This window comes from Scyliorhinus torazame, chromosome 7 (assembly GCF_047496885.1).
Source record: "Scyliorhinus torazame isolate Kashiwa2021f chromosome 7, sScyTor2.1, whole genome shotgun sequence".
Classification (NCBI taxonomy): Eukaryota; Metazoa; Chordata; class Chondrichthyes; order Carcharhiniformes; family Scyliorhinidae; genus Scyliorhinus; species Scyliorhinus torazame.
Genome location: NC_092713.1, coordinates 208,189,152 through 208,307,645, shown reverse-complemented (window position 1 = coordinate 208,307,645; position 118,494 = coordinate 208,189,152). Strand labels below are relative to the sequence as shown.

The 118,494-nt window shown below is 51.6% G+C and overlaps 1 protein-coding gene across 1 annotated transcript; it reads right to left on the bottom strand.

Moving 5' to 3' along the window:
• Positions 1-43,117: 43,117 nt before the first annotated feature.
• LOC140427435 (homeodomain-interacting protein kinase 4-like) lies at positions 43,118-114,685 on the bottom strand. The gene is made up of 6 exons (XM_072512962.1): positions 114,169-114,685; positions 99,296-100,065; positions 69,344-69,701; positions 64,747-64,801; positions 45,728-45,821; positions 43,118-43,310 (listed from the first exon to the last, which is right to left on the bottom strand). The coding sequence occupies exons 1-6, from the start codon at positions 114,683-114,685 to the stop codon at positions 43,272-43,274; spliced, it is 1,833 nt and encodes a 610-aa protein (XP_072369063.1). The 3' UTR covers positions 43,118-43,271.
• Between the last annotated feature and the right edge of the window lie 3,809 nt (positions 114,686-118,494).

The following is a 118,494-nucleotide window of genomic DNA, read 5'->3' as shown; positions in this document are numbered from 1 at the left end:
CCTTGCCTTTGCTTTATTGGTGGAGCAGCGGCGGACCCTACTGGGCTGGGGCTAGCAACACCATTGCGTTATTTGGTGTGATTAGGGGACTTGATGGAATTTTTGTATCTCAAGAAGGCCAAAGACACTGTGACGGGGATGATTGAAGAGTTCTACCGGAGATGGCAGCTGCTTATATTGTATTTCAAACAATTGGTCACAGTTAGCTGTTAAAGAGGGATGGTGTGGGTGGGGGAGGGCATAAAAAAGGGGAGTTGAATACATGCTGGGGGGTGTCTTGTTCCTTGGGTTGAAGGGTCATTTTGGGGTTCTGGGTGCTTATGCCTAGTTCAGGGTTATTATTTGTATTTTTTGTAATTTTATGTAAAAAGTTAAAAATTTAATAAAAACATGTTTTTTAAATTTCATCTATCAAGTATTCACAGATAGATAGATAAATTTCATCTATCAAGTTGATCATTATCCTCTTCACAGTTCAAATATTTCCAAGTTTCATGTCATCTGCAAATTTTGAAATGATACCCTTTACATCCAAATCAAAGTCATTAATATATATCACAAAAAGCAGCGGTTCCAATACTAACTACAGGGAAATACTGGGGAACATTGCTGTATACCTTATTCCTGTCAGAAAAAACATCATTTACTGCTGCACTCTGTTATAATTTACTATGCACCATAGACAAAACAATCATTTATTATTGCACTCCTACAGTGATGTCAGGATTGAAAAGTGATCCGGGATAAGTGGGAGCAGCTGATTGGTGAGTACAGTTGAGAAGTATTTACTACTTTTATCGCTTATACCTTATAAGGTTTTTCATTTGTGGTTTATAGTGTAAAACCTATATTCAGTAGCAATGAGGACCAAGAAAGAAGGGCCCTAGAGTAATTGATGTTATCTGATTTTCAGTACCTTCCAAAACGTTTAATTTAAACGGGGAAGTCATAGCAAGAGAGCTCAAAGCTGTGGTTGCTCCTCCTGCTCTATGTGGGAAGCTGGGAACATTTCAGTTCCTAGGGCCAGCATTTGTGCGGGGAGGGTCTCCAGCTACAGTTCCTGGAAGCCCAGGTTTGGGAGCTGACATGGTGGCTGGGGTCATTGCTGAGCACCTGTGAGGCAGAGAGAATTGTGGATAAACATATAAAGAGGTGGCCATACCGTAGGCAAAGGCTCCACAGGCAGGAAGAGAATGTGTAACCAGCAGGCAGAGCAAGAGGACTAGGCAGGCAGTGTTTGAATCTCCTGTGGCCATTCCCCTGCAAAACGGATATACCACTTTGGATACTGTTGTGGGGGAGTGGCCTCTCAGGGGAAAGCAGCAACAGCCAAATTTGTTGCATCATGATTGACTCTGCTGCAAGAGGGATGAGTAAAAATTGTGGGAATGCAATATTATAGGGAGTTCAATTGTTAGGGGAGTAGATTGGTGTTTGTGTGGCTATTAACGAGACTCCAGGATGAACATTCTCGAGGGGCTGGGTGAACAGCCGATGGTCGTGGTACACATTGGTACAAACAACATCAGTGAAAAAAGAGATGAGATTCTAAAAACAGAATAGAGGATCTTAGCAAGTGAGTTGAAAAGTAGGACCACAGAGATAGTGGTCTCAGGATTACTACCAGTGCCACGTGACAGTCAGAGCAGAAATAGCAGGATATATCAAATGAATATGAGCCTGAAGAGATGGTGTGAGGGTTTCAGATTCCTGGAACATTGGGACTGGTTCTAGAGGACGTGGGACCTGGGCAGGACCGGGACTGATGTCTTGGGGGAATATCTGTTATCGCAGTTGGGGAGGGTTCAAACTAAAATGGCAGGGGGTGGGAACCTAATCAAGGAGTCACAGGAAGGGGTACCAAGGACAAGAACAAAAAGGCAGAAGGGGGACTAAGGATAGTGAATGCCAGAGAAATTAAGAGCCAGAATCAAACTGGACCACAGTGAAAAATAATGGGAATGGGACAAGGAGCGTTAAATAGACAAGCCTTTGAGCCTTAATGCACGGAGCATTTTCAATAAAGTGGATAAATTATTCTTGCAAATAAATGTAAACAGGTATAGCATAGTCAGGATTACAGGGACATGGCTGTAGTGTGACCAGGGATGGGAACTAATCATCCAGGGGTATTCAGTATTTAGGAAGGACAGACAAAAAGGAAAAGGCAGTGGGGTTGCATTGCTGGTTAAAGAGGAAATTACCGTAATAGTGATGAAGGATATTATCTCTGACAATGTGGAATCTGTGAGGGTAGAGCTGAGAACCACCAAACGGCAAAAATCATTAACAACATTACAAAACATTATACTATCAAATTGTAGCGGTGATGTTGGGAATGGCATTAAATAGGAAATTAAAGCTGTATGCAATAAAGGAACATCTATATATATGGGTAACTTTAATCTGCATATAGATTGGAAAAATCAAATTATTAACAATACCAAAGAGAAGAAATCGCCAGAGTGTGTCCAGGATGGTTTTCTGGACCAATGTGTTTAGGAACCAGCTAGAAAACAGGCCAAGATAAAACAAATTACTGCAGATGCTGGAATCTGAAACCAAAAGAGAAAATGCTGGAAAATCTCAGCAGGTCTGGCAGTATCTGGAAGGAGAGAAAAGAGCTAATGTTTCGAGTCCAGATGACCCTTTGTCAATCAGTTGAGTGAGTGGGCAGATGCATGGCAGATGCAGTATAATCTGGATAAATGTGAGGTTATCCACTTTGGTAGCAAAAACAGAAAGGCAGATTATTATCTGAATGGCTATAGATCGAGAGAGGGGAATGTGCAGCGAGACCTGGGCGTGCTTGTACACCATTCGCTGAATGTAAGCTGGTGCAGTAGGCGATAAAGAAGGCAAATGGTATGCTGGCCTTCATTGAGAGAGGATTTGAGTAGAGGAGCAGGGATGTCTAACTACAGTTATACTGGGGCTTGATGGAATGTTTTGTGCAGTTTTGGTCTCCTTATCTGAGGAAGGATGTTCTTGCTCTGGAGGGAGTTCAGCGAAGGTTTACCAGACTGATTCCTGGGATGGCGGGACTGATGTATGAGGAGAGATTGAGTCGGTTAGGATTGTATTCAGACGAGTTTAGAAGCATGTGGGGGGATCTCAGAGAAACCTATAAAACTCTAACAGGACTGGACAGGGTTTTTGCAGGAAGGATGTTCCCGATGGTGGGTGTGACCGGAATCAGGGGTCGCAGACTAAGGATACAGGGTAAACCATTTTGGACGGTGATGAGGAGAAATTTCTTCATTCAGAGAGTGGTGAGACTGTGGAATTCCCGACCACAAAAAGCAGTTGAGGCCAAGACATTTATGGTTTCAAGAAGGCATTAGATATAGCAGTTGGGGCTAAAGGGATCAAAGGATATGGGAGGAAAGCGAGAACAGATTACAGAATTGGATGGTCAGCCATGATCACCATGAATGGTGGAACAGGCTCTAAGGGCCAGATGACCTACTCCTGCCCTTATTTTCTATGCTTTCTGTCATTTAGCCAAGTTATTATCCATGTGCCACTGTCCCTGTTAACCATGGGCAGGATTCACCATGACCTGATTTTGTAATCGGTTTTTGGGCAGAAAATACTTTCTGACGCCGAAATCGGGGGGCGGTGCTTGTTTGACGCAGGTTTTGTATCCTCCGCCTCCTCCGAAATAGCATCATCGTATCGCGCGCCACACAATACGCGATTAGCGCGCTATCTGAAGACCCTCCCCTGATGCTCCACCCCCGATGGGCCGAGTTTGTGACCGCGGAGTTGACGTGTGGTCTCAGCAGTCGGGAATCCGGCATGGCTGCTGCGGACTGTGTCCAGTGCCGCGTACTGCAGGCCGGGGAGGGGGGGGGGAGAGGGTCTCCACGAGGGCTGAGGGGACTGGTGGGGGGTGGCTAGGGGGTGGCCAGGGGCGCACTATCTGGCAGGTCTGGTCTGTGCACAGCCAGCGCCATGTTTTACGGCGCAACCACTGCAGGTCGGCACCGTGCACATGCGCGGCCACGGACCCGGCCATTCTCCAGCTGTTTTTATCGTGGCGTATTACTCGCCGTGGCTGCTAGCCCTGCACCGGTCGCAGGATTGGTGAGGGGTCAGCGCCGATTGTTTTGACGTAAAACGGCACAGTTCCACCGCACTTAGTCTCAAAAACGGTGAATCCAGCTCCATATCTTTTCACTTTGCTGGCAAACCTGTTATGTGGCACTTTATCAAATACTTTTTGAGAGGTCCTGCACCACATCAATTGCATCACCCTTATAATCAACCCTCAGCAAGAAGCACAATCAATTTGATTGAGCACATTTTCTGCAAACAAATTTGTGCTAGCTTTCCTTAATTAATATACCATTGTCCAAGTGAATGTTAATTTTGACCCAGATTATTGTTTCTAAGGTTTTACATGACCGAGATTAAACTGACTGGCTTGTAGTTGCTGCGCTCTTCCATTCTTTTGAATGAGGTGTAACGTTTGTAACTCTTCAGTCCTCTGGCACCACTCCTGTATCCAAGGAGGATTAGACGAATATGGCTAGTTCCACAATTTAATTTTCTTAAAATGTTTTTATTGAGGTTTTTACATTTTATACACTGTACATTCGGTAAGGATATATGCATCGATTGCAATATGCAAGTCATTTACCTCTGTACTGATCCACCCTCCCTCCCCCTCTTGATTTCCGCACCCCAGTCCCTCCATTTGTTGATTCAGGGTCCTTTCCTGGGATGCTTAATGTACAATGGGCAGTTATCTGCTATTTCCACATGTGCGGTGTCTTCCCCTTCCCTTCTCCCCTTTTGTCATTTGGTCTCACTCCTTTCTCCTACCTTCCCTGTGATGTTCTCTGTTGTGTCTATCAGGATGTCTTGAGAACATAGTGTTTAACAAAGAACATCAACTAGACTTTCGGGTGCGGCGATGACCAGCTGAGTCGCACGTTTCGGCAGCTCCTGGTGGAACGGACTTTTGGGCTCTTAATAAGAGCCCCAACGGCAATTTTAACGGCTAAAAGTACTGTGCGGTGAACCAGAAGGGAATCCCCCCTGGATACGGATGGAAAAAGGAGAGGAAGGTGGCCGGATTGCGGTGGATCCTTTAGAGCAGCGGCAAGGAAGGCAAGCAAAAACCAAGATGGCGTCGGAAGGTGGCAGTTTAATATGGGGCCCTGAACAACACGAGTTTTTGAAACGCTGCGTGGAAGAACTCAAAAAGGAAATGAAGAAGGAGCTGTTGGCCCCGATATTACAGGCGATCGAAGGGCTAAAGGAGGAGCAAAAGACCCAAGAGCGGGAGCTTCGGGTCGTGAAGGCAAAGGCTGCCGAGAATGAGGACGACATACAGGGCCTGGTGGTGAAGACGGAGATGCACGAGGCACACCATAAACGATGTGTGGAAAGGCTGGAGGCGCTGGAGAACAACGCGAGGAGGAACAACCTAAGGATTCTTGGTCTTCCTGAAGGTGCGGAGGGAGCGGACGTCGGGGCATATGTGAGCACGATGCTGCACTCATTAATGGGAGCGGAGGCCCCGGCGGGTCCGCTGGAGGTGGAGGGAGCATACCGAGTGATGGCGCGAGGACCGAGAGCAGGAGAAATTCCTAGAGCCATAGTGGTGAGATTCCTCCGTTTTAAGGATAGAGAGATGGTCCTTAGATGGGCAAAGAAAACCCGGAGCAGTAAGTGGGAGAACGCGGTGATCCGCGTATACCAAGACTGGAGTGCGGAGGTGGCGAGAAGGAGGGCGAGCTTTAATCGGGCCAAGGCGGTGCTTCACAAAAAGAAGATAAAATTCGGAATGCAGCAACCGGCAAGACTGTGGGTCACATATCAAGGGAGGCACCACTACTTTGAGACGGCGGATGAGGCGTGGACTTTTATCGTGGAAGAAAAATTGGAATGAGCGGGTTATTTAAAAAAAAGAACGTTTGAAACAAAGTGGTGGGGCGAGTATGGGGGGCGAAGAGGGGGGTAAAAAGGGGGGAAAGAGGAGTTTTATGTTGTTAATCCTGCGATGTGGTAACTTTTCTCTCTCCCACAGGTGGTGATGGGGGGAGGAGGGGAGGTGGAGGAGATGGGGCGTTGCCCATTGGGGGCGGGGCCAAGGGGGAAGCGCGGGCTCGGTTCCCGCGCTATGATAATCATGGCGGGAATAGGGAAGCAGGAAGGAGGGGGCGTCGCACGGTGCGAGCCGAGGTCACGGGAGGAAGCCGAGGTCGGCCAGAGTTTGCTGACTTCTGGGAGCAACATGGGGGGTGTAACTACGCTAGTGGGGGATCTAGCGGGGGGGGGGGTGGGAGGGGGGAATTATTGGGCTGCTGCTGCTGGGGAGAGGGGGGAGCTGGCATGGGGTGGGGTGGGCGGGGGGGGCACCGCCTGGGGGGGACACAGCTGCGTGGGAACCGGGTGAGGAGCTGGAAAAAGGGGATGGCTAATCGACAAGGGGGGGGGGTAGGAAGCCCCCCAACCCGGCTGATCACGTGGAACGTGAGAGGCCTGAACGGGCCGATAAAGAGGGCATGGGTACTCGCACACCTTAAGAAACTTAAGGCAGACGTGGTTATGTTACAGGAAACACACTTGAAACTGATAGACTAGGTGAGACTACGCAAAGGTTGGGTGGGGCAGGTGTTCCATTCGGGGCTAGATGCGAAAAACAGGGGGGTGGCTATATTAGTGGGGAAGCGGGTAATGTCTGAGGCAAAGACTATAGTGGCGGATAGCGGGGGCAGATACGTGATGGTAAGTGGCAAACTACAGGGGGAGACGGTGGTTTTGGTAAACGTATATGCCCCGAACTGGGATGATGCCAATTTTATGAGGCGTATGCTAGGACGCATCCCAGACCTAGAGGTGGGAAAGTTGGTAATGGGGGGAGATTTCAATACGGTGTTGGAACCAGGGCTGGACAGGTCGAGGTCCAGGACTGGAAGGAGGCCGGCAGCAGCCAAGGTGCTTAAAGATTTTATGGAGCAGATGGGAGGAGTAGACCCGTGGAGATTTAGCAGACCTAGGAGTAAGGAGTTTTCGTTTTTCTCCTATGTCCACAAAGTCTATTCGCGAATAGACTTTTTTGTTTTGGGAAGGGTATTGATCCCGAAGGTGAGGGGAACGGAGTATACGGCTATAGCCATTTCAGATCACGCTCCACATTGGGTGGACTTGGAGATAGGGGAGGAAACAGAAGGGCGCCCAACCTGGAGAATGGACATGGGACTAATGGCAGATGAGGGGGTGTGTCTAAGGGTGAGGGGGTGCATTGAAAAGTACTTGGAACTCAATGATAATGGGGAGGTCCAGGTGGGAGTGGTCTGGGAGGCGCTGAAGGCAGTGGTTAGAGGGGAGCTGATATCAATAAGGGCACATAAAGGAAAGCAGGAGAGTAGGGAACAGGAGCGGTTGCTGCAAGAACTTCTGAGGGTGGACAGGCAATATGCGGAGGCACCGGAGGAGGGACTGTAGAGGGAAAGGCAAAGGCTACACATAGAATTTGACTTGCTGACAACGGGTACTGCAGAGGCACAGTGGAGGAAGGCACAGGGTATACAGTACGAATATGGGGAGAAGGCGAGCAGGTTGCTGGCCCACCAATTGAGGAAAAGGGGAGCAGTGAGGGAAATAGGGGGAGTGAGGGATGAGGAAGGAGAGATGGAGCGGGGAGCGGAGAGAGTGAATGGAGTGTTCAAGGCATTTTATAAAAAATTATACGAAGCTCAACCCCCGGATGGGAGGGAGAGAATGATGGGCTTTCTGGACCGGCTGGAATTTCCCAAGGTGGAGGAGCAGGAAAGGGTGGGACTGGGAGCACAGATTGAAATAGAGGAAGTAGTGAAAGGAATTAGGAGCATGCAGGCGGGGAAGGCTCCGGGACCGGATGGATTCCCAGTTGAATTTTACAGGAAATATGTGGATTTGCTCACCCCGCTATTGATGAGGACCTTTAATGAGGCAAAGGAAAGGGGACAGCTGCCCCCGACTATGTCAGAGGCAATGATATCACTTCTCCTAAAGAAGGAAAAGGACCCGCTGCAATGCGGGTCCTATAGACCTATTTCCCTCCTAAATGTAGACGCTAAGATTCTGGCCAAGGTAATGGCAATGAGGATAGAGGATTGTGTCCCGAGGGTGGTCCATGAGGACCAAACTGGGTTTGTGAAGGGGAGACAGCTGAATACGAATATACGGAGGCTGCTAGGGGTAATGATGATGCCCCCACCAGAGGGGGAAGCGGAGATAGTGGTGGCGATGGATGCCGAGAAAGCATTTGATAGAGTGGAGTGGGATTATCTGTGGGAGGTGCTGAGGAGATTTGGTTTTGGAGATGAGTATGTTGGATGGGTGCAGCTGTTGTATAGGGCCCCAGTGGCGAGTGTGGTCACGAATGGACGGGGATCTGCATACTTTCGGCTCCATAGAGGGACAAGGCAGGGATGCCCTCTGTCCCCATTATTGTTTGCACTGGCGATTGAGCCCCTGGCAATAGCATTGAGGGGTTCCAAGAAGTGGAGGGGAGTACTTAGAGGAGGAGAAGAACACCGGGTATCTCTATATGCGGATGATTTGTTGTTATATGTAGCGGACCCGGCGGAGGGGATGCCAGAGATAATGCGGACACTTCGGGAGTTTGGAGAATTCTCAGGATATAACCTGAACATGGGGAAAAGTTAGTTGTTTGTGGTGCATCCAGGGGAGCAGAGCAGAGAAATAGAGAACTTTCCGCTGAGGAAGGTAACAAGGGACTTTCGTTACTTGGGGATCCAGATAGCCAAGAATTGGGGTACATTGCATAGGTTAAATTTAACGCGATTGGTGGAACAAATGGAGGAGGACTTCAAGAGATGGGACATGGTATCCCTATCACTGGCAGGGAGGGTGCAGGCGGTTAAAATGGTAGTCTTCCCGAGATTTCTCTTTGTGTTTCAGTGCCTCCCGGTGGTGATCACGAAGGCTTTCTTCAAAAGGATCGAAAAGTGTATCATGAGTTTTGTGTGGGCCGGGAAGACCCCGAGAATGAGGAAGGGATTCTTACAGCGTAGTAGGGATGGGGGGGGCTGGCATTAGTTGGGTGCAAATAAATTTGGTGCAAATAAATGTATAGTTTTGTCTGTGAACAAGGCTTGATGTTTGTTCATGCAAGCCATCCAGGTAAGCAAAGCAGAGAACAACACATGCTACCAGGAGTGGAAATAGTAAGGTACCACGTTCACACATGGTACCAGAAGTGGTCGTAAAGTCGATTAGTAAGGTTCAGGGAGAAAGAAAGAAGTTCTGTTCGTAGAAAAAAAAACGTGTGAAGAAAAATCTCAACCAGACTCCAGTAGCAACAACCGGCAGCATCACCAAAAGAAATACCCAGCCAAAGCTTCATGGAAGGTCTGCAAACTCTAATGTTATTCAGGATATTGGGGTAATGCAGATGTGAACTGGAAAATTCTCAAAGAAGAGTTTGAACAAGACCTCTCAGCCTTTAATCTCGAAGCGTTCAATAAAAAGCGAAAAATTGCGCTGTTAAATTAGGTTGGACCACAGGCTATAGAATTGTATATCCTATTCCACTATAAGAATGAAGTTGAAAAAAATAAGTTAGATGTGGTCATTGGAAAATTTAATAGCTATTGTGAGCTTAAATTAAATGAAAAGCTCAGTAAACAACTGCAAAAGCAACAAAAAGTAATGCTGAAAGATCCGAGTAAGATATCCCGTGTGAGCAAAGGAACTAAACATAGAGTTCTGAAATGTTGAATCGGCAAAGTAAAACATTTTTTGCTTCTGTCTAAGCTGTGACGCAGCAAAAAATTAAGCACGCTGGAAAAGAAGGCCCGTTTGCGCAAGCGCACTTGAAAAAAACGAGCGCTTCTGAAGTTGGACATTTCGGACATGTGCAGTTCAAGAAAAAAAGCGCATGCTTCGGTGGTTTATGTTCTGCGCCTGTGCGGGACCAGTTGGCACATGCGCACTTTGACAAAGGATGCGATCCGCAAGTTGCCCATTCTGCGCATGAGCAAAAAAAATGAAGACTATGGAAGTCTTGGAGCAGGATAATGCATTTATGATTAATACTGCATGACATAAGAGTGAAAGAAAAATGTCTTAAAGAAAGTGTAATAATTTTTCTTTACAAAGAAAGGGGGATGTGGTATTATAAATGAAGGCAATGCTAAGGTTAATGAAATGTCTACAGACAGCCACGAGAGGGAGCTAGTCCTATGAGCATATAAAGGATGACACTAAATAAATAATCTTTTTATTGTCACAAGTAGTCTTACATTAACACTGCAATGAAGTTACTGTGAAAAGCCCCTAGTCGCCTGCCTTGTGGAAAGAAGAAGATAGAAGATACAGACAGACAGATGAGGCATGAGAGAGAGACAGTTGTGTATTTGAGACTTCTGCAGTTAGAGATAGCATAGTTTAATATAGAAACCTTCTACTTTAGGAATGTGAACAAATCATAGTCAGTTGTGTAAATAAATGTATAGTTTTGTTTGTTAACAAGATTTGTTGTTCTTTGTTCAACACTATGCATCCAAGCCATCCAGGTAAAGCAAAGCAGAGAACAATACAAAGTGATGCTCTCCATGACGTCTCCCAGTCTTAGTGGTGCTTCCAGTTCCCTCCGTCTATCATCCCGCAAGACTGACATATCCAGTCTGTTAAGGAACTATTTCATCCCTGAGTCTACATCGGGGGAGTTCGGGGATGTAGTCCACGGTAGAAGGCCTCAAATGTTTTGTTATCCTTTTGTGGTTTGGCTACCAGTCTGCCTCTGCCACTTGACCTGTGCTATTTCCCTCGTGGCTGTCTGCTTTTTCAGCTGCCTTGTTTCCACGTTCGTAAAATGTCCCCCGTGTCTGGCAGAGTTGGTGCACTGCCTTCCTGGTAAATAGCAGGTTAAAGTCCATTTGTAGCTTCTCCCTCTCCGCCAGAAGCTCTATGGTTGGGGCCTCGGAGTACTGTCTGTCGACCTCCAGAAAAGAGTTGATCAGTTGTTGCCTCGCCGCACTCTCTTCCCTGTCTTTGTGAGCTTTATAGGTGATAATTTCTCCCCTAATCACAGCCTTCAATGCCTCCCAGAATCTGGAAGGTGAGACTTCCCCATTCCAGTTGTTTGGAACTTACTCACCCATGGCCTGCGATATTTTCTGGCAGAAGACCTTGTCGTTCAAGAGGGCTGTGCCCAACCTCCATGTGGGACGTTGGGCATGGCCCGTCTCCAACCTCTAATCCATGTAATGTGGAGCGTGGTCGGAGATTACAATAGCGGAGTATTCTGCTCTGACTATCTCCGGAAGCATCAATTGCCCCACCACAAAGAAATCGATGTGGGTGTAGACCCTATGTACTGATGAGAAAAAGGAGAATTCCTGCTCACCTGGGTGCATGAACTGCCATGGGTCCACTGTCCCCATCTGCTCCATGAACGTTCCCAGTTCTCTAGCCATGCCTGTCGCTTTCCCAGTTCCGGGGTTTGACCTGTCCGTCAGTGGGTCCTGTGCACAGTTAAAGTCTCCCCCAGTGATCAGTCAGTGCGTATCTATGTTGAGGATTTCTGCCATGGTCTTCTTTACAAATTCCGTGTTTTCTCAGCTGGGCACATACACGTTGACCAGGACTATCAGTGTCCCGTCTCGGACATCACTGACCATGATGTACCATTCCCCTTAGTCTGTAACTGTTCTCATCACTGTAAACACTACCCTCTTACTCATCGGTATGGCTCCCCCCCCCCCCATAGCAGAAATAGTAGGTCTGTCCCACCCAGCCCTCCCTTACCCGTAGTCCAGTCTTTTCCATCAGGTGTGTCTCTTGGAGGAAGACTATGTCCGCTTTCATATCTTTCAGATGGGTGAAGACTCTGGATCTTTTCACTGGGCTTCTAAGTCCCCTGACTTTCCAGGTGACTATCCTGATGTGGTCCCCCCCTCCCCTCCCTCCTGCCCCCCGCACCTGGCATCAACTATACTTATCTTGTGGAATTCCCCTTTGTTTAGGGACCCTCCAAAGTGGCTGCTTATGGTGCCATCTTGTTCCAGGTTTCTGAGATTAGCCTGCTCAACCCAGTCTCGAGCCCTTCCCCCCCTTGTCGTTTGTTCCCCTGTGGTTTTATTTCCCCCCCCCCCACTTCTCTCGCTGCCCCCTTTCACCACCCTGCTGTATCCCTCCTCTTTTGTCTACTCCTCTGCCTCCATTCCCATCGCTTTGTCTCCCCCCCAACCATACCCTGGTGGAAGATGCCGCCGACCACATCCAGGGCCCTCTGCTCGGCCACAGTGAGGGGCCACATATCAGGGCAAAGAGCATTATTTTACTGCCCCTGCAGAGGGGACAGGTTTATCCGTAAGAATGGCTTGGACAGGCATCCAGAGAGGCAGCAATGAGGAAGGCATTTACCCACAGTTCAAGTATGTTAATATAGTTAACCAATACTAAAATAGAGTTGCACCACTTCAAGTGTTGGTGACCTGTTTGTGATCCAGAACACCCAACACATCATGATACCAGGAGTGAACTGGTTCAATCTAGATAGTCATACCTCAGCGTACAGTGACAACCAGCAGCGATACCCAGGAAAATGTTCGAGATCCGGGTTCCGCAGCAGCTCCAGTGCCACGGTGATCTCCGTGAAAACTTGCGAGCATTCCGGCAAAAATTTGAAATCTTCCTGCTGGCAGCCGAAGTAGAATACCTGCCCGATCCTGAAAAAACAGAGCTTCCCTCACCATTGCCGGTGCCAGAAGAAATCTTAAAAAAATTCAAGTTCTCCAAGGGGCAAAACAGGAGCGCCTTCCAGGCAGTCCTGGACAAATTCGGCAAATACTGTGAAGAAAACACACTCCAACCAGCAAGGAAAGGTAAGAGAAGCACCAGTACTCACCTGTAGGCCGAAATCCCGGAGCAGAGAACGATTTTGGTCAGCGGCCATCTTTCTAAAGGGACTGCACTTGCGCAGTTGCGTGACGCCACGCATGTGCAATCACGAAAACGGCCGTCAGTAAAGGAACTGCGATCTGCGCATGTGCAAACGCCTCCTATGTGCTATGCCACGTGCGTCATGACGTCAGAGGTCCCAGACTACGCCCATTTAAAGGGGAAACGTCCCAAATCAAAGAAAAAATCTTTTAAAGCTGTAAAACAACCTTCCTTCACCTGGAATGACAGCACAATGCCTCGAATTGAACCAGAAAATGAAATAAACTTCAGAAGAACCCTGCAACAAGCGGTTACCTACGCTCAAACGAGTCCGATTCCGACTTCCCGCAGACCAGCGACACTGAGGACCCGAGGGAGCCTTTTCGAGTCGCTGTTATAACAAAGAACAGGCTGTCCCTGAATCAAAACCACCAGCCGCTGTCGGTGCACAGCATTGATCCAGACGACGAGTGGTGTGCCACCCTGACGGTCAACCAGAATTCGTCGCCCACCTCAGAGACTTGACTTATGAGTTTTACGATGTTGGACTCTTTGATCTGTTCTGTTATCCTGTTTCATCGTTCCAGTAGTTTGAATATAATGTTCATTACGTTGTTGGTGTGACACCCTATTTCTCTGCACCAGGCACCTTCCCATATAAATAGATTAGCCTCATGTACATAGTCATGTAAATAACACGCACACACATAGTCAGGTACATTCACTACACGATATTTATTGTCACGCAGGCACATGTTCTTTATATAAAAGGGGGGATGTCATAATATACACCAGTGTATTCTGGTGCAGACACACACACACACACACACACACACACACTGATGGACATGCAGTGGGACCAATCAGCATACACAACACCGCAGCCAATCACCAGTGAGAGCACACGCACTATAAAGACAGGGGACAGGAGAGTTCCCGCTCATTCTAGTATCAGCCAGCTCAGAGCACAGAGCTCACAGCCTGCAACACAGACATTCACCATGTGCTGAGTGCATCACCTGGTTAGGAATAGGCAAGGGTCAACAGTTAAAGCTGGTGTTTCATTTACCCACAGTTCAAGTATGTTAATATAGTTAACCAATAATAAAATAGAGTTGCACCACTTCAAGTTTTGGTGACCTGTTTGTGATCCAGAACACCCAACACATCATACAGCTCACCAATCTTATCTACCTTGTTCTGTGCATTAACATTTATGCACTATTCACCTGGAACACAGTAAAATCTTGATGAGTTGAATCCCAGGGGATCCGTCTCCAAATGTGTGTTAAGCAGTGCTTTGTAACCACTGAGGAGGCTCCATTCCAACATAAATGCATCTCTTTGTAACCCGATATGCGCACAAATGTGGTCTATGTTAAAAACAACAAATCCTAAAGTCAAATGAAAACACAGTAAAGCAGTAAATGTGTGAAAAAGTCCTTATTCAATTTGTTTACACCTAACAATGACCTGACCTTGCAAAAGACGGGGGGCTAATGTTGCCATGCCTTGTGCTTCAGCTTGCACCTCATTACATACTTTGAAGACCGTATGAGATTGAATTGATTTGATTTCTCATGAGCCCGTTTGTTGCTTCCACAACATCCTCTTGGGTCGTGACCCCCAGTATGCAAACCATTGTTTTAAACTAACTTGGCAAGAGGTGGGAACCATGAGCCCTTAAGATGGATAAAATGGTGTATATAAGATTGGGAGAGACAGATAGCATTCGAGTAAGAAATAGTGAAAATGCAGCAAGATCTAAAGTGAAACTGTGATGAGTCAACTTGGGTGACACAAAATTCTGGTTTAGATTTAGATCTAGGTTTAGATTTAGATTTTTTGTCACTGAGGTACAGTCAAAAGTATTGTTCTACGTACAGTCCAGTAAGATCGTACCATGCATGAAAAACATAGGGGGCGGGATTCTCCATTGGCTGACGGCAATATTGCGAAACGCGATTGGGCGGGAGAATAGGTTCTGACGCCAGAATCGCGGCAGGTGCCGATTTAACGTCAAATCATGATTCTCCGTCACTTCGACAACGGCGTCAATGCGATCCGGAACGCACATACAGTAAACACCGTTTGCATGTCATTAGCGGGCTCGACCGCTATTCTCCGGGGCCTCCGTGATTCTCCTCCTCCGATGGACCGAGTTACCGATGGCGCTGTTCACTTGTGCTTTTAAAAATCGTGAAATCGGCATCATGGCTGGTGAGGGAGAGGGAGAGGAGGGAGGACACACAGAGAGGCGCGACTATGGGCTGACGGCTGGGCTGGCTGGGGTGGGAGAGGGGTTAATGGGAGAACATGGCCAGTGGCCGGGGTGACCCCCCCACGGAACGTGGGCGGTATCTAGGCATGGACCGCCATTTGCTGCTCACCCCAGTGACCACCCACCTTGACCTCAGGTTTTGCAGAGTGATGTCGGCTGTATGGTGACTCCTGCCCATGGTAGCACTTTCCACCGTCCACCTGGGTGATCCCTGCATGCGAGCTGGCCATTCCATCACACAGTCCCATCGGTTCCCTGGGTTGACGGTGATGGAGACGATCGGAGGGGTGGGGAGCCCAGGCATCCCACAACATCCACCCATTCCCCCTTCTCTGTGGCCAGCCTAGACCACCCCAACCCACAAACTCGCTTACAGAGCGTAACAGTGTGAACAGGTGTTAATGTGAATGAATATTTACAAATTTGTGCTCTAGCCCCTATAACTAAACTGTGTCCTGCACCCGTGCCAACTTAACTGGTGTCTACCTTTTTGGCCTTACAGGCCCTAACACTATGTCTTGGTGGTTCCCCAGATGGTACAACAGGAGTGGAGGCAACCTGCTGTGATTCCCGCCCTGCGATCTGCGTCCCCGTTGGCTGGCATCATCTGGGGCGGCTGTGCACAGATGGGCCCGGCTGCTGCTCGAGCGTCCCGGGTGACGTTGTGCCACCCTGTTCCAACCACTGCCCATGTGATGCACCAGGGAGTGGAGGGGTGGGGGAGTCCGAGGTGCTGCGGTGTTCCGGAACCTCCCCTGCGGGTGTCACCGGCACGGACCCCATCACCTCCTCCTCCCTCGGGGTGCACGATGGCCCCCGTGCTACTCCATGGGACGGGGGTGTGAGCGGAGCAATTCCCTGAGCTCAACATCATCTGGCGCTGTCATACCTGGAGGCCTGCTCTGGTCTCGGCCAAGGTCCACTTGCTCGCGGCCATGGAGCACAGGAGTGGACCATTATTGTCACCCTGTGACCTGAGCTCTGGGGTCTTCTGAGTCTCGGGCGGAGGGCTGGTGTCTGAGCTGCTCCCATCGCTGCTCGGCTCCCACGGTGGCACTGGCTGAGGGCGGGGAGGCGCCAGGTGGACCCGCCCCATCACCAGACACAAGATAAGCTGTATGATAAAACCGCAGGCCAGGGCGTGGGGGTGGTGAACGTGTGGGTGGGGGTGGGGGGTGGGGGTGGTGTGGGGGTGAGGTAGGGGTCAGTGTGGTGTGGGGGTGAGGGTGGTGTGGGTGGGAGTGAGGAGCATCCAGGATAGTTTTTTAGAGCAGTATGTAAATAATCCAACTCGGGAAGGGACCATACTGGACCTGGTATTGGGGAGTGATCCCGGCCAGGTGGTTGACGTTTCATTCGGTGATTACTTTGGGAATAGTGATCACAATTCCGTAAGTTTTAGAATACTCATGGACAAAGACGAGAGTGGTCCCAAAGGAAGAGTGCTAAATTGGGGAAAAGCCAAGTATAACAAAATTCGGCAGGAGCTAGGGAATGTGGATTGGGAGCAGCTGTTTAAGGGTAAATCCACATTTGAAATGTGGGAGTCTTTTAAGGAAAGGTTGATTAGAGTGCAGGACAGACATGTCCCTGTGAAAATGAGGGATAGAAATGGCAAGATTAGGGAACTATGGATGACAGGTGGAATTGTGAGACTAGCTAAGATAAAAAAGGAAGCATACATAAGATCTAGGCGACTTAAAATTCACCAAGGAGAGGGACATGACGGATGTTGAGGCTAGGGATGGATGTTTAAATACTCTAGGTCAAGTCGGCATAAGGAAGGGGGAAGTTTTGGGTATTCTAAAAGGCATTAAGGTAGACAAGTCCCCAGGTACAGATGGGATCTATCCCAGGTTACTGAGGGAAGCGAGGGACGAAATAGCTAGGGCCTTAACAGATATCTTTGCAGCATCCTTGAGCACGGGTGAGGTCCTGGAGGACTGGAGAATTGCTAATGTTGTCCCTTTGTTTAAGAAGGGTAGCAGGGATAATCCAGGGAATTATAGACCTGTGAGCTTGACGTCAGTGGTAGGCAAACTGTTGGAGAAGATACTGAGGGATAGGATCTATTCACATTTGGAAGAAAATAGACTTATCAGTGATAGGCAGCATGGTTTTGTGCAGGGAAGGTCATGTCTTACAAACCTAATAGAATTCTTTGAAGAAGTGACAAAGTTAATTGATGAGGGAAGGGTTGTAGATGTCATATACATGGACTTCAGTAAGGCGGTTGATAAAGTTTCCCATGGCAGGTTGATGGAAAAAGTGAAGTTGTATGGGGTTCAGGGTGTACTAGCACCCCTGACTGGCCGAAGTCCCGATGACGTGGATCTGACATGGTCCTGCCGGTCGGGTTATTAGCGTGGCGCCTGTGGACTAAGTCCGTGGCCGCCCTGGTCGGGGGCGGGCCGATCGGAGGACAGGGGGGGACTTATACGCGACCGGGTAATTTTTGGGCGGGCGGTCTGGGTCGGGTGCACGGCTGATCGGGGGCACTCTGTTTAAGGTCCAACTCGCGGCCTGAGTCCGCCATGGAGCACGGCGCGACCGCTGGAGGCTGCCGCCATGCGCATGCGCGGCCTCTGACCCGGAAGTCCAGGGGGCCGTATCTGCAGCAAAAGCTGCTAGTTTCACGCTGGTTCACTGCTAGCCCCCTGCAGGGCTATGAATATGTCGCCCTTTCACCACAGTTTTTACGATGGTGTGGGGACATAGTCCCAAAAACAGAATCCAGCCCAAGACCCTCTCGAGCAAGATAGAAGGCTACTTCATCAGAAAGGCTGAAAAGTATTTTTTGACCAAGCTGTGCAGCTGGAGATACCTGAACCCATCAGCATCTGTAAACCCATATTTCTCTTTCAGTTCCCCAAAGCTAGCGAACCGACCTTCCAAAAATAAGTCTCCCACTTTCTCTGAACTTTTATTCCCTAAATTTCTCACCTGACCTGGCAGGTTCGAATAGCTGATTCGCACAGATAGGGGTCAGCCGAGAGTCAGCCCTCAAGTTAAAATCATGGCGGAGATGCCTCCAAATTTCTAACGTGGCTACTACTACCAAGTTAGACAAGTGTTTCTTTGGTAGCACTGGTACGGAGCTGATGCCAGCATCACTGGACTTGCTCCCCTCACAGACTCTGCTTCTGCCAGAATCCAAAGCTCATCTGAATCTCTGAACCACTCTAGCACCTTTTCAGCATTAGCTGCCCAATAATAGTATTGAAAGTTTGGCAAGGCCAAGCCGCCTAATTGTCTCTCCCTCTGGAGCAACGTCCTCCGGATCCTTGAGCTCTTACCCGCCCAAATAAACCCAGTCACCAAACGGTCAATCTCTCTGAAAAAAAGTCTTGGATAAGAATATTAGAAGGCACTGGATAAAAATCTCAGCAAGATGTTCATTTTAACCGATTGCACGCGGTCCGCCAGGGATACTGGCAGACCGTCCCATCTTTGCAAGTCTGATTTGACCTTTGCCACCAGATTCGTATAATTCAACCTCCGGAGTTTCCCCCAGTCCCTTGCCATCTGGACACCCAAATACCAAAAATGACTTCCAGCTAGCCGGAACAGCACTCCCCTAAACACCACCCCCTCTCTTCAGTAACCCAAAAACAAAGTATTCACTCTTTCCTATATTTATTTTGTAACCGGAAAAGCCCCCAAAACACTGCAAAATCCCCACAATGTTATCTATTGACGCCTCTGGATCCCTCACATACAATAATACGTTGTCAGCGTACAGCGAGGCCCTGTGTTTCACCCCATGTCTAATTATTCCTCTCCATGTATTCGAGGACCTCCGGACATGGTTTGTGGATCCATTGCTCATGCAAATAGCAAAGGTGACAACGGACATCCCTGCCTGGTACACTGGCAGAGATGAAAGGAGCAGAGGTCACTTTGTTAGTGCAATAACAGCTGCATCCATGCTACAAAGCCCGCCCAAATCCAAATTTTTCTAAAGCTGCAAAGAGATAGTTCCACTCTACCCGGTTAACACCTTCTCTGCGTCAAGGGGTTAGGTCCTCCCCTGGAGCAAGCACTACATTCAACAGTCGTTTCATTTTCCCTGTCAACCTCCGCCACTTAATGAAACCTGTTTGGCCTTTCCCCACCACTTCTGGCAAATATGACCCACAGTCTGAAGGCCAATCCTTATCTAGCAGCTTCGCGCCCACATTTAATAGGGAGATTGGTTGATATGACCCACAGTCTAAAGGGTCCTTGTCTTTTCTCAAGAGCAGGGAAATCGAAGCCTGCCTCAGTGTCTGTGGCAAAGCCCCTTTCTCCAAGGAGTCCCTGAAAATCCCTAACAATAGAGGGGCTAATAGGTCTATGAATTTTTTATAGAATTCCACTGGGAACCCGTTGGGTCCCAGTGCCTTCCCCGACTGCATCAGTTTCAGCGCCTATTTGATCTCATCCAACTCCAGTGGAGCTTCAAGGTCCTCTCATAACTCCGCTTCCATTTTGGTAAACTCCAACTTACCCAGGAATTCCACCAAATTTCCCCTTCCCGTAGAAGTTCAGACACGTATAAATTTTTGTAAAAGGTCTTAAATATCTCATTTACCTTCTCCTGATCCGAGACCAGCCCCCCATCCCGTGTCCTAATCTGGGCAATCTCCCTCTCAGCCTCCTATTTCCTCAATTGATATGGCAGGCGTCGACTTGCCTTCTCCCCAAATTCGTAAATCACCCCTTTAGCTCGCCCCAGCTGTTGTACCGAATGATCTGTAATGATCAGATTAAACTGCGATTGCAGCTTTCTGCTCTCCGCTAATGGTTCTTGGGAAGGGCTGTCCGCACACTTAGGATTTACCTCTACAATGTCATCGACTGGTTTTTCCCGCTCCTTCCTTGCCTCCAGCTCTACATGGGTCATCGGCTGACGCCGAAATTGTGCAAGACGATTGGGCGGAGAATTGGTTCTGAGGCCGAATTGATGTTGGATGTCAGGTTCACCCCAAAACGCAATTCTCCGGTGCCTCGACAGCGGTATCAATATGTTCCACTCTGCACCTACAATAAACACTGTTTGCATCGCATTAGCGGGCCTGATTGGGTATTCTCCGGGGCCTACACGACGCTCCGCCTCCGCCGGGGGAAATTCCCGACGGCGAGGTTCACTTGTGCCTTTAAAAATCGGGAAACAGGCGCCGTGGCTGATGAGGGAGAGGGAGGAGGTAGGATATGCAGAGGCACGACCATGGGCTGCCGGTCCTGACACTTGTAGGGCTGGTTGGGGTTGGGGAGGTGGGGGGGGGGGGGGGGGGGGGGGGAGCCAGTCAGAGCTGGGATGGAAGGGTGATGACGAAATGACGGGCTATGAGGCCGGAGTGACCCCCCACAGAACTGGAGTGGTGTCCAGGGATGGACCGCCATTGCTGCAGCCGACAAGGCAGCCATCTCGCTACGCACCCCACTGTCCACCCATCTTGGCCTCTGGTTCTGCAGAGTGCAGCTGGCTGTATGGGTGCCCCCACCCCAACTCCCCCGCATTCCAGCCCCCACCCTTGCACCCCAGCCCCCACCCTCCATCCATGCACCCCAGCCCCCACCCCCGCACCCCACACTCTGCCATTCCAATCCCCCACCCCCCCCAAACCAGCCGATGCCAAACTCCACCCCGACGACTGCTCATTCTTCAGACCCACCGATCACGTCCAGTTCCCTCTGCTCTGCTGCAGGGCGTTTTCTGCTCCCCCCCCCTCTCAGGAGAAAGCTGTGCACAACCGGCAGAGCAGGAGATGACTGGAGGGGGACCACCGGACCGCTGGCTGTATGGGTGCCCCCACCCCACGTGATGTGTCGTCGGTGGGTAGCGGCCAGTCGGGGGGTGGGAGGATTGGTATGGCGGAGTGTGGGGTGCTGGGGTGGGGGCTGGGGTGCACGGGTGGAGGGTGGGGGCTGGAGTGCGGGGGTGGTGGGGTGGGGGCACCCATAAGGCCGCAGATCCAGTGGTCCCCCTCCAGTCATCTCCTGCTCTGGCGGTTGGGCACAGCCTTCTCCTGGGAGAGGGGGAAACAGAAAACGCCCAGTGTTAGACACTCTGTGCATGCAGTCCAATGGATGGTTGCTGGTGGCTTCAGTGACCAGGGCACCCGGCTTTTTCGGCCGGTATGGGTGCCAGCATGGATGGATCGGTTTATTGTCACGTTTACTTAAGAGGCAGTGAAAAGTATTTTCTGTGTGCACCTCAAACAGATCACTTAGTCCAAGAAAATAAAATACGTAAAAGGGCAAAACAAGGTACACAATGTAATTACATAAACACCGGCATTGGGTGAAGCATACATGAGTGTAGTATTAATCAGGTCAGTCCATAAGCGAGTCATTCAGGAGTCTGGTAACAGCTGGGAAGAAGTTGTTTTTGAGTCTGTTCAGGCGTGTTCTCAGACTTTTACATCTCCTGCCCGATGGAAGAAGTTGGAACAGTGCGTAAGCCGGGTGGGAGGGGTCTTTGATTTTGCTGCCCGCTTTACCCGGCAGCGGGAGGTGGAGACAGAGTCAATGGATGGGAAGTGGGTTTGTGTGATGGACTGGATGGTGTTCAGAGTGGGGTTTAGCTGTCCTCTGGGTTAGGGAGGTCTGGGGTAGGGTTATGGGTGTGTGGGACAGGGGTTGGAGCTCGGGCACAGTGCTGAGGAGGTGATGCAGTTTTTTCCTGCACTGCTGAGCAGTCCGGACCATGTTGCCTACGACGTTGACCACCTCTGTCACCTGCGCCCAAGACCGGCGAACAGCGGCAGTTGACACCTTCCTGCCACCTCGGGGTACAGGGTCGCCCACCCACCTCCACAGCGCCCAGCAAGGTCTCCAGTTCCGCGTCAGTGAACCTCGGGGCTATGCGTCTTCATAGATTCATAGAATTTATAGTGTAGAAGGCAGCCATTCGGCCCACCGAGTCTGCACCGGCCCTTGGAAAGAGCACCCTACTTAAGCCCACGCCGCCACTCTATCCCAATAACCCCTTCAACCTTTTGGTCACTAAGGGGCCATTAAGCATGACCAATACACCTAACTGGCACATCTTTGGACTGTGGGAGGAAACCCTCGCAGACACGGGGAGAAAGTGTAAACTCCATCCAGGCTGGAATTGAACCCGGGTCCCTGGAGCTGTGAGGCAGCAGTGCTAACCACTGTGCCACCATGCGACCCACTTGCTGCCATCTTGTTGGCTGGGATGTGTGCGTGTGGGGAGTGAAGTGTGTATATGTGGCTGCAGCTTGTCAGCCTCCTGACTGTCAATCCAGGACCTGGTGAATCCCCCACCATTTCCCATGGAATGGATTATGTTCCACATGGCACCAGTGCTAGCCCCTTAACAGTCATTGAATCGGTCCAGCTGCTGTCAGTTTTGCTGTCGTAGTACTCCACAAATCCTGCCCCGGCGTCAACACTTAGACCCAGGAACGGAGAAACCGGCCGATAATTTCTCCTCAAATTCCAACATTGCCATAGTGTCGTGGGAGAGACCTCCCCATTGTCGTTGTTCAAAATATAATCCTGGATCGCCTCTGAGATCCTTGCACAGAACCCAATATCCGCCAACATCCAGCCACCACTCCCTTTCGATCCCCCTTACCTACCCCCAACTCAAGGTCCATCCAATGTGGGGCATGGTCAGAAATGAGCACCGCCGAGTACTCAGATTTCATCATCCCCGCCATTCGTGCTCAGTTTATGACAAAATAGTCAATCCTGGAAAAAGCATTGTGTACTGAGGAGAACCAGAACTCTTTTGCCCCCGGGTGTCCGAACTGCCAAGGGCCTGGTGTTATGGGCCAGGGTTTAGAGAACCCCAAAGTGTACGAGGCAAGTTTTTTACGCAGAGGGTAGTGGGTGCCTGGAACTCGCTACCGGAGGAGGTGGTGGAAGCAGGGGCGATAGTGACATTTAAGGGGCATCTTGACAAATACATGAACAGGATGGGAATAGAGGGATACGGACCCAGGAAGTGTAGAAGATTGTAGTTTAGTCGGGCAGCATGGTCGGCATGGGCTTGGAGGGCCGAAGGGCCTGTTCCTGTGCTGTACATTTCTTTGTTCTTTGTTCTTTGTATCATGGAGTTCACCTGACCCACAACTTTTAATAGATTGTGGTATGGGGAGCACACGGCCCACTCTACAGGTGTGGTACAGCAGAAATAGAAAATAATTTTTTTAAAAGCAAAACAATGTTTATTCTATGAACTCAAGTTAACCTTTTTAAAACATACAGTGAACATCTTAGCAACCATTAATTCAAATACAACCCCCAAAGGCTACAACACTAAGTAATCCTTTAAACGTTCCTTTTAACATCCATACGACTTAAAATACCTTTTACAGAAGCACATTAGGTTTACATTCACGATTGAGAACATTTATAATTCTGAATTCGCCAAATGATCAAGAGATAGTCTTTTGATGGCAGAGAGAACAGCAGTACACCTGCTCTGTCTGGCTTCAGCTCCAACACTGAAAATGAAGATAAAACACACCCAGCAGCCTGCTCAAAAATGAAAGTAAAAAGCTGACAGACAGCCCAGCTCCACCCACTCTCTGACATCACTTGCAGTAATAAACACCCATTTCTTAAAGGTACTCTCACTACAGATATTTATATACACACCCATTTATAAACACCCATTTCTTAAAGGTACTATCACATGACACTGGTTACCACCTCCCCCCCGCCCCACCCCCCCAGTTCTTCCATAAACACAATTAACACATTTGCCACACACCCCGGGACCAGCAATAACCTTGGCCTTGGGTCGAGCACACAATTCATGTCTCCTCCCATAATAAGCTGATGCTTGTCTTGATCCAGTATCCTTGCCAGCAGCCGTTTCATGAACATTGTATCATCCCAATCCGGGGCGTAAACATTTGCCAACACCACCGGTATACCTTTTAATACTCCCATCATTATTTTTAAAAAATATTTTTATTCAAGGTTTTTTACATATATACACAAAGGGCACAATTCTCCACCTCATTGCGCTCTCGCCCGAGCGAAACGAGACCGTGAATAGCGGGAGAGGCCGAAAACAAGAACCGCACCAGGCACCAAACAGTTTGCGATGCAACCGGCCTGCTCCCATAGACGAAATCGGGATCTCGCCTTGCGTGGCGATAAACCAATTATCACCACTTAAACCCTATTTCCATACAATTAATGGGAGGCATCCCATATCCAACAGCCTCCCGTGATTCATTGACCACCCAGCAAGTGGTCACGCTGGTGCCAATTTGTATTCCTTTTGAAAAACCTGAGGGAAGGGCTTCTGTGGGGAGCCGAGGTGGTGAATAGCCATCTTTGCTCACAGGCAAAGAGCCCGGGTCACTGGGCTTGCCACCCCAGTGCTCGTCGAGGGCTGGGGGGGAAGCCCAGCTGGATTTGGGGGACCCTCTGCAGGGGTGGGCCACCATGGGAAGGTGGGAGGAGGTGCTGGGAGGGGGGGATCTGGGGGCAATTGCATGGGATACCACCATTCCAACCCCTGGATCGCGTGTATTCATTCTGGGGGCAATCCTTGTTCCTGACTGTCTGCCCCACCAACCACCCATAACCCGCACAGACTGCCGGGGCCTCTGGCCGTGTGGCTGAAGCTATTGCTGATAGGAAATTGGCAATCATCGTTAAGTGAGCAATTCACACAACCCAAGTGGATCCCCGTGGGCGGGCGGGCCATGTAGCATATGGGAGTCATTGACTAGCATCCCAATCAGACCATGATGCCTGAACACTGTGCCTGAACACTGCGGGAGGAAACACCACACATCCAGCAGCCAACATTCGAACACCCAGGGGATGTGACACAGCTCCGAAAATATGTCCACAGCTGGAGGGTGGGTGAGTGCCACGGTGAGGGGACCAGTGCCCAGTCCAGATGACATTATGAACGGAGTGCGTGGGCTGGGCATTCCCAGTGGGTGGGGGGGGGGGGGGAGATCAATGGGAATGGAAGGTTCCGGGTGGGAGCCACTGCTGTTTGATCACCCCGTCCCAATTTGTTGCAGATAATAAACAGTATGGATGATATTTTGGGCCCCGCGGAACTTGCCCTAGTAATGCTGCTGCTAGGCCAGGTGGCCAGACGCTGGAGACGGAGGCGGCAGCAGCAGCGTCATCAGATACTCGAGGTGGTGACCCACATGCCGGACACCGCCTCACACCCTGAGGACCTGGCCGCCCATCAGGCCAGTGAGAGACCCAGAGGGGGAGTCCCGCTACGGCCCAGGGTGTACACGGCGTCGCTGTTCGTTTGAATGGATGACAGACATTGTGTGCTGCAGGAGGCTCAGCCTCAATACGGTGTAGGTCCTCCGACAACAACTTGCCCAAAAACACTGGAGGCGGCCGCCCTGGGAAGGATGACACCTCTTTTTTCACGAAATCCCTCACCTGCAGGTATCTAAAGCTGTTCCCTTTGGGCAACTCATACAATTCCTCCAACTCCTCCAACTCCCCTGAATTTGCCCCCTGTAAACAAGTCCCTAACATTCTCGACCCCACCTGCCGCCACCACCGAAACCTCGCATCCAGCCCCGTGGCACAAACCTATGGCTGTCGCATAACGGCGCCCACAATGACATAGTCTCCAACCCAAAATGTTGTCTGCACTGGCTCCACACCCACACACCAACACCACCACTGAGCTCACCGGCGAGAACGCAATAGGTGCCAGCAACAGAGCCCTCCCGTTACTATAACATACCTTCCTACCGCATCTGCTAATACCTTCTCTGAACAAAACCGGACCCTTTTATTAATAAGGATCCCCACCCCCTGGGCCCTGCTGTTAAATCCAGAGTGGAAAATTTGGCTCCAAATTTCCAAAGCCTTCCAAAGCCGTGCCTGATCACTCGCGCATGTAGGTCTCCTGGCGGGGTGTCACATTGGCTCCCAAGTTCTTTAAATGAGCAAAATCCGCGCTCTTTTGACTGGGCCCCCCAGGCCCCACACATTCCAGGTGTCCACCCATGTTGGGGGTCGCTTACCCCACCCCCCAAGCCTCGAGTCAGTCAATACCATCGCAAAATGTCATAGCTTTGCCGATGATTCCCAGGCCGCAGGCCCACATAAGATGGCGACCCATCCCACCTAAATGGTGGAGCAGAAAAATATAACTTGTCACTGTCAGTATCCACTCCCCCTCCCCCAGTCAAAAGATAGCCTATTGTCTCTTCAAACCCTCTCCCCTTCCCCACACACACAGCCCAGACCCATCGAGCTTAACCAATCTGGCCTGATAAGTCGCATCCCCAACCCCCACTTGACTTCCGTTAACAAGCAAACGTTTTAGCGCTATTAAGGTGACCACCCCATCCCAGGTCTCCCTATTCCTTAACCATCGCCTTCATATCTGCCCCAAGCGCGTTTCTCCCCCATAATAAACAAAGGCCTCAAACTGAGGAAAGACAACCCCCCCCCCCATCGCCCTAGAAACTACTAAGCCCGTAAAGACGAATGCTCACTGCTCAAGATGACTGATTCAGTTGCGGTCTCTGCCTCAAGGTCTTGTGTGCCATGTCGAGCTCTGGCGCAGCCAATACCTCATCACCGCTCATCAATTGGGAGAACTTCACAGCAAAGTATTCGGTCGGCCGTGCACCCTCAACCTCCTCGGGTAGACCCACCAGCCTCAGGTTCATGTGCTTGGACCTATTTTCTAAATTATCCATCTTCGCCTTGAGGCCCTTGTTCCTAGATCCGACAATCACCATTTCAGCCTTCAAGGACGCAAGCCTGTCTTCGTGCTGGGATAAGGCCTCCTCCACGTTTTTCAATTTCTCTGCCTGCGCGCTACCGCTTTAATTGAAGCGTTCATCCATTTTGCCAAATGTTTTCATTCCCTGGCTACCACCCCTTCCATCATGTCGAGGCTAATACGAATGACCGCTCACTCCGCCATCTTTGATGCCTCCTTGTTCAAGCTTGGCATCTACAACTTCACCCCACCGCCCTTCTTCGATGTCAATTTCGACATCGTGTGATTTCCAGCTGATTGCTCTGCCAGGCAAGTCTGTTTTTTTTTAAATTCCTCCGATCGAGCAGATAAGCCCAAAGTGACAGAGCCTGCGCAGGGAATCATCCGAGACGCGGCCGCTACTTCATGCGACCGCACCAGAAGTCGATTGACGGGAATGTTGCCAAGGCGTGAAAATTAGCAGCTATGAGGAGAGTTTGGATAGGCTAGGGTTGTTTTCCTTAGAACAGAGGAGGCTAAGGATTACTTAATTGAGGTGTACAAAACACCTGGTTTGGTAGTTGAGGCAGAAACCCTCAACTCATTCAGGGGCCTAGATAGAGTAGATGTGAAAGACCTGTTTCCCCTAGCTGAGAGGTCAGTTACCATGGAGCACAGATTTAAGGTGATTGGTTGAAGGAATAGAGGGGACATGAGGAGAAACGTCTTTGCCCAGAGTGTGGTGGGTGTCGGGAATTTGCTGCCTGGTTTGGTAGATGAGGCAGAAACCCTCAACTCATTGAGGTACCTAGTGTGGTGTTGGGTGTTCTGACACACAGATGAGCCAACACGGTTGTATATGGTACAACGCTATTTTATTCAAACTTACTATGTACAGTTTTGTCTTGACACTCTGCACGTGGGGGTTCCCTGCTTGTGATGTTGTAACAGCTCTTCTCTGTTTCTTTGTCCCCAGACCTACTGAACACCAGGTGTCGTGCTCGTGCTTTATATGTGGTTGGTGTTCTTGTCTGTGATTGGTTGTGGTGTTGTGTGCTCTGATTTGCCTGTTGGTGTGTCCATCATGATGTGTGTGTTTGAATATCATGACATCCCCCCTTTTTACAAAGATATGTGCCTACGTGGTAATAAATATGATCATGTCGTGAGTGCATCTAAGAGTGTGTGTGTGTCGTGTGCAGCATGTGCATATGACGGAACTATGTACATGGGGCGATGTCGGGTGCGTCACATGAACCAAGTTGTACCATAACATAACATAAATGCGAACGAGAGAAGAAAAAAAACTTGAACAGTTGTCCAGTCAGACGACATCTGGAACGATAAACAACAACAGGTTATCATGTAAAATTGTGCAACTTGTTAGACATATGAACGGTATTATAAGTCCCGTCTAATGGGCTTGCGACGAGTTCGGGTTGACCGTCAGGGTGGCACACCACTCATCGGCTGGATTGATGGCATTGACCTTGTTGACATCGATGACGGAAACGCGGAAGGCATCCTGGTCATCTGCATCACTTAACTGGAAGTCTTGATGCGTGGGCTGGACGGTCCTGACTTGTCTGCGAGATTGTCGAGGATGTGCCGGATCCATGGGTTGAGCCGAACGACAGTGGGCAGCGTAGTGGCCCATCTTGCCACATCTGAGGCACTGTCGGTTTTTTGCAGGACATTGCCCTTTTAAATGTAGAGCTCCACAATTGCCGCACGTCATGACGTCACGGCGTTCGTTGCGCCACTGCGCATGCGCAGTGCGATCTTGCGGTGGGCGCGCCTGCGCAGTGCGTCCCTCGTTGTGGCCGTTATTTTTGGCGCGCACCTGCGCGGGAGACCGCGAAAAGCGCGGGAAGCGGCCGCTGTCGTCCGGGCCGTGGGTCGGGAAGTAATCGACGGCCTGGATGCGTTCGACGTCGTGGGCGGCCTGGCTTGCCGATTCGACGGCTGGGGACCCCCTCCATGCCAACTCGGACGCCTGAAATCGGGCAAAACGGCAGGTAGCATTTTCGTGGAGGACACAGGCTTCCACAGCAGACGCTAAGGTGAGGCTTTTTATTTTAAGAAGCTGCTGGCGTAGGCCACTAGAGGCAACGCCAAAAACAATCTGGTCCCTGATCATGGACTCTGTGGTGGTGCCGTAACCGCAGGACTGCGCTAGAATCCGGAGGTGCGTCAAGAAGGGTTGAAAAAGCTCCTCCTTACCTTGCAGGCGTTGCTGAAAGAGGTATCTTTCAAAACTTTCATTTACTTCAACTTGAAAGTGCTGGTCCAGTTTGAGGATGACCGTGTCATATTTGGATTGGTTTTCGCCTTCTTCGAACACCAGTGAGTTGAAGACGTCGACGGCGTGCTGACCTGCGTAGAAGAGGAGCATTGCAATCTTCGTTTCATCCGAGGCACTCTGTTTTTCGGTGGCACGAATGTACAGGTCAAATCGCTGCCTGAAGAGCTTCCAATTGGTACCTAGGTTCCCCGCGACTTGCAACGGCTGCGGTTTGTCGGTGCGGTCCATGTCCAGAATGGCAGGTTAGTAGGCAGGTATTGATCCACTCCTGTACCATGTGGTGTTGGGTGTTCTGACACACAGATGAGCCAACACGGTTGTATATGGTACAACGCTATTTTATTCAAACTTACTATGTACAGTTTTGTCTTGACACTCTGCACGTGGGGGTTCCCTGCTTGTGATGTTGTAACAGCTCTTCTCTGTTTCTTTGTCCCCAGACCTACTGAACACCAGGTGTCGTGCTCGTGCTTTTTATATGGTTGGTGTTCTTGTCTGTGATTGGTTGTGGTGTTGTGTGCTCTGATTTGCCTGTTGGTGTGTCCATCATGATGTGTGTGTTTGAATATCATGACACCTGGATCGTCATCTGGCATTCTGTAACCTGGAAGGCTGCAGATCAGGTGCTGGAAAGTGGGATTTGAATGGACGGCCTGTTATTCGTTTTATTTTTCAGTCAGAACAGACAAGATGGGCTGAATGGTCTCTTTCTGTGCCCTAACTTTGCTCTGGTTTTACTTTACGATGTGGTCTCCTCTACGTTGGGGAGGCCAAATACAGACTGGGTGACTACTTTGTGGAATGCCTCCACTCAGTCTGCCATCCTGATCTCGAGCTTTCTGTCGCTTGTTATTTTAATTCTCCACCTTGCTCCCGTTCTGTCCTTTCTCTCTATGGCCTGTGCCAGTGTCCCAGTGAAACTCAGTCCAAACTCAAGGAACAACATCTCATTTTTCAACTCAACATTCTACAACCTTTTGGATTCAACATCGAGTTCAACAACTTTAGGCCACAACCTCTCCCTCCGTAATGTTCTTTTTCCTACTTTTGTTGTTGTTTTTCTGGCACGGTCTTGTCTAGTTCCTTTCTTTATCCCTTCCCGTTGCATTCAGGTGGATTTATGCAGCCTCATTTAAACATAGCCTTTGTTTATTTACTGTAACCATTATCGCTCTCTTCGGCTATTGCACCATGAACTCTTTCGTTAGTTAACTTCTCCTTCCCGCCAGCCTTTCACAGAGCTTCCTTTATGTCCTTCTTGCCCCCCACCCTCCTCCACCAGCTTAAAAACTCTTACAGTTCCACATTTCTTCAGTTCTGAGGAATATTCACTCTATCATTGATTCTCTTTCTTCCCACAACATGCTGCCTGGCCTACTTATTCCAGCACTTCCGTTTTTATTTCTGATTTTCAGTATCCCCAGTATTCTGCTTGTGTAAATCAGACAATTTTAGACAGGAAAGCTTGTTTGCAATGATATTTAGTCTTGCATCAGTGATTTTTCTGGGGTGTTGGCTAACCAAATTCTCTCTCTCTTTAGAGGTCCCTCGGAGCGAAGATCAAGCCTGCCAGAGAGCCCACGGTTAATCCTCACATGTGCAGTCTTTTAACATGGGGATACTGTTGTGCTCCAGCTACCACATGATCTGGCTGATCAGGAAACTCTCCCACTCTTACTGTCTGCCACAGGCATCTCGGAAGGATTTACAAATTCACAATCAGCCTGTTTGGTCACGGCTCAAACTCACCTTCTGTGGCCAGAAAGTCTTGCTAACCAAATTAAGCAATGTTGCAAGCTTGCAAACAGGGGTGGATCTACTATGAAACTAATGAAGCTTAAGCTTCAGGGCCCCTAATCCCGGAGGGGCCCCAGAAGCGACATTAGTCCACATTGCTTAAAAATTTGGGGTCTACTGTATGAGAAGGTTTTTTTAAAAAAAAATAATAATAATATAGTGTAATTCAATACAAAATAATTGTTAAAATAAAAATTAAAAGGTTATTAAAGTATCATGTAGGCTAGCCGTAAACGAAAACACGTTCAAATTAAGGATGTTTCATCCTAAATATATTTAATATAAAATAATTATAAATAATTTAGAACACTATTAACATTTGTGACAGAAATACAAACAGTAGATGACGTATCGTAACAAAAAAGGGGAGCTGTTGAAAAGGCAATCACAATACTAATGTGAATTTTCAACGTGATAGCACTCGTGATAGCGATCTAGACAAGAATTTTTTTCAATAAAGTGTTCATAAGGATACAATATTTTAATTACTCCTACTCAAAAATAAATGTTACATTTAGAAAAGTAAGGTAAGTAATAGAGGTGAAATAGTGTTAGATTAGCCTAAGCCTATTGTTTTTATGAAGAGGTGAACGGAAGGTAGGCTACGACCGCAAAGCCTAGGCTAATACTATATTACAAGTATTTATGAAAAAGTAATAAAAGGGTGAATTTGTGTTAAATTACAGGTGTCTATTATGAAAAGTGTTCAAATAATGGTAAAATTGTGTTACATTACCTTAGCCTATGAATTTTGGTGGCCTAGTCTTGCCTAACTTAGTCTAGCCTAGCGTAGGCTAGCTTGAACATAGCCTAGTTTAGCCTATTTAGCTTATTTATTATAAATCTTAAAAAATGGTGCTTAACTTTCTGAGAAGGGGTACCATGTGCAGCCCATTCACTTAACCTTGTTGGAGAAAAGGCAGTGTCTACTGTACCTGAAGTTGTTGATTATTTTGGCATTTGCAGGAGCTGTATGTTTTCTTTTCTGAATCTCCACGAAGGTGGGGGATTTTAAACACACAGGGCAATCTACATTTTTCTCTAAAGAGCTTAAGTGTAACTAGATGGTCTGCACACTATGAAGCAGTCTGGGCAATTAAAAATGGATAAATGGGTATTTTACAAACCCTCAAACATATTTTTGAAGACTCAGAAGTGAAGCCTGAATGTAAACGAGATGCAAAGAATTTATATACAAGTTGGTAAAGCTGGAATATGCTATTTTAACAGTCGTTTGCGAAGAAGTGCTGGAGCGTTTCAACAAAACAAGTAAGAAACTCCAAACACCTGGGGCGTCATTCTCCGACCCCCCAGAGGGTCGGAGAATGGCCGTTGGCCGCCGTGAATCCCGCCCCCGCCGGTTGCCGAAGTCTCCGAAGGGAGAAAAGTCGGTGGGGCGTTAATGTCGCCGCTGCCGTCGGAGAATGGCACGGGTCTGCGCAAGGCAGCCGTTTTTCGGCCTGCCGATATTCTCCCTTCCGGATGGGCCGAAGTCCCGTCGACGTGATGACCGTTCACGTCGACGTAAATTAAACCTCCTTTTCATCGGCGTGACCCTGTGCTCCAGGCTCACGCCGACCAGCGTGGAGGTGACAGCCTGGGGGGTTGGCTCTGGGCAGGCGATGGCGTGGCCGCAGTCTGAATGCGTGAGGAGAGGTGTGTCTCGGGTTGTGTGTGTGTGTGTGCGGCGGGGGGGGGGGGGGGGTTAGAGTAGGCTGGGCTCCGGGGGAGTGCCAGGAGGGGGTCCGTGCCGGGGTGGAGGTTGGGGGGGGGGTCCGTGCCGGGGAGGGGGATGGGGGGTCCGTGCCGGGGTGGAGGTTGCGGGGGGGTCCGTGCCGGGGTGGAGGTTGGGGGGTGGGTCCGTGCCGGGGAGGGGGATGGGGGGGTCCCTACCGGGGTGGAGGTTGGGGGGGGTCCGTGCCGGGGAGGGGTCCGTGCCGGGGTGGAGGTTGGGGGGGGTCCGTGCCGGGGTGGAGGTTGGGGGGGGGGTCCATGCCGGGGAGGGGGATGGGGGTTCCGTGCCGGGGTTGAGGTTGGGGGGGGGTCCGTGCCGGGGTGGAGGTTGGGGGGGGGTCCGTGCCGTGGTGGAGGTTGGGGGGGGGTCCGTGCCGGGCTGGAGGTTGGGGGGGGGTCCGTGCCGGGGTGGAGGTTGGGGGGGGGGGTCCGTGCCGGGGAGGGGGATGGGGGGGTCCGTGCCAGGGTGCAGGTTGGGGGGGGGGTCCGTGCCGGGGTGGAGGTTGGGGGGGGGTCCGTGCCGGGGTGGAGGTTGGGGGGGGGGTCCGTGCCGGGGAGGGGGATGGGGGGTCCGTGCCGGGGTGGAGGTTGGGGGGGTCCGTGCCGGGGTGGAGGTTGGGGGGTGGGTCCGTGCCGGGGTGGAGGTTGGGGGGGGGTCCGTGCCGGGGAGGGGGGATGCGAGGGCAAGTGAGTTGGTCCACCTGGCCAGGTGCCAGCCTCCAACAGTTGGACCCATGCGGTCCATGCCACCTGGCTGGGGGGAGGAGGGGATATGGGCAATGATGACATGTCGTCGTTCCCCTCCCCCCACCAGGCTGTCATGTTTTCAGATCATCCTGCGATGTTGGCCGCCGTGGCGGCAGCCGCTCATGTCTATGTTGCCCTGGATGAGGAGGAGGAGGAGGAGGAGGAGGAGGAGTGTGCCAGAGAGGTAGCGCAGGCTGCCGCAGAGGGGCAGGCGGCAGCCGCCCAGGCTGGAGGGACACCTGACTGACAGGACGAGGAGGGGGAGGAGGACGTCGCGGCCCCACGGCAACGGAGGCACCCGAGGGCGCCCCATGTGTACCGGCCCCGGCAGTCATACCAGGACCTCACGGACCGGGAATGCAGGAGGAGACTCCGGATGAGCCGGGAAACCGTGGCACACATCTGCCACCTACTGGCACACCTGTCACCGCGTGGCACTGGCAGGGGACACCCTCTCCCCGTGTCCGTCAAGGTTATGGTGGCCCTGAACTTTTATGCAACGGGGTCATTCCAGGCACCGAGTGGGGACCTGTCCGGCATATCGCAGACATCGGTGCACCGGTGCATCCGGGCAGTGACAGATGCCCTATATGCCATGGCGCACCGCTACATCCGCTTCCCCGTGGACCGGGCCAGCCAAGATGCCCAGGCCGTGGGCTTCTCTGCCGTGGCCGGGTTCCCCATGGTCCAGGGCGCGATCGATGGGATGCACGTCGCCGTGCGGCCACCTGCAGATAACAGGGCCGTGTTCACCAATAGGAAGGGGACCTATTCGATGAACGTACAGGTGGTCTGCGACCACCGCATGATGATCCTGCACATCTGCGCCCGTCACCCAGGCAGTGTACACGACTCATACGTGTTGTCGCGGTCATCCATCCCCGGCATGTACGAGGGGCGCCATCCCCGGCTGAGGGGCTGGTTGCTGAGTGACAGGGGCTACCCATTGCGATCGTGGCTGATGACGCCTATACGGAGGCCACGCAATGAGGCGGAGAACCGCTACAATGATGCCCATGTAGCGACAAGGGGAATGATAGAGAGGTGCTTTGGCGTGCTGAAGATGCGATTCAGGTGCCTGGACCTCTCTGGGGGCGCCCTCCAGTATCGGTCAGATAGGGTCGGCCGCATCATTGTGGTGTGCTGCGTCCTGCACAATATAGCCCAGCAGAGGGGCGATGTGCCACAGGCAGAGGAGGGCGGAGTGGAGGAGCAGCAGGAAGAGGCGCAGTCCTCCCCAGCTAAGGGGGATGGGGTAATGGTCAGGGCAGACGGGGTAGACACAGGCGGGTGGCTGTCCACCGTTACCGGCTGGCCCAGCGGGCACGGGACAGACTGATAGACGCCCGCTTCACTGACTAGATGGGCGTGGGAATCGGGTAGTATGGCCACAGACCGCACACCATGGCAACAGCCGACCACCCACACCCCCCACCCATCCACCCACCCAGCACCCTCACCCCCCTCCCCAACCCCACCCACCCCACCCGCATGCACACCACCCCCCCCCCCATTGCCGATCCACCTGCGGCACAACGGGCCGGGCTCACACAGTTGCCGGTGGACGAGTGTCTACTGCAGGCCATGGAGGATGATGACAACCCGCCCTGCGGTGAGCTCCTGGCTCTACATCATTGGACTATGTCTGACCCATGGCCACAGTACCACCATCCACCCGGACCATCCCTGCATGCGGCTGTGACACTGCAGCGCACGGTCCCGTCCTCTGCCCGGGGGGATGTTGATGGCGGCCCAGGGGGAAGGGGGCAGACTCACCTGGGGCTGAGGTAAGACCACCCCTCACACACACACTTGCGCTCAACGTACATGACACCCCCGCACACTTTGGACAGAGCACAAAGGCAGCTTCTGTAGGTGTAACATTGACTTTAATAACCAAAGGAGTTCATGCACGTGCCCTAGCCCCTAAAACTCATCTGTGCCCTGCAACCGTGCCAACTTACTCAGTGTCTAATTGTTTGGCCTTACGGGCCTTTTGACTACGTCTACGTGGTTCCCGAGACGGTACAGCAGAACTGGAGGTGGACTCCTGAGATTCCTGCCCTCTGACACTGGATCCCTTTGGCGGCCGTTTCCTGGGGCGTCCTGGCCTAGATGGGCCAGGCTGCGGCCCGGGCGACTGGGATGGCGAGCTGCCAGCCTGTCCTGCCCGTTGCCCACCCGATGCACCTGGGACGGAAGGGGGGGGGAGTCTGAGGTGTCGCGGTGTACCGGGACCTCCCCTACAGGGGGAGCCAGGACGGACCACACCACCTCCTCCTCCCTCGGGGTGCCCGATGGCCCCCAGGACTCTACATGGGTGGGGGATGCGAACGGACTGGCCATCCGACGCCCCCCCCGACATCTGGCGCTGCCAGTCCTGGAGGCCCGTGCTGGTATCGACAGGGGTCTGCAGGTTTGCAGCCATGGAGCCCAGTCTGTGACAGTGCGACACCGGCTCGCACATGGCCACTGGCGCCGATGCCTTCAGCGATGGCCTGCAGAGACTGGGCCATGGCCTGCTGAGACTGGGCCATGGCCTGCTGAGACTGGGCCATGGCCTGCTGAGACTGGGCCATGGCCTGCTGAGACTGGGCTATGGCCTGCAGAGACTGGGCCATGGCCTGCTGAGACTGGGCTATGGCGTTGAGCGCCTCTGCCATCTGGCGCTGGCACTAGCTCATGGCCTCCTGTGAGAGGGCAGCCATTTCCTGGGCCACAGACGCCGCCTGCACGGAAAGCCCCAGGCCTCGCAAACCGTTCCCCATGTCTGACACCGTCGCACCCATTGCCTCCACCGCGGACGCCACCCGTGCGGTGTCGGCCTGGGTGGCACGCATGACCGGCACCACTCCCAGCTCCTGGACGCGGGTGGACTCCTCCCCCTGCGACTGCAGCCGCCGCAAGCCGCCCGTCACCCTCTTCGCTCGTCTCCGGGTCGGTGGTTGCATCGGATCTATGTGTGGGTGTGGTAACTGCAGGAACCCGGGATCCATCTGGGCGGCAGCTTGGGCTGGGCTACCCTCCGACCGCCCGGCCCCTCTGCTGCTCCTACCTCCACCTGCTGTACCGGGACGGCTGTGTTGTGCGCACCAGTGAGTGTACCAGACGCCTCATCACTAAAGTGCCCAACCGTGGTGAGTGTTTCTGCGATGGTGGAGGGTGTTGGTGACAGCAGTGGCGTTGTGTCGTGCTCTTCGTCCCACTCTGAGTCCATGGCACTTTGGGGTGGGGGTTCGTTTCCACCCATCCACTCTGTGTCACTGTCCGGTATTTCATCTTCCTGGGTAGTGCTGTCCCGGGTAGGGGTGTCCTGGGCAGTGCTGTCCCGGGTAGGGGTGTCCTGGGCAGTGCTGTCCCGGGTAGTGCTGTCCCAGGCAATGCTGTCCCGGGTAGTGGTGTCCCGGGTAGTGGTGTCCCGGGTAGTGGTGTCCCGGGAAGTGCTGTCCCGGGCAGTGCTCTCCCGGGCAGTGCTGTCCCGGGTAGTGGTGCCCCGGGTAGTGGTGTCCGGGTAGTGGTGTCCTGGGTAGTGGTGTCCCGGGTAGCGGTGTCCTGGGTAGTGGTGTCCTGGGTAGTGGTGTCCTGGGTAGTGGTGTCCTGGCTCGGATGTGACGGGGGCCTGTGGCTGCCCCCCTTGTCGCTGGGTGGTCGCTCCCGCACGTGACGGGGGTGTCGTCTCCCTGTTGCTCCAGGTCTCTCCGTCTCCCGTGGTGTGCGAGGGGCATCCTGCGGGCGTCGCATGCTGGAGGGTGCGGGTCTCTCCGCCTCCTGTGGCCTCCGAGGGGCATCCTGCGGGCGTCGCATGCTGGAGGGTCTGGGTCTCTCCGTCTCCCGTGGCCTCCGAGGGGCATCCTGCGGGCGTCGCATGCTGGAGGGTCTGGGTCTCTCTGTCTCCCGTGGCCTCCGAGGGGCATCCTGCGGGCGGTCTGCATCTGCGGGGATGGGTGCCTGGATGTTTGGTCCTGCGATGACACAATGAAGCATGCATGGTTAGACATCAGGCAGTGATCAGGTGATATGGGGGAGGGGGATATAGGGGAGGGGGGATATGGGGACGGGCTGTCGGTGGCTCACTTGCTAGTACGCCCCCGACCTCTGCATCAGCAACCTCCCGGTCCTCAGGTCCGCCTGCCAGTTCCAGGGCCCTTTCCTCGTGTTCGGTCAGTGACCTCTCATCAGCAGGGCTTCCTCCAGTCCTCACATGCTCCCTATTGTTGTGTGCGCGCTTATCCTGTGGGGGGGCGGGGTGGCAGGGGTAAAAGGCAACACTGTTAGGCAGGTATATGAATGCACGCCATCGGTTGCGCGTGCATTGCAGAGGTTAAGGTTAGGGCTGGATTCACTTGGGGATATGGGGGAGGGGGGATATGGGGGAGGGGGGGATTTGGGGGACATGGGGAGGGGGGATATGGGGGATATGGGGGAGGGGGATATGGGGGAGGGGGGATATGGGGGAGGGGGATATGGGGGGCGGGGGGATATGGGGAGGGGGGATATGGGGGATATGGGGGAGGGGGGATATGGGAGGGGGATATGGGGAGGGGGGATATGGGGGGGGGATATGGGGGAGGTGGTATATGGGGGAGGGGGATATGGGGGAGGGTGGGATATGGGGGATATGGGGGAGGGGGATATGGGGGAGGGGGGATATGGGGGATATGGAAAAGGGGGGATATGGGGAGGCTCACCCTGCCTGCTCTGATGAGGTCGTTCACCTTCTTGTGGCACTGGGTTGCCTGTCCGTGGTGTCAGGGCCACAGCGGTGACGGCCTCTGCCACTTCCCTCCACAGACGCCGGCTGTGGCGTGGGGCAACTCTGCGGCCGTGCCCGGGATTCAGGGTGTCCCTCCTCTGCTCCACCGCGTCCAGGAGCGCCTCCACATCCCGTGACTCGAACCTCGGGGCTGAGCGGCGGCCAGCCATCCAGTCGGGTGTTGCGGTCGGGTGTTGCGGTCGGGTGGGGGGAGCAGCGCGGCCTTATGAGCCGTCACGCCGTGCGGCGCGTATGACGCTGCACGGCGTGAACCACTGCACAAGCGCGGATCCCGTTACGTCGCTGCTAGCCAATTTCGGGCCGGAGACTATCGACCCATTTTTCCGACGTGACGCAAGTCGGATTTGCGCCGTTTTTTGCGCCGATCGGCGGACTTTCCGCCGATAACGGAGAATTTCGCCCCTGGTTTTGATGTATTTGAAGGTTACCTTCTGTTATCATCTTTACTTTCGTTTGTTAAAGAACTCAGAGAAAATTCAGCCGATCGGATTGCACACTTTGAATCAGAAGCAAAAGGTTTGTGTGAAGATATCACCTCAAGTTATTCTGATGCTTCCAAACGCATTGTCGCAAGGAAATTTTCAGATGGAACAAGTGGTATTGCTTCTTTGAGAGGAGCTGACAAATTTAGGATAGAAGTTCTATATCAACTCTCTGACTGCTTGATAATCCAGTTACGCAAGAGGATTGACCCATATGAGCAGATTGGGAAAAAGTTCAAGTTCCTCTCAGAATTGGTGAACAATTCTGAAATTGATGAGGACAGAATTAAACTTATAATATCGTATTACAAAGATGATATTGACCACAAATTAATAAACGAGTGTTATCAGTTCAAAGAATATTTGCACCATAGGAAATCCCAGAACACAGAAGAAAACACGCCATCTAAAATGCAATGCGCAGAAGTTCTTCAGCTTATTTGTGAGCAACACCTAATTGAAGTGTTCCCCAATATTACTACTGCGCTTAAGCTGTACTTGACAATGCCTATCATGAGCTATGAAGCAGAAAGGAATTTTTCAAAGCTATCCTTTATAAAGAACAAATTTCGGTCTACCATGACTGAAGAGCGCTTAAATTCTTTATGTATATTGTCTCTAGAAAATGAAATTGCAAAGAAACTCTCATATGACAAAACTGTACATGAATATGTTGCTAGAAAAAACAGAAAAAAGAGTATTTTGTTAAATGTGCTTCATGTAGTATGTATTCTCATAGGTGTCTAAAATAAAAGATTATATTGACTGTGGTCTTTTCTATGTTTTATTTCATCATTCTATGATGCATCATGCATGTATATAACATTCCGCTAATTTTCATCCCCCCCATAACTCAAAAACTATAAGGCATAGGAAATTTTTATTCACACCAGTGACTTTGACATGTGAGATAATCCAGTACAGCAATTTTAATCAAAATCTGAGATGTAGTGGTTACATTTTTTTTAAATTTGTGGTGATCTGTTGTGGAACAACCCCATTGAAGAAGATAACAGTGGTTACCCAGACCATTGCAATCAATCTCTATATCAATTAGTCTAATCCCAAAATGTAGTTTTCGGTTTTCTGTATCATTTGAATGAATCAACATTAATTGCTTCCTCTCTTGCCCTCGCTGATTGACCACACATTCAACGCAATATTGGGCTGCATTTTATATTTTTGGTGGGTTGTTATGACCAGCCCCAGATCGGGGTTCCCCAAAAGTTACTGATCTGGTCGAGACCCCTCGATTTGTCACGGTCCGTCTGGGACAGTCTCTAACTGTCTCAAACCTGGGCGAGGGGGAATGACTGGCTCCCTGTCTTTACTCAACACACCCTCTGCTGGCAGCAACAACAAAAAATTCTAAAAAGGCTGTTTTCCCCTTGGGTACCTTTTCCAGGCCCAATAGTTCTGTTGAATAATAATAATAATCATAACCTTTTCTAAAGGAGCCAATTTAACCAGGCTTTCTTGAGTTAAGACAGAGTATCTACAAAAAAGTAAGGAGAGATGATAAAAGACATGCATCTATATTCACACGGATTAGAATTTAAAATTAAAAAAAAAATTTAGAGTATCCAATTCATTTTTCCAAATAAGAGGCAATTTAGCGTGGCCAATCCACCTAGCCTGCACATCTTTGGGTTGTGGGGGCGAAACCCACGCAAACACGGGGAGAATGTGCAAACTCCGCACGGACAGTGACCCAGAGCCGGGATCGAGCCTGGGACCTCAGCGCCGTGAGGCTGCAGTGCTAACCCACTGCGCCACTGTGCTGCCCTCACACGGATTAGAAATAAATATAAATGAAAGATTAGACAGAAGTGCTTGAGTTGCAAGGAGTAAAGGAAGGCGTCTTTTAGCCAATCCGATTTTTTCAGTGTAGTGGGCTTCTGCTGACCAATAGTTGACTCTTTGGTTCAATGAACCCTGTAGTTCGATAATGATTTCAGTTCTTCTCCCAGCTGCTATCCTGTGCAGGCGCTGTCTTGGTCACCGTATTACCCTCAATGTGTGCCAGCTGTTGTTCCTCAGCACACACACATACACAAACCAACCAGCAGCCAGACCGAGAGAGAGAGTCACAGAAGAACGCTCCCCAGGCAGGCCAGCAAACAGACTTTCAACCCCCAGAGATGTATTCCAAGGGACTGATATGGTTTTAAAAAATCTTTATTGTCACAAGTAGGCTTGCATTGACAAAACAATGAAGTTACTGTGAAAAGCCCCCAGTTGCCACATTCCGGCACCTGTTCGGGTACACAGAGGGAGAATTCAGAATGTCCAATTCACTTAACAGCACGTCCTTCAGGAAGGAAATTGGAGCACCCAGAGGAAACCCACACAGACACAGGGAGAGCGTGCAGACTCCGCACAGACAGTGACCCAAGCGGGAATCAAACCTGGGACCCTAGCGCTGTGAAGCCGTTCTGCTAACCACTATGCTACCGTGCTGCCCACATGTACTCGTCTGTCTCGGCCATTATAGGCAGGGACCTTGAGATGAGATAGTCTTTGTGTCCCCTCGTCTTCCAGAGATGGTGATCAGTCTCACAAGTACCTTGGATTGTCTGGAAGCACAGCTGCTCTATTGCTCTGTAGAAACCCCCTGCAGCCAGTCCAGTCAGTGGCTAGTGGGGCATTCATCAGCAACCCTTGATGTCTTGGGCCCATTTAATTATACAACTTTTAAAGTCCATTATTTCCATGTATGACTTCCAGGTTTTTTCTATCATCCTAACAGGGGTAAGGGAAATGGAATGGAGGGTGATCCACTCGTTCCCATTGTCTCAGCTAATTGATTAAGCATCAGACAGCCAATTAGCAGCTGCCAGGTGAGAAGGTAGCCAATTAACAGTATGAAAAGGAGGCTTTGTGCCCAGTCGGGAATGTAGGCTGGGGAGGGATTATGCTGTGAACAGGGAGGCATTCAGGTCTACCAATTTAAACATCCCCTGTGCTCTCAATCACTCTCCATGTTTTATGGCAGGCTCAAATGAATCCAAACCACATCCAAACACTGCCATCTTTACCTGGAGGCTCTGCTGCTACCTGCAGCAATGGTCCCATTGGCTGTTCTTCTGTTTCTGTGTTGCCTCTTCATATTTAGGGTAAAAGCACCCCCAAACATTTTCCCATCCACTGACCGAAAAATAGAACAGGTAAAGTAAAACTAGACACAATTGGGTCTCAATTGCCTCTGATTTCTGCTCCTGCTTGCCCTCCATAATATCGGAGACTGATGTGATGGAGTTGGATTTCTGACACAATGTCATCACATGTATATTTACTTGTGCAAGGTGGAGGAATCCATTCAAATAGTGACAGAAAAATACCGCCTATAAGGTTTCTGTAGATTAGTTGAGAATTTATTCATCTTCAAACATAAGCCATGTCCTTTGATTCCATTATTTAGGACAAGGTGAAATAGTTTGTCGTGGTCTATATTGTCTTGTCCCTTTAGAGCCCTAAACACAATCATATCACCTCTCAACCATCTCTTTCATTGTGGAAACAGGTCAAGTTTACATAACTTCTTCATAATCCAATCCCCCCCCCCCCCCACACACCCCCCCCCCCCATCCCCTCAATCATTCTAGTCACATTCTTCCATTTTCTTTCAACAGGCTGTATTATCCTATTTGTACTGTGATGACCAGAATTGGACACAGTATCCAAACTGTTCCAACAACAATTTATAAATGGCAGGATTACCTCAGTATTATGGCTGAGTTTTGACCATTTAGTACATCCAATGATCTGATTTGTTTGACTTGCTACCACAGAGCATTGCTGTTATCGCTCCAATTTATTGAGACTATTCATTTAAGCCACATTGGAAAAATGGGGTAAAATTAACAATGAATTAGGATGGCACTTGCGGCTAAACATTCAGCTTGACAAAGTTTTTTGAATGTCTCATATATACTTCACGGTCAGAAAATTCCAAACGGAGATGCCAGAGCAAATCAAACATGTTGAATGTTCATCTTTACCGCTTAGAAATGAAACATTGTCTGGGCAGATTGTAGCGAAAAAATTGGGTAAGATTAGTGGTATGACTGCTAAAGAACCCAGCAGAATCAGGTCTCTCTGCTCACCCTAACGAGGTTAATGTCTAAGAGGTAATGGCAAAGGCTTACCCCATCGTTCTTGCATTGGATTGTGCTGTTACTAAGACATGTGTAGACCCACACACTGAAAAAGAACAACCGATGTTATCAGGGAGCAGTGAAAATAAGGTGACCACGGCCAGAGAACAATGGAGATGCTAACTGATTTATTTCTAGGTATGTCACCAACAGCATGACCAACACACATACATATATATAGTCATTAAAAATCTTATTGCAATAGAAAAGGATTACTTTTTATAAAAAAAATGAAACTTCTTCAGCTCTTTTTAAAAAGCTCAGAGACCATGGCTTTTGAAATGAAAATACAGAAACCAAGTTCCTCAGGATACGAATGATTAGTTTAACAATACGTCCTCCTAATACTCTAACGGCAGCAGCCCTTCATAGCTGGACCCAGGGTAGGGGCGGTCTCCTCTTGTTCTAACTTCCAGTTATTCTTTTTCCTGGGTGTAAAGCGCCCTGTGTTATGAAATGATAGTAGAGATTATTCCATCATTTTAAAATGAATCACAATGTTTAATTCAATGCCACAACGTTTACGAACATCGTTGGTGTGCCTTTAACTTCTTATGATGTGGAGATGCCGGTGTTGGACTGGGGTGAGCAGAGTAAGAAGTCTTACAACACCAGGTTAAAGTCCAACAGGTTTGTTTCGAATCACTAGCTTTCAGAGCGTAGCTCCTTCCTCAGGTGAATGAAGAAGGATCTGAGCTCCGAAAGCTAGTGATTCGAAACAAACCTGTTGGGCTTTAACCTGGCGTTGTAAGACTTCTTACTTTAACTTCATAGCTATTGTAGGAGGCCTTTTTAGCTTTATTGGTTCCTGCGCTGTGTCTAAATTGAGAGCGGCATGTTCAGAGGCCTCGCTGAACAAATGCTCTGAAATAAAAATAGAAAATGCTGGAAATAGTATCTATGGAGAGAGAAAGGTTGGGTGGGATTATCCACACACCTCCACTCACCCCACTGACATATTTTCCAGTGGCAGAGATGGCCCGCTATTCGCCTGCAGAAGGATCATCCAATCCCACCAATGTCTAAGGGGTTTTGTGTGCCCCGCCCACACTCTCCGTCGCTGGGAAATGCAGTGTTGGGGGGGGGGGGCAGCCGTCACAGCAGGGTCAGAAGATCCTGCCGGTGGGAAACTTTTGGCCAATGTTTCAGGTTGATGACTGTCGAACAAAGATAGAGGACGTGATTTAATGGTCTCATCGCGCCCGACTCTCGAAACGTCTCGCGAGATTTGACGGAATCTCGTGAGACGTCGCGATCTGGATCTCGCCCAGCATATTTCAGTGAGCCAAATGGGCTCATTTAAATAAGTCTGCGCCAGGTTCTTCCAGAGCCTGGGAACTAACAGCCACGCCTGGGAGACCTCATCAGGGCGCCGTTTAACACTGGTCTCCACAAACATGGACCAGGCATAAAGGCACCTTGGGCGGGGTCTCCCAGACAGTTAGAGGACCCTGGCTGGTCAGGCCCTGGGCAGGGTGGTACCCTGGTTTTCCCTCTGACACTTGGGCATCTTAACACTGCTTGGCTGACACCTTGGCATTTCCACTCAGGCACCCTGGCAGTGTCACCCTGGCAGTGTCACCCAGGGAGGCTCGAGCAGCCTGTAAAAGGTGCAGTACGGAGATCCGGAGGCTGTGGTGGGGTGGCTGAAGGGGGTCGAAAGATCAGGGCGGCATTTAAAAATGGCGCGCCGATCCTGCACTGGTGAACTGAACCCGTCGGTGCAAGAAATTATGTCCGTGCGGCCTCAGCGGGGCATTTCCGGCAGAGCCCAAAATAAAGGCAAAGTGCCATTAAATAGCAGGGTCTTTCTCAGCACTGCAGGTGTCAAGAAACACCCCGCTAAAAGTACCCAAAACAGTACTCTGTTTATATCCTATTAAATCACGCCCAGAATTCTAGCTGGTTTCCACTCTTACCCATTGGAAAACATCTCTGCCCCACTAGAGTAACATGCAACAAAGAGCAAACTGAGAGCAACAACTGCAATGTCACCAAAATGTTCAAGTGTAAATGTTAACTGCATCAAAAGTTCAGTCAGAGATTCCACTTGCTAACATGAAAATGCACATATGGGCAGCACTATGCCTCATAGCGTCAGGGACCCGGGGTCAATTCCAGCCTTGGGTGTCTGTGTGGAGTTTGCACATTCACCCTGTGCCTGCGTGGGTTTCCTCCAGGCGCTCCGGTTTCCTCCCACAGTACAAAGGTGTGCAGGTTAGGTGGTTGGGCATGATAAATTGCCCCTTAGTGTCCAAAAGGATAGGTGGGGTTACTGAGCATAGGTAGGGTGCTCTATCAGAGAGTCGGTGTAGACTCGATGGGCCGAATGGCCTCCTTCTGTACTGTTGTGATTCTATGTTTCTCCCCTTGGCTAATATATGAGTTCAGTCATTGATCAAATGATCTAACTTCAGAATTCTTTAATAGGCTTGTGAGCCACTACGGAATGAGGTTGACTGACAATATTTAATGACATGAAGTAAGCTAAAATTCAATGTCAATAACTCCCCTGCTCTTTGAATAAAGCCATGGGAGCAGTCCCAAGATGTGCAGTTTAGGTTGATTGGCCATGTTAAATTGTTCCTTAATGTCCAACGGTTACGTGGGGCTATGGAGACGGGACAGCGGATTGGGCCTAGGCAGCATGCTCTTTCGGACGGTTGGTGCAAACTCGATGGGCTGAATGACCTCCATCTGCACTACAGGGATTCTATGAAATTTTCTGTGAAATCTTTTGCTGGAGTAGTTCAGTCACTTGGAAATTATTTTCTTCAAGGCACCATGTTCAAAGGCTTGTCTTAGACCATCAATAATATTAAATGCAGAAGTGCTGCAGCCAGTTAAAACTGTCTCACCACCTTTTGGTTCTTCTGTTTTAGAAAATGCTTTCCAACGGTTTTCTTCCCATTGAAATCTTTCAGAGTCTGTATTTCACATTGTGCTTTGTCAGCGCTAAAGAAAAGCAATAAAAAGCTGATCAAAGACATAACTCTTCATATCATTCCCACATGATATAGCTTTGCCAGAATTCTATCCTTTTATCCAGCTCCTTGGGTTGGTAGCATATCAAGATGCTGGCACTGAGGAAATCACACTTATACAAAAACAACATCAGACACAATGCAAATAGGTCCCATCTCGTATAAATTGCATGGTCCCAAATTCAGGTGTCACTATTTTGGGGCATTATGGAGGAGGGAACAGGAAGGAGATTGTGATGGGTTGGTGAAGTCTATGGCTTTCCAGATATTCATACACCTTACAATGTTGCTGGCATGAACCAAAACCTGCTGGCTAAGAGTAGTCCAAAATCAGCTTGCTACGAATGTGACAATGAGTGACCCTCAAGGGCTAGAGATTGTCAGGTCAGCCCCAGGAACAGTTTGGGGGTCAGGGAATGCAGAGCCATGGATGGGGATTCCGAGGGAACGCAGAGGCAGTCCTTGAGTTGGATATCCTGGGGGTCCATGTTGGGGATTGCAGAGGTTGGAAGTGGAATTTGAAGTCAGGGTTTGTTGGGGGGTTGGGGGGTTGGGGGGGGGGGGGGGGGGGGAGTTGAAGGGAGTTTGTAGCTCAGGCTGGGAAGATTGATGGTCAGTAGGGTTTCGGAAGCAACAGCATTGGAGAAAGAGAAACGACAATTGAGACCATCTATATGAGTCGGGAGAACATTCTGTTCACAGGGGACAGACAGACAGGACACCCACACACAGGGGACAGACAGACAGGACACCCACACACAGGGGCCGGACGGACAGGACACCCACACACAGGGGACAGACAGACAGGACACCCACACACAGGGGACAGACAGACAGGACACCCACACACAGGGGCCGGACGGACAGGACACCCACACACAGGGGACAGACAGACAGGACACCCACACACAGGGGACAGACAGACAGGACACCCACACACAGGGGACAGACAGACAGGACACCCACACACAGGGGACAGACAGACAGGACACCCACACACAGGAGCCGGACGGACAGGACACCCACACACAGGGGACGGACAGACAGGACACCCACACACAGGGGCCGGACGGACAGGACACCCACACACAGGGGCCGGACGGACAGGACACCCACACACAGGGGCCGGACGGACAGGACACCCACACACAGGGGCCGGACGGACAGGACACCCACACACAGGAGCCGGACGGACAGGACACCCACACACAGGGGACGGACAGACAGGACACCCACACACAGGGGCCGGACGGACAGGACACCCACACACAGGGGCCGGACGGACAGGACACCCACACACAGGGGCCGGACGGACAGGACACCCACACACAGGGGCCGGACGGACAGGACACCCACACACAGGGGCCGGACGGACAGGACACCCACACACAGGGGGTGGACAGACAGGACACCCACACACAGGGGACAGACAGACAGGACACCCACACACAGGGGCCGGACGGACAGGACACCCACACACAGGGGACAGACAGACAGGACACCCACACACAGGGGACAGACAGACAGGACACCCACACACAGGGGCCGGACGGACAGGACACCCACACACAGGGGACAGACAGACAGGACACCCACACACAGGGGACAGACAAACAGGACACCCACACACAGGGGCCGGACGGACAGGACACCCACACACAGGGGGCGGACAGACAGGACACCCACCCACAGGGGCCAGACAGACAGGACACCTACACACAGGGGTCAGACAGACAGGACACCCACACACAGGGGACGGACGGACAGGACACCCACACACAGGGGACGGACAGACAGGACACCCACACACAGGGGACGGACGGACAGGACACCCACACACAGGGGACGGACAGACAGGACACCCACACACAGGGGACGGACGGACAGGACACCCACACACAGGGGACGGACAGACAGGACACCCACACACAGGGGACGGACGGACAGGACACCCACACACAGGGGACAGACAGACAGGACACCCAGACACAGGGGACGGACAGACAGGACACCCACACACAGGGGACGGACGGACAGGACACCCACACACAGGGGACAGACAGACAGGACACCCACACACAGGGGACAGACAGACAGGACACCCACACACAGGGGCCGGACGGACAGGACACCCACACACAGGGGCCGGACGGACAGGACACCCACACACAGGGGACGGACAGGACACCCACACACAGGGGCCGGACGGACAGGACACCCACACACAGGGGTTGGACAGACAGGACACCCACACACAGGGGCCAGACAGACAGGACACCCACACACAGGGGCCGGACGGACAGGACACCCACACACAGGGGTTGGACAGACAGGACACCCACACACAGGGGCCAGACAGACAGGACACCCACACACAGGGGACAGACAGACAGGACACCCACACACAGGGGACAGACAGACAGGACACCCACACACAGGGGCCAGACAGACAGGACACCCACACACAGGGGCCGGACGGACAGGACACCCACACACAGGGGACAGACAGACAGGACACCCACACACAGGGGACAGACAGACAGGACACCCACACACAGGGGCCGGACGGACAGGACACCCACACACAGGGGACAGACAGACAGGACACCCACACACAGGGGACAGACAAACAGGACACCCACACACAGGGGCCGGACGGACAGGACACCCACACACAGGGGACGGACAGACAGGACACCCACACACAGGGGCCAGACAGACAGGACACCCACACACAGGGGCGAGACAGACAGGACACCCACACACAGGGGCGAGACAGACAGGACACCCACACACAGGGGACAGACAGACAGGACACCCACACACAGGGGACAGACAGACAGGACACCCACACACAGGGGCCGGACGGACAGGACACCCACACACAGGGGACGGACAGACAGGACACCCACACACAGGGGACAGACAGACAGGACACCCACACACAGGGGCCGGACGGACAGGACACCCACACACAGGGGACAGACAGACAGGACACCCACACACAGGGGACGGACAGACAGGACACCCACACACAGGGGACAGACAGACAGGACACCCACACACAGGGGACGGACAGACAGGACACCCACACACAGGGGACGGACGGACAGGACACCCACACACAGGGGACGGACAGACAGGACACCCACACACAGGGGACGGACAGACAGGACACCCACACACAGGGGACAGACAGACAGGACACCCACACACAGGGGACGGACAGACAGGACACCCACACACAGGGGACGGACAGGACACCCACACACAGGGGCCGGACGGACAGGACACCCACACACAGGGGCCGGACGGACAGGACACCCACACACAGGGGGTGGACAGACAGGACACCCACACACAGGGGACAGACAGACAGGACACCCACACACAGGGGGTGGACAGACAGGACACCCACACACAGAGGCCGGACGGACAGGACACCCACACACAGGGGACGGACAGACAGGACACCCACACACAGGGGACAGACAGACAGGACACCCACACACAGGGGACAGACAGACAGGACACCCACACACAGGGGCCGGACGGACAGGACACCCACACACAGGGGACGGACAGACAGGACACCCACACACAGGGGACGGACGGACAGGACACCCACACACAGGGGCCGGACGGACAGGACACCCACACACAGGGGCCGGACGGACAGGACACCCACACACAGGGGCCGGACGGACAGGACACCCACACACAGGGGGTGGACAGACAGGACACCCACACACAGGGGACGGACAGACAGGACACCCACACACAGGGGACAGACAGACAGGACACCCACACACAGGGGCCGGACGGACAGGACACCCACACACAGGGGCCGGACGGACAGGACACCCACACACAGGGGCCGGACGGACAGGACACCCACACACAGGGGGTGGACAGACAGGACACCCACACACAGGGGACGGACAGACAGGACACCCACACACAGGGGACAGACAGACAGGACACCCACACACAGGGGCCGGACGGACAGGACACCCACACACAGGGGACAGACAGACAGGACACCCACACACAGGGGCCGGACGGACAGGACACCCACACACAGGGGACAGACAGACAGGACACCCACACACAGGGGACAGACAGACAGGACACCCACACACAGGGGCCGGACGGACAGGACACCCACACACAGGGGACGGACAGACAGGACACCCACACACAGGGGACAGACAGACAGGACACCCACACACAGGGGCCGGACGGACAGGACACCCACACACAGGGGACAGACAGACAGGACACCCACACACAGGGGACAGACAAACAGGACACCCACACACAGGGGCCGGACGGACAGGACACCCACACACAGGGGCCAGACAGACAGGACACCCACACACAGGGGCCGGACGGACAGGACACCCACACACAGGGGACGGACAGACAGGACACCCACACACAGGGGACGGACGGACAGGACACCCACACACAGGGGACGGACAGACAGGACACCCACACACAGGGGACGGACGGACAGGACACCCACACACAGGGGACAGACGGACAGGACACCCAGACACAGGGGACGGACAGACAGGACACCCACACACAGGTGACGGACGGACAGGACACCCACACACAGGGGCCGGACGGACAGGACACCCACACACAGGGGACGGACAGACAGGACACCCACACACAGGGGACGGACGGACAGGACACCCACACACAGGGGACGGACAGACAGGACACCCACACACAGGGGACGGACGGACAGGACACCCATACACAGGGGCCGGACGGACAGGACACCCACACTCAGGGGACAGACAGACAGGACACCGACACACAGGGGACAGACAGGACACCCACACACAGAGGAAGGACGGACAGGACACCCACACACAGAGGAAGGACAGTGAGGCCACACCACCCCAGTGGACCCCGGACTTCGGGTCAGATGAGGACATCAACATAACGCCACTGCTATCTCCTACACCCTCCACCACCGCATAGACTCTCACCATGGTTGGGAATTTTAGCGATGAGGCTTCTAGGACACACACTGGTACGCACCACACAGCTGTCCCGGTACAGCAGGTGGAGGTAGGAGCAACTGAGGGGCCGGACAGTCGGAGGGCAGCCCGGCCCCAGCATCCAGCTGCTGCCCAGACGGGTCCTGGGTTCCTGGAGTTCCCACACCCACCCATAGACCCGATGCAGCCAGGGACCCAGGGATGAGTGAAGGGTATGATGGCCGGCTTCCAGCACCTGCAGACGCAGGTAGAGGAGGCCACCCGCGTACAGGAGCAGGGAGTGGTGCTGGCCATGCCCTGGCTGAAACCGCACGGGTAGCGTCCGCAGTGGAGGCAATGGGGGCAATGGTGTTGGACATGGGTCGGAGTATGCAAGGCCTTGGGCTTTCTGTGCAGGCGGCATCCATGGCCCAGGACATGGCTGCCCTCTTATAGGTAGCCATGAGCCAGAGCCAGCTGCAGATCGCAGCGATGCTCAGCACCGTGGCCCAGTCTCAGCAGGCCATGGCCCAGTCTCAGCAGGCAATGGCCCAGTCTCAGCAGGCAATGGCCCAGTCTCAGCAGGCAATGGCCCAGTCTCAGCAGGCCATGGCCCAGTCACAGCAGGCCATGGCCCAGTCTCAGCAGGCAGTGGCCCAGTCTCAGCAGGCCATGGCCCAGTCTCAGCAGGCCATGGCCCAGTCTCAGCAGGCAATGGTCCAGTCTCAGCAGGCAATGGCCCAGTCTTAGCAGGCCATGGCCCAGTCACAGCAGGCCATGGCCCAGTCTCAGCAGGCCATGGCCCAGTCTCAGCAGGCAATGGTCCAGTCTCAGCAGGCCATGGCCCAGTCTCAGCAGGCCTTGGCCCAGTCACAGCAGGCCATGGCCGAGTCTCAGCAGGCCATGGCCCAGTCTCAGCGGGCTATCGCTGAGAGCATCGGCGCCAATGCCCAGGTGCTGGCCAGCGTCGCACAGACCCAGGCAGGGATGGCTTACTCCGAGCTCCATGGCTGCAAACTTGCAGACCCTGGTCGATACTAGAGCGGGCCTCCAGGACTGGCAGTGCTGGGTGCTGGGGGTGCCTCAGGTGTTTGATCCGCTCGCACCCCTGTCCCATGGAAAGCCCCGGGGCTATCGGGCACGCCAAGGGAGGAGGAGATGCTGGGACCTAGGGGAGGTCTCGGAACACCGCGACACCTCGGACTCCCCCCCTTCCGTCCCTGGTGCATCTGGTGGGCAATGGGCAGAACAGGCTGACAGCACGCCATCCCGGTCGCCCGAGCTGCAACCTGGCCCATCCAAGCCGGGTCGCCTCAGGAAATGGCCGCCGAATGGGACCCTAGTCACAGGGCAGGGCTCACAGCAGTCCACCTCCACTTCTGGTCTCCTGTCTGGAGAACCACCTCGACGTAGTCATAGGGCCCATAAGGCCAGAAAAGTAGACACTGAGTAAGTTGGCACGGGTGCAGGGCACAGACTAGTTATAGTAGGGCACATGTATGTAACGTTTGTAATTAAGCTCACTTTAACACCTATGGAAGCTGCCTCTGAGCTCTGTCCGATGCTTGCGGCGGTGGGGTGGGAAGTGAGGGCTATTGTGTGTGAGGGGTGATGAGACGTTGAGGTCCGGTGAGTGTGGCATGCGCCCCCCCCCCCCCCACCCCGGGTTGCACCTGCCACCCTGCCCCCAGCCAGACGACAGATGCATGTGATGCAGTGTCCAGGCCGCATGCGGGGACCACCCAGGTAGAGGGTGTCACTCTGGCCATGAGTCAGACATTTGTCTAACGATGTAGAGCCCGGAGCTCATCGCAGAGCGGGTTGTCAACATCCTCCATGCCATGCAATAGACCACCTTCCACAGGACAGTGTGAGGCCTGCCCGTTGTACCGCAGCTGGATGTGTAATGGAGCGGTGGTGTGTATGCGGGTGGTTGGTGGTGGGCGGGGTGAGGGTGGTTGGTGCTGGGCGGGGTGAGGGTGGTGGGGTGGTGCCGTACTGTGCCGTCCATGCCCATGCTCAGTAAATCCCTCCCCCTTAGTTTGTGAACCGTATGACTACCAACTCGTCCTGTGCCAGCTGGCCCAGCCGGTATCGTTGGGCAGCCTCCCGTCCCTGTCCAGCTCGTATGTCCCGTACATTCCCCCCCCCTCCTCATCCTCTTTATCTGGGGAGGCGTGCCCTTCGTCGTGATCCTCCCCCTCCCACTCCTCTGCCTCCAGCACATCGCTGAGCTATATTGTGGAGCACGCAGCAGACCACAACGATCTGACGGGTACTGGAAGGCCCCGCCAGAGCGGTCAAGGCACCTGAAGCGCATCTTCATCAGCCCAAAGCACCTCTCGACCACACCCCTAGTCGCTGCATGGGCCTCATTGTAGCAGGTCCCTGCGTCAGTCTGTGGCCTCCGTAAATGCGCCATCAGTCTCGCCCGCAACAGGTAACCCGTCGCCCAGCAACCAGCCCCGCAGCCGGGGGTTGGTGTCCCTCGAACATGGCGGGGATGAATGATTGTGCCAATATGAACGAGTCATGTACACTGCCCGGGTACTGGGCGCTGACGTGCAGGATCCTCATCTGGTGGTCACAGACCCACCTGCACGTTCATGGAGTAGGACCCCTTCCTATTCCTGAACACGGCCCTGTTATCTGATGGTGGCCGCATGGCGGCGTGCACCCCATCGATCGCACTCTGGACTATGGGAATCCTGGCAACCGCGGCAAAGCCTGCTGCCCAGACATCCTGGTGGGCGCGGTCCACAGGGAACTGAATGTAGCAGTCCACGATGTCGTACAGGGCATCGGTCACTGCACGGATGCACCTGTGAGAGATGCACGATCAATTGCCACTAAAGCGAGGTTGTAGTCCAACTGAAGGCTTTAATAAGCTGGATGTTTCCCCCAGCAGCTCAGGTACAGAATGAAGGCTGCTGAGGCAGCACGGGTTATTATACCCCGCCTAGCAGGGTGGAGCTACCATATATTCTATCCAATAGAAAGCATACAGTTTCCACCAATGGTGCTTTAGCCTATCAGGTACCGTAATACCTATAATACCACACTATGCACCATCGCCTGGGAGATGCCGGAGAGATCCCCACTCGGCGACTGGAACGACCTTGTGGCATTGAGGTTCAGGGCGATCGTGACCTTGATGGCCACCGCGAGAGGAAGTCCACCCTCAGTTCCACATGGTGCCAGGTGTGCCATCAGGTGGCAGATATGGGTGACAGTTTCCCGGCTAATCGGGCGCATCCGTCGCCATGGTGCCGCCTCCTCCTCCTCCTCGGCCTGTTGGGTGGGCGGCCCTCCAGCCTGAGCAGCTGTCACCTGCCCCTCTGTGGCATGCTCCTCTGCAGCAGCCTCCGCCGCCTCCCAGTCATGCCCCTGCTCCAGCTCCCATAGGACTTTATGCAGGGCCCGTTATCATTGCACATACCCCCCTCCACAACCAGGTGCCATGGGCTGCATGGTCGCAACTGTTGCCAGCTGGCGCCTAGCCACGCATAACCGCCCCTCCCCCCCGACCCTCCCCCCCCCCTCGCCTGACCCTCCCTCCCCCCACGGCCCCGACACTCCCCCCAGACACCAACACCGACACCGCCCACTCCCCCGGCCCTGGGGGGCCTCCGCCCCCAACAACGGCACCCCATGCAGCCACGGCCGTGCCGTCTCGACATCTCTAGCGACCCCCCCCCCCCCCCCCCCACGCCGAGCCCGACCTCCTCCTTCGTCGGCGTCAGCCAGCACGACTGGTTGATGCCATTTTAAAGGATGTTTGATCCACGCCGGCATGAACGACGGTCACATTGGTGGGACTTCAGCCGACCCGGGCGGCAGAATCGCTGCAGGCCCAGGTACCAGCGCTTCTGCCGATTCTCCTGCAGGCGCGCCAGATGCCGCATTCGCGCGGTTCTGGCCGGGTTGGAGAATCGGCCTCCCGGCGTCTGAGCGGCGTGGCGGGAATTACCCGTGTCCCCGGTGATTCTCCGACCCGGCGCGGGCTGGGGTAATCACGGCCAAGTTTTCTCACGGAAGTTTCTCCTTCTTTGCCAAAAACAATGGGTGCCCGTGGTTTATGTCATCACTCTGGTGGGACGGAGCCTCATGAGAGTAGGGAACCAGCTCCAAAATGATTGGGGCACCTTTGTTCAAGGATGCTCTGACCAGCATTGCAGTTGATCGGCCCCTAACAAACATTGCTGACATAGCACACCCCCACGCAGGACATTCATTGCTGGCAAACCCCTTCCCCCACATGACATTCATCGCCGGACCCCCCCCAATCTTCGCTCTCCCCCTCAACATAGCTCAAATCATCCCTCCTCATGGGTCTCCCATAGGATTCGTCTCCTGCCACAGGTTTGCACTGCCAGTTTACAATGCAGGTACATGATAGTGTCAACCTGGCACTGCCAACCTGGCAGTGCCCGGGTATGTCCCTCTACCCACCCCCCCTGTGACCCCGGAGGCGTCCCCTCGACTGTCTCACGCCTGGCCAAAGATGTTGCAAATCTCACCATAGTGATGTCATGTCAGCAAGGTTTGAATATTTACTGAGGGGGATCATTTGGCATGGGGGCCACTAATAACACTTAGAAGTATTAAAATTTATTAAAATTATGTTCACACTCTTTGTGGGGATGAATCTTGTGACGTTGCTGGCAAGGGGCGGGGAAAATCGTGAAATGCGACCTTTCCAGCGGAAATCGCAGTTCCCGATTCCCGTGAGATTTTCCACCCTCGCCGCGGATCCCACAGGCAACAGGTGCCGGCCTAAAGATTCAACCCACATCCAACCTGTCAGGTCCCCTCAGGATCTTCAATCAAATTGCCTCTTGCTCTTCTACATACCACTGAACACAAGCCTAGCCTGTCCGGTCTTTCCTCAAAAGACAACCTTCCTTTATTAGTCTGGTAAACCTTCTCGGAATTGTTTCCAACACATATACTGTTTACTTTAAATAAGGAGACCCAATACTGCACACATTACTTCAGACGTGGTCTCAACAATGCCCTGTGTAACTGAAGTATTACCTCCCTAAACTTGTATTCAATTCCCCTCGCAATAAACAATAATTCAATTAGCTTTGCTAATTACTTGCTACACCTGCATACTAACACGGTAGCATAATGGTTAGCACTGTGGCTTCACAGCGGCAGGGTCCCAGGTTTGATTCCCGGCTTGGCTCACTGTCTGAGCGGAGTCTGTACGTTATCCCCGTGTCTGCGTGGGTTTCCTCCGGGTGCTCCGGTTTCCTCCCACAAGTCCTGAAAGATGTGCTATTAGGTAATTTGGACATTCTAAATTCTCCCTCTGTGTACCCGAACAGGTGCTGTAGTGTGGCGACTAGGGGCTTTTCACAGTAACTTCATTGCAGTGTTAATGTAAGCCCACTTGTGACAATGAAGATTATTACATTTTAAAAATGACCTTTTGTGATTCATGCACTAGGACACCCAGACATCTCAGAACGCTGCAGTTTAGTTAATATTATTATCTAAATTACCATTTACATAATGTGCTTCTTTTTTATCCTATCTGCCAAAATGGACAACCTCACATTTTTCCACATTATACTCCTTTTGCCGAATCTTTGTCCACTCACTTAACCTATCGACATCCTTTTGTAGCCTCCTTATGTCTTCTTCACAACATAATTTCCTACCTATCTTTTTGTCATCAGCAAATTGAACAGCCATACCATAGGTCCCTTCATCCAAATCATTTATATAAATTTAGTTTGCAGATGACACAAAGGTTGGTGGAATTGTGGATAGCGATGAGGACTCTCTGAGGATACAGCAGGATTTAGATTGTCTGGAGACTTGGGCGGAGAGATGGCAGATGGAGTTTAATCCGGACAAATGTGAGGGAATGCATTTTGGAACGTCTAATGCAGGTAGGGAATATACAGTGAATGGTAGAACCCTCAAGAGTATTGAAAGTCAAAGAGATCTAGGAGTACAGGTCCACAGGTCATTGAAAGGGGCAACACAGGTGGAGAAGGTAGTCAAGAAGGCATACGGCATGCTTGCCTTCATTGGCCGGGGCATTGAGTATAAGAATTGGCAAGTCATGTTGCAGCTGTATAGAACCTTAGTTAGGCCACACTTGGAGTATAGTGTTCAATTCTGGTCGCCACACTACCAGAAGGATGTGGAGGCTTTAGAGAGGGTGCAGAAGAGATTTACCAGAATGTTGCCTGGTATGGAGGGCATAAGCTATGAGGAGCGATTGAATAAACTCGGTTTGTTTTCACTGGAACGAAGGAGGTTGAGGGGCGACCTGATAGAGGTATACAAAATTATGAGGGGCATAGACAGAGTGGATAGTCAGAGGCTTTTCCCCAGGGTAGAGGGGTCAATTACTAGGGGGCATAGGTTTAAGGTGAGAGGGGCAAGGTTTAGAGTAGATGTACGAGGCAAGTTTTTTACGCAGAGGGTAGTGGGTGCCTGGAACTCGCTACCGGAGGAGGTAGTGGAAGCAGGGACGATAGGGACATTTAAGGGGCATCTTGACAAATATATGAATAGGATGGGAATAGAAGGATACGGACCCAGGAAGTGTAGAAGATTGTAGTTTAGTCGGGCAGTATGGTCGGCACGGGTTTGGAGGGCCGAAAGGCCTGTTCCTGTGCTGTACATTTCTTTGTTTGTTGTAAATTGTTCAGGGTAAACTAATCTTGAAGAGGGGACCTTAACATTCCTAAAAAATGCTCAATAGAAACTTTTACATCCCTTGACTGGGCTGACACAGCCTCTGTATAAGTGCTTCCTAAACAGTAGTCCACAAACCCTTGGGGTGCAGGAAGTTAGGTGAAATACGAGACAGAAGGTGGGAGAGAAAAGTGACCATCATACATAAAGTGCAGACTCCAGCTGTCTTACCTAGAAGGGAGGACACAAAGATAGCCAAAGGTGGCGATTCTCCAAGCCCTGCGCCGGGCTGGAGAAACGGCGCCACCGTGCCACGAGGTCCCGACGCCAGCGTGCGATTCTCCGACATGCGGAGAATCGGCGCCATTTACGCCGGCGATTTTGACACGGCGCCGGCCGCGGTCCGCCGGAATCGAGGCGGCCGCCGAATCTCCGGCCCGGATGGGCCGAGCGGACGCGCGGATACGACAGAGTCCTGTAGGCGCCGTTCACCCCTGCTCGCTGCCGGCGGGAACTCTGCGCGAAGGGTCGGGGGGTGGCCTGGGGGGGAGGTGGAGGGGGGCTCCGTCGCTGGGGAGGGAACCTCCAATGGGGTCTGGCCCGCGATTGGGGCCCACCGATCGGCGGGCCGGCCTCTCCCCCCAGGCCTACTTTCCTGCGTGGCCGGACCCTGAACACCGACGCCATGTTGAGTCAGTGCCGGCGCGCTGTAGAAGTCCCCCCGCATGCGCAGGTTGGCGCGGCGCCCATTTGGCGCCGGTGAGGGAGGCTGGAACGGCATGAACCGCTCCAGCGCCGTTCTGGCCCCCTGTGCGGGACAGAATCGATCATCCCCGTGCCCATTTCGCGCCGTCGTGAAACGTGACAGCGTTCACGACGGCGCAAACATTTTGTCTCCATTTTGGAGAATCGGCCCCAAAGATTCTCTGCAGTGAGAAACAAGCATAACAATCTCACTGATACGTAAGTAAATACTTGTTTTTTTAAGTGTTATTCCAAAATCCTTTGCAAGATGCACTTACAAATTACAAATGTCATATAATATTATTATTTAGATTATTTTAGGGACCACTGCTCTACATAATATCTTAATTGTCACTTGGTGGTATGGGAACTTGAGTATTGCTACAAAAAGAGACATGCTATTAAAACTGTTTGTCTTGCACTAATCAGGGCCAATGTAAAAATACCAAATTTCAAAGGGAACAAAGTTATATTGCATGAAAAATGAGGGCCTGATTGTTTGGTATGATGACTCTGATTGGTTGAGATGTTGCCATGGTTATTTATTCAAAAAAGTGCAATGTCTGGACTTATTCCTTTTGCCTGCAGGCAACATGTCATGTATATGAACAGCATATTCCTTCGTCAATTTACAATAGGCAGAATTTTTTTTTCTTATAAATTTAAAATACCCAATTTTTTTTTTTCCAATTAAGAGACAATTTTGCGTAGCCAATTCACCTACCCTGCACATCTTTGGGTTGTGGAGTTGAGACCCACGTGGACACAGGGAGAATGTGCATATAATAGGCAGAATATTAATTGTAATTGCCAACATGTTTTTGGCAAAACTCAGAATATAATGTCTAACTTAGATGTGATTCTGCAACAGGGCAGAATTTATTAATCTGAAGTGTGCTAATAATTACACCAACAAACAGTTTAAGATTATTAGTCACGTTCATAATGTAGCTCACTTACACTTATTAGTAGTTATATGTAATCATATGCATAAAACTTTCCTCTGCAGGCAAAAATAATATTGTTCAGACTTTTCGAATAAACAAAAGCAAGAGGAATAATAGCACCCAGGTGCATTCACCATAGCAATATCTCAACCAATAAGAACTGACTTGACAACCAATTAGCACTCCTTTTCTTATGCAGTATATCTTGTTATTCCCTTTGAAATTTGGTATTCTGGTGCCTGTGCTGATGAGTGCAAGATGAAAAGCTTCAACAGTCTGAGCTTTTTTCAGTATTGCTCAATACCTTAATTGAAAGATGATGCAGTATTGCATTTGATTTAAAATCTAGGATAGAAGGACTTGTTGTATAATGGGTACCATTGAGGGCAGCACGAGGCTCAGTAGTTAGTACAAAGCCATGGAGATTAAGAAATACTAAGAAATCAGACATAGAGCAGCAAAGCCAGCTGAGCAGGCAGACAGAGGATTAATGTTCAAGTAATAATTTAAAAGCATGAAAATTCAAATTCATTTGTTTCAAATTAAAATGCATTTCAAAGTATGTGGCACGGTGTCACATGGCCTCACAGCGCCATATACCTGGGTTCGTGTCCGACCTCGGGTTATTTCGGGCAGCACGGTAGCACAAGTGATTAGCACTGTGTCTTCACAGCGCCAAGGTCCCAGGTTCGATTCCCTGCTGGCTTACTGGCTGTGCAGTGTCTGTGTGGGTTTTCTCCGGGTGCTCCGGCTTCCTCCCACAGTCCAAAGACGTGCAGGTTAGGTGGATTGGCCATAATAAATTGCCCTTAGGTGACCAAAAAAGGATAGGAGGGATTACTGGGTTACCGGGATAGGGTGGAAGTGAGGGTTTAAGTGGGTCGGTGCAGACTCGATGGGCCGAATGGCCGACTTCTGCACTGTATGTTCTATGTTCTATGTACTGCCTGTGGAGTTTGCGCATTCTCCCCCTGTCTGTGTGGATTTCCTCTGGGACCTCCGGTTTCCTCCCACAGTCCAGAGACATAGAACATAGAACATAGAAAATACAGCACAGAACAGGCACTTCGGCCCACGATGTTGTGCCGAACCTTTGTCCTAGATTAATCATAGATTATCATTGAATTTACAGTGCAGAAGGAGGCCATTCGGCCCTTTGAGTCTGCACCGGCTCTTGGAAAGAGCACCCTACCCAAACTCAACACCTCCACCCAACACCAAGGGCAATTTGGACATTAAGGGCAATTTATCATTGGCCAATTCACCTAACCCGCACATCTTTGGACTGTGGGAGGAAACCGGAGCACCCGGAGGAAACCCATGCAGACACGGGGAGGACGTGCAGTCTCCGCACAGACAATGACCCAAGCCGGAATCGAACCTGGGACCATGGAGCTGTGAAGCAATTGTGCTATCCACAATGCTACCGTGCTGCCCTTAAGAACAAATAAATCTACATTATATCATTTTACCGTAATCCATGTACCTATCCAATAGCTGCTTGAAGGTCCCTAATGTTTCTGACTCAACTACTTCCACAGGCAGTGCATTCCATGCCCCCACTACTCTCTGGGTAAAGAACCTACCTCTGATATCCCTCCTATATCTTCCACCTTTCACCTTAAATTTATGTCCCCTTGTAATGGTGTGTTCCACCCGGGGAAAAAGTCTCTGACTGTCTACTCTATCTATTCCCCTGATCGTCTTATAAACCTCTATCAAGTCGCCCCTCATCCTTCTCCACTTTAATGAGAAAAGGCCTAGCACCCTCAACCTTTCCTCGTAAGACCTACTCTCCATTCCAGGCAACATCCTGGTAAAACTTCTTTGCACCTTTTCCAGAGCTTCCACATCCTTCCTAAAATGAGGCGACCAGAACTGTACACAGTACTCCAAATGTGGCCTCACCAAAGTTTTGTACAGCTGCATCATCACCTCACGGCTCTTAAATTCAATCCCTCTGTTAATGAACGCGAGCACACCATAGGCCTTCTTCACAGCTCTATCCACTTGAGTGGCAACTTTCAAAGATGTATGAACATAGACCCCAAGATCTCTCTGCTCCTCCACATTGCCAAGAACTCTACCATTAACCCTGTATTCCGCATTCATATTTGTCCTTCCAAAATGGACAACCTCACACTTTTCAGGGTTAAACTCCATCTGCCACTTCTCAGCCCAGCTCTGCATCCTATCTATGTCCCTTTGCAGCCGACAACAGCCCTCCTTACTATCCACAACTCCACCAATCTTCGTATCGTCTGCAAATTTACTGACCCACCCTTCAACTCCCTCATCCAAGTCATTAATGAAAATCACAAACAGCAGAGGACCCAGAACTGATCCCTGCGGTACGCCACTGGTAACTGGGATCCAGGCTGAATATTTGCCATCCACCACCACTCTCTGACTTCTATCGGTTAGCCAGTTCGTTATCCAACTGGCCAAATTTCCCACTATCCCATGCCTCCTTACTTTCTGCATAAGCCTACCATGGGGAACTTTATCAAATGCCTTACTAAAATCCATGTACACTACATCCACTGCTTTACCTTCATCCACATGCTTGGTCACCTCCTCAAAGAATTCAATAAGATTTGTAAGGCAAGACCTACCCCTCACAAATCCGTGCTGACTATCCCTAATCAAGCAGTATCTTTCCAGATGCTCAGAAATCCTATCCTTCAGTACCCTTTCCATTACTTTGCCTACCACCAAAGTAAGACTAACTGGCCTGTAATTCCCAGGGTTATCCCTAGTTCCTTTTTTGAACAGGGGCACGACATTCGCCACTCTCCAATCCCCTGGTACCACCCCTGTTGACAGTGAGGACGAAAAGATAATTGCCAACGGCTCTGCAATTTCATCTCTTGCTTCCCACAGAATCCTTGGATATATCCTGTCAGGCCCGGGGGACTTGTCTATCCTCAAGTTTTTCAAAATGCCCAACACACCTTCCTTCCTAACAAGTATTTCCTCGAGCTTACCAATCTGTTTCACACTGTCCTCTCCAACAATATCGCCCCTCTCATTTGTAAATACAGAAGAAAAGTACTCGTTCAAGACCTCTCCTATCTCTTCAGACTCAATACACAATCTCCCGCTACTGTCCTTGATCGGACCTACATTCGCTCTAGTCATTCTCATATTTCTCACATATGTGTAAAAGGCCTTGGGGTTTTCCTTGATCCTACCCGCCAAAGATTGTTCATGCCCTCTCTTAGCTCTCCTAATCCCTTTCTTCAGTTCCCTCCTGGCTATCTTGTATCCCTCCAATGCCCTGTCTGAACCTTGTTTCCTCAGCCTTACATAAGTCACCTTTTTCCTCTTAACAAGACATTCAACCTCTCTTGTCAACCATGGTTCCCTCACTCGACCATCTCTTCCCTGCCTGACAGGGACATACATATCAAGGACACGTAGCACCTGTTCCTTGAACAAGTTCCACATTTCACTTGTGTGCTTCCCTACCAGCCTATGTTCCCAACTTATGCACTTCAATTCTTGTCTGACAACATCGTATTTACCCTTCCCCCAATTGTAAACCTTGCCCTGTTGCACGTATCTATCCCTCTCCATTACTAAAGTGAAAGTCACAGAATTGTGGTCACTATCTCCAAAATGCTCCCCCACTAACAAATCTATCACTTGCCCTGGTTCATTACCCAGTACTAAATCCAATATTGCCCCTCCTCTGGTCGGACAATCTACATACTGTGTTAGAAAAGCTTCCTGGACACACTGCACAAACACCACCCCATCCAAACTATTTGATCTAAAGAGTTTCCACTCAATATTTGGGAAGTTAAAGTCGCCCATGACTACTACCCTATGACTTCTGCACCGTTCCAAAATCTGTTTCCCAATCTGTTCCTCCACATCTCTGTTACTATGGGGGGCCTATAGAAAACTCCTAACAAGGTGACTGCTCCTTTCCTATTTCTGACTTCAACCCATACTACCTCAATAGGGTGATACTCCTCGAACTGCCTTTCTGCAGCTGTTATACTATCTCTAATTAATAATGCCACCCCCCCACCTCTTTTACCACCCTCCCTAATCTTATTGAAACATCTATAACCAGGGACCTCCAACAACCATTTCTGCCCCTCTTCTATCCAAGTTTCCGTGATGGCCACCACATCATAGTCCCAAGTACCGATCCATGCCTTAAGTTCACCCACCGTACAGACGTACAGGCTAGGTGAATTGGCCTTGCTAAATTGTCCCTTAGTGTCCAGAGGTTGGATGGGGTTACAGGGATTGGGCGTGGTCTTTCAAAGGGTCGATGTCAATTCAATGGGCCAAATGGGATTCGGGGGACGCGACTCTCCGAAATGGAGACAGAGTGTTTGCGCCTTCATGAATGCCGTCGCGTTTTACGACAGCGCAAAACGGGCGCGGGCACTACCAATTCTGGCCCCATAGGGGCCAGCACGGTACTGGAGCGGTTCACGCCGCTCCAGCCTCCCTTCCCGGCACCAAATGGGCACTGCGCCAACCCACGCATGCGCAGTTGGGCCGCACTAACCCGCGCATGAGCAGTTGAGCTGCACCAAATGGCAAATGCGCGGGGGACATCCTCAGCACGCCGGCTCTGATGCAATATGGCGTGGGGGTTCAGGGGCCGGCCGCGTAATAAAATAGGGCCGGGGCTGGAGAGGCCGGCCCGCCGATCGCTGGGCCCCGATCGTGGGCCAGACCCCATCGGAGGCCCCCCCCGGTGAAGGAGCGCTTTTCCCCGCCCCACACGCCGCCCCCCGACCCAATGCGCAGAGTTCCTGCCGGCTGCGAGCAAGTGTGAACGGCTCCGGCGGGACTCTGCCGTTTTTCGCGCGGCCGCTCGGCCCATCAAGGCCGGAGAATCGGCGTCCCGTGACGGGTGCCGCGCCAAACGCACCGGCGCAAATGGCGCCAATTCTCCGTTCCTCAGAGAATCGCCTGCCGGCGTTGGACCGACGCCGTGGGAAAAAATGGCACGACCGGCGATTCTCCCATACAGTGTGGCCTGGGAGAATCGTGCCCTATGATTCCTGACTCTCAGCCAGAAACTCTGGCTTCGGGTCTCATCCCACGGTTTGATAGATGAGGAAGATGCATTTGTAATGTAGCCAAACAGGCCATGTGTGAACCTGCGAATCCTTCCATTGCATTCCTAAGGCAGCTGACAATAGTGGGAGAGTTTCTTTGTCAGCCTTGTGATGGAAATAATGTCAGGGCCTCTAGCATCAATAGCCATAGCTCCAGACTACAACGTGCATGTGAAAAGTGCATGCTGCCACAGTAATCCCTAAGTGAACTGTAACACCATCAATAAACTTTGGGTTATGAGTGTCCTGAGGTGGAGTTAGAGGCAAGAAATCAAGTCACAGGTATGGTGGAGGGACACAGCTTGGTTCAGAAACCATAAATAAGTTACCCCCCCCCCCAAAAAAAATCATTATTTTTGTGTGATCTTGAATGATAATAAATATACAGCCTGAGCAGCTCAAATGACAGTCACCATTTATTGATTCCATTACTAGACATAGTAATATACTGTACTTACTACTTAATTCCATCTGCAGAATGGTTTTCAGTTCCAACGGTTACGTCCCTATTTCCTAATGGTTAAAAATAGGTAAATACAGAATAATATTTAAAAATTTAACTTGGTAAAAGGCCATAATTACAGTTGTCAAGTTGACTATCAGATGGCTTTGCATACTTTCATCCATAGCAATATAGACTCGCCATTCAACGGACCTGCAAGTCAACCACTAACCCACTCACTCATTGATTTCAAGGTTCAAAGCCTCCCACTCTCTCAGGCCCTGCTTCACACACTCCCAATCCTTGCATTTGCACCCATAGCCTCACATTATAAATCCAAAAAACCTAAGTCATCAGTTGCCCACCACTTTCTAGCCCCACACTTGGGAGTACCACTTTCACAAATAATCATCTATACCAGTCTCGTAACCTGCAGCTCAACAGTATTTATTAATATTTTGAAGGTAACATTGCAAATCTATCATTATACAACCCATCTATACGATTACTTTAAGTGTCCTGGAATTGTCCAGAATGACAGGTTTGATATACGCACAATACAACTCGAAACAACCTGGCGCTACAGAAAATATCAAGCACACAGATTGAATTACATTGCAGATGTAATTCAATCTGTGGGTTTCCTCTGGGTGCTCCGGTTTCCTCCCACAAGTCCTGAAAGACGTGCTGTTAGACGAATTGGACATTCTGAATTCTCCCGCTGTGTACCCGAACAGGCGCCGGAATGTGGCGACTAGGGCTTTTCACAGTAACTTCATTGCAGTGTTAATGTAAGCCTACTTGTGACAATAAAGATTATCATTATTATTAAATCATTGCACAGGGCAACGTTTTCAGTGTCTGGTCGCACTTCGGGTTCGGGGCAGGGTCAAGGGAAATGCCGATTCGGGGGCACCATGGATTTGAGCCAGGGAAGTGGGATGGAAATTTTCAGCGATGGGAGGAGAAAGGAATTAGGACACTGGGCAGGATTCTCCGAACCCCCACTGGGTCGGAGAATTGGCGGGGGGGGGGGCGGCATGAATCCCGCCCCCGCTGGCTGCCAAATTCTCCGGCGCCGGGGTTTTGTCGGGGGCGGGAATCGAGCCGCGCCGGTCGGGGGCCGTTGGCAGCGGCTCCCCCGGCGATTCTCCGGCCCGCGATGGGCCGAGTGGCCGCCTGTTTTCGGCCGGTCCCGCCAGCGTAAATCACAACAGGTCCTAACCGGCGGGACCTGGCTCGACGGGCGGCCTGCAGAGTCCTTGGAGGGGCGCGGGGGGATCTGGCCCCGGGGGATGCCCCCACGGTGGCCTGGCCCACGATCAGGGCCCACCAATCCGTGGGTGGGCCTGTGCCGTGGGGGCACTCTTTCCTTCCGCAACGGTCACTGTCAACCTCCGCCATGGCCGGTTTGGAGAAGAACCCCCCCTGCGCATGCGCTGGGATGACACCAGCACACCCTGGCGCTCCCGTGCATGCGCCATCTCGCGCCAGCCGGCAGTGGCCCTTCGCCGCCGGGTGGAGTGGTGCCAAGCCCTTCCGTGACGGCTAGCACGGCACCAAACACTCCGGCGCCGGTCTAGCCCCTGAAGATGCGGAGGATTCCGCACCTTCTAGGCGGCCCGACGCCGGAGTGGGTCACGCCACTTGGATCACATCGAACGTGAGGGGAGTTGGGGGCTTGGAGGGTTGGGGGGAGGGGGACTGTATGTGTTAATGGTGATTACGGGTGATTCCTGATTCCTTTTTGTCATTTGTTTATGTTAACATGCGGGCCAATGTTTGGGGTTTGGTGGGAGGATGGGATCGTTGTTATTGATATGGGCATTGACATTACATTACATTAAATTTGGGAGAAAATGTGAAAAAGGAGGAGAATAAAAAATATATTTTTTAAAACCTTGGGCGCGATTCTCTGCTCCCGCGACGAAGTGCCCATGCTGTCGTGAAAACCATCGAGGTTCACAACGGTGTGAAACGGCCCCAATCGCGACCGATTCAGGGACCGAAAATGGGCTAGGATCGGGGCCGCGAGAAACTCGGAGGGCGTGTCGCTAAAGCTAGCGTCGTCAGCGTGCGCCAGGCATTGGCGCCGCATAAAAGCGGCGCCGCGTCATTCGCCGCCTAACTGGCGTCACCCGCGCATGCGTGGCCGCCCCGCAAGAAGATGTCGGATGGATCTTGCGGGGCGCGGAGGAAAGGAGTCCTCCTTCAGAGAGGCCGTCCCGCCGATCGGTGGGCACCGATCGCGGGCCAGACCCCTTTTGAGTGCAACCCCGGTGTAAGAACCCCCCTCGCCTGCCCACAGGCCGCCTCCCCAGCGTTCCCGCACTGTTCCCGCCGGCAGCGACCAGGTGTGGATGGCGCCGGAGGGAAGCCGTCGCTTTGGGCAGGCCGCTCGGCCCATTCGGGCCGGAGAATAGCGGGTGTGGCGGAGAATCGCCATTTTGGGTGTCCTGGGCGATTCTCTGGCCTGTGCCGCGCAGAACCCGACAGGGCCGTTCTCACCGCTTGGGTTCATCGCGGGAGGGCGTCGGACCGGCGCCGTGGGGAAAAATGGCGCGCCAGGCGATTCTTTAAATCGGCGCGGGAGCGGAGAATCGCGCCCCTTATTTTTATAGTGTGTCTTTCATGTAGCAGCAATGTTGTCAGTCAATTGAAAGATGGCAAATGGAGGTGGGGGGGAGAACTGAGACACCATAGATGGGTAGAGTTAGGGGAGGTGACTGAATGTGAGATTGAAGAGCCGCTTGAAGGTAGGGGAAAAGATTTAGGAAGGATGTGACAAAAAGCAAGCTGGCGAGTTTGTCACCTATGGTAGGGCAGAGGCTAGCAGGATGCTTTAGGAAGACCAGATGCAGAAAAGTGGATGGTGCATGTTAGAGTGTAAAGCTGGAGAAGGTTACATAAAGGGTGAAGTGAGGTCATGGGAAATTTTGTAGAGGATGGTCAAGAGGATTTTGTGGTCAATACATTGAGGAATTGGTAGGTAATGGAGGATAATAGAATGGATTGTCAGGAGTCCGTAAGGAGCAGCTGATGAACAATGTAGGTTTGAGTGGTTTGCAGTTTTTGCAGCTTGAGAGGTAAAGGCTCAGAGTGCGGAGTGACAAATGCAGAAATGAGACCTTCAGCAGGTACGTTAGAAGTAGTGGATATTGTGAAGTTCAAAATAGGTGATCTTGGTGGTATGTGAGCTCTAAATCTCAACACTGGTTTGAACTGAGCACCAATTTTATGAAGTGCCGAGGTTATGCATGAAGTTCAAATGATATGAGGGACAGAATCAAATATCATAAGACAGCAACTAAGGCATTTTTCAAAACAATTTTACTCTTAAAATGGACAGAGACATGTTTTAAGGTGAAATATAAACAATGTACAGCACAGTGGCACAGTGGTTAGCACTGCTGCCTCACAGCACCAGGGATCCGGGTTTGATTCCGACCTCGGGTGACTGTGTGTTGTGTGTACGTTCTCCCCGTGTCTGTGTGGCTTTCCTCCCATAGTCCAAAGCTGTGCAGGTTAGGTGGATTGGTCATGCTAAATTGCCCCTTACAGTGGGGTTGCAGGAATAAGGTGCTCTTTCAAAGGGTCAGTGCAGACTCAATGAGCCGAATGGCCTCCTTCTGCACTGTAGGGATTCTAGGATTCTAGGATGTTGAGAAGGCTGCTGCAAATTAAAATCATTGTCAAAGGTATTCAGGAGCTTCACAATTCTAGTGCCTCAGTCTATTTCATAGAGGAGCCTGATTGGCTTAAATCAATAGTTTTTAACGCCTTGTGTACTCACTGGTCTTACACAGTACAAACGCACTAATGAAACAATATTTTGGACCTTCTCCAATGGCTAAGTTGGCAAAGGCACCAGGTAACAGCCATGCAGGCATAAAGGCTTCAGGTTAGGGTAGTAGAGGGACTGTCATTGGTCTGAACAAGCATGGCTAAGAAGATTAGAAAGAAACTCAATCATGGGCCTCAGGCCTGATTGCTATTCAGTGGCCCTGCATGGGAAGCATATCCATCCATAGCTGCAAATGTTAATCATTACTTCATTTTCCAATGCCAATGTTTTAATAGCTTGTCAACATTAACTGCCCAGGTTAAGAAATGAAAAGGCAAGTTATCAAAGGGGTCTCCATACCCATGGATTCATAAGCCAATCACAATGGACTTTTCAGGAAAGAAGAACACAACAGCTCAGGAACGCTCAAGTCCTTTTTAAAACACACAACTAATAGCAAAACGTTTTCCCAAGAATCTTAGCCCATTTCAAAGACAAGTAAGTATTTGATATGATTTGATTATGCCCCCAGATTTGGGTAGATCATCAAAAGGACCCATCTTTCTCCTTGCTTCCTGGCCTGCCTACCTTTCCCTCCCCGCCTCTCTACGTGATCGTCCCTGGCACTGTCTCCCTCTCTGCAAATGTTAATCCTTACTTCACTTTCCAATGTCAATCAGCCTGATGCGTGTTGCATTTCTGACTTTTTAAAACATTTTGAGTTTCTCCATTTTCTTGCCCTGTTGAGCATTATTTTGTTCCATTGGATTCCTGGCTTTCAAATATCGTTTTTTTAAAAAAGATTGTTCATTCCTAAATTTACTCTTACCATCCTCTTCATCTATAGTGGAGTTACTGTCGAGTAGCTCATTCTCAGATGCACAAAAGGATGTGGCATTTTCACTGTTGCGTAGCTGGGGCGACCATCTGCCAACGTCTAATGTACTCCACCCTTTAGATAGAAGCAAACCACCTTCTCCATGCTGGTGTTTTAGAGACCGCCCTTTCAGCATAGGTACAGAGGAAACACTCTCCTTTGGCTCCTCAGTGGGTGCCGACTTCCTTGGCCGGGACCATATCCGTCCAAAAAGGTTAACAGTCTTTTGTTTTACCCGATGGTGAGCTAATTTCTGCTCTTTACTACTGAAATTCTCCTCTTCTGGTAAAGGTTTCATGTTGCTGTTCTCCTGTCAGAAAGCAAAAATTGACAAAGTGAGTTACAGTAACCAGGGTCGGGGTTAAATCAAGTGGTGAACAAGAGGTATCATGGGAAAAAAGGGAGGGGGAGGGATGGGAAGGAAAGAACGAAAATGGGGAGTTCGAAAATATGACAAGGGGAGGAATGCAGGGCACTACTTGACAAAACAGAAGTCAGCCTGCTCCTTAAGCAGAATTTCCCTCGACTTCTTCTGGTGGAGGAAATCTGTCACAGTACTGGGCAAGCGCATGGCTGGGTTGTAAGTTAACATTTTATGGTCACTATGATTGCCCATGGAGTCCCAAAATAACCTCTGTAATGCAAGAGAACATGAGTGGGGCAAATCGTACTGAATGCCAGATTGGTTCAGTGGACAGCCGGCACAGCAAGCAGTCAGGAAGGCAAATTGCATGTGCAAGAGGATTTGAGTCCAGAAACAAGAATGTATTACTGCAGCTTTACGGGGGCTTGGTGAGACAATACCTGGAATATTGTGTGAAGCTTTGGGCGCAATTCATACGCTCCAAGCAACCAACATTTTTTATTAAAAGGGGAGATGTCATGGTATGCACTCATGCACATAATGAGATGAAGTGACAGACACCCAGTACAGCCAATCAACACACAGGACAGAACACAACCAATCACCAGGTAGAACACTAGAAAGTGGTCTACCACTATAAAACACACGAGGCATCAGCACTCTGCCTCTTTCCACTGGTGACAACTGTAGTGACAGTCAGGGTGTATATATCAGTTAGCACCTTCTACACGTGGCTCAGAGCTAGTCTGGTCTAGTTAGTAACAGCAAGTACGCTTAGATTAGTAGAGTGTCAAACCCATAGCGAACTGTGTGCACTTCTTAACAAATTCAATAAAGCGTATTGAACTAACATCAAAGTTTGGAGTCTACTTTCAAGGACAACTGCATCAAGTTGCAGTCCGTGTTACCCCAGGGTGAATAACACGACATGGTACCAGTAGTCTACTATCTCAAAGTGGCTTACCTCGCGTGATTCCGTGACGACCAGCAAGTGCCTTCCAGCGGCATGGAGAAGATCCAGGCCCCTCCACAGCTACGGATCTCCGGCAATCTCGGCGCCAACTGGCGGGTCTTCAAGCAGAGGTTCCTTCTCTACATTGAGGCCTCAGACCTCGAGGATGCGTCCGATGCCAGAAAAATTGCGCTGCTCCTATCAACTGCAGGGGATCCAAGCCATCCAGAATTTCAACTCGCTTAATTTTACCGACGCCAGGACAAGACCAAATTCAAGACCGTTTTGGAGAAGTTCGACAGTCACTGTGAAGTCGAAACTAACGGGAGCTTTGAGCGCTATATCTTCCAGCAACACCTTCAGGGTAAAGATGAACCTTTCCAATCCTTTCTAACTCATCTCCGGGGTCGGGATTCTCCGATATCGGCGTGATCGGCGTGTGATAGAGGTTTATAAGATGATCAGGGGAATAGATAGAGTAGACAGTCAGAGACTTTTTCCCCGGGTGGAACAAACCATTACAAGGGGACATAAATTTAAGGTGAAAGGTGGAAGATATAGGAGGGATATCAGAGGTAGGTTCTTTACCCAGAGAGTAGTGGGGGCATGGAATGCACTGCCTGTGGAAGTAGTTGAGTCGGAAACATTAGGGACCTTCAAGCAGCTATTGGATAGGTACATGGATTACGGTTAAATGATATAGTGTAGATTTATTTGTTCTCAAGGGCAGCACGGTAGCATTGTGGATAGCACAATTGCTTCACAGCTCCAGGGTCCCAGGTTCGATTCCGGCTTGGGTCACTGACTGTGCGGAGTCTGCACGTCCTCCCCGTGTCTGCGTGGGTTTCCTCCGGGTGCTCCGGTTTCCTCCCACAATCCAAAGATGTGCAGGTTAGGTGAATTGGCCAATGATAAATTGCCCTTAATGTCCAAATTGCCCTTGGTGTTGGGTGAAGGTGTTGAGTTTGGGTAGGGCGCTCTTTCCAAGAGCCGGTGCAGACTCAAAGGGCCGAATGGCCTCCTTCTGCACTGTAAATTCAATGATAATCTATGATTAATCTAGGACAAAGGTTCGGCACAACATCGTGGGACGAAGGGCCTGTTCTGTGCTGTATTTTCTATGTTCTATGTTCTATGTCCGCCGACCGGCGCCCAAAACGGCACAAATCCCACCTGCATCGCGCCGCCCCAAACGTCGCAAAGTCTCCGGCCCGGAATGGGCTAGCAGCGACGTGACGCTATCCACGCTGGCTCACGTGGTTCACGGCGTGACGGCTCATAAGACGCGCTGCTCCCCCCACCCGACCAGAAGACCCGACCGGATGGCCGCCCGCCGCTCAGCCCCGAGGTTCCAGTCCCGCGATATTGAGGCGTTCCTGGACGCAGTGGAGCAGAGGAGGGAGGCCCTATAACCCGGACACGGCCGCAGAGTCGCCGCAATCCACAGCCGGCGTCCGTGGAGGGAGGTGGCAGAGGCCGTCACCGCTGTGGCCCTGACACCACGGACAGGCACCCAGTGCCACAAGAAGGTGAACGACCTCATCAGGGCAGCCAGGGTGAGCCCCCCCTGCCCGATATCCATATCCCCAATATCCCACCTCCCCCATATCCCCCCTCCCCCATATCCTGCTCCTCCATATCCCCCATATCCCCCCTCCCCCACATCCCCCTCCCCATATCCCCCCTCTCCCATATCCTCCATATCCCCCCTCTCCCATATCCCCCATATCCCCCCTCCCCCATATCCCCCATATCCCCCCTCCCCCATATCCCCCTCCCCATATCCCCCCTCCCCCATATCCCCCCTCCCCGTATCCCCCCTCCCCCATATCCCCCTCCCCCATATCCCCCATCCCACATATCCCCCCTCCCCCATATCCCCCATATCCCCCCTCCCCATATCCCCCTCCCCATATCCCCCCTCTCCCATATCCCCCCCTCCCCCATATCCGCAAGTGAATCCAGCCCTAACCTTAACCTCTGCAATACACGCGCAACCGATGGTGTGCATTCGTATACCTGTCTAACACTGTTGCCTTTTACCCCTGCCACCAACCCCCACAGGAGAAGCGCGCACACAACACCAGGGAGCATGTGAGGACTGGAGGAGGCCCAGCTGATGAGAGGCCACTGACCGAACATGAGGAAAGGGCCCTGGCACTGGCTGGCGGACCTGAGGACCGGGAGGTTGCTGATGCAGAGGTCGGGGGCCCACTAGCAAGTGAGCCACCGACAGCCCATCCCCATATCCCCCCTCCCTCATATCCCCCCTCGCCCATATCCCCCCTTCCCCATATCACCTGATCTCTGCCTGCGTGTCTAACCATGCATGCTTCATTGTGTATCGCAAGAGCAAACGTCGATGCACCCATACCCGCAGGTGCAGACCGCCTGCAGGATGCCCCTCGGAGACCACGGGAGACGGAGAGACCCGGACCCTCTGGCATGCGACGCCCGCACGATGCCCCTCGGAGACCACGGGAGACGGAGAGACCCGGACCCTCTGGCATGTGACGCCCGCACGATGCCCCTCGGAGACCACGGGAGACGGAGAGACCCGGACCCTCTGGCATGCGACGCCCGCAGGATGCCCCTCGGAAACCACGGGAGACGGAGAGACCCGGACCCTCTGGCATGCGACGCCCGCACGATGCCCCTCGGAGACCACTGGAGATGGAGAGACCTGGAGCAACAGGGAGACGGCGCCCCCGTCTCATGCGGGTGCGGCGACGCAGGCGTGTGCCACCCAGCGACGAGAGGGGCAGCCTCAGGCTGAGCCACAAAACCACAACCCAGGACACCCCTACCCAGGAGACCCCTACCCAGGAAACTGAAATACAGGACAGTGACACAAATTGGATGGGTGGAGACGAACTGCCACCCCAAAGTGCCATGGACTCAGAGTCGGACGATGCGCACGACTCAATGCCACTGCTGTCACCAACACCCTCCACCATCGCAGAGACGCTCACCTCGGTTGGGCACTTTAGTGATTGAGGCGTCTGGTACACTCACTGGTGCGCACAACACAGCTGTCCCGGTACAGAAAGTGGAGGTAGGAGCAGCAGGGGGGCCGTGCGGTCGGAGGGCAGCCCGGCACAAGCAAACATCTGCCGCCCAGATGGATCCCGGGTTCCTGGAGTTACCACACCCACCCAAAGATCCGATGCAACCACCGAACCTGGGACGAGCGAAGAGAGTGACGGCCAGCTTGCGGCGGCTGCAGTCGCAGGTGGAGAAGTCCACCCGCATCCAGGAACAGGCAGTGGTGCCGGTCATGCGTGCCACCCAGGCCGACACCGCACGGGTGGCGTCCGCAGTGGAGACAATGGGTGCGACGGTGTCAGACATGGGGAACGGTTTGCGAGGCCTGGGGCTTTCTGTGCAGGCGGCGTCTGTGGCCCAGGACATGGCTGCCCTCTCACAGGAGGCCATGAGCCAGCGCCAGCGGCAGATGGCAGAGGGGCTCAACTCCGTGGCACAGTCTCTGAAGGCCATGGCCCAGTCTCAGCAGGCCATGGCCCAGTCTCAGCAGTCCATGGCCCAGTCTCAGCAGGCCATGGCCCAGTCTCTGAAGGCCATAGCCCAGTCTCAGCAGGCCATGGCCCAGTCTCAGCAGGCCATCGCTGAGGGCATCGGCGCCATTGCCCATGTGCGAGCCGGCGTCGCACAGTCACAGACAGGGTTTGCCAACCCCCTGAGCTCCATGGCTGCAAACCTGCAGACCCCTGTTGATACCAGATGTCGGGGGGGCATCGGATGGCCAGTCCGTTCGCATCCCCCACCCATGTAGAGGCCTGGGGGTCATCGGGCACCCCGAGGGAGGAGGAGGTGCTGGGACCCGTTCCGGGTCCCATTGTAGGGGAGATCCCGGAACACCTCAACACCTCGGGCTCCCCCCCTTCCATCCCAGGTGCATTGGGTGGGCAATGGGCAGGACAGGCTGGCAGCTTGCCATCCCAGTTGCCCGGGCCGCAGCCTGGCCCATCTAGGCCAGGACGCCCCAGGAAACGGCCGCCCAAGGGATCCCGTGTCAGAGGGCAGGAATCACAGGAGTCCACCTCCAGTTCTGCTGTACCGTCTGGGGAACCACCTAGGAGTAGTCAAAGGGCGTAAGGCCAAACAATTAGACACTGAGTAAGTTGGCACGGGTGCAGGGCACAGATGAGTTTTAGGGGCTAGGACACGTGCATGAACTCCTTTCGTTATTAAAGTCAATGTTACACCTACAGAAGCTGCCTTTGTGCTCTGTCCAAAGCGTGCGGGGGTGTCATGTACGTTGAGCGCAAGTGTGTGTGTGAGGGGTGGTCTTACCTCAGCCCCAGGTGAGTCTGCCCCCTTCCCCCTGGGCCGCCATCAACATCCCCCCAGGCAGAGGACGGGACCGTGCGCTGCAGTGTCACAGCCGCATGCAGGGATGGTCCGGGTGGATGGTGGTACTGTGGCCATGGGTCAGACATCGTCCAACGATGTGGAGCCAGGAGCTCATCGCAGAGCGGGTTGTCATCATCCTCCATGGCCTGCAATAGACACACGTCCACCGGCAACTGTGTGAGCCCGGCCGTTGTACTGCAGGTGGATCGGCAATGGGGGGGTGGTGTGCATGCGGGTGGGGTGGGGGGGTTGGGGAGGGGGGGTGAGGGTGCTGGGTGGGTGGATGGGTGGGGGGGTGTGGGTGGTCAGGTGTTGCCATGGTGTGCAGTCTGTGGCCATACTACCCGATTCCCACGCCCATCTAGTCAGTGACGTGGGCGTCTATCAGCCTGTCCCGTGCCCGCTGGCCCAGCCGGTAACGGTGGACAGCCACCCGCCTGTGTCTCGCCCGTCTGCCCTGACCATTGCCCCCATCCCCCTCATCTGGGGAGGACTGCGCCTCTTCCTGCTGCTCCTCCACTCCGCCGTCCTCTGCCTGCGGCACATCGCCCCTCTGCTGGGCTATATTGTGCAGGACGCAGCACACTACAATGATGCGGCCGACCCTATCTGACCGATACTGGAGGGCGCCCCCAGAGAGGTCCAGGCACCTGAAACGCATCTTCAGCACGCCAAAGCACCTCTCTATCACTCCCCTTGTCGCTACATGGGCATCATTGTAGCGGTTCTCCTCCTCATTGCGTGGCCTCCGTATCGGCGTCATCAGCCACGATCACAATGGGTAGCCCCTGTCGCCCAGCAACCAGCCCCTCAACCGGGGATGGCGTCCCTCGTACATGCCGGGGATGTATGACCGTGACAACAAGTATGAGTCGTGTACACTGCCCAGGTAACGGGCGCAGATGTGCAGGATCATCATGCGGTGGTCGCAGACCACCTGTATGTTCATCGAATAGGTCCCCTTCCTATTGGTGAACACGGCCCTGTTATCTGCAGGTGGCCGCACGGCGTCATGCATCCCGTCAATCGCGCCCTGGACCATGGGGATCCCGACCACGGCAGAGAAGCCCACGGCCCGGGCACCTTGGCTGGCTCGGTCCACAGGGAAGCGGATGTAGCGGTGCGCAATGGCGTATAGGGCGTCTGTCACTGCCCGGATGCACCGGTGCACCGGTGTCTGCGATATGCCGGACAGGTCCCCACTCGGTGCCTGGAATGACCCCGTTGCATAAAAGTTCAGGGCCACCGTAACCTTGACGGACACAGGGAGAGGGTGTCCCCCGCCAGTGCCATGCGGTGACAGGTGTGCCAGCAGGTGGCAGATGTGTGCCACGGTTTCCCGGCTCATCCGGAGTCTCCTCCTGCATTCCCGGTCCGTGAGGTCCTGGTACGACAGCCGGGGCCGGTACACACAGGGCGTCCTCGGGTGCCTCCGGGGAATGACGACATGTCATCATTGCCCATACCCCCTCCTCCCCCCAGGCAGGTGGCATGGACCGAATGGGTCCGACTGTTGGAGGCTGGCACCTGGCCAGGTGGACCAACTCACTTGTCCTCGCATCCCCCCTCCCCGGCACGCACCTCCCCGTCCCCCTCCCTGGCACGGACCCCCACCCCCCCCGTCCCCCTCCCCGGCATGCACCACCCCGTCTCCCTCCCCGGCATGGACCCCCCCCACTCCCCGGCACGGACCCCCGTCCACCCCCGTCCCCCTCCCTGGCACGGACCCCCCCCCCCCCTCCCCGACATAGACCCCCCCGGCCACCTCCCCGTCCCCCTTCCCGGCATACACCTCCCCGTCCCCCTCCCCAGCACGGACCCCCCCCCGGCCACCTCCCCGGCACGGACCCCGTCCCCCACCCCGTCCCCCTCCCCGGCAGTCATCCTTCCGTCCCCGGCACTCATCCCCCTCCTGGCACTCCCCCGGAGCCCACCCCACTCTAAGCCCCCACCCCCTCCGCCGCACACACACACACACACACACAACCCGACACACACCTCTCCCCCACACATACAGACTGCGACCACGCCATCACCTCTCCAGCGGCCAACCCCCCAGGCCGTCACCCACCTCCACGCTGGTCGGCGTCAACCTTGAGCACTGGTTGACGCCGATTTAAAGCTGTTTTGATTTACTCCGACGTGACCCATGGTCACGTTGGCGGGACTTCAGCCCATCCAGACGGGAGAATATCAGCAGCCCCGAAATCCATTGCCTCGCGCCCACCCGTGCCATTCCCCGAGGTGTGCGGCGCGATTGACGCCCCGCCGACTTTTCTCCCTTCGGAGAATTCGGCGGGCGGCGGGGGCGGAATTCACGACGGCCCACGGCGATTCTCCGACCCGGTGGGGGGTCGGAGAATCTCGCCCGGTATATTAGCGCAGTCCTGCAATTATGGTGCAACCGCTGATTCCATCATCAGGAATCAGTCATGTTTGGGGTGCACTCTGATTCCTTGCGGGAGCAGCTCCTCAAAATTAAGCACATGACCCTGCCAGTCGCAATCGAGACGTGTATAGTGCATGAGTATGCGAAAAATCTGTACTCCCGTTTCAAATCGGCAGAATACGAAAAACGTGCCTCCCACGAGGCAGAGTGTACAGGTTATTGCCCGGATGCAGCGCCTCAATATCGATGAAAGTGGCCATTTTGTGCGCTTTTCCCGGGGCCCCACGCATGCGCAACACGAACGGGAGAACGAAGCGGCCGCAAACCAAACTGCGCAGGTGCGAACATCGGCTGACCGCACTGCGCATGTGCGACGACACACGGAGCGTAACAACGTCAACGTCATGACGTGCCCGAATTGCGGCACCGCCCACTTAAAGCGGCAATGCCCTGCAAAAGGCAGACGATGTTTAAATTGTGGGAAGCCTGGACATTATGCAGCCTTGTACAGGTCTGCACCACCAGTCAAGGGCCAGCGATCCCAATTCCAACGATGTGTACAGCAAGGTCTACTGGATTCTGATCCTGGTAGCACTAAGGATCCAGGGGACGACTGCCTGGAGTCCCCCTATCGTGTGGGCATCATCACTACATGTGAGTTTGCCTCCTCAAAGTCAGCAAGACACCTATCTATCCTCAATGTGGATTCCGTGGACGAATGGCGTGCTGTCATACACGTAAATCAATGCAACATCCAGTTCAAGCTGGACACTGGTGCGTCTGCCAATCTCATCTCTCAAGCTGATTTTGACCGCATTAAAAAGCATCCCACAATTCTTCCGCCAGCCTGCCAGCACCTCGATAATAATGGCAATGCCATAACTGCACTAGGATCTTGTCATCTATTCGTCTCCAACAAGACCACCAATGTCACACTGCGATTCGAAATCGTCACGCCTGATAAGGCATCCCTGCTTGGTGCCCATGCATGCAAGCTTCTCAACCTCGTACAGCGAGTCCATGCCATGTCTTCTTCCAATGTGGATCTTCAGGCTGGCATTGATGACATCCTTGCTCAATATCTGGATGTGTTTGATGGAATGGGCACTCTGCCATACTGCTATAAGATCCTACTCAGGCCTGATGCAACGCCTGTAATCCATGCACCACGCCGGGTGCCGGCTCCTCTGAAGGAACGTGAAAAGGCACCGCTCCAGGAGCTCCAAGACCAGGGCATCATCTCCAAAGTGACGGAACCGATTGCCTGGGTCAGCTCGATGGTCTGTGTGAAGAAGCCCTCAGGAGAGTTGCGGATATGCATAGATCCCAAAGATCTTAACCAGAACATAATGCGGGAACACTACCCGATCCCGAAGCGAGAGGAACTGACCAGTGAGATGGCACATGCCATATTCTTCACGAAGCTAGATGCATCGCGTGGTTTCCGGCAGATACAACTGGACAAGTCCAGCAGGAAGCTCTGCACGTTCAACACACCATTTGGCAGGTACTGTTATAACCGTATGCCGTTCGGTATTGTCTCAGCCTCTGAAATCTTCCACAGGATCATGGAGCAGATGATGGAGGGCATTGAGGGAGTGCATGTCTACGTAGATGATGTAATCATATGGTCCATGACCCCCGAGGAACACATATCTCGTCTCAAACAAGTCTTTCGATGTGTCCATGCAAACGGCCTCAAGCTGAACAAGGCCAAGTGCTCCTTTGGCATGTCATCCATCAAGTTCTTGGGTGACCTGATATCCCAGCAGGGTGTGCAACCAGATTCGGACAAGGTCAAGGCCATTAACGCCATGAAGACCCCGGAAGACAAGAAGGCATTACTACGCTTCCTCGGAATGGTGAACGTTTTGGGAAAGTTAATTCCCAACATGGCCTCACACACCATGGCTCTCAGTCATCTGGTGAAGAAGTCCACTACATTCCAGTGGCTACCCACACATCAAGCAGAGTGGCTCGAGCTGAAAGCAAAGCTCACCACTGCTCCGGTACTAGCGTTTTTTGACCCGGACAGGGAAACAAAAATCTCCACGGACGCAAGCCAGGACGGCATTGGCGCTGTGCTCCTCCAGAGGGATGGCCCCTCGCCCTGAGCTCCAGTTGCTTATGCGTCAAGGGCCATGACTCCTACTGAACAGAGGTACGCCAAGATAGAAAAAGAGTGCCTGGGCCTCCCAACCAGCATTGTAAAGTTCCATGACTACGTCTACGGTCTACCAACATTCACAGTAGAGACTGACCACAGACCCCTGGTCCATATCATTCATAAGGACTTGAATGACATGATGCCCAGGCTTCAGCGCATTCTCCTTCGACTCCGAAGGTACGATTTTGAGTTAGTATACACATCAGGCAGGGAGCTGATAATTGCAGATGCCCTGTCCCGCTCCATCACCTCGCCCTGTGAACAGATTGACTTCATCCACCAGATTGAGGCACAGGTGCAGCTGTGTGCCAGCAACCTCCCGGCCTCAGATGAAAGAGTGATCCGCATTCGTGAAGAGACCGCCAAAGACCCTCTTCTACAGCGTGTAATGCACCACCTTGCAAATGGCTGGCAAAAGGGCAATGCCCTCAGTTCCTTAATGTGAAGGACGACCTGACAGTCGTCGAGGGGATCCTCCTCAAGCAAGATCGTACCGTTATTCCTCACAGTCTGCAGAGCTTAGTGCTCAAACAAATCCACGAGGGCCACCTAGGTGTCGAAAAGTGTAGACGCAGGGCCCGGCAGGCTGTCTATTGGCCTGGAATCAACAAGGACATTTCCAACATGGTCCTCAATTGTGCGACCTGCCAGCGATTCCAGCCTGCTCAGGCAAAAGAAACCCTCCAGCAACACGAGATCATGACCTCTCCGTGGTTCAAGGTGGGAATCAACCTTTTTCACGTCAATGGCATGACTATGTGCTCATCATAGATTACTTCTCAAATTACCCGGAAGTTGTGAAGCTGTTAGACCTCACATCAAGGACAGTCATCAAGGCCTGCAAGGAGACATTTGCCAGGCATGGTATTCCACTCACTGTCATTTTTTTAAAAAAAAAATTATTCTCCTCCTTTTTCACATTTTCTCCCACATTTACATCCATCAACAATAAATAATAATCAGCAAGATATGTCAATCCCCATAACAACAACGATCCCATCCGCCCACCAACCCCCAAACCTCAGCCCACATGTTTACATAAACAAATGACAAAAAGCAATCAGGGATTACCCATAGTCACCCTTAATCTACACAGCCCCCCTCCCCCCCACCCCACCTCCCACCCATCCCCCCAACTAATGTTCAATGTTATCCAGTTCTTGAAAGTGCATAATAAATAGTGCCCATGACTTGTAGAACCCCTCCGAGCTTCCCCTCAGTTCGAACTTAACCTTCTCAAGGGTGAAGTATTCCAACAGGTCCCCCCGCCACGCCAGGACACAGGGTGGAGAGGCTGCTCTCCATCCCAGCAGGATCCGCCTTCGGGCGATCAACGAGGCGAAGGCTATGATATCTGCCTCCGCTCCCGTTTCCAACCCTGGCTGGTCCGACCCCCCGAATATGGCCTCCTGGGGACCCGGGTCCAGTATCACACGCACCACCGTGGAAATTACCCTAAACACCTCCTTCCAGTACTCCCCTAGCTTTGGACAGGACCAAAACATATGAACGTGATTCGCGGGCCCCCCCCCAACAACGCTCACACACATCCTCTACTCCTTCAAGAAATCGGCTCATCCTCTCCGTCGTGAGGTGCGCTCTGTATACCACCTTCAGCTGTATCAGCCCCAACCTCGCACATGGGGTGGAGGCGTTCACTCTCCGGAGCACCTCACACCAGACCCCCTCCTCTATAACCTCTCCCAGCTCTTCCTTCCACTTTGCTTTGATCCCTTCCAGTGGTGCCTTATCCTCTTCCAGAATAGCTCCGTACACCGCTGACACTGCCCCCTTCTCCAGTCCCCTTGTCGTCAACACCTCCTCCAGCAATGTGGAGGCCGGTTCCTCTGGGAAGCTCTGTATCTCCTTCCTGGCAAAATCCCGAACCTGCATGTACCTAAACACTTCTCCCTGCTCCAGCCCATACTTCGCTTCCAGCTCCCTCAATCCTGCAAACCGACCCTGAAGAAACAAATCTTTTAGCGTCTTAATCCCCATCTCTTCCCATTTCCGAAAACTTCCATCCCACCTCCCTGGCTCAAATCTGTGGTTCCCCCGAATCGGCATTTCCCTTGACCCTAAACCCAACCCGAAGTGTTGGCGAAACTGCCTCCAGATTTTCAATGAAGTTATTATTACCGGACTCCCTGAATATTTCCCCGGAGCTATCGGGAGCGGCGCTGTTGCAAGTGCCTTCAGCCCCGACCCCCTGCACAAACTCTCCTCCAATCTGACCCACTGAGAATCCACCCCTCTGACCCAGCTCCGCACTTTCTCCACATTCGCCGCCCAGTAGTAGTACAACAGGTTCGGGAGACCCAAACCCCCTGCCTGCCTTCCCCTCTGTAGCAGCACCTTTCTCACTCTGGCCACCTTCCCTCCCCATATGAATGAGGTAATCCTTCCCTCAATCTCCCTGAAAAAAGACTTTGGCAGGAAAATTGGTAGGCATTGAAAAATAAACAGGAATCGCGGCAACACATTCATTTTAACCGCCTGTACCCGACCCGCCAGTGACAGAGGAAGGCCGTCCCACCTTGCCAGATCGGCTTTCACTCTCCCCACCAAACTAATGATGTTGTACCTGCGAAGCCTCCCCCACACCCGGCAACCTGCACCCCCAGATACCTAAAATGAGTCCCTGCTCTACGGAATGGCAGCCCCCCCCACCCCTGCCCCCACCCCCGGCCGAGACACCACAAAGTACTCATTCTTCTCCAGGTTCAACTTGTACCCCGAGAAAGACCCAAATACCCGCAGTAGCTCCAATATTCCTCGTATCGACGCACTCTGCTCCGACACATACAGCAGCAAGTCGTCGGCACACAAGGACACCCTATGCTCTATCCCCCCCCCCCCACACTATTCCTTTCCATGCTCCCGAACTTCTCAATGCGATGGCCAGCGGCTCAATCGCAAGTGCAAACAGCAGGACATCCCTGTCTCATCCCACGGTGGAGAGAGAAATATCTCGAACTGATATTATTTGTGCGGACACTCGCCTTCGGCTCCTTATATAATAGCTTTACCCAGTTCACAAACCTTGGTCCAATCCCAAACCGCTCCAGCATTGTCATCAGGTACCCCCATTCTACCCGATCAAACGCCTTCTCGGCGTCCAATGCCACAACTACATCTGTTTCCTTTCTTTCCGCCGGTGCCATAACAACGTTCAAAACCCTCCTAATGTTCGTAAACAGCTGCCTCCCTTTCATGAACCCCGTCTGATCCTCCCCTATTACCTTCGGAAGGTACTCCTCCAGCCTACCCGCCAGTACCTTCGCCAACACTTTTACGTCCACATTCAGAAGTGATATGGGCCGATACGATCCACACTCTGTTGGATCCTTATCTTTTTTTAGTAACAGGGAAATCGATGCCTGCCCCAAGGTTTGCGGCAACACCCCCTTCCCTATCGCCTCCTCAAACATCCCCACCATCAGGGGTGCCAACCTATCCTTAAATAATAATTCCACTGGAAACCCATCCGGCCCTGCCACCTTCCCCGACTGCATCCTCCCAATCGCATCCTTTATCTCCTGCTCCACTATTGCTCCTTCTAATGTAGCCCTGTCCCCCTCCCCTAGCCTCGGGTACTCCAACCCATCGAGAAATTCCTGCATCTCACGGTCTCCTCCGAGTGGCTCTGACTTGTACAACCTCTCATAAAACTCCTCAAAAACCTTGTTAATCAGCACTGGCTTTCCTGCCCTATCCTTCACCTGAAGAATTTCCCTTGCCGCTGCCTCCCTCCGGAGCTGACCTGCTAACATCACTCTGGCCACCTTCCCTCCCCATATGAATGAGGTAATCCTTCCCTCAATCTCCCTGAAAAAAGACTTTGGCAGGAAAATCGGTAGGCATTGAAAAATAAACAGGAATCGCGGCCTTATCTCCATGTTCATAAACTGCACCCCTTGCTCGTCTCAGTTGGCGCACTGCCTTCCTGGTGGACAGTCGGTCAAAGCTCGCTTGTAGTTCCTTCCTCTTTTCCAGCTTCGCCGGGTCCCCATCCTCTGCATACCTCCTATCTACCTCCAACATCTCATCTATTACCCTCTGCCGCTCCAACCTCTCCTCCTTATCCACCCTAGCCTTAAACAAAATTACCTCACCTCTCACCACCGCCTCTAGAGCCTCCCAGACGACTGCCTTCGACACCTCACCCGTACAATTGAAACCTACATAATCCTTAATTACGTTTTCAATTTTCTCACAGAATACTTGGTTCCCCAAAAGCCCCACATCCAGTTTCCACCCCGGTCTCTGCGCTGCCCCCTTCTCCAGCACCATATCCACCCAATGTGGAGCGTGATCTGACACTGCAATTGCAGAGTATTCCGACCCCTTGACTCCAGCCAGCAAAGCCTTCCCCACCACAAAAAAGTCAATCCGCGAGTATACCTTATGGACCGCTGAGAAAAACGAATACTCCCGTTCCCTTGGGTGCAGGAACCTCCAAGGGTCCACCCCTCCCATTTCCACCATTAGCCCAGCCAGCGCCTTTGCCCCCCCTGATGGGACCAGCGAGCGCGGCCATGATCTGTCCAACCTTGGCTCCTGCACCAAGTTCCAGTCCCCCCCCACAATCAGCTCATGCGTATCCAAGTTGGGAATAGCCCCAAACACCTTCCTCGCGAATCCCACATCGTCCCAATTGGGACCGTATACACTTAACAGCACCACTAATCTCCCCTCCAATGCCCTTGACACAATCACATATCTAACCCCCTGATCTGCCACCACCTTCTCCATCTGGAAGCGTACACTTTTGCTGACCAGCACCGCTACCCCTCGAGCCCTTCCATCAAATCCCTAGTGAAACACTTGGCTAACGCAGCCCTTTTTAAGTCTCACCTGGTCCTTCACCCTCAAGTGAGTCTCCTGCAGCATTGCTACATCGGCTTTCAAACTTTTAAGATGTGCAAGCACCCTTGACCTCTTGACCGGACCTCCTAGCCCTCTCACGTTCCACTTGATTATCCTTACTGGGGGTCTCTCACCCCCCCCCCCCACCTTTCTTATCCACCATCACCATACCACCGGGCCCTGCCCCATAAGCCTGACCCGCCCCATGTCCATTGTTAACATCGAACCCCTTCCCCCCCTCCCAAGAACCCCCCCTACAAAAACATCCCCCAACATCCCTCCCTCCACCCCCTCTTGCTCGCCTCGTAGGCCCATTGAAGCCTGCTATCCAGGCTCCAACGTCCGCAGTCTTCCTCTCACCTCACCCCCGTTCACTAACTGACTCTAGTTAGCTAGCGCGGGTGGCTGCCCCCCGCCAATACATCTCGCCCCCTTCCGCCCAGTCCCAGAGAAAGAAACACCAAAACAAACCCAACAATCCAACCCCTACAATTCACTAACATAACATTTAACCGTCGCAACACAGAACGCCATTAACTTGAACTCTGTAACAATGCAAAGAGAAGTAAATTTCAAATTTCAATACAAATCAGTAAAAAGAAAGTTGTAACATTTGTACATTTTCCAGCCGCTCAAACACAGTCCACAGTCTTTCTTCCGAATCCGCTCTTCACGTCTGTCCCAAACCTTCTGCCCTCACGAACGCCTCAGCCGCCTCCGCTGTCTCAAAATAAAAGTCTTTGGCTTTATATGTTACTCTCAACTTCACACCAAATCGCACCCCCTTCTTGCACAAAGACGCCTTCACTCGCCCAAACGCCGCTCGTCTTTTTGCCAACTCCACCGTCCAGTCCTGGTAGATCCGAACCGCAGTACCATCCCACAGCACCTCACGCTTCTGCTTCGCCCAGCTTAATACTTTCTCCTTCATGCAAAACTTATGGAAACAGATAATTACTGCCCTTGGCGGCTCGTTCACTTTGGGCTTCGGCCTTAATGACCGATGAGCTCGGTCTAGCTCGTACAGGGTGGGGCTCTCACCCTGCCCCAATCCGCTCTGCCAACTTCTTAGCGAAGTATTGCATTGGCCTTGGGCCCTCTGTCCCTTCGGGCAAGCCCACAATTCTCAAATTGTGCCACCTTGAGCGGTTTTCTAAGTTTTCCAGCTTTGCTCGGAGCCCTCTGTTAACCTCCACCACCCTCCGCAGCTCCTCTCCCATCGAGGTGACCTGGTCGCTGTGTCGTGTCACGGCCTCCTCCACCTCCTTCATCTTCTCGCCCTGCTCTCTCACCTCGGCCAATGCCTTTGCCACCTCCACCCTGATCGGGCCGATTGCCTCCTCCAACAATGACCGCACCACGACCACCATCTCTTTCCTCAGGATCTCCATGTGCCTCACCAAACGTTTTTCCAGCTCCACCACCATCACCTCGGTCATCTTCTCCACCGTAAGTAGTGCGGTCCCGCCTTGCAGTTCGGCTTCCGCCATCCTGTCAACACTTTTGCTTTTGCTCGTCTTCTCCTTCGGCGGCGAACCTGCGTTTCCTCCTTTCTTTGACACTGTGTAGCGGCGTTCGGGACGCGAAAGACCCCTTCCTCTCTGTGGAGAGTGTTGGCCGGCACCCAAATCGGGAGCGCCGGCGGCGGGTCGTACATGGACTGCGGGGAGGGGGGTTGGGGAGCGTAGGCGGCGTGCAGGGCTCCCAGTTCTCCCGGGGCCGCGGTGGTCGGGACCCAGAGCGGCTGCGCCTGCGGGTCGCACATGGCGTGCTGGGGAGTTGGGAGGCATAGACTGCCTGTAGGGCTCCCTGTGGCCCCGGGACGGCGGCGACCCCGCGGGATCGGCACACCACCGCATAGTGGCCCTTTTTCCCGCAGCTTTTGCAGATGGCTGCGCGGGCCGGGCAGCGCTGTCGGGGGTGCTTCGCCTGGCCGCAGAAATAACAGCGGGCGCCCCCGGTGCGACTCGGCGTTTGGACTGCGCAAGCCTGTAGGGTGTGCGGGGGGGGGGGGTTTGCCGCGACGGGTACGTACGGGGCCCAATGGCCTGCCGCGCGGTCGGGGCCGCAGGCGCGGGTAGCGCGGCGTAGAACTCGTCCATCGATTCTCCGGGAGCTTGCCGTCTCGTCGCGAGCTGGTAGCGAGCGTAGATTTGGTTAACTGGGCGAACGTAGAGACTTCTCAGTGCTGTGAACGCCGTCTGGAAATCGCGGGTGTCTTCAATGAGGGTGAAAATCTCCGTGCTCACCCTCGAGTGCAGGACCTGCAGTTTTTGTTCGTCTGAGACCCGGCCGGTTGTCGGTCTGAGGTAGGCCTCGAAGCAAGTCTGCCAGTGTTTGAAGGCTGCTGCCGCATTCACTGCGTGGGGGCTGATCCTCAGGCATTCTGGAATGATCCTGAGCTCCATAGTCCTTTTTAGGCACGCTTAATAAATTGTAGCGCACAAAGACTCCATGAGACGAATATAGTGAAGTCGATGAGGCTTTATTAAGCGTGTCTGTTCCCCAGCAGCTCGATAGTAAACTGCCCTGCGGGGGAAGGCACCGGCTTCTTATACTTCGCCTTCAGGGCGGAGCTTGAGGTCAACGGCCAACCAGGACCCGGGATCTGTCAGCCAATGACACTAGGGCTTCCAGTCCCACATGACCCCCAATACATACTAACATACACTGCTTTTCGCATCTTTTAGCGGCTTATTATTTTTTATCTTCTTTCCTTTCTCCTCTCTCCCCCTTCACCCTCCTGCCCTTCATCAATCTGACATTCTTCTTTTTTGAGAAAAAAAAACTTTTACCAAACTTCCATGAATCTTCTTTCTTTCTCCTCTACATTCACCTGGGACCAGGCTTCAACCTTCTTCTTCCTAGGTGGGAGCCATCCGACGTGGAGCAGCCTCCCTACATGGCGCTCGGGCCTGCCGCCACGACCTCCTCGTAGCTCCGCCCCCGCAGCTCCGACCTGCCGGGCCCAGCGCCTCAGCCTCCGCCGCCCGACACCCGCGCGGGGTTCTCCGCCGGCTTTTAAACCGGCCCCGCTGGCTGCTCGTGGCAGCCCCAAAGGCCGACGATAGTCGGGGGGTGCGTGGGGTCTCGGGGATTTCCCCGATATTGCCGCGAATCGCGGCCACCGGCGGGAGCTCTTTTTTTTTGCGGCCGCCCTGCTCGCCCACCCCACCGGAAGTCCCTTCCACTCACTGTCATGAGTGACAATGGTCTCTGCTTTCACAGCCAAGAGTGGTCCAATTTCGCCAAGTCATACCAATTCAACCACGTTACCTCAAGTCCACATTACCCGCAGTCCAACAGGAAGGTCGAGAAAGGGGTCCATATAGTGAAGCAACTGCTCCGCAAGGCTGATGACTCTACTTCTGACTTCAACCTTGCGCTGTTGGCGTACAGGGCAACCCCTCTGTCCACCGGTATGTCTCCGGCTCAACTCCTCATGAATAGAGACCTGCGAACGACTGTTCCAACCATACACTTACCAGACCTGGATCACCTCCCAGTGCTGCAAAAGGTGCAGCAACTCAGGAACCGGCAAAAGCTGACGTATGATGCTCATGCTACCGATTTGCCTGTGCTATCTCCGGAAGATGCTGTCCGGATTAAGCTACCTGATGGAGGCTGGTCAGCTCCAGCTGTTGTTGTTCGACAGGCTGCTCCCAGATCGTTTGTAGGTCGTATGGCTGATGGCTCCATTGTCAGGTGCAACAGAAGGGCACTGCTCAGAGTTGCCTGCCCACGAGCAAATCTTACTTTTCCAGATGTTGTTATGCCTCCTCCGGACACCTCGCACCACGAGGCCACCAATCTGGCTGCAATCCCGCCTTGTCAAGGCGCCGACGTCCCCACCTCCACCTCTCAGACAGTCGACAAGGATCCGACGCAAGCCCCAAAGATTGGACTTATAGACATTTTATCTTGTAAATTTTGTTCTGTATCTGCATGCTAGACACCTCTTATGTATATATTCATCCACTCGCCATTTAATGTAAATAGTTCTACATGTAAATACAGTCGCATATGCTCCAAGCAACCAACACATTTTTTTTTAAAAGGGGAGATGTCATGATATGCACTCATGCATATAATGAGATACAGACAGCAGTGACAGACACCCAGTTTAGCCAATCAACACACAGGACAGAACACAACCAATCACCAGGCAGAACACTAGAAGGTGATCTCCCACTATAAAACACACGAGGCATCAGCACTCTGCCTCTTTCCACTGGTGACAACTGTAGTGACAGTCTGGGTGTATATATCAGTTAGCACCTTCTACACGTGGCTCAGAGCTAGTCTGGTCTAGTTAATTATAGCAAGCACGCTTAGATTAGTAGAGTGTCAAACGCACAGCAAACTGTGTGCACTTCTTTAAAGTTCAATAGAGCGTATTGAACTACCAGGGCAGCACAGTGGCGCAGTGGGTTGGCCCTGTTGCCTCACAGCGCCGAGGTCCCAGGTTCGATCCCGGCTCTGGTTCACTGTCTGTGTGGAATTTGCATGTTCTCCCCGTATTTGCGTGGGTTTCGCCCCCACAACCCAAAGATGTGCAGGGTAGGTGGATTGGCCACGTTAAATTGCCCCTTAATTGGAAAAAATGAATTGGATATTCTAAATTTAGGGGTAGCACGGTAGCATTGTGGATAGCACAATTGTTCACAACTCCAGGGTCCCAGGTTCGATTCTGGCTTGGGTCACTGTCTGTGCGGAGTCTGCAGATCCTCCCCGTGTGTGCATGGGTTTCCTCCGGGTGCTCCGGTTTCCTCCCACAGTCCAAAAATGTGCAGGTTAGGTGGATTGGCCATGACAATAACAACAAAATTGCCCTCAGTGTTGGGTGGGGTTACTGGGTTGTGGGGATGGGGCTGGGGTGTTGACCTTGGGTGGGGTGCTCTTTCCAAGAGCCGGTGCGGGCTCGAAGGGCCGAGTGGCCTCCTTCTGCACTGTAAATTCTATGATAATCTACTTTCAAGTACAACTGCACCCAGTTGCAGTCCGTGTTACCCCAGGGTGAATAACACAACAGCATCTTCTGGAGATAGTTTGCATTGAGTGCTGAATTTGGGTGCATTTGAGTGCTATAGTGAGAGATTGGTGACTGAGGGATAATAAGGGTTCATTTTTATCTAAAGTTTAGTCTTTCTTTTATTTAGTTAATTAAGTTAAAAGTTGCTGTTTGGTTTAGAAGAAGGTGAATTTTCAATCAGCTTCAAACAAAGGGTCTACTTGCAGCTGGAGTTTGTTAATTAGTTAATTGGATTAGGCCAGTTTTCAGAGGCTAGATTCACAGTATAAAAGTGAGCCAGCTACAGTGCAGACTTTGTTTGCACTGAGTGCTGAATTTGGTTGCATTTGAGTGCTATAGTGAGAGTTTGGTGACTGAGGGAATTAGGTGAGGAAGGAGTAAGGTGCTCCTTTCATTTCATTTCCTACATTTCCTGAAAGAGCGTGAAGGGAGTCGGGAGTTTACAGAGAGTGCAGCTGACTGGGAGCAGAGTCGGAGGGTGGAGTTCCAGTTGGTCCACAGGGCAGCTATATTCTGTAAGGTAAGAGGGGATGGAGGCTAGGGCAGTTGCATGCTCCTCCTGTAGGATGTGGGTGGTGAGGGATACGCCCGGTGTCCCCGCTGACTATACCTGCGGGAAGTGCACTCAAGTCCAGCTCCTCAGAGACCGTGTTAGGGAACTGGAGCTGGAGCTGGATGAACTTCGGACCACCCGGGAGGCAGAAGGGATAAAAGACAAGAGTTACAGGGAGGTAACCACACTCAAGGTACAGGACAAGAGTAGCTGCATTACAGACAGGGGAAAGAAAACAAACAGGCAGACAATGCAGGGATCCCTCATGGCCATTCCCTTTCAAAACAAGTATACCATTTTGGATGCTGTTGGGGGGGATGACCTACCGGGTGAAGGCCATAGCGGCCAGGTCGCTGGCACTGAGTCTGGCTCTGTGGCTCAGAAAGGAAGGGGGGAGAATAGAAAAGCAATAGTGATAGGAGACTCAATGGTTAAGGGAATAGATAAGAAATTCTGTAGTCGCGAGCGAAGCTCCCGGAAGGTATGTTGCCTCTCGGGTGCCAGGGCCAGGGATGTCTCGGATTGTGTCTTCAGGATCCTTAAGGGGGAGGGGGAGCAGCCAGAAGTCGTGGTACACATTGGTACCAACGACGTAGGTAGGAAAAGGGGTGTGGATGTAATAGAAGAATTTAGGGAGTTAGGCTGGAAGTTAAAAGCCAGGACAGACAGAGTTGTCATCTCTGGTTTGTTGCCGGTGCCATGTGATAGCGGGGCTAGGAATAGGGAGAGAGTGCAGTTGAACACATGGCTGCAGGAATGGCGTAGGAGGGAGGGCTTCAAGTGTTAGGATAATTGGAGCACATTCTGGGGAAGGTGGGACCTGTACAAGCAGGACGGGTTGCATCTGAACCAGAGGGGCATCAATATCCTGGGAGGGAGGTTTTCTACTACTCTTCAGGAGGGTTTAAACTAATTTGGCAGGGGAATGGGAACCGGATTTGTAGTCTAGCAACTAAGGTAGCCGATGTTCAGGATGTCAAAGCGTGTAGTGAGGCAGTGGCGAAGGGAACACTGACAAAGGAGAGTACTTGCAGGCACGGAGATGGGTTGAAGTGTGTATACTTCAACGCAAGAAGCATCAGGAATAAGATCGGTGAACTTAAGGCATGGATCGGTACTTGGGATTATGATGTGGTGGCCATCACGGAAACTTGGATAGAAGAGGGGCAGAAATGGTTGTTGGAGGTTCCTGGTTACAGATGTTTCAATAAGATTAGGGAGGGTGGTAAAAGAGGTTGAGGGGGGGTTGCATTGTTAATTACAGATAGTATAACAGCTGCAGAAAGGCAGTTCGAGGAGGATCTGCCTGTTGAGGTAGTATGGGTTGAAGTCAGAAATAGGAAAGGAGCAGTCACCTTGTTGGGAGTTTTCTATAGGCCCCCCAATAGCAGCAGAGTTGTGGAGGAACAGATTGGGAAACAGATTTTGGAAAGGTGCAGAAGTCACAGGGTAGTAGTCATGGGAGACTTCAACTTCCCAAATATTAAGTGGAAACTCTTTAGATCAAATAGTTTGGATGGGGTGGTGTTTGTGCAGTGTGTCCAGGAAGCTTTTCTAACACAGTATGATGTGTTATCCGACCACAGGGGAGGCCATATTGAATTTGGTACTTGGTAATGAACCAGGGCAAGTGATAGATTTGTTAGTGGGGGAGCATTTTGGAGATAGTGACCACAATTCTGTGACTTTCACGATAGAGGGATAGGTGCGTGCAACAGGGCAAGGTTTACAATTGGAGGAAGGGTAAATACGATGCTGTCAGACAAGAACTAAAGTGCATAAGTTGGGAACATAGGCTGTTAGGGAAGGACACAATTGTAATGTGGAACTTGTTCAAGGAACAAATACTACGTGTCCTTGATATGTATGTCCCTGTCAGGCAGGGAAGAGATGGTCGAGTGAGGGAACCATGGTTGACAAGAGAGGTTGAATGTCTTGTTAAGAGGAAGAAGGATACTTATGTAAGGCTGAGGAAACAAGGTTCAGACAGGGCGCTGGAGGGATACAAGATAGCCAGGAGGGAACTGAAGAAAGGGATTAGGAGAGCTAAGAGAGGGCATGAAGAATCTTTGGCGGGGAGGATCAAGGAAAACCCCAAGGCCTTTCACACATATGTGAGAAATATGAGAATGACTAGAGCGAAATATTCAGCCTGGATCCCAGTTACCAGTGGCGTACCGCAGGGATCAGTTCTGGGTCCTCTGCTGTTTGTGATTTTCATTAATGACTTGGATGAGGGAGTTGAAGGGTGGATCAGTAAATTTGCAGACGATACGAAGATTGGTAGTGTTGTGGATAGTGAGGAGGGCTGTTGTCGGCTGCAAAGAGACATAGATAGAATGCAGAGCTGGGCTGAGAAGTGGCAGATGGAGTTTAACCCTGAAAAGTGTGAGGTTGTCCATTTTGGAAGGACAAATATGAATGCGGAATACAGGGTTAACGGTAGGGTTCTTGGCAATGTGGAGGAGCAGAGAGATCTTGGGGTCTACGTTCATAGACCTTTGAAAGTTGCCACTCAAGTGGATAGAGCTGTGAAGAAGGCCTATGGTGTGCTACCCTTCATTAGCAGAGGGATTGAATTTAAGAGCCGTGAGGTGATGATGCAGCTGTACAAAACCTTGGTAAGGCCACATTTGGAGTACTGTGTGCAGTTCTGGTCGCCTCATTTTAGGAAGCTTTGGAAAAGGTGCAAAGGAGATTTACCAGGATGTTGCCTGGAATGGAGAGTAGGTCTTACAAGGAAAGGTTGAGGGTGCTAGGCCTTTTCTCATTAAAACGGAGAAGGATGAGGGGCGACTTGATTGAGGTTTATAAGATGATCAGGGGAATAGATAGAGTAGACAATCAGAGACTTTTTCCCTGGGTGGAACAAACCATTACAAGGGGACATAGATTTAAGGTGAATGGTGGAAGATATAGGGGGGATGTCAGAGGAGTGGGGGCATGGAATGCACTGCCTGAGGAAGTAGTTGAGTCGGAAACATTAGGGACCTTCAAGCGGCTATTGGGTAGGTACATGGATTACGGTAGAATGATAGGGTGTAGATTAATTTGTTCTTAATCTAGGAGAAACGTTCGGCACAACATCATGGGCCGAAGGGCCTGTTCTGTGCTGTATTTTTCTATGTTCAATAGCACAGGCAAATCGGTAGCATGAGCATCGGACGTCAGTTTTTGACGGTTTCTGAGTTGCTGCACCTTTTGCAGCACTGGGAGGTGATCCAGGTTTGGTAAGGGTATGGCTGGAACAGTCATCCGCAGTTCTCTATTCATGAGAAGTTGAGCCAGAGACATACCGGTGGACAGAGGGGTTGCCCTGTACGCCAACAGCGCAAGGTTGAAGTCAGAAGCAGAGTCCGCAGCCTTGCAGAGCAGTTGCTTCACTATATGGACCCCTTTCTCAATCTTCCCGTTGGACTGCGGGTAGTGTGGGCTTGAGGTAATGTGGTTGAATTGATACGACTTGCCGAAATTGGACCACTCTTGGCTGTGGAAGGAGGGACCATTGTCACTCATGACAGTGAGTGGAATACCATGCCTGGCAAATGTCTCCTTGCAGGCCTTGATGACTGTCCTTGATGTGAGGTCTTAGGGCTTCACAACTACCGGGGAATTTGAGAAGTAATCTATGATGAGCACATAGTCACACACATTGGCGTGAAAAAGGTCGATTCCCACCTTGGACCACGGAGAGGTCACGCTCTTGTGTTGCTGGAGTGTTTCTTTTGATGGAGCAGGCTGGAAACACTGGCAGGTCGCACAATTCAGGACCATGTTGGATATGTCCTGGCTGATTCCAGGCCAATAGACAGCCTGCCGGGCCCTGCGCCTACACTTTTCGACACCTCGGTGTTCCTCGTGGATTTTTTTGAGCACTAAGCTCTGCAGACTGTGAGGAATAACGATACGATCTAGCTTGAGGAGGATCCCCGCGACGACCGTCAGGTCATCCTTCACATTGAAGAACTGAGGGCATTGCCCTTTTGCCAGCCATTTGCAAGGTGGTGCATTACACGCTGCAGAAGGGAGTCTTTGGCAGTCTCTTCACGCATGCTGATCACTCTTTCATCTGAGGCCGGGAGGTTGCTGGCACACAGCTGTACCTGTGCCTCAATCTGGCGGATGAAGTCAATCTGTTCACAGGGCGAGGTGATGGAGCGGGACAGGGCATCCGCAATTATCAGCTCCTTGCCTGATGTGTATACTAACTCAAAATCGTACCTTCGGAGTCGAAGGAGAATGTGCTGAAGCCTGGGTGTCATGTCATTCAAGTCCTTATGAATGATATGGACCAGGGGTCTATGGTCAGTCTCCACTGTGAATGTTGGTAGACCGTAGACGTAGTCATGGAACTTTTCAATGCTGGTTAGGAGGCCCAGGCACTCTTTTTCTATTTGGGTGTACCTCTGTTCAGTAGGAGTCATGGCCCTTGACGCATAAGCACCGAGATCCCAGGGCGAGGAGTCATCCCTCTGGAGGAGCACCGCACCAATGCCATCCTGGCTTGCGTCCGTGGAGATTTTTGTTTCCCTGCCCGGGTCAAAAAACGCTAGTACCGGAGCAGTGGTGAGCTTTGCTTTGAGCTCGAGCCACTCTGCTTGATGTGTGGGTAGCCACTGGAATGCAGTGGACTTCTGCACCAGATGCCTGAAAGCCGTGGTGTGTGAGGCCAAGTTGGTAATGAATTTTCCCAAGAAGTTCACCATTCCGAGGAAGCGTAGTACTGCCTTCTTGTCTTCCGGGGTCGTCATGGCGTTAATGGCCTTGACCTTGTCCGAATCTGGTTGCACACCCTGCTGGGATATCAGGTCACCCAAGAATTTGATGGTTGACATGCCAGAGGAGCACTTGGCCTTGTTCAGCTTGAGGCCGTTTGCATGGACACGTCGAAAGACTTGTTTGAGACGAGATATGTGTTCCTCGGGGGTCATGGACCATATGATTACATCATCTACGTAGACATGCACGACCTCAATGCCCTCCATCATCTGCTCCATGATCCTGTGGAAGATTTCAGAGGCTGAGACAATACTGAACGGCTTACGGTTATAACAGTACCTGCCAAATGGTGTGTTGAACGTGCAGAGCTTCCTGCTGGACTCATCCAGTTGTATCTGCCAGAAACCACGAGATTCATCTAACTTCGTGAAGAATTTGGCGCGTGCCATCTCACTGATCAGTTCCTCCCGCTTTGGGATCGGGTAGTGTTTCCGCATTATGTTCTGGTTAAGATCTTTGGGATCTATACATATCCGCAACTCTCCTGAAGGCTTCTTCACACAGACCATCGAGCTGACCCAGTCAGTCGGTTCCGTCACTTTGGAGATGATGCCCTGGTCTTGGAGCTCCTGTAGCTGTGCCTTTAGGCGTTCCTTCAGAGGAGCCGGCACTCGGTGTGGTGCATGGATTACAGGCGTGGCAACAGGCCTGAGTAGGATCTGCGCAAGGCTGCATAATGACCAGGCTTCCCGCAATTTAAACATCGCCTACCTTTTGCAGGGCATTGCCGCTTTAAGTGGGCGGTGCTGCAGTTCGGGCATGTCATGACGTTGACGTCATTACGCTCCGTGTGTTGTCGCACATGTGCAGTGCGGTCAGCCGACGTTCGCACCTGCGCAGTTTGGTTTTCGGCCACTTCGTTCTCCCGTTCGTGTTGTGCATGCGGGGGGCCGCATAAAAAGTGAACAAAATAGCCACTTTCATCGATACTGAGGCGCTGCATCCGGGTGATGGCCTGTACACTCTCTGCCTCGTGGGAGGCAAGTTTTTCGTATTCTGCCGATTTGAAACGGGAGTACCGATTTCTCGCCTGTTCATTCACGTTACACGTCTCGATTGCGACTGGCAGGGTCATGTGCTTAATTTTGAGGAGTTGCTCCCGCAAGGAATCGGAGTGCACCCCAAACACGATCTGATCCCTGATCATGGAATCAGCATTTGCACCGTAATTGCAGGACTGCGCTAATATACGGAGATGAGTTAGAAAGGATTGGAAAGGTTCATCCTTACCCTGAAGGCGTTGCTGGAAGATATTGCGCTCAAAGCTCTCGTTTGTTTCGACTTCACAGTGACTGCCGAACTTCTCCAAAACGGTCTTGAATTTGGTCTTGTCCTGGCCGTCGGTAAAATTAAGCGAGTTGAAATTCTGGATGGCTTGGATCCCCCGCAGTTGATAGGAGCAGCGTGATTTTTCTGGTATCGGACGCATCCTCGAGGTCAGAGGCCTCAATGTAGAGAACAAACCTTTGCTTGAAGGCCCACCAGTTGGCGCCGCGATTGCCGGAGATCCGTAGCTGTGGAAGGGCCTGGATCTTCTCCATGCCGCTGGAAGGCACTTGCTGGTCGTCATGGAATCACGCGAGGTAAACCACTTAGAGATAGTAGACTACTGGTACCATGTTGTGTTAATCACCCTGGGGTAACACGGACTGCAACTGGATGCAGTTGTACTTGAAAGTAGACTCCAAGCTTTGATGTTAGGTCAATACGCTTCATTGAACTTGTTAAGCAGTGCACACAGTTCTCTGTGGGTTTGACACTCTACTAATCTAAGCGTGCTTACTATAACTAACTAGACCAGACTAGCTCTGAGCCACGTGTAGAAGGTGCTAACTGATATATACACCCTGACTGTCACTACAGTTGTCACCAGTGGAAAGAGGCAGAGTGTTGATGCCTCGTGTGTTTTATAGTGGGAAACCACCTTCTAGTGTTCTGTCTGGTGATTGGTTGTGTTCTGTCCTGTGTGTTGATTGGTTGTACTGGGTGTCTGTCACTGTCTGTCTGTATCTCATTATGGGCTTAAGGCATATCATGACATTTGACACCCTGGTAGTGCCCATGCCAGCTGGAAGTGCTACTTGGGCATCATGGCAGTGCCTGGCTGGCACACCGGTGGCACCAGCAGTGCCAAGGCACTATTGGTGCCAGGGCATCAACCTGTAAGCAGCTAGGGGCCTCTGATCCCCTGGGAGGCCCCCACGAATGTCAATCCATCTGTTCCCCATTTGTGCGAACCAGTGTCAAACAGCACTCACCCAAGGTTTCCAAGGCAAAGGGGATGAAGCCAAAAGCCTCAGGTACCTTGGGAATCTGCACATTAGAGTGAGACTAGGTATCTCACTCTAATATGCAGATTTGCCAAAAAGTGATCCCGCCCAGAATCGGCAGACTTTACATCGCAACATCTCATGAGATTGTGTTGGATTTTACGAGGCGTTGTAAATCCAGGAATGGGGTCTCCCGGCTTTTATCGGCCATGCTGACCGTGGCGCGCTGCTTTTAGATCGTGCCCTTGGTCTCCTTACTTAAAAAAGGATATATTTGCTGGAGAGAGAGTGCAGCGAACTTTCACCAGACTGATTCCTGGGATGGCAGGATTGTTGAGATGGGGTCAAGTGGTTCTGTATTCACTGGAATTTAGAAGAATGAGAGGGGATCAAATCGAAACGTATGCAATTCTGACAGGGCTGGACAGACTGGATACAGGGATATTGTTTCCTCTGGTTAGAGGGTCTAGAACAGGGGACAGGGGGGGTCACAGTCCCAGGATACAGGGTAGGCCATTTAGGATGAGGAGAAGTTTCTTCACTCAAGGGGTGGTGAACCTGTGGAATTCTCTATCTCAGAAGGCTGTGGAGGCCAAATCACTGAATATATTTAAGAAGAAATGGATAGATTTCTAGATTTGAAAGGTGTTAAGGGGTATGGGGAGAGCACTGGAGTATGGTATTGAGATAGAGGGTCAGCCATGATCATACTGAATGCAGAGCAGGCTTGAAGAGTCAAATGGTACTATTTTCTAACTTAACTAGCCAATGGCCACTAAAGCCAATTGTTGGAGGTCAACTGGATATTCCAGTCACCTGCAAGCGGCAAGCTTAGCGGCACAGCTGGCAGCACGGTAGCACAGTGGTTAGCACTGTTGCTTCAGAGCTCCAGGGGTCCAGGTTCGATTCCCGGCTTGGGTCACTATCTGTGCGGAGTCTGCACGTTCTCCCTGTGTCTGCATGGCTTTCCTCCGGATGCTCTGGTTTCCTCCCACAGGTCCCGAAAGACGTGCTGTTAGGTGAATTGGACATTCTGATTTCTCCCTCAGTGTACCCGAACAGGCACCGTTGTGTGGCGACTAGGGGGTGTTCACAGTAACTTCATTGCAGTGTTAATGTAAGCCTACTTGTGACAATAAATATTATCATTATATTATTATTATTATATGTTGATTTATTTTCTCTTGTCCCAGGGTCATTTTCCTCTGAGCAGACTTTCACCTGATCCAACATGTTGCCCCAGAATTTATGGGGCTTTCTTTTTAGTGTTTGAGGCTGATGGTGGGGGTGGGGGGGGTAGGGTATGGACGGAGCTGGACCTGTGAATGCTTAGACACAGGTCAAATGTCCCGATACAGCTTTACTCCCACTTCCTTTTTCTGGAGGGAGACTTAGTGTTGAGCTCCCCCGTTTGAAGGGGCCCAGAAAAACATGGAGATGTGGCCCCCTGTCAGCCACTGATCCACATGGGTTCCTGAGCCACAACTAAGGTTGAAAAGCAAGTAAAGATTCAAAGAATTGAATCACCTGCCATGTTGATCAGAATCACAGAACTCTGACAGCACAGCAGGAGGTCATTTAGAATCATAGATCCATCGTTTCTGCGCAGGCTCTCCGAATAAGAAATTCAATTAAAGCCACTTCTCTACCTTTTCCCCGTAACCCTGCACATTCTTCCTTTTCAGATAATAATAGGTTTTCCTCCATAATGTCTCGATTGAACCTTCCACACGTACACTGTCAGGCAGTGCATTCCAGATCTTAGCCACTTGCTTTATGAAAACGTTTCTCCTCACATCTCCACTGCAGCGGTCGTCTGGATGCTTCTTGGAAGCCCACCTTGCCGCTGTAGATTCGAGGTCTGCGCCTCTACTCTCATTTGCTACCTCTTCCACTGACGCTAGGCCAAACCAGAGAGCAACCCTGCTCCAGGCCAAGCAAGTGGCCCAGGGCCGACAATCAAAGAGCTCCGAGGCCTGGACAGTGGAAGTGCACATCAGATGTCCTGTTCACAATCAGCACTGGGGTAGAAGGGGACTGGCACATCACCCAAATATCTGTTATACTTACAAAAGGCTGTGCTATGTTACATCTATATTTCTGAAAGAAGAATTGTTTCCTAAATTGCCAATACACAGCACGTTTACAAACCAACCTGTTTTCCGAACTCATTGTCAGCTGCACCGTCCACATTTTCAGTATCTGTTTGTTTATTGGTGATTTGAGACTTCTGCTGTGAAAAGACCTGTTCGTATGTCTCATTACTGAAATAGCAACTCTGCTTGAACCGTTGGCAGCACACGACCTGCTTTTCCTTTTCATTCTCCTCATAGCGTAGAGCAGCACCCAGGGCTTGAGATGATGCCTCATAATATTTTGTATGTTTGTATTTTGATTTGAGCTTCTGCATGGTAAGAAATGGGTGCTTTATGGCTACATTTGGGGCAATGCGTTGCCCAGGATCAAAGGTGAGAATTTTCTTTATGAGTGCCACCATCGTCTGCTGGTCAAACAATTCAGCTTTGAGTTCCCTATCTGGGAACATCGTTTTGCTGCTGTTGATTGCCACAAGATGGTCAAGTGAATGCATGGTTTTCGTCCTGGTCTCCAATGGCTGCACCATGGTCTCTGCTTGATACTCATCCACTGTTTTCAGCGTCCACTGGTATGTCGAATTGGGTTGACGGGCCTTTTTGAAGAAGTGATGGGTTTTACTGGCGACTTCCAGCAGGTGGTCGCTCGGTAGCCCTTGCATTTCGACAATGTACCTGATCTGGTCATACTCATTGGTACCAGGATAGAGGGGCCAACCAAGGTGAAGCTCTGCCATAACACAACCTAGAGACCACATGTCCAACTTTTCACAGAAGGGTAATCCGAGCAGAATCTCAGGTGATCGGTAAAATCTAGATTGGATGTAAGGCCCTGTGGAGATAAAAAAAAACTTTCTTTGAACAGATGTAACAATTAATTAAATTCAAGGAGATATAATAATAAATCTGCAATTATTCAAGGAATATTTTTAAAATTGAGTGTTGGAAAATTGTGCGAGTAATCTGTGACGGCGTCAAAGTGTCTGATGCTGTTTGGACCAATGAGGGGAACTCAGTATCTTGGATATTCGACCAGTGGTCAACAGTGACACTGTCCAGGGCAGGAATTAGAAGGATGGGGGACCTGTTTTTAGATGGGACATTTGCGAACCTTGGGGCGCTGGAGGAAAAATTTGGGCTTCCCCCCGGAAATGCCTTCAGGTACATGCAGGTAAAGGCGTTTGTAAGACGGCTGGTGAGGGAGTTCCCGCTGCTTCCAGCACTCAGGATCCAGGATAGGGTGCTCTCGGGGGTGTGGGTTGGAGAGGGCAAGATCTCGGCGATCTACCAGGAGATGCAGGAGGAGGAGGAGACCTCGGTGGAGGAGCTTAAGGGTAAATGGGAGGAGGAGCTGGGGAGGAAGTAGACGAGGGTGCGTGGGTGGATGCCCTGGGTAGGGTTAATTCTTCCTCCTCTTGCGCCCGGCTTAGCCTGATACAATTTAAGGTTCTTCACAGAGCGCATATGACAGGGGCGAGGCTGAGCAGGTTCTTTGGGGTGGAAGACAGGTGTGTGAGGTGCTCGGGGAGGCCAGCAAATCACACCCACATGTTCTGGGCGTGCCTGGCACTGGATGGGTTCTGGAGGGGTGTTGCGAGGACGGTGTCTAAGGTGGTGAACACCCGGGTTAAGCCGAGCTGGGTGTTAGCACTAGTTGGGATATCGGACGAGCCATGAGTGCAGGAGGCGAAAGAAGCCGGTATTCTGGCCTTTACGTCAATGGTAGCCTGGCGGAGGATTCTGCTACAGTGGAAAGATGCGAGGCCCTCAAGCATGGAAGCCTGGATCAGCGACATGGCAGGATTCATTAAATTGGAGAGGGTAAAATTTGCCTTGAGAGGGTCTGTGCAAGGGTTCTTCAGGCGGTGGCAACCGTTCCTAGACTTTCTAGCAGAGCGTTAGGAGGTGGTCTAACCCTGGCGGGGTGGGGGGGGGGGGGGTGTACTTTGTGTTTTCTACTGTGTTTATTATTGCTTAATGGTGGTGTTATAACCAGTATATCATGGTGCAGATACACACCCACTGATGGACACACAGCGGGACCAATCAACACACACAACACCGCAGCCAATCACCAGTTAGAGCACACGCACAAAACGACAGGGGGCATCAGAGTTCCCACTCATTCGAGCTGCAGCCTCCTAGTAGGACAGAGCTCACAGCCTGCAGCACAGATCTTCGCCATGTGCTGAGTGCATAGACTGGTTAGGAAAGGGCACAGGGCTTTAGTTCAATTTAATATCGTGTTAACCCACAGTGAAAGTATGTTCAACAGTTTCTGACTTAATAAAATAGTGTTGCACTATTTTAAGTGTTGGTGACCTGTATGTGTTCCACGGATCCAGAGCACCCAACACATCATGATACCAGGAGTTGAGGGATATTAGAACTTCTTAGACCTACCTGCAAGTGATCTGCCTTCCACCAGCATACCGTCATCCTGCAAAATGGACAGCGTCTGCCCGCCGCCACCGCTCCGCATCACCGATAACCTCGGGGCCAACTGGAAGATATTCAAACAACGCTTCCAACTCTACCTTGAAGCCACAGACCGGAAGGAAGCCTCGGACACCAGGAAGATCGCTCTCTTCCTATCCATGGCCGGGAACCATGCCATCCACATTTTCAATTCTCTCACCTTTGCGGATGATGAAGGTAAAACAAAGTTCAAGACGGTCTTCCTCAAGTTTGACACTCACTGCAGCATAGAGGTGAATGAAAGTTTTGAGCGCTATGTATTCCAACAGCGTTTGCAGGGTAAGGATGAACCTTTCCAGTCCTTTCTCACCCACCTCCACATCCTTGCGCAGTCCTGTAGCTACGGGCCCACCTCCGACTCCATGATACGCGACCAGATCGTTTTCGGTGTTCAGTCCCTACGCACCCCCTACGCCAGCAGCTCCTCAAGGTAAAGCAGCTCACCCTAGCGACCGCCATCGAGATCTGCGTGCTACACGAGAACGCCACGAGTCGGTATTCCCACATCCAAGTGGCTGAAACGGCGCGGCATGGTCCCCACGAGGCGGAACAGGTCCAAGCAATCGAGCAACTCCAGGGTCTCGCCCTGGATGAGGGCGGCCATTTTGCGCGCTTTTCGCGGACTCCTGCGCTTGTGCGCACCAAACGAGGGGACGACGACGTCGCCGAACGTAATGCGCAGGCACGCACCATGTACGACCACACCGCGCATGCGCGGTGGCGCAGCGAACGTACTGACGCTATAACGTGCGGCAACTGTGGCTCCGCCCATTTAAAGCGGCAATGCCCTGCCAAATCCCGACAATGCCTGAGATGTGGCAAACTTGGCCACTATGCTGCCTTATGCAGAGCAGCTCAGCCTGCCAACTCACATCGCTTCAGCCAGCCTCGCAGGAATGTCCGGGCCATTCAACCCACGGTCACCGAGTCTGATGCGGACCTATTACCCAACATTGACACCGAGGACCCGAAGCCTTTTCGAGTCGGTATCGTTACAAAAAACAGGGTGTCCCCGAAGCAAAGAATCCAGCCTCTATCGGTATACAGCATCGATCCAGACGATGAGTGGTGTGACACCCTGACGGTCAACCGGTCCCAAATATGATTCTGCCTGGACACTGGTGCCTCTGCCAATCTCATTGTGCGGTCTGATCTCCAAAGCCTTTGTGTCAAACCAGCCATCCTTCCATCAGCCTGCCAGCTATTAGATTACAATGGCAATGCCATTGATGCCAGTGGCTCGTGCCAACTTGAAGTGACGCACAGGTCATCCTTCCCCTTGAGATTGTGGGCTCCTCGAAAGCCTCCCTGCTTGGCGCGCAGGCATGCATGCTGTTGAACCTAGTTCAGAGAGTTCACTCTCTCTCTCCTGATGACACGTCTGCCTGTCAGGACACCGACTTCAGGGCGCAACTCAACGCCATTATCAACCAGCACCACGATGTCTTCGAGGGCATGGGCACGCTCCCATACACCTCGCAGGGTCCCAGCACCCCTTAAGGACCGCCTCAAGCAGCAGCTGCAGGACCTCCAGAACAAAGGAGTGATTTCCAAAGTCACGGAACCAAGCGACTGGGTCAGTTTCATGGTATGTGTAAAAAAAGCCTTCCGGTGAACTGGGAATTTGCATTGATCCCAAGGATCTAAATCGCAATATCATGAGGGAGCATTATTCAATTCCCAAGCGCGAAGAACTCACATGTGAGATGGCGCGCGCCAAGCTCTTCACCAAACTTGACGCCTCAAAAGGATTCTGGCAAATCCTGCTCAACAAATCCAGCAGGAAACTTTGCACATTTAATACCCCCTTTGGCACATATTGTTACAACCGGATGCCGTTTGGGATCATATCTGCTTCAGAAGTGTTCCATAGGATTATGGAACAAATGATGGAAGGCATTGAAGGTGTTCGCGTCTATGTCGACGACATAATCATTTGGTCCACCACCCCGCAGGAGCATGTTAGTCGCCTCCAGCGCGTATTCAAACGTATTCGTGAGCATGGCCTCCGTCTCAACAGGGCCAAATGCTCTTTTGGTCAGACGGAACTCAAGTTCCTCGGGGACCACATCTCCCAGTTGGATGTGCAGCCGGATGCGGACAAGGTGGCTGCTATCACAGCTATGAAAACGCCAGAGGACAAGAAGGTGGTCCTCCGATTTTTGGGCATGGTCAATTCTTTAGGGAACTTCATCCCTAACCTCGCCTCGCATACCACGGCTCTCAGGAACCTGGTCCGGAAGACGACAGACTTCCAATGGCTCCCTGCCCACGAGCGCGAATGGAGAGAACTCAAAGCAAAACTCACCAAGGCCCCGGTCTTAGCTTTCTTTGATCCAGCAAAAGAGACCAAAATTTCGACCGATGCCAGCCAATCTGGCATTGGGGCAGTGCTCCTTCAACGTGGCCTCATCATGGGCCCCCATTGCATATGAGTCACGCGCCATGACCCCCACGGAGCAGCGCTACGCGCAGATAGAAAAGGAGTGCCTGGGCCTTCTGACCGGTGTGGTTAAGTTTCACGATTATGTCCACGGACTTCCTCAATTCACCGTCGAGACCGACCATCGCCCGCTGGTCAATATAATACAGAAAGACTTGAACGACATGACTCCTCGCCTCCAGCGTATTCTTCTCAAGCTCCGGCGATATGACTTCCAGCTGGTATACACCCCAGGCAAAGACCTCATCATTGCTGACGCTCTCTCCAGGGCAGTCAACACTCCTTGTGACCCAGTGGGATTTGTCTGCCAGGTTGATGCCCATGTGGCATTCGCGGCCTCCAATCTACCTGCCACGGATTAACGCCTCGTCCAAATTCGCCGCTACAGCGTGTCATGCACCACCTAACAGATGGGTGGCTCAAGGGCCAATGCCCTCAGTTCTATAATGTCAGAGATGATCTGGCGGTAATAGACGGGGTTCTTCTAAAACTGGACCGCATTGTCATCCCGCATAGCATGCGCCAGCTCGTCCTGGAGCAACTACACGAGGGCCACCTTGGCTTGGAAAAGTGCAGCCGACGGGCCCGAGAGGCAGTGTACTGGCCCAGCATCAATGAGGACATAGCCAACACAGTGCTCAACTGCCCCACTTGTCAGCGCTTCCAGCCGGCCCAACCACGTGAGACCCTGCAGCCCCATGAGTTGATCACGTCACCATGGACCAAGGTGGGCATCGACCTGTTCCACGCGCTGGGTAGAGACTATGTCCTGATCGTGGACTACTTTTTGAACTACCCGGAGGTGATACGGTTGCACGACATCACCTCGTCTGCAGTCATTCGTGCCTTAAGGAAACCTTTGCTCGACACGGCATCCCGCTCACGGTTCTGTTGGACAATGGCCCCTGCTTCGCCAGCCAGGAATAGTCCAACTTTGCCAGGCGGTACAATTTTGCCCATGTGACATCCAGTCCCCTGTACCCCCAATCCAACGGCAAAGCGGAGAAGGGAGTACATATAGTCAAACAGCTCCTCTGCAAGGCTGCCGATGCTGGGTACGATTTCTACCTCGCCTTGCTGGCCTATCGCTCTGCCCCACTGTCCACTGGCCTGTCGCCAGCCCAGTTGCTCATGGGTCGTATCCTGAGGATGATGGTGCCGTCCATTCATGTTCCAGACCTCGACCATGTTCCAGCCCTTCGCCGGATGCAGCTGTCTCGTGCACAGCACAAGGTGGCTCATGACTCCCGTGCAGCTGATCTCCCAGCTTTGGCTCCAGATGACAACGTCTGCATCCATCTTCCGGATGGTGGCTTGTCTGTGACCTCTGTTGTCCTTCGGCAGGTGGCCCCCCGCTCGTTCCTGGTTCGTCTACCGGATGGATCCATTCTGCGCCGTAATCGCCGCGCCCTTCGTCTCGTTCCACGCTCGCTACGTGATCCTCCTCTGTTGCTTCGCCCTCCTGCTGACCCTCCCACGGACTATGCAGAAAACTCTGTCAATCTGCATCCCCCTGACTCTGATGCAGTCCAGCCCGCTCCTGAACCAGCGGCTCTCGACCCACCCTTGAGGCAGTCAACCAGAATTCTTTGCCCACCTCAGAGACTTAATTTATGAACGTTGCGGACTCATAGACTTTCTGAATTGTTTTGTTGCTTTGTTTGATCATTTACCTGGTTTGTATATAGTGTTCATCTCGTTATTCTTGTTGCATTCTGCTTCTCTGCACCAGGCACCTTCCCATGAAAATAGCTTAGTTCTCATGTACGTAGTCCTGTAAATATGTCTTCGCACCCCACACGTAGTTAGGAACATTCTCACCATAAACTATTTATTGCCACACATATACATTCTTTTATAAAAGGGGGGATGTCATAATATACACCAGTATATCATGGTGCAGATACACACCCACTGATGGACACACAGCGGGACCAATCAACACACACAACACCGCAGCCAATCACCAGTTAGAACACACGCACGATAAAGACAGGGGGCATCAGAGTTCCCGCTCATTCGAGCTGCAGCCTCCAAGTATGACAGAGCTCACAGCCTGCAGCACAGATCTTCACCATGTGCTGAGGGCATCGACTGGTTTGGACAAGGCACAGGTCTTTAGTTCAATCTAATATTGTGTTAACCCACGGTGAAAGTATGTTCAACAGTTTCTGACTTAATAAAATAGTGTTGCACTATTTGAAGTGTTGGTGACCTGTATGTGTTTCACGGATCCAGAGCACCCAACACACCAGGGGGGTTTGTATATTGGGAGAATTTGTGATGCCGATGTAAGATGTTTATTTATGTGTTCTTTGTTTTTCTTTTTTCTGTAATGGGGGGGGGTTGTTGAAAATAAGTGAAAATTTGAACTAAAATAATTCTTTTAAAAAACAGTAATACTGTCAGTGACTTGCATTTCGTACCAATGATAATGTCAGAGTGTCTGGGCAATTGCATCAGTGGTGGTGTCAATCTGTGAACTGCACTGTAAAGAACCAAGCCCCGTTCATGAATAAGATTGGGAAAAGTCCCATTTCTCACAAGCGGGAGCTGTGATGATTTTCCCCACTACCTCACAGTTGCCACAAGAAAGTCATTTTGGTAATTTGGACACGTGGCCTGCTGCTTACATTACCTGCTGCGAAGAACTCAACATTACCTACAGCACCACAAACCTCACCACAGGAGGCGGGTCCCGAATCCACCGCATTCGGAATGGAAATAAAACCCCATGCTGTTCGCAACAATCTGACTCATGCCAGTCGTCCAGCCAAATGAGCCAACTGACCCCCCCAGGACTGCTGTGGCAACATACACATTTAATAATAATAATCAGTATTGTCACACGTAGGCTTACATTAACACTGCAATGAAGTTACTGTGAAAAGCCATGAGTCGCCACATTCCGGCGCCTGTTCGGGTGCAATGAGGGAGAATTCAGAATGTCCAAATTACCTAACAAGGATGTCTTTCGGGACTTGTGGGAGGAAACTGGAGCGCCCGGAGGAAACCCACCCAGACACAGGGAGAACGTGCAGACTCCGCACAGCCAGTGACCCAAGCCGGGAATCAAACCTGGGACCCTGGTGCTGTGAAGCAACAGTGCTAACCAGTGTGCTGCCGCATTTACATGCCAGTTGTAATCTGGAATGTTATACGTTTTAGTTACCGTTGTATGAAGAGTCAAAAGTCCTGTTCCTTTTCACCAAACACCATTTATTTCACTTCCACAGCCTCTGCACAAAACTCTAACAACACACCACCTGACACAAGGGCCACCTGAAGCCCCTTTACATATCAGTGTCAATCATTGGATACTTAACATAAATGAGACAACTAATTGCAATGTCTCTTAATGCATTACTTAACTCTTAACCCATTACTTGACATGGAACAACGGATAGTGATGGTGAAGGCTCTACAATTTTCACTCCATCTCATTGCTGACCAGAAACCTCTTCTGCTCTTATCCCCTGTCAATGGCGTGTGTTGGAAGAATTCACAAGTTGATGCTGAACCTGTTTGGTCATGTTGTGAGCGCCCCTTCCTTGTCAATCAAGTCCTGGAGTGGGACTTGAACCCAGAGTTTCTGGCTGAGAGGCAGGCTCACTACCCACTGCGCCACAAGACCTCTGCGAGACATTATGCATCTTGAGTTTTAAATTGCTTTGTGTTGAAAATATGAAGTCTCTTCCTGAGCACTAGCTTTAAAAGGATTAACAGAGATGGTGGTTACAATGTATAACCAGGGGTAAAGAAGCTCTGCCTAAGACAATGCATCTACTTTTGGATTAGTGCAAAATTGTTCCTTTAAATCCAGTTCCAGCACATAAGCAGTTTATAGGTCGATGGCAGTTCTAGTTCCCATACCAAACTTACAGATACTTCTTTATAAGCTGAGGAGGGAAGATTAATTCAAACTTAAAGAGCTACTACTTGAGGGGCTCTGCTTGTTGATCTCTATCTAAATTTGTATGGTCAGATATTGAAAGTCGAGCAACTCCTGATAACCCTTTCCATGAAATAAAAATGACAGAATAGAGGAGGAGACTTTTTTTTTAAAGTAGCGAGACCAGGAAATGTTGGTCTTGAGTGAGAGTTGGGAATCTTTGTACCCAAATTACAGACCGTCAACATGCAAGTACAGCAAGCAATTAGGAAGGCAAATGGTATGTTAGAGTTCAGTGCAAGTTGGATGGTGGAGAAGAGTAAGGAGGTCTTGCTTTAGTGAGGTTACACCTGTGGTACCGTGCCTAAGGAAGGATATATTTTCCTTGGAGGGGTTGTAATGAAAGTTCATTAGGTTGATCCCCAGGATGCGAGGATTGTCCAATGAGGAAAAATAAAGTAGAGTGGGCCTATACTGGTGGGCCTATACTGGTGGTCTGATTAGCAAGTTTGCAGATGATACTAAGATTGGTGGAGTTGCGGATAGCGAGGAGGACTGTCAGATAATACAGCAAAATATATATAGATTGGAGAGTTGGGCAGAGAAATGGCAGATGGCGTTCAATCCAGGCAAATGCAAAATGCATTTTGGAAGATCTAATTCAAGAGCGGACTATACGGTCAATGGAAGAGTCCTGGGGAAAATTGATGTACAGAGAGATCTGGGAGTTCAGGTCCATTGTACCCTGAAGAAGGCAACGCAGGTCGATAGAGTGGTCAAGAAGGCGTACAGCATGCTTGCCTTCATCGGACGGGGTATTGAGTACAAGAGTCGGCAGGTCATGTTACAGTTGTATAGGACTTTGGTTAGGTCACATTTGGAATACTGCGTGCAGTTCTGGTCGCCACATTACCAGAAGGATGTGGATGCTTTAGAGGGGGTGCAGAGGAGGTTCACCAGGATGTTGCCTGGTATGGAGGGTGCTAGCTATGAAGAAAGGTTGAGTAGATTAGGATTGTTTTCGTTGGAAAGACGGAGGTTGAGGGGGGATCTGATTGAGGTCTACAAAATTATGAGAGGTATGGACAGGGTGGATAGCAACAAGCTTTTTCCAAGAGTGGGGGTGTCACTTACAAGGGGTCACGATTTCAAGGTGAGAGGGGGAAAGTTTACGCAGAGGATGGTGGGTGTCTGGAACGCTTTGCCAGCGGAGGTGGCAGAGGCGGGCACGATAGCATCATTCAAGGTGCATCTAGACAGATATATGAACGAGCGAGGAACAGAGGGAAGTAGATCCTTGGAAAATAGGCGACAGGTTTAGATAAAGGATCTGGATCGGCGCAGGCTGGGAGGGCCGAAGGGCCTCTTCCTGTGCTGTAATTTCCTTTGTTCTTTGTTCTTTGTTCTATACTCTCTGGGGTTTAAATGAATGAGAGGTGATTTCATTCAAACGTGTAAAGTTCTCAGAGAGTCTGACAGGGCAGGTACTGAAGGTCCTTTCTCTTGGTTGGAAAGTTTAGGACAAGGAGTTATAATGTCAGAATTTAAGCAAGACTGGTGAAACCATGAGGCAAACAAGGTGATTATCAAGGGCAGGGGAGGGGCAGGGTGCAAAACACTGCCAAATAAAATCAGAAATTAAAAGCACCTGGATTTGTATTGATGAACAAATAGCATATCTGTTTCCAGCGGATTAGATTATTCATTCTGAATGGAAGAGATTGTGTCTAGTTCTCCACTTGTGTTTTGCTAATCGTGGTAACATTTTATCCTGATTGTTGAATAGAAAATAGTACTATTACTGAGTGGCGAACGCTGAGAAGGTGTGGGCCTGGAGTACGGAGATGGAGGTTTCGTGGGTGAAGATGGAGGCAGGTTTTTGTAAGGGGTGAGGGTTGCAGGTGTTGTCAATGGTGCTGGTTCCGTTTGCCCCGGGGATGTATTCGGGTAGTCCGGTAGTAGTGGCCACGCTGAAAATATGGAGGCAGTTTCGGCAGCACTTCAAGTTGGAGGGTGGAGTCGAAGTTGATGCCGATTCGGCGTGGGAGGATGGATGCGAGGTTTCAGGTATGGGAGGAGTGCGGGGTGAAATAAAGGATCTGCTCCTCGAAGGATGGCTAGCGAGTCTGGAGAAGTTGGGGGCGAAGTTTGGGGTGCTGCGAGAGGAGGGTTTCAGGTACGTAAGATAAAAGCAAATTACTGCGGATGCTGGAACTTGAAACAAAAACAGAAAATACTGGACAATCTCAGCATCTATGGAGAGAGAAGGGAGCAAATGTTTTGAGTCTGGATGGCTCTTTGTCAAAGCTAGAGAGAACTGGAAATGAGGACGGTACATGCAGGTGCAGGATTTTGTGAAGAAGGTCTGTCTGACCTTTCCCGTAGCCCCGCCCTCCTCGTTGCTGGAGGGGGTGTTGGCGGTGATGGTGTTGGAGGGAAAGGGATTTAGGGGAGGGATTTGGAGGCTGATAGGGCATCTCAGGAGGAGGTTAAGGCCAAATGGGAAGAGGAGCTGGGAATGGGAGAGGAGGAGGGGTTGTGGTGCGAGGTGCTGCAGAGGCTGAATACCTCAACCCCGTGTGCGTGGCTGGGGCTGAAACAGCTAAAGATGGGACACAGAGCGCACCTGACGAAGTCGAGGATGAGCCAGTTGTTTGAGGGGATGGAGGATATTTGTGAGCTGTGTGGGAGGGGTGCAGCCAATCCTGTACACATGTTCTGGTCCTGCCCAAAGTTGGAGAAGTTTTGGGGGTCATTCTTCAGCACCATGTTGGCAATTCTACACGTGGCCTTAGAGCACAGTCCCCTGGGCGCCATATTCGGGATGTCGAGCTTGTCAGAGTTACAGACGGGAGCGGGGACAGATGTTTTAGTCTTCGCCTCGTTGTTCGCTCGCAGGTGGGTCCTGTTGGGGTGGAGGTCAGCTTCTCTACCCTGTGCCATGTATGTCTGGGCACCTTTGGAATTCTCGTATTTGGAGAAGGTGAAATTTACTCTGAGGTGAGGGGCGAGTGAGGGGTTTCACAAGAGATGGGGTTTGTTTGTATTACGTTTTGGGGAGCTGGTTGCCACCAACTGCTAAGGGAGCGGCATTGGGATTGGGGGGGGCGGGGGCTTGGGGTTTTGTTTCATTTTGGGTTGGTTGTATTTTGTAAATGTTATGTGCATGATATGTTTAATTGTTAAAATGTTAAAAAGTTAAAATTTGAATAAAAATATATATTTGTTAAAAGAATAGAGAATAGCACGAGAAATCTGAATTGAACTGATACTCTTTATTGATGGACAATTGCTTTATATACCTTTAAAAAAATATCGAAGTTCTAATCGATGGAATTTGTACCATGTACTATTCATTTTGTAACTGCATGGTGTGCGTGTTTTACTAGCCTCTTAAGCTGAGTTGTGGGCGACAAGGAGAACATGAAGATTTGTGGTATTCATGTGAATCTGCCCTGATGAATGCAAGATGACAGCACGTCTCTTTTCAGCAATACTCAAGTTTTGTTCCACCAAGAGAAAGTTATTTAAATTGCCAGTGCCAAATTCTTTTTTTTCCAATCAAGGGGCAAGGTAGCATGGCCAATCTACCTACCTGCACATCGTCGGGTTGTGGGGGTGAGACCCACGCAGACATGGGTAGAATGTGCACGCTCCACACGGACAGTGACCCAGGGCCAGGACCGAACCCGGGTCCTCAGCATCGTGAGGCAGCAGTGCTGACCACTGCGCCAACGTTCCGCCCATATTAAAATTCCATAGCTGCCAGTATATATTCATTTGCTGGACAATGCAGTTGCACCATTTTAGTTTAAATTAGTTTAGGTTAGAGCAGACTACCACCAGAGTAAAAAGAGACACAGGATTAATTTAGCAATTGGAACCATTATTTTTTTATTTAAGTTAAATGGAAGAATTCAATGAAAATGTCATATAGTCATAGAACGGTTACAGCAAAGAAGGAGATCATTTGTCCCATCCTGTCTGTACCGGCTCTCTACAAAACCCTGGTGCCACTCCCTCACCTTTTCCCCTGTAAATCTTTCCTTTTTAAATAATGATCCAATTCTCTTTTGAAAGCCACAATTGAATCTGCCTCCACAACATTCTCAGAGAGTGCATCCTTACCCCCTCCACAACATTCTCAGAGAGTGCACTTCAGATCCTTACCCCCTTGCTGCAAATTGTTCCTGATGTGGCTGTTGCTTCTATTGCCAAACAGCTTAAATCATTGTTTGCTGGTTCTTGACCCTTCCAGCAATGAGAACAGTTTCTCCCTTTCTGCTCTGTCCAGACTCCACATGGTTTTGAACACTTCTACCAAACCTCCTCTCAACCAAGGAAAACAGTCCTGACCTCTCCAATCGAACTACGTAATTCTAGTTCCTTATCTTTGGAACCATTCTTGTGAACCTTTTCTTCACCTTCTCTGATGCCTTCCAACATCCTTCCTGAAGTCTGGCACCCAGAACAGCACACAATACTCCAGTTGGGGCTCAACAAGTGTTTTATGTCGACTTATCATTACTTCCTTGTTTTTGTATTCTTTGCCCCTATTTATCAAGCCCAGGATCCCTACGCTTTATTTTTAAAACTCTCTCAACTTGTCCTCCCACCTTCAATCATTTATACACATGTACCCCCCCACATACCTTGCTCCTGCACCCGCTTTAGAATTGGACCCGTTATTCAATATTACCTCACCGCATTCTTTCTACTAAAATGTATCGCTTCATATTTCTCTGCATTAAATTTCATCTGCTACTTGTCTGCCCATTCCACCAACCTGTCACTGTTCTTTTGAAATTTAATGCTACACTCCTCACAGTCCATTTCCAAGTTTCATGTCATCTGCAAATTTTGAAATTGGGCTCTGTTCACCAAAACCTAGGTCATTAAAAATGGTCGAGAAAAGCAGGGGCCTAATACTGATCCCAAGATTCACCTTGCTCAGATCCAAAAAACAGCCATTTTTCACTGCTCTCTGTTTCCTGTCAGTCAGCTAATTTAATATCCATGTTCCTCATGTCCCTCTTATTCCATGAGCTCTAACTTTGCTCACGAGTCTGTTGTGCAGACCTTTATCAGATGCCTGCAAGGAGAGCGGGAGTAGACCATATGCTCTCTTCATACTCCTCTGTAAGATTAATAGGATCATGGATGGCCATCTACCTCAACCCTACTTTCTTGCTCACTCCCCATATCCCGAGATTCCCTTTGTGTCCCAAAATCTATTGACCTCTGTCTTGAATATACAAATCGCCTGAGAATCTACTGCTTCCTGGGATAGAGAATTCAAAATATTCACAACGCTGTCTCAGCTCCAAATAGCCCACCCCTTATCCTGAGTCTGTGAACCCTCGATCTAGACTGTCCCAGCAGAGAAAACATCCTCTCATCATCCAGCATGTCGAGCTCTCTCAGAATTTGAAATGGTTCAACTCAAATGTAACTTATCTGTTTGCTATTCTTTTATTAAATAAATAATTGCAATGATTTAAAAATTAAAATGAGACCTTAAGATTTGATGTGGCATTTGATCATAAAACAAGCTGAGCTAACATAGGGGAGGCAGAGGCGTAGTGCTGTTTTCACTGGACTAATGATCCATGAGACCTGAGTTTGAATCCCGCCAGAGTCAATGGTGGAATTTGAATTCAATAAAAAATCTAGAATTTACTATGAAACCATTGTCCATTGTTGTAAAAACCCATCTGGTTCACCAATGACCTTTAGAGAAGGAAATCCATCATTCTTACCTGGTCTGGCCTACATGTGACTCCAGACCCACAGCAATGTGGTTGACTCTTAAATTCCCTCAGGGATGGGCAATAAATGCTGACCCAGCCAGCAAGCCCATATCCCATGAATGAATAAAGAAAAAAAACTCCTCCTCGAACCTATTCCTTGAACAATGTCATTCGCATTTTCTATTTGAATATTTTTTTAAATTAAGAATTTAAAGAAGGGGCATAAATGATGATTTAAACTGACAGCGAGATTACTTCATTACCAGTAGTTGCTCAAACTAATATTCATTCATTATCCACCAACCATCAAGGTACATCTATGTACGTCCCTAGACGATAATAATAAATGGAAGAATGAAAATGAATACATACCTTTAATTTGCTGAATTTCAGACAATATGCAGGCTGAACCAAAGTCAATCACCTTGACTTTGAAAGGAAATTGAGCCTGTTCAACAAGCATGATATTTTCGGGCTTGATGTCCGTGTGAACAATAGAGAGCTCCTTCAGTTTCTGCAGAGCAATTAGAAGCTGTTTAGTGATCGAGCGAATGTGCCTGATTGGTAGAGGGAGAAAACTGTTGTCCTTCTGATACTCGTATAAACTTTGCTCCAGAAGTTCGAACACCAGGCATAACTTGGTATCATCATTGAAGGACTCAAAAAAACGAACAATATGGAACCGATCTGAATCCACACTTCCCAACATTCTGAGCATTTTTAACTCACACTTGATGACCCCTTTCCGGAAAGTATAGTTCCTGATTATCTTTATGGCCACAAAGTGACCAGAGGCTCTTTTCCAACATTTGGTCACTTCTCCAAATGTTCCTTTTCCCAAAATGGCAATGACATCATAGACATCAGTGTCAGAGTACATTACAGACATTTTTCACAAGGATACCCAAAGTCTAACCTTTTCACTGCTCCACTGTATCCAACAACAGAACCTTCATCGTATTCCAGCTCAGTTGCCATCACTAAGGCGCAAGAGGCATCCCATTGTGACACTGGTTCACCAGCTGCTGACCATTTACCTGGTAACAAGAATATTGTTGACCTCGGAGTGTCAGCTGCAGTACGAGCTCCAACAAGGTGGTAGCCCTTCCATACTGCCTGATTTGAGCCTTTTCTTATTTTATTCAGGGGGAAGTTAAACCACTGAGAGAGGATTTACAAGTGCTGGGCTGAATAAACGTTTTCATTAACAACAGACATTTGACAAGGGCTCAGAATGTCCAAGGGACTTGAACCTGACTTGACACCCCACTGAAGTTATATTCCATGCAGTGTCAAACCAGGTCGGGAGCCAGCTCCTCTATGATCTCCCTAGATGAGGGGCTGGGGCTACACCCATAATCCAGGGTGCCCTGGGACATAAATATCCATGTCGGACAGTGGGTTGGAGGGCGGGAGACACTTCGCGGAGTAGAGTGTGTTTTGAGTAAGTAAAATAAAGCCTTTTTTGTTCCTATCCAACATTGTTTCCTCGTGGTCACTTGCCTGGATCCTACACTAGCGATGAGGTAAACTGGAGCTGCTGGAGACGCCATTCCCTCAGGACCCGGCCTACTTCGAACAAGCCTCAAGAGGCCTCCAACCTGGCAACATATATTGCACTTATTGGAAAATTAGAGGCTTTTGACACCGAGACAGGCGATTGGAACCAATATATTGAGAGGGTGCAGTATGTTTTTCGTCTCAGCGGCATTGTCGGCGATGAAAGCCAGGCGGTGACTCTCCTCACAGTCTGTGGAGCCACTACATACAACATGGTCAAATTTTGACTTACTTGAACTCGCCTGACACATTCATTCGTAGAGTTGGTCTCATTGATGAGTAACCACTTTAATCCATTGTCGCCCATCAGTGAGATATTTTTGTTTCCACACTGTCACCCAGAACCGGGGTAATCGGTGACCGAGTCCCTGGCTTGCTTGAAAAAGCTCGCCAAAAATTGCGAGTTTGCCCACTCTATCGGAGTCATTCACGGACTGGTTGGTCTGCGCCATCTGGATCCGGTTATCCAAGAGCATTTGCGGGGCAAGGCCCAGCTGGATTTATAAAACAGGACTGGCATCGCTCTGTCTAGGGAAGGAGCGGAGCAAGGAGTGCAGGAGCGGTGCAGGATGGCTGTCCTGAACCTGGGGTGCCAAGCAGGGAACAGAGCACCACCGGGCAACTGTTCCGGACACCGACCACAGGGATAATTTTTCCCGGGACTCAGACCATCATTGGCAAGTTCCTGAGGAGCGGCGCCAGATATACCCCGCTCAGGAGGGCCCCCGCCCACAGAGTCAACACGCCAGTGCCCGGAAGGGCCATAAGGACCGACACCAGAGGGGAAGCCCACCTACCTACCACGACGCCAATGGTGACCTCCCCTGAGGGCGGACCCACTTTGTGGACGACGTCATCGTCGACCACTAGCTGCGCCAAGAGCGGCACCAACTCGAGTCACAATCAGAACCAATGGTTTCCCAATCCTCATGGAGTTCGATACCAGGGCTGTGGTATCCGTGGTAAGCAACTGCACATTTGACCAGGTCTGTTCGAGTATCCGATGTTTGGAGCTATGGGACATGGGCGCAAGATTGGCAACATATATGGGTGAGCTGTTGGAAATTGCGGGCACCTTAGAGGTCCCCATGGAGTACGGAGGACAATCCACAAATCTGCCATTGGTGTTAGTCCGAGGGACAGGACCCAGCCTGTTGGGATGAGATTGGCTAAAGAACCTCTGGTTGGATTGACAGCAAGTGTGCCGGATGAACACCGATGGCCCAGGTGTGATACTGGCGAGATTTCCAGCTGACTTTAAGGAAGGTTTGGGGACCATGTGAGGGATCGCCGCCAGGATTTGCATGAATCCTGAGGCCCAGCCATGTTATTTTCTTTTTTTTAAAATATATTTATTAAAGTTTTTTAACACAATTGTTCTCCCTTACAAACAATAACCCCCCCCCCCCCCCCCGCGTAAGAAAAAAAAACGAGAAATCGCGCAGAGCAAGATATATACATGGCAAAATGATATATTTACACAGCTTTGTACACTGGCCCTCACCCGTACATGCCAGTTTCCCCGACCCTTCATGTTATCTCTTGCTCATCCACCCTCCCAGGCAGTCCCCCCTTTCCCCCCCCCCCTCCCCCCCTCCCAGGACGTCCCCTCCACCACCCCCCCCAAGGTTGCTGCAGCTGCTGACCGACCTTCCTCTAACGCTCCACGAGATAGTCTAGGAATGGTTGCCACCGCCTGTAGAACCCCTGTGCAGACCCTCTCAAGGCAAACTTAATCCTCTCCAACTTTATGAACCCAGCCATATCATTTATCCAGGCCTCCAGGCTGGGGGGCTTCGCCTCCTTCCACATTAGCAAGATCCTTCGCCGGGCTACCTGGGACGCAAAGGCCAGAATGCCGGCCTCTTTCGCCTCCTGCACTCCCGGTTCGTCCACTACTCCAAATATTGCTAGCCCCCAGCTTGGCTTGACCCAGCTTGGGGTAACTCGAACTTCTCCTCCAGTGCCCCTAGGCTCGCAAACGTCCCGTCGATGAACAGGTCCCCCATTCTTCCAATCCCCGCCCGATGCCAGCTCTGGAACCCCCCGTCCATCTTCCCCGGGACAAACCGGTGGTTACCCCTGATCGGGGACCACACCGATGCTCCCATTGCACCCCGGTGCCGTCTCCACTGGCCCCAGATCCTTAGCGTTGCGGCCACCACCGGGCTCGTGGTATACTTTGTCGGCGAGAGCGGCAGCGGTGCCGTCACTAACGCCCCCAGGCTCGTTCCTTTACAGGACGCCATCTCCATCCTCTTCCATGCCGCCCCCTCTCCCTCCATAACCCACTTGCGGATCATCGCCACATTTGCTGCCCAGTAGTAGCTTCCCAGGTTTGGCAGCGCCAACCCTCCTCGGTCCCTACTGCGTTCCAGGAACCCTCTCCTTACTCTCGGGGTCTTATTCGCCCACACAAACCCCATAGTACTCCTGCCTACTCTCTTAAAAAAGGCCTTAGTGATCACGATGGGAAGGCACTGAAACACAAACAGAAACTTCGGAAGGACCACCATTTTGACCGACTGAACTCTACCCGCCAGCGAGAGCGGTAACATGTCCCATCTTTTGAAATCCTCCTCCATTTGCTCCACCAACCTCGTCAGATTCAGTTTATGTAGGGTCCCCCAACTCCTGGCTATCTGGATCCCCAGATACCGAAAGCTCCCCTCCGCCCTCTTCAGCGGTAGGTCCCCTATCCCTCTTTCTTGGTCCCCCGCCTGTAATACAAAGAGCTCACTCTTCCCTACATTGAGCTTATAGCCCGAAAACTCCCCAAACTCCCTTAAAGTCTGCATGACCTCCACCATCCCCTCCATTGGATCTGCCACGTACAGCAACAGGTCATCCGCATATAGCGACACCCGATGCTCTTCTCCCCCTCGGACCACCCCCCTCCATTTATTAGACTCCTTCAATGACATGGCCAATGGTTCGATCGCCAATGCGAACAACAGGGGGGACGGGGGCACCCCTGCCTCGTCCCTCGGTACAGTCGAAAGTACTCCGACCTCCACCGGTTCGTCACTACACTCGCCATCGGGGCTCTGTAAAGGAGCTTAACCCAATTGATAAACCCTACCCCAAACCCAAACTTACGCAGCCCCTCCCAGAGGTACTCCCACTCTACTCGGTCAA

Bases quoted from the DNA above. Each gene is read 5' to 3' on its own strand.
- LOC140427435 (XM_072512962.1), bottom strand. From the start codon at position 114,685: ATGTCTGTAATGTACTCTGACACTGATGTCTATGATGTCATTGCCATT. The intron at 100,066-114,168 runs GTATGTATTCAT...TTATCTCCACAG, and splicing joins TGAAATTCAGCAAATTAAAG to GGCCTTACATCCAATCTAGA. The intron at 43,311-45,727 runs GTGGTGAGACAG...TTCATAACACAG, and splicing joins TAAAACAGAAGAACCAAAAG to GGCGCTTTACACCCAGGAAA.